The sequence below is a fragment of the Zootoca vivipara genome, chromosome 15 (assembly GCF_963506605.1).
Source record: "Zootoca vivipara chromosome 15, rZooViv1.1, whole genome shotgun sequence".
Lineage (NCBI taxonomy): Eukaryota > Metazoa > Chordata > Lepidosauria > Squamata > Lacertidae > Zootoca > Zootoca vivipara.
The window spans coordinates 39,163,652-39,288,055 of record NC_083290.1 but is presented as its reverse complement, the minus strand read 5'-3'; the positions used below and the strand labels follow the sequence as shown (position 1 = coordinate 39,288,055).

The window sequence follows — 124,404 nt, the reverse complement described above, 5'->3', positions numbered from 1 at the left end:
AATAATTATTATAATTATAAAATTGTTGTTGTTGTTGTTGTAAATGTGTGGCCCATGGATTCTATGTCGAAATATTCTTGTCGCCCACTTTTTTTTTGAAAAATTGGCCGCTCTACGTCCAAGTGTTCAGAGCAGACCAGCTCTTTTCAACTGGTCCACATCACCCCCTGGTGTTCAGAGTGCTTATTACAGTGCAATGGGAACTCAATGGGATTTATTCCCAGCATATCAAATCACACCCTTAAACATTTTAAAAATATTGATAGCTTCTTTAACCAAACTGTTTGGAGTTGCAAGATTTAATTAAATACTTTGATTCCACATGATTAATGGACACCAAACACATTCAGCATATATTTTTTATTTCCTCTGCTGATTATATGTATTCTGCTATTCTAGACCTTTGTATTTGAAGATACAGTACAGTAATTCTGCCAACATCATGTATTAAATATGCGCAGCCCTCTTTTCTCAATTATTCCTTGACTGCTTTGAAGTCAGTATGTGAACAGGATTTGTGAGAAGAAATTGATAAGATGATCCACAAAAATGGTCCATGAAACGATTCTATTCAGTCTCAGACTCTATTATAGAAAACTCAATGGAAATTGTTCATAAATGGTTCCTCCCTCAGTGTTGGAAGTACAGGGATAAATCAGTTAGTAACCTAAGGGTTAATTCTGTTTACATTCAGCCAACTGAGGTAGGGGTGAAGGTATTGCCTAGCAACCACTCAGAATGACATGATCTTTGCTGGGATAACTTGTGCTCTGATTGGGTCTGTACTTCTGAGAGAGTTTCTCCACTGTATGAGTAGGTATATGTTGCCCTGCTGTAGACAAAACCTGAACTGCTAAGAAAGACAAAACCTCTCTCTTTGTTTCTTGTCATATTATCTACTGTTTTTGTTCAGTTTACCCAACAAAGTATGATCAATTTCTTTTCTCTCTGGACTCCATCTGCTTTATTCAAGTCACCCTGTTAACAATCAGTTTGATTTGGGTACTGAAATCAAGCCTCCAGCCCCAGAATGTGCTTACAGAGAACCCCTGTTTTCAAATGCTAACTGTATGCTTTTTGCACCAGGCTCTGGGTGGTAGATCTTGCGGTTCTACTAAAAAAAATCTCCCTAAAATAAGGTAGATCCAGGAAGGCTGAAGTCTGCCTGCCCTTGCTCCAATAATTACCAAATTAATCTGAGTTATGTAGAATTCTACCAGATCCCTACATGGAAACTTTGCTAAAACAATGGGAAGAAGGTGTCACTCAGTAGTAGAGTCACTGCCTTGCATGCAGAAGACCTCAGCTTCGATCCCCAGCATCTTTGGGTAGGGCTGATAGAGAACCCATTCTGAAATCCTATTGTCTGGCTGCCAGTCAGTCTAGACAACACAGAGCTAGATGGAGCAATGGTTTGACTCCTGATAAGGCAGCTTCCTGCATTCCAAAGATATATGGGGCGGGCAATATTTTTATCAGTACTGCCAGCGTTCCTATTTCAGCAGCCACAGCCAGCGATGGTCTTCTGCCCTCTGCTTCCATCCTATTTTTAGAATGAACAATACAATCTGTACCAGGGAGACGCTAACAGGGAAAGTAACACAAGTTTTGCTTTGAGCCTGTGGTCAGCTAGTGAGGCATTTGGTGGTTGTTTTCTTTTTTCTTTTTCCACAGTATGGGAGCGACCCCTGGGAAATGTTTCCTGATGCATTTAGAACAGTGGCCGCAAAGTTGAAAGATGGTGTATGCTCAGCCATAAAGGATTGGCTAAACTTGACATTGAAGGTTACCTCTCCTGCTGCTATATATTCTGAGAGGCACATACTTTTTGAGCTTAGAGACACCTGCTCTTCTAAAAGAACAGAGCCTCAGAGAAGCCTACCAGAAACCATCTACAGAAGAGTAAGTTACTCCCATGTTTGCTAAGGGTGCCTTCAGATTGTCACTGCTTCGTGGGAGGGATTCAAGAGCGTACTGTAAATTTAGGTTTGCGCCGTTAAGGTGAGTTAAAGTGCTCTGTTCCCCTAGCACAACAAATCCACTTTTTAAAACAAGGGTTGGACTTTTTGCAGTTCTGAACTGGCAGGGGAAGGGTGGGATAAATGAATGATTAACGGGAAGCGAATCAGGATGAATGCAGGATGCCATATGCCCTCCCTGCAAATAAATCAGGATGAGTGCTTAATAAAACTGTATAATGTAAGCTCTCATAAGCCTTGTGCAAGTGAATCAAGGCAAATGCTCAATAAATACAGTCGGTTGTTTGGAGGAGCCCCGAATCTTTGCACTGCTTTTTGCACTCATTCTTTTATATTACAGTTCAGGATCGTGCCAGTCCATTTTTATTTACTTTTCATATGTTTAGATTCAGGATGCCAGGCGCAAAGTCAACTAATGATCTCATAGGATCCTAATGAGCAATGGAGGGAAATGGAATAGCCTTGGCTTCTGCTTGTGGTAGCCGCATTTCATTTAATAATGCAACAGATAAGCCACCTGTTAAGTTTCACCTATGAGGTCTCTGCTATTGTTAAGGGGTGGCATTTAACACTGGGAAAGTTTTTTAAAGGTTGCAAGTGCACATTAAAAAAAGAAAAAGATCCTTAATAAAAGGCAAAAGATTTATATGATCTGAAGAGAAACCAGAGTATCCTTGCCTTTACAAGACTCTTTACAATACATATCCTGAAAATATTTTTTTTTCAACTTAAAACTGTTTTTATTCACTTGAGTAGATTCAGATTCCTTTATTGGTTTATAGCCCGGTTTTGTTGTTTAGTTGTCTTAGTCGTGTTTGGCTCTCCGTGACCCCATGAACCAGAGCATGCCTTGGAAACTCTCACTTCCTTCTCAAAGCTTCTTTTTTTTATATCCATGGAGTTTTCATGGCAAAATACTGGAGTGGGGGGCCACTCCAAAACAAAGTTTAACAACGTAAAAGTAAGACAAGGTAGCAGAAATAGAAACTAACTTGGACAAAGATAAACTACAACGTGAACAAATGTGGAATGCTAAAATTCCTTTGGTTAGACCTTAAAAGTGGAACGGTTCCTACCCTTAACAACTATTATGATGATTAAATGCAGATCGGAATAAAAATATGTAAAACCACAGTCAACTTAAAATTCTGAATCTCTTTCCCAGTTTTGACTAATAATTCCAGCTGCAGTGAGAAGATATATCATGATTTTGTCTATTGCTTGCTAAATTTAATGCTTGCTAAATTTAATGATTTAACATGCCAAAATAACATGGATAATGGATCTAATGGTAATATAAAGTGCTTTTTCTGGGTGCACCCAAGGGTATGCAGTAGCCGTACCTCCCCACCCCACCCCCCAGTGTTAAATGTGTGGTACTTACTGTACCAACTTCATGGTGGGTCCTAGCACATTTTTTTCTTAAAAAGAAAAGAAAAGGAAAAAGCACTGGTAGTCTATCCAGTCATACCTTGCAGGTTGATCAACAGTCATTCCAGTGTTTCATACATAATGGGTAGGCATTTACAGTAATGTGAACTATATCATTCAAGAAGAATTACACCAGCAATTGCCATTAACCCCTACATAAATCCGATTTCATCTCAGTGCAGAATATTCTAAACATTTACAGTGGTACCTCGGGTTACAGACGCTTCAGGTTACAGACTCCGCTGACCCAGAAATAGTACCTCAGGTTAAGAACTTTGCCCCAGAATGAGAACAGAAATTGTGTGGCGGCAGCGGGAGGCCCCATTAGCTAAAGTGGTACCTCAGATTAAGAACAGTTTCAGGTTAAGAACAGACCTCTGGAATGAATTACACACATTTTTATTTCCACAACAACCCTGTGAGGTAAGTTTTACTGAGAGATGGTGAACGGCCAAGACCATCTTAAAGTGTTTATTTGAACATGGATCTCCACAGTCCGGGTCCAATATTCTAAATGCTAGACTACAAACTGTCTAAATCAAACTTACAATATTTCCTGTTGCAGTCTCACCTACTACCGTGTTTCTCCAAAAATAAGCCATACCCCGAAAATAAGCCATAGTGATAGGCAGTTTAACCTTGTAGGTTAAACTGTACCATACTTAATAATAAAAAAGACATCCCCGAAAATAAGCCACCGTGTTTGTTTGTTTTTAAGGAAAAATAAATAAAAGACGGTGTCTTATTTTTGGAGAAACACGGTACCTATGATTCCCCCCCACACACACAATTACAGCATTATTTCGGGAACACAGAAATTAACCAGTTCATCATCATCAGTTTCTTAGGATCAACAGTCCAGAATAAACCGAAACAGAATACAAAAAAGTGTAATAACAGCTCAGCTATATAGAAAATAGCCAATAACCTCAAGGCAGAAATTTGATTCAGTTCAGATTTAAAGGTGAACCTTCTTAATTTCCACTTTCTGAAACAATATGCAAAGCAAAACACAGCCATCCTTTGAAATTTGAATCCTCCGAATTTTGCAATGCTGTTCTCCAGTCAATTAGCATGTACAAAAATAAATAGTGAAAATAACATTAAAATGCATTATATTAGAGAAAACTGCTTTGCAAGAACTGGATATGTTATGCAAAATTGCATAGAGAAATGTGTATATTGGAATAAATATTCACTAAAATTGCACTGGCAAGAACCTCCCTGAACCTGCTCTTCTCTGTCATCGTTGCAACCTGCCTTTTCACCTGCCTCTTGAGTGAGAACAAGGAGCAATAAATGCCATTGTCTGCTTGCTCAATGAGTCTCTACCTAGGGATTTGCATTTGAAAGAGAAACTACGGTACCTAATTTGCACTTCTCAAGCCAGTGCCCAAACTGAAACAAGGTTATCCTGGGGAAGGGCTGTAGTGAGGTGGGGGAGCATCTGCTTTGCATGCAAAAGGTCCCAGGTTCAATCCTCAACAGCTCCAGGTAGCACTGGGAAAGAACTCTGCCTGAAACCCATAGAACCACTGCCAGTGAGTGCCGACAGTATTGAGCTAGATGTTGGTTGCAGAAGTAAGCTAGACTAATGTAGGATGTAGTAAGATTTAGATATATGTTAGGCGGATATAATCCCTTTAAGATTAAAATTATATTATGAGGTTTTGGAAATTGGGGTCTTTATTGTTTAAAACAAAGAAAAACAACAAAACAAATAGATTGAAATGAACAACTTCACATTTACCGACATACAAACTCACCATACTAACACTTAACTAATTCATACATACCTACACAACTAACTCATGCATACCTACCTACATAATTCCCGCACCCCAACATACGACTCATCACTAAAACATATACATAACCCACACTAATCTTAAAAATCATGTTATTCTATTACTTTCATCTTCATGTTTTCTTCACCAGATTCTGAACAGACTTCCAATTAAACTTGCTGGTTTTTTAAAAAATTTTCCTTTATATTTTGCACAGTGATATATATGTTGTTTATTTTCATTTCAACTGATATCTAATAATTTATTTTACAAGGTACAGTCTATTTCTGCCAACGTGGTTTCTTTTAATTTATTCTTTTTCAAATACTCTTCAAAAGTTTCCCATTCCTTAAAATTAAATTATATTATGAGGTTTTGGAAATTGGGGAGTGAAAAGGGATTAAAAACAATAATCAGAACAATTAATTAAGAAAAAGAATGTTATAAAGAATGAGAAAGTGCTAAATAAGTGATTTATAGACCCGTAGAAGGGAAGGGAAGGAGGAAGTCGACAAAGATATGGAATATAAGATGAAGGAATGTATTTTTATGTGTTTTTTCCCTCTCTTTTTTTCTTTTTCTTTTTTCTTTTTTCTTATTTAGTATGGATATTATTGTTGTTCGAATGTGTTAATTGTGTCTTTCTGTATATTCTTTATTATTACAAAATCAATAAATATACATTATTTTAAAAAAGTATTGAGCTAGATGTTCACCCCCCCTCCCCCGGAGAACACATTGTCCAACACCCTGCAAAATCTAGAACTGGCAGCTGTGCCTTGACTCTGCTGCCCTAGTTCAGCCATGGCAGAGCTGCTTCTTCCTATTTGTTGATCTGACGCTAATGGAGCAAACCTCTTTTCTCCTTTCCAAGACTTTACAATGCAGAGGAAACTGGCAGCAGCTGTCCTCTTTGCAGCCCTGTGCGGTGAAATTTGTCTCTCCCGGAAAGTGGGCATCTCCCCATCTAAGCGGTTTAAGAAGCCATACACCAAACGGCCCAGCAGGACCACATCGCCTCTCCAGAAATATCTGTGCCACGGGGGTCAAATGATCGACGGTGTGGAACTGCAGCCGAACGACACCGACTATTACAGGGATAACTGGAAGGATTTTCCAGACGGACTTTATTACCCCAACTGCTCCTTGTATCGGGAGCCGAACGTAAGCAAAGAAGCCCTGGTTGGCGAGTGTGTCACTTTTGTGACGCCTTCGACCAAGCTGAACCTATCTCTAGGAAAAGATGCGAATGACCCAAAGCAGAGAGTGATGTGGTTCGTGATTAACCACTTGTGTGCCAACGAATCGTGCAGTCAGCCGTGCCCACAGCGCTCTAACGCTGGAGCCCTCCATTTTTTCAGTCAAGCCCTGATTATTGGCCTGCTTGGTTGCTCTGTTCTTTCCGCAAAATAAAGTTGCAGGGTCCAAGCTCCTGGTGTTGAAGATAGAGCTGTGTAGTTCCCACTCCGCCCCACCCCACCCCACATCTAGCACTTTGGATCGTCCCCAATATGACTTGGGCTGATCCAAGGCTAAACCCAGATCCAGGACTGGAATCAATTCTATTGCTTAATTAGGGTTTTAAGTCCTTGAAACATTGTGTCTCCTCGCCCCGCCCCTGCTGCATTAATCAGGTTTTTTAAACCCTAATTTAAAAATATGATCTGTAGGGAGTTGGGGGAAGGAGGAGACACTGTGTCTCCTCCGTCCTTTAATTGCACCTTCTGCACATCAGCTGATGAGTGGAGGTTTCAATGCAGCTGGGAGCTGCTCCACCAGCACGTTCTCCACAGGGAATGTGCTGGAAGGGCAGAGCTTGGAGAGGCTGCCTGCCTCTCCTTCTTCCCTACAACTGTCTGTCTGCCCTGCCTTTTGACAGCCCTGAATCACTCCAGATGGACCGACATTAGGCAATCCAGGGCTGTCCCAACAGCCCATCTAAACAAAGCCCAGAATTGGCATGATATGGTTCAGGACCCGTCATAGCTGCCAAGTTTTCCCTTTTCTCGCGAGGAAGCCTATTCAGCATAAGGGAAAATCCCTTTTAAAAAGGGATAACTTGGCAGCTATGGGACCCGTGCTTTGACCGGTTCCAGTGCTTAGCCCTAGTAGAAACCAAAGAGGGGGCAAGCAGGCAGCAAAGGCTTCCAGTAACATTGCCATTTTCCATGCTTGAATTTCTACTGCATCAGGCGCACCAGTTATATTAGTTGTAGGTATGCACGAGTCAGATCTTTCCCCCGCCATCAGCTTTGCCATTATCTCCCGCACATTTGAAGGAAGTACGCAAATTGCTAGAGCAGCACAGTGCTGAACCTCTGGCATATTTGAAGCCACAATAGTAAAAGTTATTTGCATTTGGTCCTTGCCCCACAGAACGAGAAGTGCAGGGCCAGTCGGATGGAGTGTTTGCTGCTCGCTCAGTGACTTTTGACATCTTCCCATGACGAGTGAGTGAGCTCCTGCCTGATTCAGCACAGATGACAGATTTACTTAGGGCTGTTTGGAGCTGCTTACTATAAAACCATCATTCCCTGCAGTGCACACATTCCTTTTGCTGTGTTCTCTGAGCAATAACTGAAAGGAGCTTTCAGGAATGTTCAGTGGTGATTTCATATACATGTATCTGCAATGATCCTAGGTGGTGTTTTTTCAAAAAGCTATTCAAAGTCCATCATTGTCCTTATTTTCCACTGTGAAATGTCAAGATTGCATTGGCCATCTGTTTTAGCATATCTTTTATGTATTCTAAGCATTCACTTATACTGTAGTAGAATTCAAGATTTGTGAATTATATACCTCCTTTTGTTCACAATTTATGTTACTGCCTTCTTTTTTCCCCCTGCCTTCCCTCCAAAGAATACATTGCCCACCTGCTTTTATCCTCACAACAAACCTGTGAGACAGGTTGAGAGATGGTGACTGGTCCAAGGTCAGCCCGTTTGTCAACCAAATAGTATGTGAAAAGATACACATACCAGGAGAAAGTGTGCATAAATGTGTATATTCGTTAAAAAAAAAACTTACAAAAATGAATTATATGATGGGGAATTGCTTGCAAAAATTCGTATATTGGGCAAAATAGCATACCAAAATATGTAAATTGGAAGAGGTAAAAGGTAAAGGGGCCCCTGACCATCAGGTCCAGTTGTGTCCGACTCTGGGGTTGCGGCCCTCATCTCGCTCTATAGGCCGAGGGAGCCAGCGTTTGTCCGCAGACAGCTTCCGGGTCATGTGGCCAGCATAACAAAGCTGCTTCTGGCAAACTAGAGCAGCACACGGAAATGCTGTTTACCTTCCCGCCAGAGCAGTCCCTATTTATCTACTTGCACTTTTGATGTGCTTTCGAACTGCTAGGTGGGCAGGAGCTGGGACCGAGCAATGGGAACTCACCCCGTTGCAGGGATTCGAACCGCCGACCTTCTGATCAGCAAGCCCTAGACTCTGTGGTTTAACCCACAGCGCCACCTGGGTCCCTATACATGTACATATACATGTCCCTATACATATACATTGGAAGAAATATGCACTAAAATGTTGACAAATCTTCATGAGGACTTTTTAAAAAAATCTCAAGCTTTTGTGAAAATGTGGAGAACTGAACTTAATGAGAAACCAAAATGGAGTGATTCCTCCCTCTCCTAATTGGGGCACATGTGGTAGAAAAAAGGGGGAAGGCAGAAACCTCAAGCAGAGACCTGAGAGGTCCACACACACAAACACACTCCCCTGTGCAAAACAGATTATTTCCAGATGTCTGTCTAATGCTTGCCTGGAACCTTTTAATACCAGTAATGGAAAGACCAGCGCTCAATTTTCCATGCACTATATATCTTCACTATCTTGCTGACCCGACTGCACAGCAGGAATTAAGCTCGCCTTTCTCATCAATCTTTTCTTCCCCAGCCAGTACTTTCCTTCCCATTAACTTGAGCCACTTCTCTTAAGTAATCGCCAGATCAGCCTCCATTAGCAGAACCACAAAGAATGAAAACGAGTCCCCACCCCCACGGCATATGACTGTTCTCCCGTTCATTTTATTTGGAATTGCTCAGAAGCAACTGCCGGTGGAGTGTGGCTTGTTTGTTTACTTAGTTCAAATGTAAAGCCCCATTCAAAAAAAAAAAAAAGTGAATGTGCAGCCTGGCGAGACCTGCTGCTGGGAGGCCCTGTGAGATCCGCTGCCGTTGCAAGGCCCAGCAAAGCCCACTGCTGCTGCTACAAGGTCTCCCTCCACCAAGGCCACTGATGTACTTCTGGCACTGTGCTACCTGAAGCATGTCAGCAGCTATGGTCAGCCTCCGGGCCTCAGCAGAAGCCTTGCAGAGGAGAGGCGGCAGCAGAGGAAGCGGGACATCACAGATTGACGTAGGAAGCCGGGGTGTCCCAGACAAATTGGGACTATCGGCGGCGCATCATCCCCACTCCTTTGCCTCAGAGAACATCAGCCGGCTCTGTTGCCTAGTAGGCAGAGGCCAAGAAACGACAAGGGCACGGAAATGTGTGTACTGTATGTTCATGAAAATAATATTCGAAATTGTGTTGCCTTAGGGGGAATTGGTTTGCAAACTTGTGGATATTAGGAGAAAATTGCACTTAAATGCTGATTACTTTTAATGAGGACTCAAAGACTGGAAAAAGGAGGAATCTGCCTGCTCACCCTGGGCTTTGCCTCTCCCCCTCTTCAGAGGCTTGTTATTGCAAGTCAATTTGTGGTACAGTATTCAATTTTTTCCTCATCCAGTTGCTTCTTACTACCTTCTGTTCCTTTAGGCTTCCCAAGCAGACCCTCCAAGAGTGGCTGCACCACTAATTATATAGACACACAAAAGCAGATAAGTCAAACAGCATATTGCTATTTATAACACTTGAAACAGTTTATTCTTCCTAAGAGGGATGGGCAGACTTCAGGCTTAGCTTTGCATTTTACTGTAACTCCTCCCCCCCCCCACGTTCCAACCCAAACCAGGTGCAAAACTGATGCACAGAGTGGGAGCAGACATACACAGATAGCTTTAAGAATAGAAAGCCTCTAAGTACCTGCTCAGCCCAATGAATTATTTGCAACACCAGAACTGAGTTCATGGCATTTTCATACAAAAACCCATACATCAACACAGCAGCCGGCAACTGCCTCTCCATCCCCTCCCTGCTTTTTGGGCATAGTGAAAGACTGGGATTTCAAGACTCCATGTTACAGCTATGAAGCAGGCCCTCCTCAGGCCCCAGTTAAGCTACAGATGATGGCTTTAGTGTGGGAAGTGAGGCCTGTCGGTTCATTCGGTTCCACATTGGGATCTTAGCTTCTGTTTCAGGGGCACAGCCAGGCCAGTTCTGGAAAGATGGTATCTTTAATGGGTGCCAACTGCTGAGACAAGAAAATCAGGTCCTTTTTTTGGGACACGCACAGCCCAACCCAGAGAGTTGGTACAAGAGAAATCGAAAGCAGAACTACGTGAGATCCAGATGTTCAGCTCCACTCCTCTACCTCAAAGGAAACTCTATGGCGGGCACAGGCAAACTCGGCCCTCCAGATGTTTTGGGACTACAACTCCCATCATCCCTAACTAACAGGACCAGTGGTCAGGGATGATGGGAGTTGTAGTCCCAAAACATCTGGAGGGCCGAGTTTGCCTATGCCTGCTCTATGGGCTCTGTTGCCTAGTGGGCAGAGGCCAAAGGGCATCACCAAGAGGGAGGGCAAAAAATGCCACCTGAACCATCATGGCCCCACAGAGAGACCATGCTATACCCACTGTAAATATCTATCTAAAAGAAAGGGAAAAACATGAACAAACAAGGCACTGTATAAGTAACAAAGTAAACCAAGATCTAAACAGATTACAAGCAGCAAGATGAATAAAATAAACAAAAGCCTCCTCTGCTCTCTCCTCCCTGACACATACTCAGACTCCCACCCTAGACACCCCTGGGATAGTGGATTTTAAGACAGCAGCACGAGATGTCATAAAGGAAGGCAAGTCGCTGTGACTTTGACATCCCACCAACCTGTATGGATATTTCTTCAGAACTTTTAGGGGCCTGCTTCAGTGTTTCCCTTCGTTTTCACGTCCCTGTTTCTCCGTCAAGTAAGGATATTCTTCATTAAGCAACATTTCTAAAGGGGGACCATTCTAACCTCCTTTTACACATATTAGAAAACCCATAATTCCCGGGTTTAGAGGAAGGGTCATATCTCAGTAGTAGAGCACCTGCTTTGCATGGGGGGGGGGAAACCCATCTCAGTCTCCAGGTAGGGCTGGGAAAGAAAGACCGTCTGAAATCCCAGAGATATAAAGCCAGTCACTGTAGACAATACTGAGCTAGAAGATGGACCATTGGTCTGACTCGCTAAGGCAGCTTCCTAGGTATATTACAATTTTGCCATTTATTCTAAGAGCAAGCAACCTTCTCCACAAGACACGAGGATGCCTGCCTTCCTGTAGCAGCATACTGTTATGAGCTTTTTTGGTGGGGGAGAATACCCCTAAATTATTAAATTAGTAAATTACAATTTAATATTTGGAGTATTAATGGAAGTGTTTGGAGTATTAAGGGAAGTATTTGGAGTAATATTTGGAGTATTGGGGGAAGATGCCAGGTACAGTGTAAAGACACAGGCTATGTTGGTTTCCAGTGTTAGAAACTCAGATATATAGTCTAGACGCCAAATGGCTCCTTAAATCAAGGTTACAGTTGCCAAAATGGAATGTCCAGTGGCCATTTTTAAAGCAAGACTGCTCTGAGTCTTATTTTTCAAATGATTGACTGACTGTGATTGATTATCAGTTAAACATCTGGCTAGTTCAGATGACAACCTTGAGCTAGGTTACGAACATTGAGAACTGAAAGAAATCACTTGATCCAGGGACAGTCCACTTATATATTGGCCTGTTCTGAGCTCTTTTTCTTAAGGGTGACATGGACCATTCACAATGTAAGAATATTCTTCAAAACTGTGAGCAGGGCACTGGGGTGGGGCAAGTGAAGACAAGCGGCAACAATTAACTATAACATTGTTCACCACTCCCAGGGGCGTACCCAGGATCAAAACTAGAGGGGGCAAGGGGTGGGGCCAAGGCACGGGATGGGAGGGAAGGGAGGACGCGCACACGGCGGGGCGGGGGAGGAGCCGGAGCGCGATGGCTGCTGGATGAGGGGGCCGGCGGCGGCAGCAGCAGAATCGACGGCAGCGGGGGAGTCTCCAGAGGCAGGCGGCGGAGGAGGAGGAGCCCAGCCCAGCGGAGTGCGAGTTCGGCATTCCCGCCCGCCCGTCACAGCCTCCAGCTTCCCATCGCGCTCTCTGGTTCCCCGCCACGCTTGGCCTTGCCGGAGGGTGCAACGGGGAGCTGGAGGGAGGGCGTGGCGCGGTGGGCAGGAACGCCGAACTCGCACTCCGCTGGGCTGTGCTCCGCCTCCGCTTCTGCCTGCCAGCAGCGCTGCTCTCGTGCTCCGGCCCTGCTTCTAGGGGGGCAGCTGCCCCCCTGCCCCATGCTGGGTACGCCCATGACCACTCCTGCTCAGGCTGGACAGAAAAAGCATTTTGATACCTGAAATTCAATCTGATTGTGCAGATAAAGTGTAGCTGATAGAATTCTACAGGATGTGGTGTTAGTGTGTGAACACAGTCCAATGATCCCCAGGCATGCACCTCCAGATGGTGGAGATTTCAGGCACCATCCTGGTGCCCAGGCATTTTCACTTGGTCACTAGCGGCCAACAGCCAGGTGCAAAAGGTGCCTGGCGCCTGGCTAATTTCAAACACTGCCGGTTCAGGAGATTGGTGACAAACAGAGTAGAGCACCGGGCCATTAAGGGTGACTGACAATGCAAATACCTAGCGGGTAGCATAGCTGCCAAGTACCCCGTTTTCACCGGGAAACCCCCGTTTTTACTTACCTTTTCCCAGTGGTCCCCCGTATCACTTCATCTCCCGTTTTTCTCCGTTATTTTCTCCTGCCGGCGGCCATTTTTTTTCTTTCCGATTTGCCCTTCTATGGGCACCAAAAATGGCCACTGCCAGCTTCAAAAGTCGCATCTATGCATGTCCGGAAGTGCATAGATGCGACTTCCGGTGCCGGCGGTGGCCATTTTTGGTGCCCATAGATGGGCGGAGCGACACCGGAAGTTACGTTGACGCACTTCCTGACATGCGTACAAGTGACTTTCGAAGCCGGCGGCGGCCATTTTTGGTGCCCATAGAAGGGCAAAGCGACACCGGAAGTTATGTCGACGCAACTTCCGGTGTCACACGGCTGCCGGTCACGGATTCTGCAGTCCGGGACTTGGAAGGTAAGGCGGGTAGAGACAGGAGGAGGAGGTTTCCAGGCTCACAGGGAGCAATGATATAAACGGAAGTGGGAATTGCGTTTGGCAAGGGGTTCTGGAAAGAAGCAGCAGGAAGTGGGGAGAACTCCATGTGGGTTGGCTGGGAGAGGCCATACTCAGAGAGACGGGGAGCATGGTTGGCTTCTGCTTCCAGCTTGCTGAAGTTATGGGAGAAGCAGCAAGAAACACTCTTTAGCTGCAATGTTCTGCACGCCCCTCCACTGAAGGCTTCGGGTTGTAAATATGTGACACCATGTTTCATAAAGACACTATTGCCTCCATTGTGCCTCAATCTTCTGAAGATGAAAGGGGTCCGTAAACTTTTTCAGCAGGGGGCCGGTCCACTGTCCCTCAGACCTTGTGGGGGGGCGGACTATATTTTGGAGAGAGAAAAATGAACGAATTCCTGTGCCCCACAAATAACCCAGAGATGCATTTTAAATAAAAGGACACATTCTACTCATGTAAAAACACACTGACTCCTGGACCGTCCAAGGGCCGGATTTAGAAGGCGATTGGGCCAGATCCGGGCCCCGGGCCTTAGTTTGGGGGCCCTGGTCCAGGGGAAGGGGCCAGTAAATTGTGGGGTTTGTTGCCACCCATGAGGCAGAAGGAAGAGGAAGAGTCTAGGCAGTCAGAGATAGGAGAAGGGGAGGCAGGGGTAGAGTTGCACGAAGGTGCAGAGGGGGAAGAGACAGAGTCTGGCCATTAGAATCTCCCCCACCCCCTATCCCACTGTCTCCAAAGATGAGGAGGGGTTTAATATGGCAGGAGCTACACAGGAGAAGTTGCCAGTTTCCTGTGAACACTATGCCAGAAGGGAGGGTTTAAATGTGCTGATGGAGCTGTTGGTCCAACTGTCTGGGTCAGAGCACAAGTCAAGAGAGAGAGAGAGAGAGATGCCTAGCTAGATATTTAGCAGGAGCAGTGCATGTAATTCTTGCACCTTAGGAACTGATGTAGTCAAGTGCTTTGCCAATAAAGGAATAAACTTCCAATTGTGTATCTCAGTGGTTTTCAACCAGGGTGCCTTGAATGATGGTATGGGGTGCTGTGGCCAACACTGGCCTCTAACCCTCTTTCTTTCCCTCCCTCCCTCCCTCCCTCCCTCCCTCCCTCCCTCCCTCCCTCCCTCCCTCCCTCCTCTGATGCCCTCTTGCATCTCTGCCTCCCAAAAGCTTGCACAGCTTGCAGTGTTTTCCTCCACCATATGCAAACTGTGGATCTGTGTGGTAGTGAAGAGTTAGAAGTAGCACTGCGTGTGTTACTACTGTGTAACTTTTATGCTGACAAAAGAACCAGATTAGTCTTTTGATTGTGTCCATTGTGGGGAGATCTTTAGAATAACATATGAAGTGCGGGTGGGTTCATGCATGACCCGAGACTGAGATTCAGCTCAAAAAGGATTAATTGGAACATCAAGAAGAGTAAGGATGGCAAACGGGGCACTCAGCCCACGCCTAAGGTACAGTGGTACCTCGGTTTATGAACACAATTGGTTCCGGAAGTCTGTTCATAAACTGAAGCGTTCATAAACTGAAGCGAACTTTCCCATTGAAAGTAATGGAAAGTGGAAAGTGGATTAATCTTGTTCCAGACAGTCCGCGGAGTACTTAAACTGAAGCGTTCATAAACTGAAGCGAACTTTCCCATTGAAAGTAATGGAAACAGGATTAATCCGTTCCAGACGGGTCCGCGGAGTACTTAAACTGAAGCGTTCATAAACTGAAGCATGGGTGTAATTGGTTCCGGAAGTCTGTTCATAAACTGAAGCGTTCATAAACTGAAGCGAACTTTCCCATTGAAAGTAATGGAAACAGGATTAATCCATTCCAGATGGGTCCGCAGTGTTCATAAACCGAAAATTCATAAACCGAGGTGTTCTTAAACCGAGGTTCCACTGTACAAACTCTGTGCTATTTTTCTAGAAAAAGAAGTGCTGGAACTCACAACGATCGTCTTCCTTGTTCTCTTATAATGGCAACAGTGCCAACCTGAGAAGTGCTGGAACTAAGTTCCAGTTTTTATTGCTGCCATGAATACAATTCTGCCCCTTACAGTTTCCCACAGTGATTTACAGCTAGGAATGACTTTGACAGAAGACCACAGGTATTTAGGAACAGATTTCCCTGGGTGCAGGGCACGCACACCGCCCCAGGCGCCCAATCGGCTTGCTCCACCGCTGAGGGCGGTCTCCCATTTAAGAGTTCGTATTGGGATTGCTGGATATTTCCAGTCCCACGTTTTGCAAGGGAAGAAATCCCCATGAGCATGTTCAGAAAAAGTCTCCGTAGAAGACTTGTAAATCTACTGATTCAAAGATCCCCCCCCCATCATGAATTTACAAAGTGGCCGTAAATTAAACAAGAAATTATTTCACAGTACCAGACGTCTCCACACCTCTGCCAGACTAATATGGAGATAATACTTGCCTGTCCCCATAGTTTTTTATAAAACTTTTCATTTTTAGAAAAGGGAGACTGGACTAGTCAGATCCACCAGTACTATTGAATAAAGTTGCTGTTATTCAAAGGGGCGTTCAAACCCAATGGAAACAACTAAATATTTGTTTATTTGTGTATTAGTTTATTTCAAATCTTGCTTGCTCATTCCTTTGGAACTGGCAGCTGGGGTGTTTATTTCCACATTTTGCATCCAATCTTTGCATAAGCTTACATCTGACAGGAAAGTGTCTTTTAAAAGTTGCAGAATCGCACTGGTATTTGAATGCATACTGCCTCCAAGCAGTTGCCAAATGTTCCAAACGACCAGTACCCTGGAGTTATGATTTGTGTTGTTCCGAGCGTTCAAAGCAAGCTGCATTCTAACTGCCTCAGAACTCCAAGGAGCAGTTGCTACGGCACTCAGACCAGCCTCACTCTTCTCTTAGGTCAGACACTGGAAGAGAGAGACCTGGAGAAATTCCTTGCCCAGGAAAAAGACTGGTTGAAGAACTGATTTATTTGACGTAGGTGCATATATGTAGTGCTCCTCAGTTCCCCACCAACATAGCAGTGTTTTCTCAGATAGGAACAAATAGACTTTTTAAAATTTCCTTTTGTCCTGTCTGAGAGCCACTTTGTAGGCTTTTCACAATGTGTGTGTGTGTGTGTGTGTGAGAGAGAGAGAGAGAGAGAGAGAGAGAGAGAGAGAGAAAAAGAAAGAGAAAGAGGACTAAAGTCAGAAAGGATTCTTTCCTGAACAGTAGCTGTATTGGTCTGCTGCACCAAACTTCCTTTCCAGGGTAGAATGCATAACTTTGGTGGGATCATGCCTGACATCACTATTAGCTCAAACTTTAGGAGATGTCCATATGATACTGTGCCTAAGTATCTAACGGTTATCTTTTGTCTGTGTTTTTCTCCAGCATGCCTTCCATCGCAAGACTTCCAAGTAGTGAAGCTGAAATTCCACCCCAGGGGCATCACGGCTCCTTCCCAGTCCGACTGCTGTGCAGGGTCTCCTGCATGCAACTAGGTGCCTTTGTCCTGGCTGTTCTGGGCTGCGTAATGAGCATCTGGTCATCTGCCAACCTTGAATGGAGAGTCTGGCAGGTCATGGGCAGCAACCAACAGGGCACTGTGGTCATTGGGACCTGGAGCGCCTGTTCCGTGCAAAGCATTACAAAAGAGAAAATTAACATGGTATGCGCACGCTTAAATGAGGAGACCATACCAGCTGAAATCCTCATGGCCCAGGACTTGATGCCCTTGGCCTCACTTGCCAATGCAGCGACCGTTCTGTGCATGGCCTTTGCGCTATTTAACATCTTTGAGCCGGGAAAAGCCGACAATTTCATCGCTACCTTCTTTTCAATTGGAGCAATGATGATCTTCGGAGCGGGTACATGCGTACTTATTTCCATTTTGTGGAACCTTCATTCTATATTAACAAATGAAGGAATTCAGCTTCCGGAGGTTTTGGGGGTGCCTCCCCTTCCAACAAAACAAAGGGCTGGAATTTCTATCTATATTGGATTTATAGCAGCAGCTTCCCAGCTGATAAGTGGAACTCTGGTTCTGGGCGAAAAATATTTTTGGAAAATAAACACTTCCAAGCAAAAAGTCGTAAATGACCCAGAAAGTGTTGCAGACACTGAAGACCAAAAACCGAGAATGAAGACTTCTGTGACATTTGAATGTGAAGAAGAAAACCCAACTATTTGGCGGCGATACAAAAGTCATATTAAAGCAGAAACCATGCCAGAGTCATGGCTAAGGAATGGTTCCAGTCCTGTGACTGGCTTTTTTTAAATAGTAGCATGGGACGTTGTGAATGCTTCTGTATCCCACCATAGGGTTAACTATAAATAGGGGGGAATAAATGAAAAGTATAAAACTTATATTTAGGTATTTATTTTTTGCTATGTCTCTTTAAGCAATAAAAAGAATGTTATCTCGTCACACACTTATGCTGGAGTGCTTATTTTGCTGCAGACTACTGTATACAGTGCTTTTCAAATTTTCTGCATTTCAGAAACACTGCAAATAGCAAAAGGTTCTGGGACATGCTGTGTTTGTGTATTTGTGTCTGTTTGTGTGTGTGTGTTTGTGTGTTTGTTTGTGTGTGTGTTTGCAGTCCGTTTTACAGAGAATGCTGGCCAAGCCTTTGAGTGTCTGTGTGCTGCTCCCAGCCCTGGCCAGCAAGAACAAGGATCAGGGACACTCGGTTTCATTTGTCCAGAGAGACCTAGGCCACTTCCAGCTTTAGGCAGAATAAAAAATTAAAAAGGATGGAACACAAAACAAAATAGCGCCAACACCAAAGAAGTGAGATGTCATTAAATACGATGAAATATCTGCAAACAAAAAAGAACCATGTCATTTACCAAATCACCTCTCATTTGCTTAAGTTTGAAGCTCTTTAAGCTGAGAGTGGGTGACACATTTAGGTCTGCTGCAGGTAGAAACAAGATGAGAGAAGAATCAAATACCAAAAATATTAAGAAGTGACTAAATCTGAGGCCGACTTTGACGTTGTCCACCAGGATTTAGAAAGCTATTGCGCCACATCCTACCTCCGAGCCTTAATTTGCCTACCCATGGATTAAACCCTAGTTAAGTGCCAATACCCTTGGTATCTCAGGCACTGCTCAGCAGAGATTGGGTTGGCCAGTAACCATACCACATAGTCGAAATACATAAAAAATTGTCCAGTAGCACCTTAAGAGACCAACTAAGTTTGTTCTGGGTATAAGCTTTCGTGTGCATGCACACTTCTTCAGATACCACATAGAAAAGTCATCTTACATAATAAGACAAGTACAAAGTTTCCGAATAAAAAAAGGAAGGGAGCTTCGTACCTCTTCAGCAAAGCCACAGGTGCTGCAAAGCTTCCTGCCCCAAAGCAAACAGAAACAGACCCTCTTAAAATTTAACAGGTGGAAGAGAGACTCAACTCAAATGACAATGTGCTTGGGAAGAAAGGGGCAGGGCAGCTCTGTAAGGTTGCCATTCTACGCACCCTTTCCAGGGAGGAAAGGATTCAGTGGGGCCTCATTCTGACCTAACCTGCAAAAGATGGGGAAGTAAGTTGTCTTCAGTGTAAGCATCAATCCCATGTGCAGACTGTTAGAGAAGAGTAGCAATTTGTGCTGGAGGTTCTTTGGCAGAGTCAGCTTTTCTAATCAACACCAAGAGAAGCACTTACACAAAGTCAGGTCCAAAATCCTAACTGGCATCCCAAAGGGCTACTTTAATAATTAAGCATGATGAAATCTGGTAGGATTTTTTTCTTATATGGTAAAACAGACAGGAAGCTAAGCCTCAAACACTGGCGTTAACAGCACAGATCCTGCAAGGAATCCATTAGCCTCCATAATTGCTTCGCAACGAAATTAAGCAGCCACCAAGTCCAGAGTGAATTGCTGTTTATTTCATCACTGCCAAAAAAAAGAACATGTAATATTTTCCAGACCTTGAGCAGAGATGGAAAGCAGTGTATGTCTTAAAGCAACGAGCAAAGCAAATGTGGTTGAAATGGACCTTTGGGAAGTTGCCTCTAGAACAGTGTCTAATGATGTATGGCTTGTTCCTTTTACATATAATCCAAGGCTGAGGTGTAGTGGCCACAGGGTTGCGGGATGGGGTTAAAGTCCCATTTCTATTTCTGTAGCAGGGGCCCTGTTTCCAGCATCCTAGAGCCATCAGACCGGCATGAAAGGAGAACTTTTTAACCACTGAGTGAGAAGCCCTCACCGGTACATTAGCTTCAGGAGAAGCGTCAAGGAACACACAACTTAAAGCATTCCGAAAGAAGATATTGGAGCACACCAAACAATTTGCCCAATCATTACTACAGAAAATAGCAGATTTAGCTTAAAAGCAGCACGTGGACATCTGCACTGAACTTTGCAATGCATTGCTAATAATTATTGTCTAATTATAAGATTATTGCATGCCTTTAGAAGGTTGGATAATCTTAGAAGGGTGGCTGGCTGTGCAGGATTTGTCCTGTGAGTGTGAAGGAACAATGCACATCTGAATTTGCCCCTACACTCCTGATCTAAGGCCATGCCCCCGTGGTAGAGTTCCTCCAGAAAAACCTGTTTAGTGATCATTCCTCCCGGTTACATGCTGGTTAGACTATATCTGGTATTTACTGAGTATTTGGCCTGCCATATACGACAACGGGTATTCCTCTTGATCTGTATCTGTGGTGTTTATACATCTTCCCACTAATCATATGTTCACCCCACACTTTTCAGTGCATTTGCCCATCCTTTTTCCATTTTCTTTTAAAAAGTGAGTCTGCTGTATAGGTTCACCCACTTTAACTGCACATGCTTAGATGTGCTTGAATGCCTCCTGCAAAACATCTGGAGTTCCCCAGTTTTTTTAAATAGGGTTGCAACTGCATTAAGAACCCATTGATACCTCCCAAGTGCAGAAGCCCTGCAAAATTTCTGATCAACTTGCCTAAGAGCAGAATAGCTGAAGGACTACTTGCTCTCACATGGAGAATCATGTGATTTTAGAAGCCGGAAGCAGCAGTTGTTGGTGCCCATGAGGACACTGAGACTAAGGAGGAGGAAGCTGACTGACGCACAGTGCCACCCCATGGACCCATACTGTTGTAGTCCAGTTTCCTAGGCTAGGGCTGTCTCCACATTGCTTGCCCCCAAAGAATCCAGGGAACTGTAGTTTGTTAAGGGTTCTGGGGAAAGTAACTCTGTGATAGCTGAACTACAATTCCTAGGTGCAAATGAACAAACCCACTCAATCTTATTCGTAACAACCATTCAAATATTTGAAAACCTATGTACTAAAAAGGCTCTTCATCTTCTCTTCCACAAAACGGCAGTTCCGCTTCCCTGCCGCAGGCGCCTGGTTCTGCCTAGCTTTGGAAGGGGGTGACATGTGTGTGTGACATCACGTGCATGAATGATGCACATGCACGCAATGGGAAGAGGCTGAGTCCCGCCACTGCAGAGAGGCCTGATGAGGCCAAGCCCCTCAAGGCTAGGGGGGGGGGCTCAGCCCATAGTTGGGGCCTCTGCCTCCAGGGAAGATGGGGTAACCCAAGGTCTACATCTGGAACACAAGGGTGGGTGGGGACAGAGATCCAAATCTGCTGCCCCTGACCGAGGCAGTGGCCTCACCTTGCCTTATGGGCAGAACTGTCTTAAGCATATGCGGCGCTGAGGTGCAAAGATCCACCTGCTTGCCCCCCCCCCCCAGGTGCCCAGTCCCAGGCACGCAGGAGGGGAGAGCTGGCTGGCTGCCTCAGCATCTTGCTGACTCGGTCGCCCCCCCAAACTCGAAGCGCAGCACTCCGACCGACGGGTGGGCTCTTCCCTGGTCTCAACTGGTTAAATCCACATCTAGAAAGAGGCTGAGTCCGTTCCGTTTCCAACATTCCTTTTATTAACAAACACCAGAGTAGAACAGCACTCTGAAGAACCCCATGTGGCGTGTGTGCCTGCCTAAGCTCAACTGACAGTCCCTGGCCAACTGCCAGAACTAGACTAACTGTCGGCTTCTGATTGGAGTGTTCACCTCCGCTTGGCGATTGGTCGGGTCACGCCAGCCAGGAGGCGGACCCTGTGCGGAGGAAGAATAGCTCCAATATGACTAGGTACACAACACCCCTTCCCCCCAAATTCCAAACATCATTAACAATAAAAGTCTTTTAAGTGTGTTGGTCATTTCCGTTCTCGCTGTGACCGTCGCGGCTCCTGTATCTGTGCAGGGTCCTGGGGAAGTTCCCCCAGTACCTGTTTTCCACGGGGTGTGGCCGGCTGGGGCGGTTCTGCTGGAGTAAGTGGTCCCGGGTCAGCCGAGGACTCTGGCCCGAGGTCACTCTGCTGGGGTGTCTCGGTTGCCTGCAAACCCTCTGTTTTTCCACCTGCTCCACTCACCAAGTCACCAGCTAGCACTATTACCTCGTCCTGTGACTCCGCTGATTGCTCTGGTTTGGAAAATGCCCTGGCCCTTATCTGGTCAAGATGCCTTTTCCAAACCAGTCCCCCTTCTAGCACCACCTCATAAGAAAACGGGCCAGTACATTGGCCTAGGGTGCCTGGAACCCATCCTTGACCCGACCCATAGTCGCGGGCATATACCAGATCCCCTGAGGCAAAACCCCTAGGTGCCTTCTGCTCCACAGTGGATGGTCGCTGCTCCAAGGCCCTGTCGGGATGTATGCAATCCAGGAGAGTCATGAGCCTCCTTCCCATTAACAACTCTGCTGGGCTACGACCAGTTGTAGTGCTAGGGGTGACAAGTTGGGCCAGCAAAAGCTCGGTTAGACGGAGGGTCCAGTCTCCCCGTACGGTCCGTCTCAACGCCTCCTTAGTAGTGCGAACCATGCAAACCAAGCTTGACTGTTCGTGGCCGGATGGAAGGGAGCAGACCTAACGTGGCAGATTCCATTCTTCGAAACAAATTATTGGAATTCTGCTGAAGTAAAAGCGGCGCCGTTATCACTCACCAGGGTGTCAGGTAAACCGTGAGTTGCGAATAGCTTCCCGAGTGTGTTTATGGTGGCTCGACTGGATGTGGTTGAGGTCGGCGGAACCTTGAGCCACTTAGACTGGGAGTCTACCACTATGAGGAACAATTGGCCCTGGAAAGGACCTGCAAAGTCTATGTGCAACCTGGACCATGGAGACTGTGTGGATTCCCAGGACTGCACTGGTGCCTTGGGTGGATCCAGCCGCGAGACCTGAAAGGGTTCACAATGTTTGACCCATCCTTCAATCTCGGCATCTATGCCCGGCCACCATACGTAACTTCGGGCCAGTGCCTTCATCCGGACTATTCCCGGGTGAGACACGTGCAGGCCTTCTAAGACCTTTCTCCTGAGCAGGAGGGGGACTATGACCCAGCTACCCCACAGTAAACACCCCCTGTGAGAGGATAGTTTGTCCTTGTGGGCCGTATAAGCTGCAAATTCTGGTCCTGGCTTCCTGGCCCACCCCCTCCCCAACACGGGCCAACAACCTGTCCTTCGCTGTTGCAGCAGCAACGTCTTTGACATGCAAGGGCTTATCCGGTAAGTCCTTCAGTCTCAATATCTGATGAGCTGGAGCAGGATCTGGCCCGCTTTCTGGCAGTGGTAAACAGCTGAGAGCATCAGCATGCCCCATGGCTTTTCCGGGGCGGTGCCGTATCGAGTATTGGTAGCCAGCCAAGAAAATGGACCAACGTAAAACTCTAGGAGAGAGTGTCTGGGGTGTCTGTCGATGCAGGGCTAGGAGTCCCAAGAGAGGCTTGTGGTCTGTTACTATAGTGAAAGGCCGACCATAAAGAAAATCATGAATTTTTTTCACTCCTTTCACTACTGCTAAACCCTCTTTATCTGGGAATAGTTGCGTTCAGCTGGTGTGAGGGTTTGAGAGAAGTACGCCACTAGGACTTCTCTACCATCCGATGGTTGGTGGCCCAGTACCACGCCTACCCCATAGGGGGAAGCGTCGCAAGCCAGCACTACTGGGAGAGTCTGATCAAAGTGTGTCAACACTGAATTTGATAGCAGCAGCTCTTTGACCCCTTGGAAAGCTTTTGCCTGTCGTGGCCCCCCAACCCAGGCTGTTTTTTTTGTCCAGAAGGACCAACTCTCGGCCCCGGACTCTCGGCCTGGTGCCCCTGAGAGCCCGGCGCCCAGCACCCCTAGACGATGGGTGGGTAAGACTTATGGGTGGTCCTGCCCTGTCTAGACGCAGCACGAGTTGCGCCTGGTTGCCACCACCAGCGCAGAGCGCAAGACAACAAAGTTGCGCAATCTGGACCCAAGGCTTTTGCTGATGCAGCGAGAAACGGCACATGGGTGTAGCCGGGGGGGGGGGGGGCAGCTGCCCCCAATCAATAAAAATCAATATAAATCTGAGGTTTCTCAAAACCTGCCCCCCCCCAACAAATCCTGGCTACGCCCATGGGCAGCTCCCTCCAAATCAATTAAATCAATACAAAACACTTAACTATGTGAGGTTCTGCTCCCCCTAACGTAAAGCCTGCCCCGCGCCCACCTAGATCCTGGCTACGCCCATGAAACTGCATGGGGTTTTGCAGCTGCAGCAGCAGCAACCGCAAGGAGCATCGTGCCCCGCGCCGCCCCTTTCCGTCTTGCCGGAAGAGTGCGGCTGGGCTTACTCGGAAGTAAGTTCCGCGGTCCGTTTTCCCTGCGCGCCCCGCCCCCTTCTCCTCCCTCCAGAGCGAGAGGAGGAAGAGGAGGAGGAGACCCCTCCCCCGCCTCGCCTCCCCCGGTCCCGCTCCGCGAGGGGGCGGAGCTTCGCCAGGCAGGAGGGCGGCGCGTGGCTCCCGGGGCCGCACGAGCGGAGATGCGGCGGGTCCCCCGGGCGGGGCTGGCGCTGCTGCTGCTGGAAGTGGGGGTGCGCGCCGCGCTGCTGGGACTCTTCCTGTGAGTGGAAAAGCGGGCCGAGATTGGGGGGGGGGTCTCTGCGCCGCGTTCCCCGGGCGGGGTGGCGAGGAAGGCGTGCAAGGCGCGGGCCTGGCATCCCTGGGAAAGAGGATGAGGGGAAATCGCGCTCTCTCTCTCTCTCTCTGCCGCAATGCACGCAGCAGCAGTGAGCTTCCTTTTTAAAGCAACGCGGCGGTGCAGCAGAAGGCAATTCGCCCGGCTTTCCGTCAAGCTGGGCGATGCGCAAGAGAGGCGCCTCCCTCCGCCCTCCTGCGCCTAAGGATGTGAGAGCCAGGCCTGTCGGTGCCGTGTTTGGGACATGGGGTGGTATGCGATATGCGGGCCCCGGAGGACACCCTGGCACGTCTGGTCGTCGGTATCTGCCTTGTGCATATTGTGTGGCTCGCAGGAGCTGAAAAGAAAATCCACCGTGCCCCTTTGCGCCCCATAGATGTCTGCCCTGCTGCGCGGCGTGCATTGTATGGGCCAAGGGCCCCAGACGATGTCCTCCTTCATATCTAGGTCTACGTGCCTCTGGTGCAGGTTTCGTAACATAAGGGTCTGGAAAGACTAGAAACAGGAAGCTGGGCCACTGGTCCATCTTGCTCAGTTTGCCTACCCTGACTGGCAGCAGCTCCCCTGGGTTTCAGGCAGGAGTCTCTGGCTGGAGATGATGGGGATTGAACCTGGGACCTTCTGCCTTCAAGGTGGACACCATACTAGTATTCAGGAAAAGCCTCCTTATATCTACAACACACTCCTGGCTCTAACTCCTGCTGTGCTTGATACTTCCCCAGTGCATGGAAAATCAGAGGCTCTGTCTGACACACCCCTTTCCACATGGTTCCTCTGCAGTGGGTATAACACAGGGGTCTGCAGGAAGCAGCCTTATACTGAGTCAGACCATAGCTCGATTTAGCTTAGTGCAGGCACCCCCAAACTGCGACCCTCCAGATGTTTTGGCCTACAACTCCCATGATCCCTAGCTAACAGGACCAGTGGTCAGGAATGATGGGAATTGTAGTCCAAAACATCTGGAGGGCCGAAGTTTGGGGATGCCTGGCTTAGTGTTTCCTACCCTGACTGGCAACAACTCCCCAGGAAATGCCAGTGGCGAGCAGCTGATATGGCAAGACCTGCTGGCGGCACCTGGTCAGCTGACGTTCCCCCACTCCTTGCGTTGACACAATGAGAGGAGTAGCTGCTGCTATGTTTTGCCAGTGATGACGCTGCTTGTCTGACATTTGGACTGACAGGAGTCCAAGGCTGATGTGTTCTTTTTGGATTCAGCTCCAGAGAAGTAGGGGCAGGGCTGTTCTGCTTTGACTTGTAATGATGTTTAAATAATTCTGCTGCGTTCTCACAGCACAGGCTTTTACTGTAGGGAGAGGCCTGCCTGTTCAAGCAGCCCCATCTTCTCTCGAGCTAGGCTGTTGAAAATGAACCCCGTGTCCCTGTTGATCTCACAAATGCCTCGACTTTTAAAATCAATTTCTGATTCATGCCCACGGGAAAGGAGAGGGGAGTTGCTATTTTGCAGTGGAGCAGAGCAGACTCCGGGGGCTTTTCCTTGAGGCAGGACAAAGCACATGTTTTAACCCTCACATGACCCTCAAGCCTCTGGTCCAACACTATTTTACGTATTGAAACTCAATTTCAAAAACAGTGGGAGAGATTAAAAGTATCCCTTGTTGTTCGTTTCAGTTGTTTTAATTGGTTTTAAAATTGTATTTCTACATTGTTGTAGGACCTGGGACCTTATGGTGAAGCAGGCAATTATTATAATCATCATCATCATCATTGTTAATAGTCCTGTTGCAAAGAATATCCAAGATGAGCCCATGTTAACTTGGTTGATCTCATTGCATGCACCAATCTTAAGAGCAAAGGATTAGCCAGGGTGGGTGAGGAGAGAATAACATTTTCACATATACAAAATATTGCTCTTCGCTTAGAATAGGGATAGGTGAACTGTGACTCTCCTGTTGCTCTTTGACTACAGTGCCCATCATTCCTGACCATTGGCTGTGCTGGCTTAGAGGTGGTCAGAGTTGAACTCAGCAACTCTCCTCATTCCTGACTTGGAAAACACAAAATGCACGGCTTCTAGGGGAAATCATATAGACCCTATGCAACAAATAAGTAGCAAATAGGAATTTATCATGTGTGCATGTGCACACAGTCTTATCAGAATGCTGAACGGTCCAATGCTAGCTTGTAGGTTTTTGCACAATCAGGGATATCAAGCCTGCTCAAAATTCATTGCTTAGGATCGTAGCCACTCTCCCTGCCTTGAGAGGGCATCCTCTCTCCTCATTTATATGAGATAAATGCACCCTCCAGGCTGCTGAAACCTGTAGTTCATAACCTGCAGAAATCCAGCTCTAGAGCTTGCACAGGTTAAGCCCCTCTTATCAACCACTGTGTAGGGCAGAGGTGGGGCAGGGTCCCTTATATGTGTGTGCATACAGTGGGGAAAGCACGCCTTAAAATTTATCATTTGTTTATTTAATGGGCTTACACACTGACTTTTGTCACAGGTGACCTCAAAGCAGTATTTTTTAAAAAATCATTGATTCTAAAACTCAGAGCACAGTTAAGATAATGGTGAAACGTCGGCAATGTCAATATCAATACTAAAACCACGAGGCAGACTCAAGAGACTCAGAATCAGTTTTACCAAACCTGCAGCAAAACAAAAGGGCAGTGAACTCCCAACAAACTCATGGCTGTCCATGCCTAGAGGAGGAGGGTGTTCCGGGGCTGGGGCACCTCTGCCACGCTAGAGCCATTTGGTTTTTCCTCTCCTCCCTCTCCATACGCATCCTACCTGGATTGGCGTTCCATGAATCCAGTCCTCTGCGCGCAGGGAGCCAAATGGTCGTCAGCTCAGTGACTGGCTGCCTGTTCCTCATATGGCTGGAGCTCTTGTATTATTTGTGTTTATTTGGAATTTTGGTTGCTTTATGAAAACGATTTGAACTGATATTTCAAGTGATAACTGTAGACCGCTTTGAAAATGCCTGCTGGAAATGGTTGCATCATTCTTGTTGCTCAGATCTCCCTGTGATCAGATTGGGAGGAAACCCTTCTGCTTTTTCTTTAAAATCACCAACACGCAAGAGGTGTTCACACATTACATTCAAGGGGTGCACAGTCTGTGTGGGACAAGGGTTGTACACGTGAACAGGCGCACACTCTTTCACACACTTAACGCGTGCGTGGAGGCTGCTCATACCTGTGTTCAGCGTATTGTGCAAACGAGCCTTTAGTCCTTGGGTTGTGCTTCTTCTCTAGGTTCACTGAGCTGCTGCCTCCTTTCCAGCGAGTCATACAGCCAGAAGAAATGTGGCTCTATAAAAACCCCTATGTGGAGTCTGACCATGTACCCGCTAAGCCCATGTTTGTAAGTATTCAATCATTCATGCCAGCCGTCTTGGTGCAGTTTAGGCTGTGTTTGTAGTTATGTGTCCTTTGCAGGCAGATGCTGCTTCAGATTTGTCTCCAGTGTGGTACGTGAAGCACACATCTATGTAAGGGTTAGTCATTGGGATGCCCTCCAGATGTTGTGGGTTGCAATCCCTATCATCATCACCATCACCGTTTTATTAAATTTAATGATCATCACCAGAAGCTTTTCTGTTGGGAATTATAGGGACAGGACTACCTAAACCATGGGTAGGCAAACTAAGGCCCGGGGGAATAAGAAAAAGAAATCAAGGTAACAAACTTTTTTAAATAAAAGAATGGAAATGGTTTATTGAATATTTACAGATAAGATAAGAACGTTGGCAGGATTATTGTAATAACCTGTCATTCTCTAAGAGTATATACTGTATATTCCTGCGTATAAGACTACTTTTTAACCCAGGAAAATCTTCTCAAAAGTCGGGGGTCGTCTTATACGCAGGGTCGTATTTCTTATACGCCAGGAGTATATCCCAAACTCTATATTTTAACTGGAAAAGTTGGGGGTCGTCTTATACGCCCAATCATCTTATACGCCGGGATATACGGTATTTAAAGTAGATGAATAAATTAGCAAATTAAGTTAATTTGGATATGCAGAAGATGTTAAAAATACATTTAAGGAACTGCAGAAAGAGGGGTAAGGAAGTCAAGTTTTGAAATGTTAAAATGCTTGTAAAATTAGTGAAATGTATAAACCTGAAAAGCATAAATAATAATAAATTAATAACCATCACCATCCCTGTGCATTGGCCATGCTGACTGGGACTGATGGGAGTTTCTTTTGGTCCCCTTGGACATAGGATTACAGTCTTAATCTAGTTACAGGTAGGTAGCCGCGTTGGTCTGCCGTAGTCGAAACAAAATTAAAAAATTCCTTCCAGTAGCACCTTAGAGACCAACTAAGTTTGTCATTGGTATGAGCTTTCATGCACATGGCCCGAAATTAATCTAGGAACTCTTCCTAACTGGACTCGATGACGTACGAGGTCTTTTCCTCCCAAAGTCGCTTGATTACATCCCTGACCATTGGCCATGCTGCTTGTTGTGGATGGGAGATAGGTTCCAAAACACTTCCTGGAACCATGGGATTGTAGCATTGGGAGAGACCTCAGGGGTCATCCAGACCAACCCCCTGCAATGCAGGATCACAACTAAAGAATCCCTCTACTCCAAGGATCTCCTACAAGCTGGAGAGCCTTAAATACCTCAGTAATTTAGTTTCCATGTGCTGCTCTGGTTCACCAGAAGCGGCTTTGTCATGCTGGCCACATGACCTGGAAGCTGAACGCCAGCTCCCTTGGCCAATAACATGAAATGAGCGCCGCAACCCCAGAGTCGGTCACAACTGGACCTAATGGCCAGGGGTCCCTTTACCTAATTTAGTTAATACTGGATATCAACTATGATTGCAATGTGTAATTGATTAAAATGAACTGCTATCACTTGATTTATCAGGCAGCATAAATTTTAATATAGTACTTACAAAAATTGTGGGCGGCAAGCACCTTTTTCCTTGATAGGTTGTATCCAATGAAGATCTACCCAGAGCAGACCATGTGAACTTATTGAGCATAATTTAGGCCTGTCCATTCTTTTCAATGGGTCCGTTCTAATGCTGAATACAACCCTATAGTTTTGTTGTTGCTCTTGCAGCATGGCTGACTCTATTTCTTGTCTCTTCCCATCTCGTTCCAGTTCATTTCCTTTTTGTCTCCCCTGATCTTGATTCTCCTGGCCAAATTCTTCATGAACGCTGACCAAGAGGATACACGGGAAGCCTGCTTAGGTGAATACATCTTTGCACACCGCAGTTGAACTATGGGATTCGCTCCCACAAGATGTAGCGATGGCCACCAACTTGAACAGCTTTGAAAGGGGGGCTATACAAATTCACAGCGGATAAAGCTGTCTGTGGCTGCTAGTCACAAGGACCTTGTATTGCCCGCAGTGTCAAACCTAGGACTAGTTTCTGGGCCAGGAGAATGCTGCAGGGCTCATATCCTGCTTCATGAGTTCCCTTAGACATCTGGATGGGCAGAAATAGGATGCTAGATGTGAGGGGATCTTAGTCTGATTTAGCAAGTCTCCAGACCCACTTGTAAACTAATTCTAAGCTTTGAGTCCAACTTACCCCCTCCGCAGCAGAAAATGCAAGAATACATTAATGGACCGAAAGAAGGATCATGTATAAACTTAGAACTGATTCGAATGTTCAGATAAACCATCCAGTACTCATCTTTTCTAGCTTTCTGGCTGGGGTGCTAAGACACTGGAATAACTTGCAAGACCAGTTTCTTTTTTAATGTTGCAAAATAAAATATTCCTTTATTTCTACAGAGTACAGTTCAACCACTATTAAACATATTGAGCTTCTTGGGTGGGATTCATCTTACCAGCCCCATCACTGGAAGCCTTGAGCTAAAACTTGTGCAGTGGGGCTTCCCCTCCCACCCCCATCCATTCCCACCCCCCTCTGACAAACTGCAATGCTTGTGCAGATGGAATGATGGGAAGAGCATGGCTTTGAATTCCACGATTGTGTTTTACCTTTGCAATTATTCTCCCCCTTAAGACAGCCCTCTTGCCACAACATTTCTGACAAAGAGCCTGCCTAGGGTTGAATCAGTAAAGATGATGAAAACGATGGGTTCTGCGCTCTTTTTTCTTCCAGCTGCCAGCCTGGCCCTTACCCTGAATGGTGTCTTTACCAATGCTGTGAAGCTGGCTGTGGGCAGGTGAGATCCTGTTTCTCTCTCTCTCTCTGTGTTTTTTCTAGTCCTTTCTGTAGAGAGTGTATTTTTGCATTTTGACTGCCGGTTGCAGAAGGTTGGATCGGGTTGTTTGTGATGCAGAATGAGATTGCATAAATATCCTGAGTGGCAGAGTGGAGAGTAACATTTCAGACTCCAGTGGGTTTGTCTCTGCCATTTTTGAACGCCCACCCGAAATGTGGAATAGTTCCCCAGTGCTAGAGAACATGGCACAATTTATGTATTTATCTTTTCATTAAAACTCTTTCTGCACATATATACACAGTATATAATGCCATCTTTCATTATGAGAAGTGGTACCATAGTGGTCCATATTGAGCAGAAAGCTTGCAGCACAGCACAAGGCCTGTTCTGCTAGTTTTCTACTAGCAGGGACATTCCCACCACCACCAATTCCATAGGGGAGTATTAAAAGGGGGGGGGGTGTTGTATCCAACTAATTTCTACCCAGACTATAGAATCAGAGAATTGTAGAGTTGGAAAGGACCCTCTAGTCCAAACCCCTGCAATGCAGAAATTCTTTCCACGGCTATCCCTGGGTGGGCCCGAACCTCAAACCTTCTGGTTTGCAGCCAGACACATTGAGTAGGCCTATTGAAATGGATAGACAGGCCAACTTAGTTCCAACTCTGGATTTAGATGGGTCTACTCTGAGTAGAAATTAGTTGAATGTGACCCAATGGGTCTACTCTGACTACATGGCTGACATTGGATACAATCCATGATTTTCCTCCACCACTGATCTGGAATCTTAACAATCCAGCAAGCCACCTCGGGATTCTGCTATCACTTGTCACCTAGTTCTGCTCTATGGGTAAGCCAGGCAGATTGTTTCCTAGTAAACGTGGCTCCTGAAATCCCATTTGCCTTCTATTCTTTCATCGTTCTTTCTTAGCTGCTTCTAGGCTACTGCCTGGAGACTAGAGAATGAAAAGGCAGGGCTGGGGGTGCGGACTGGGCAGGGGTCTCCTAGACGTTGCTGGACTCCAGCTCTCATCCTCTCTCAGCATGGTCCATGCTGGCTGGAGGTGATAGGAGTTGGGATTTGGCATTTAAGTCCTCTGCTGCTGCCTTCTCCAGAGCCATTTTCAGCCAAGCAAAGGCCGTTACTTGCAAGACGCCAGGATGGGTTATGGAAGGACCAGTAGTTGTGGAGTGTGCAAGGGGAGCTGCATGGTCAGGTTGTGGAACACAGCGTTAGATTTCGCCTTCCTCTCCACAGTTATCGTTTTGCGTCTCTTCCTCACTCCAGGCCTCGACCGGATTTCTTCTACCGCTGCTTCCCAGATGGCCGGGAAACCCTTCAGCTGCTGTGCACGGGGGACGCTCAAATAGTGACCGAGGGGCGCAAGAGCTTCCCCAGTGGACATTCCTCTTGTGAGTGTGCAAGCTGTCTCGTTTGGGGGATGCAGCCGGGGATGGGAAGCACCAGATGGGGAGATGGGATGAATCCAGGGTGAGTTCAAGTCAGCCATGCACAGATCTCTCCAGGGAGCATCTGCAGAGAGACTTTTTGGTGGCTACATCCACATGATACACTTACAGCATTATAAATCCCCATGACGGCTCCTCTGCCCCATCTCCACCCTTGCATCGTGATCTCTAAAGACTACTCCTAGGTCACGTAGGTCCAGTCTCCAACCCTCCACCCACACAATACCCAAATACTGCTGCTTCGCCTGATCTCCACACACACACACCCCAATGCAATGTCCAGAATCTGCTCTGTTGTCTGCTCCTTTGCCCAATCTCCACCCCGCAAACCCCAAGGAATGCTCCTTTGCTTGATGTCCACCCCCACCCCATAGAACATGCTTATTAAAATACAGGCCTCAGTTTCCCCTTCCACTATTCTCTGTCCTTATTCCTCTCGCTGCCCTCATCCACCCCTTTCTCCCTTCTCTGCAACTGGAACAACTTAACCGTCTCCCTCGCTGACAGGGAACTCTCAGCTGACCAGAACCTGCAGCCAATCTCCTGTCTCCTGCCATCCAGACCAATATACCTGATCCAGGCCCTGCCTAGTAAAAACTTTAAGTGATCACGTTTCCTCTGTTAGAACCTGTCAACACAGCCCTTTGCAGTCACAGAATGTTTCTTCCTTCAAAACATGGAACAAAACAAACCATATATAGAGAATTTCTCCACAGACTCTAACTCCCATCGTGCTTGACCATTGGTCATGCTAACGAGCTGCTGGGAATTGGTCTCCCTGTTAGGGACTATTAGTTCCTCAGGTGTCTATGAATCTGTCGCTAATGTTAGCAGGGTCTGTTTGCCCTGCTGGGTCTTGCAGTGATCATTCCTCTCTTCCAGTTGCCTTTGCCGGCCTCGCCTTTGGCTCGTTCTACATCGCAGGGAAGCTCCACTGCTTTGCGCCTGGCGGGCGTGGGCAGTCCTGGCGCCTCTGTGCCTTCTTGGCGCCCCTCTTTGTGGCGATGCTCATTGCTTTATCCCGCACCTGTGATTACAAGCATCACTGGCAAGGTGAGTGAGACGTTGATGGAGAAGCGAGGCACATGCCACGAAGATAGCAAGTGGCTGTCTTCCTGTGGCTAGCCTGTGATGTTGCTTGACTACAATTCCCATCAGCCGTAGCCAACACGGGCAGTAGTCAAGGAGGATGGGAGTAATAGTCCAGCAACCCCTGGAAGGCTTCAGGATCCCCAACCCTGGAGTAATGGGTGGAGGTTGGCTGTACTCCCTACTTAAGTGCATGCCTGCGTCCAAGCCAGGGTTTGGATCAGGATCGAGGGCTGAATCCCCTTCTGCCCATTACAGGATTTTTACTCTGCATATTCCTCTGGGAAAAAACAGCTAATAGATATGAGGAATCCCTTGGTCCCTGCCTTCAGGCTTACCCATCAGCACACAGGGAAAAGTGATTGGGAGGGAGGAGGTGAGAAGCAAACTATGGCACTGGTCCTTAGAGCAGCAACCACTTGCTCTTGCCACTGCTAGACTTCTGGGTTTTCCCTTCTGGCACCCAGTTAGATGAGCTGCATATCTGAGCAAGCATGATGCCATCTTGTATTTTTAACATCCACTCATTTGGAGAGGGAGCATAGGGCAGTGGCAGAGCACATGGCTTTGTATGCAGAACGTTCCCTGTTCAGTCACTGGTATTTCCAGTTTAAAAGGCAGGTAGCAGGTGATAGGAGTGACCTCTCTCCGCTTGAAGCCTTGTAGAGCTTCTGCCAGTCAGAGTCAACAATTCTGGGTTAGATGAACAAATGGTCCGAACTTCCCCTATGAGGAAGGAAGAACATTGCTTTGCATGCAGAGGGTCCCAGGTTCCACCGCGGGCAATGGAGAGGGAATGTCCGGTCTGAAACTCTGGAAAGCCACTGCCAGTCAGGGTCAGGAATACTGAGCTAGATGGACCAGGAGTCTAACTTCGAATGAGGCAATTTCCTACTCTGCTCCCTACATATGGAGAGGATAGGAGCAGAGTTCTGTGCTGTTGCTAGCCAGCCCCAAGTTGAAACAATCTTTGTATTCTCTCCTCTTTGTGTTTTCTTCCCAAGATGTGCTGGTCGGTTCAGGAATGGGCCTCGCATTTGCCTACCTGTGCTACAGACAGCATTACCCTCCTCTGACTGATCCCGAGTGCCATCAGCCACTGCAGCGCAAATCCAGGTTCTCTGCCCCAGAAAGACAAAAGCTGACGGTCTCTGGTTTCAGCCTTGATGTATAAAGACCTCAGGATCCCCGCTTGCATGTCCTGGGTGCTGGAAAAGGAGGGAGGCCACAGCCTTCTATGTTACTTTGTGCCTGGAAGAGGAGTGCGGTTGGATCACACCATGCCGGCAGTCCAGTTGGGGCTTTGGGATCTGCTCTGGCCTTCCAATCTGTTTGCACAGGGACCTAGGGAACAGTGCTGGACATTGCATGGCAATTCTGGAGGCAATTCTCTCCAACTTGACAGCAGGCCCTTCGCAGCTGGCCCATTTCCAGCCCCGCCCATGCCACTCTTAGTAATGCAGTTGCCCTAAGCCAAAAGGCAATCTGGTCCGGTCCTTTGCTGTAAGGCAAAACCATCACCTGCAGCTCGCCTCCACACAGATCATCAGAGCTCCGTCCCAGCCAGGGTGTCTCTCCTACATGAACACCACTCCCTTAAACATGACCCAGGTTTTATTGACCAGAAGAGTGGGACACCCTCAGTCCCATTTATTCTGAATGGAGGAGAGCTGCTGAGAGCTTCTCTCTGTGGAAGGTTGTTGTGGTGCCTGGCATAGATGCCTTTCCCCCCTCATGGCTGAAAGAAGGCACGCCAACACAATTTTGGGGTCTTGTCCCTTTCTCTGCCCTTTTGTGTTGTACCACGCCCAGTGACAACCCTATTGGGACTAGAGTTGATGGCACATTGTAAAAATTTCAGATGAGCCCACTGGGCCCTGAAAGTTTGGTGACCTCTTCTTTATCTTCTTTAGCATAGACAGGGTCCCTGATCGGTTTTCTGCCCTTTCAGCTACCTCCAGGCCTTCTTCGTTCAACCTGTACATTCCCCCCACAGGTCGGCTGGCTTTTTTGTTCAGAAACCTAGCAAGCCTAAAAGTGTGTGGTAGCGGAAGCATTTGTGGATCTGAGCCCACTTCCTCCATCAGATGCATGAAATGTTACCCTTGGCTGGTGGGGTGTATGGTTCTCGGGGAAGCGGCATGCAGCTTAGTTGGAGAGCATATTCGTTGCATGCAGAAGGTGCCAGGATCAACTCCTAGTGTCTCCAGGTGCAGCTGGGAAACAGCACCTGCCTGAAACCCTGGGAAGCCACTGCAGGTCAGTGAAGACAAGACTATGCTAGAGGGACCCAATGATCTGACTTGGTATAAGGCAGCTTCCTTTGTTTCTATAGTCCTCTCTCATATATACATATGAGAGCCTGTCAGTTGAACCTCGAGCATGTCTACTTAGAAGTAAGTCCCTCCCAGTTCACAGGTGTTTACCCACCAGTGAGTGTCTTTAGGATTGCAGTTGAGAGCAGAGCAAGAAAATTTTGGGGCAAAGTTGCAGCTAATGCATGTTATGATGCAATGGACTAATGAATGAAAGTTCTTGCCATGATGCATTTGATACCATTTTTGGTACCAGAGGACTCTCTCTGCTTTTGTTTGCTGCAGCAGATAAGCCCAGTTTGCCCCTCTGCCACTCAGAAGTATCTTCTCCTTTGACCTCCTGCAAAAGCAGGTTCTGTGCTGTGCAGACCAGCTTTTCCTTGGCTGGATTTAACTTTGTGCATATTCCAGAGGATGGGTGCACAGAGATGCAGCTTGGCGCCCTGAGAACTGAAGCTTCTATTCTGAAAAAGGCAGTTGTGTCCCTAGAGCTAGGGGAAAAAGCATAGAAGCTTTTTATCTGTTGTCCACTTAGAAAATCAAACAGTGCCCCATGTAGCCTTTAGGTGGGCAGGGCTTCAATATATTCCTCATTTTAGACAGGTGGGGAACTTGTAGCTCTTCAGATGTTGGACTACATTGGCCACTATTCCTGACCATTCAGCATTCTGGCCAGGGCAGAGGAGATTCCAGCAACATCTGGAGGTGCCACAGACTCCCCATTCCTGCTATAGGCTGTAACTAAGTGTTTCCCCACCCTCACTGCACATACATCCTGGTTTTGCACATTTCCTTCCCTTGATCCCAGCCCTGAAAAATCTAGACTATGAAAACCTGAGTCTTAGCAACATTAACTTATTATATAGAATGTGGGTAATTTATTCTAAATGTCAAATGTGCACTTTTTCAGTGTTGAGTCAATCCTGCTTTTATCAGGTCATTGCAGACTATGGACTCCAGGCTTGTAGTGATGTATGGAACTTTACTGTGAGAAAATCATGTTCTTTATCTGTTAATGTTTTGTTATCTTCCTAGTAGCATATCTTGATTTCAACAAGATTCCCCATGATATTCTTGTTGACGGATTGGTAAAATGTGGGCTAGATGATGCTAGTGTTGGGTGGATTTGTAGCTGCCTGACAGACTGTACCCAAAGGGTGCCCATCAATGACTCCTCGTTCATCTGGAAAGAAGTGATGTGTGGGGTTCTGTCCTGTTCTGTTATTTGACACCTTTATCAATGAGTTGGACAAAGGACTGTAGGGGATCTTTATCAGATTTGCAGGGGACAGAGCTGAATGTAAAGTTCTGCATTAGTTAGGAGGAATAAGGCACTCGTATACAAGATGGGTGATGCCTGGTAAAAATGCAAAAGATTCAGGGATTTTAGTAGACCAGAAACTAAATGTGATCCCACAGTGTTGTGCAGTATCTAAAAAGGCTAATACAGTAGTACCTCCGGTTACGTAACCCTCTGGTTATGTAAACTTCGGGATGCAAAAACTGCAAACCCAGAAGCATTTGATGGGGTTTCGCCATGCGCGCATGCGCAGAAGCAGTCCTCAGGTTGCAGAAGCTGCGGGATCCAACCGGACCTCTGGAATGGATCCTGTCTGCAACCGGAGGTAAAGGTAAAGGTAAAGGGACCCCTGACTGTTAGGTCCAGTCACGGGCGACTCTGGGGTTGTGGCGCTCATCTCACTTTATTGGCTGAGGGAGCCGGCATACAGCTTCCGGGTCACGTGGCCAGCATGACTAAGCCGCTTCTGGCGAACCAGAGCAGTGCATGGAAACGCCGTTTACCTTCCCGCCAGAGCGGTACCTATTTATGTACTTGCACTTTGACATGCTTTTGAACTGCTAGGTTGGCAGGAGCAGGGACCGAGCAATGGGAGCACACCCCATCGCAGGGATTCGAACCACCAACCTTCTGATCAGCAAGCCCTAGGCTCTGTGGTTTAGACCACAGTGCCACCCGCGTTGCAACCAGAGGTACCGCTGTACAATTCTGTTGCATCAACAGAAAGCTAATATCCAGATTTCCGGAAGTAATAGTCTGATTTGCTCATATGTCTGCTAGGGTACTGTGTCCAGTTCTGGGGTTTAACAAGGATATTGTTGAGCTGGACCATGTTCAAAGCAAGGTGACAAAGATGTCTTGGATATCAAGTCCTCTGAGAAAGGGGTGAAGAAGTTGAGTATATTTTCCCTACTCTCTGGACAATATTATTAAGAGGCAATATGAGAGCCATTAATAAACACTTGAAGGGCCATCTCATAGAACAAGGGAGGAGAGTCCTCTGACCCTCCAGGTGTTAACTGAACTACAGCTTCCATCATCCCTGGTAATTGGCTGTGCTTCCTAGGGCTGATGGAAGTTGTAGTTAAGCAAGCAACATTGGGAGAGCCAAAACCTCCCCACTCCTGACGTAGAAGATAGTATGTGTTTGCTTACTTTTTCTCCAAAGGGTTGGCCCTGAACCAACGGGCTCAAATTCTCAGAAGGGTTTTTGACCAGCTAGCACAGGCATCCCCAAACTGCAGCCATCCAGATGTTTTGGCCTACAACTCCCATGATCCCTAGCTAACAGGACCAATGGTCGGGGAAGATGGGAATTGTAGTCCAAAACGTCTGGAGGGCCGAAGTTTGGGGATGTCTGAGCTAGCAGGAAGAACTTCTTGATGTTACAAGCTGCTTGGCAGTGGAACAAACTATCTCAGAAAGTGGTGGGCTCTCATCCATAAGAGGTTGTCCAGCAGAGGTTGGGTAGCTCCCTGGGATGGATATTGTTGCACCATAGATGATAATTGAGGGCCTAGCCAACTCTATGTGTTATAGCCAATTACGTTCTGTTTAGAGTAGACCCACAGAAATAAATGTCCTAAGTTAATCATGCCCGTTAACTTCAGTGAGTCTACTCTTAAGTAGGACTAGGATTGACTACAACCTGACTCTAGACCTTAGCAGGTTGCAAAAAATGAAACCCATTGACCCATTATAGTAGACTTTCGCAAAGAAATGCCCCAAAATGACTACCTCTCAAATAAATCATTAACCTGTTCGCCAACAGTTGCATGTATACAACCTGCTGCTCTCTGCATCAGGATTTGTGGAAACTGGGGCACAAAGCCAACAGTGGAATTGCAAAAGACTTAACAAGCTGTCTCAAGGCTACTGTTTAAAATCAACGAGCTTAAGAGGCGAAACTCAGGAGATGTGCAGTTGCTGTGAGCTCCCAAATTCCCCCTCTGCAGCTTCCACCATTTGCAAGGTGGTTTTGGTGAGGGCTGTGATGAGGTCTCTGCTGCAAGGTCTCACTCTCAGACTTTTGCTTCCTCTTTGAAACCGTCTTGCACGACAGCAGCTCTTAGGTGGCCAGCTGTCTACTTTGCATGTGCATGCACCATCATGCTGGTGTTCTTTCCCTTCCGTGGAGTTCACGGGGAGCTGTATATTGTTGTAGACTTAACTGCTTATGACCCCTGCTCTCAGTGCTGGAGCTCGTCCTTCAAAGACGCACTGGCCTTCAACCATGTCCACGGCATTTGTTGGTTGGTGCCTGTGCTAGGATTCAGCCGTTGTTAAGTTGGTGTGCTTGGGACAGAGCCAGAAGTTTCTTAATGCTGAGAGCAGATGGCGGTACCGTGACCACAGGCTGGTTCATCTGTTTCTCTGGGATTTGGGACCTTAAATCTGGAGAGGTTTCCAAATAGGTGTTTTTCTTTCAGGGGACTTGGTATGGCGTGGGGGAAACACCAGCAGCATAAACTGCCCTTTCTGCAGGGTGGGCATCCCTCTGAGTGCCCCCATAGAAGGGGTGAGGGAGAGGTGATTAGCACAAGGCTTCCCTCCCTCTCTACAGAAGTTGTTCCACAAGCAGAATGTCACCTTGCTGCTCTTTGTCGTACTGGATGTGCCACGTTGTCTTTCTGCTTGTTGTCACCCAAATAAAATGGTCCTCGCATACCCCTAAATAGGATAGCAGAAGGCCATAACTGGCATTTACCTACATCAGGAGCGGCAGGCTCCCAATGTCAATTGCCCTTTCTGGCTGAGGCTGGTGGGAGCCCAACTACAGCAGGGCTGGCTGCCCAGATGTTGTCGAACTCTGAAACAGAAGTCCTTCTGTTTCAAGTGTATTTGAAGAAGTGTGCATGCACACGAAAGCTCATACCAAAATAAAAACCAAGTTGGTCTTTAAGGTGCTACTGAAAGACTATTTAAGGCAGGAATAGCCAACGGTTTGCTCTCATGATGTTGCAGGACTGCAACTTTCATCATCCTTGACCTGTTGCTCAGGCTGGCTTAGGCCGATGGGTGTTCTAGCCCAACAACTATAGGAGGCAAGCACACAAACTACTTCTGGTTTAAGCAAGGTAACAGTGGCAGGGAGATGGTGGTATTTCTGTGCAAAATGGGAACTATGCACACACATAACATAGGCTAGCACATCAGTTGTCAGCTTGTGGTTTGGCACCCAAAACTGGGTCATGGGCTAATGAAGGGGACACAGTCTTCATTTTATCTTAAACCTCTTTTTAAGAGCAAAGAGACAAGCAAAAAGGCAGAACACCAAGAGAGAGAAGGGGGAGAGAAGGCAGGCATATATCTAGCTAATAAATAAGAAGTTTCATCCAGCTGTTGGAGGTTAAAGGGAGGCCCCAGAACTAAAAATGTTGAGGGACACAGCGAAGGAAAAAAGAAAACTTGTGTCTCTAATGAAAGCAGTTGTGGTATTTTTGAAAGGTGATGAGTAATATTAAAATAATAAAAGAAAGTCTGGTTCAATCAGCCTCCTGTTTCCAACAGTCAGTCTTGGGTGACCTTGAGCCAGCCACTAGCAGCCTAACCTACCTCAAAGGGTGGTTGTGAGGTTAAAATCAGCCGGGATCATGTAAGCTCCTAGGAGGTAGAATAAAAAATTGATAAAAGGGGGAGGGGAGCAGAACGAAATAGTGGCCAAGCAGATGTCTCAGGAATACGCAAAACAATTTATAATGAATGGTGAGGTTTCCTCTGTTTACCCACGTGGGAATCTCAAGGTTTTGCTCCCCTGTCATAGTTAAACCACTATCATTCCTGGTATGGGGCATTTTCGGGCAGTTAATTTTGTCCCTGCTTTGCAGATTGGGCTAGTCTGAACCATTAGTAGGTATGGAAGGATTGTTGCTGTGATAAAATATTATTTTACCTTCAGTTTTCACATTTTGTACATTTTTAGAGGCCAAATCAATGGAGTTGTGTTTTCATTGTTTTACGGTTTTGTTTTTAAAACTGTCTAATAAAAATGCTAAAACTTCAAAAGAAAATGCACTGCTGTATCACTTCTTTGGTCCTCAGATTAGACCCAAATGGGGCATGCAAGGCATTGCTGAATGTGAAACACTAACTTCTCGTTCTCCCTTACCTTGTGCACTCTGTAAAGTAGAAGTACGTACAATCTGTCTTTCATGTTACTAATGAATGACTGCAAGGTGCTATAAACTCGGAAGCTATCAAACTGGAGCTCACAGAAAATATTTACTTCATTTTAGGCTTTCCCTTCAGATAGTTAAGACTGTAGTGTAAGGCAGGGATTGGATTTGGCAAAGGAGGGATTAACTATAAGGTAACAATTCTGCACACTTACACCAGAACACTGCAGGATATGCATCAGAAGAGTGCAAACATGCATCAGAAGAGTGCACTAAACGAGACTTTATAGCTTGCCCCTAACCTGTTTACTGACGTCTGTTTTTCACATTGTGCTCAACATGTTTTGCATGTTCTTTGGAAGAACAGTTGTTTCCTTATACAAAAGAAAAACTAAATTCATCATCCACACATTACTAAGCCTCTTTTTGGCCCGCAAGATCACAGAAGTTAGACACTGTCATTACTAGCATCTGCAGATCTTAACACTGGGGTGCAAGGTTGCAGCAAAGCTGGTCATACTCAGAGTAGACCCATTGAAATGGCAAACAGTTTCATGAATTTCAATGGGTCTACTCTGAGAAAAAATTGGTTGGATACAAACCATGGTTCTAAGAGAAGTGCTACTGCTTTGACTTATTGCACAGTACAACTGCAGTGTGGTATAAAAAGTGTGACAAAAAGGTTTAGGTATGTAGCACAGTCCTAGAATGAAAGCAAGAATTTTTACCTCTGTAAGTATCAAGCTAATGTCTATGATAAAGACACAATATTTCAGCATGTTTTCCTGATGTATGAAGCATCTCCAATATGGCAACTTAGATTGCAGTCAGTGGTGAAACTTACAGATGTACATCCTTAAACATTCATAATTTTAAGGGCCATTTCTGTCATTTGCACTTCAGGATTTTCCTACAACACAGACAAGATGCACACAGAGCAAAAACAACTACTGCCTCAAGTCTACAGCCACAGTGTTTGGCCTCACAGAGGGGAAGTGGGAAAAGGGAATAGGAAATGCAGGCAAGTTCTGTATTTGGGGGCTGCTCCTTGTGGTACTTATTTTCAAACACAGGAACATGCTGGGGAAAAAGATGTGCATTTTTTGCAAGTTGACAATTGCTGGATGAATTGCTGATTTCTGTCACAGTGCACAGAATGACAGATGTCAGGTAACATTGGTGCCTCGCTTAACGAATGCCCTGCTTAACGAAATTTCCGCTTAACGAAAGGTTTTTTTCTAGCGGAGGTTGCCTCGCTAGACGAATTCGTTTTACGAAAAATTTGTCTAGCGAATCGCGGTTTCCCATAGGAATGCATTGAAATTCAATTAATGCGTTCCTATGGGCAAAAAAAAAAATTCAAAAAAATTCAATGCATTCCTATGGGATTCGCTAGACGAATTTTTCGTTATAAGAAAAGACCCGTGGAACGAATTAAATTCGTCTAGTGAGGCACCACTGTATTTGATTAAGCAGTAAGCTATAATCACTTGTGGCCGTTCTCTAATTACACGAGAAAAGCATCTTCACTGCTTTTTTCCAACCTTGCTTGGGTTCTTATATTGGGGACACTCAGACTTCCAAGGTTCTCCTTACAGAGGCCAATAAATGCACCAAAGTCAAATATTTATTGGGAGAAAAATTAAATAACTTTTAAAATAGATATATTTTACAAAGTGCATAAACTTCAACAACTGTTTGGGAATTGATTGACCAAGGCTGGACTCTTCCTATAACTGCTGCTAGAGAGTCTAATCCAGAACTTGGTTGTGACAAACAGCATCACTCGGGGTTCATCCAGACTTCCTCTTTTGTGTTGTATTTCTAGGCAGAGGTCCATGCTTTAAAGCTCCAAAGTGTGCGCTCTCTCTTGCCCCAGCACTTTCCCTATGAAAACCTGCTCTTTACCACTGAAAACAATTCTGCAGAAAACCTGAACTGCTGTTTGTGGGTTTTCCTGGGGAAAGCAGCGGTGGGGGTGAGCGGGGTGGGGGGAGGGCTTGGGAGCTTGGACCTGTGTCTAGGAAGCACAGCGCAAAAGGTGAAGCGTGGATGAGATTATGAACAATGCAGAAACGAATAGTGCAAATACATAGGATGAATAACCAAACTGAATACTGACAAGAGTTTTGATACACAGTACAGAGAGAAAATAGCATGGCACATTGTTTGCTGCTGCCTTCGTAGAAGAGGCTCTTTAAAAACATGAGCAAATCCTCTGAGACCATGCTGAGACACAGGTGAAGTGAGCCCTGCTGAATCTGGATTCATGGTGAATCACATGACTGTTATTTCAGGTTACAGTTCCACATTCCCCCCCCCCCCCCAGCAGCAAGTAAGTCCCTCTTGCCCTCTAGTGTGGACCACCCACCCCCAGCAGTGCCAAGCACTCACTTGCATTCAGCTTAGAGAAACAGCACTGTTTCTTTCCTTACTCAACCTTCAAGGGCAAGTGAAGCAGAAATCGCCTTTCTCCTTGCTTACTACAGGGCTTGAAGAATTGGTAGCAAGGAGAAAATCGGAGGTGAGTAAATATATTAGTGGCCTCCTGTATTCAATATACAGCTCAGCATATCAACTTGGTGAGCAGCTGGCCAACCACCTTCCTGTTGGCCAGCTGCTCACCAATGATCTCCTGTGTAAAAAGTGCAGGTGCAGAGGTACTGCTACCCAGTGTTTTAAAACACAATCTACTAAATGGGCACAGGCCTAGTTTTAATTCACCACCAGGATCTCTTGGTCAGTAGGTATAGGCTTAAAGGGTTGGGAAACATGATTCCCCTTGACCCAGACTTATCCCACCCACCCGCCAACAAATGAGATCAGAATTAGCTGTTAAGTGAGTGGGTTTTCAGTCACAGACACCATCTTTGGCGGTGCATAATCCTTTCCAAACACTCGTAGTAGGGCATCCTATTCTTACTGAACCTAGCTCAGGGGAAGACCCTCCCAACAGCCCAGGCTCTCTTCCTTATTGCATACCTGCTGGATCATTGCAGCTCTTAACACAGCATGGACAGCAAAGATACAGATGAAATGGAGCTTCTCCAGTATGCTAAAGCCACGTGGATAAGAACTACACTAAGCAGACAATAGAGACAATTTCAGAATCTGAGGAGTCACCTGTGCCAGATACAGATTTACAGGGTTTTTCCAAGCACCTGTCTAGTTTATTCCTAAGTGAGTGCCTATGTGCTTTTCCTGTTGTAGCAAGGTTGGTACGGGATGATACATGGGAATTACCAGCACAATAGCGCTTGCTACAGTAGGGACAGGAACTGGCCTTTTTGCTTTGGTCTGTAGCTCCACCTGTTGGGCAAAGCAGCAGCATTAAGGTTTGAAGGAACAAAAATCTACTACTCAAAACAAAAACGTCTGGTGCTGGGTGTCCAGTGCAGCCACAAAACAAGCGTTTCCGTATGCCCACATTCCTCACAGCTTTACTCAGCAAAGTGTGGCATCTCCCCAGTTTGGTATCAACGTCCTGTATCGTGGCTTTCCAACTGAAGAGGAGGTGTGAAGTTCTAGCACCGATTCCTGGCCCCGCCTAGTGCACCACTAGACCTGATGCCGGTGATATTGCAACTTGACACACGCTAGCCTCTAGCCAGAGGACACAGCCCAGAGAGTCAAAGTGCTTGCTGCACTTCCCATGGAATAAGACTTGGGTGGTGAGTCCTCCAGAGCTCCAGGCAGTGGGATTGAAGCATGCTGGGCACAGCAGCAACAGAGGAGACAAGAGGAAGGTGGACAGGAGCCTTGATGAGTTTTCAGTATGGAGCAAATCTAAGGAAGCAACAGGGAAAGATTAGCTAGGCCAGTGCTGGATGGATGGGTGGATGTAGAAATCAAAGAGGGATGGGAACTACGTTATGGCTATTTCAAAACTGCAAACACTGGGTAAAAAAACATTTATGTGTCAACATAGTGACAATTAGGAAAAGGATAGTACTGAATGCATCATGTAGCTCTACTACAACTACCAGGCTTTTAGAGGACATCTGGAGGCAGCCCTGTTTAGGGAAGCTTTTAATGTTTAATAAATTATTGTATTTTAAAACTTCTGTTGGAAGCCGCCCAGAGTGGCTGGGGAAACCCAGCCAGATAGGCAGGGCATAAATAATAAATTATTATTATTTATTATTATAATTATTTTATTATTATTATTATTAATCTCTGAAAAATATAGTCGCATTCAACAGTGTAACTTAGACTCCAAAAATAATTGAAAGACAAAAGATAATGAATTGTTTTAGTGACTTTTGGCTAAAATATTAAATTTGCATTGTTTAAACAAAGTATATTCATTTGGGAGAAGGTTATGTGGCAGTTGTCTACGCTTCTTTTACAAACAGTATAAACAATCAGAAAAACAGGAAATAGGCCTGGAGAAAGGAGAGTGCCTCTTTCTGCCCTGTACTATCAATGGAAAAAGAGATTTCACTCAATCCTGTTACAGTGGTGCCTCGCAAGACGAATTTAATTCGTTCTGCGAGTCAATTCGTTTTGCGAAAAATTCGTCTTGCGGATCGTGGTTTCCCATAGGAATGCATTGAAATTTCTTTTTTTTTTGCCCATAGGAACGCATTACTGTAATTAAATTCCAATGCATTCCTATGGGAAACCGTGATTCGCAAGACAAATTTTTCACAAAACGAATTCATCTTGCGAGTCACCATCAGATTGCAAGAAGCTTTCGTCATGCGAAAAATTCGTCTTGCAGGGCATTCGTCTTGCGAGGTACCTCTGTATATTCTGAGAACAACACAGACAGCCACTGCTATTCCTACCATGTTTCTTGGATGGTAATGGGTGCATCCCGCTAAAACAAAAAACTACCGGTACATAGACATGCCCCTGCACCAGCTAAACATCAGTATGATGAAAATAAAAGTTTGCTGGAATCAGAAAGATTTTGATTCACTGTAATGAATTAACCATTACTTCACTGTATTGTTTAGGATTGTGGAATTAAAGCTGTACTCTTCCTTCACGGCCATTTGACTCTGAGCCACTTTAGCTGTGGACAAACAAGAATGCTGAAGGTAGTATGAGAAATACATATTAATTTGTGGCTTACACATTCATTTCTTGAGTCCTAGGGTCATGCTTGTCCAAACTGGCTTGGTAGGTTTTTGAAGCACTACCAACAACCCACAAAATCTGCAAACAGCATTCATTGTGAGTTGAATGCACACACCACAGCCAAAATAGTTTTTGCACTTTTCGCAACTGGGTGATGAGTAGAAAGACAGGGCAACTTACATTTGGTGCAGCTGATTAGTCTGGCTTTATGGAAGGGGCTGGTCCATGCCGATGCCCATTGTTTGGTAAATCTCTTTCAGCAGCAACAGCACTGTATCCTCTGACTCCCTGGAAGTTAAATGTTTATACAATGAATTACTTACTAGAACTACATATAGAGCAAGCGTGCCAAAGTGGCAGATTTATTTAGGCACCAGGAAAAAGGACAATCTTAACACTAATAACAATAATAATAAATTTTTATACCCCGCCCTACCCAGTCAAAACCGGGCTCAGGGTGGCTGACACCAGTAAAATTACAATAAGACATAAAAGAAAGAAAAACAATTAATTTAAATACGGGTTAAAATACAGTTTAAATTTTAAAATGCAGCCTCATTTTAAAGTAGCCCAAATCAAAACCACACACACACACACACACACACACACACACACACACACACACACACAATCATCTCATCCTACAGCTATAGCTACAATTGTTGAAGACACAACTTTGAATGAATGAAGTGTCCAGGACAAGAATAAGGATGTTTGGATTACTATTGTCAGTTTCCTATGTCCTCCCACAAATTTTCACTCCTGAAAGTGGTTGAAAGTTATGAGAATGTCCCACCCCACCTTCATTCCTTGGCTGAAAGTGGTGGAAGACCCTTGTCTGGGGCCTACTGGAAAGTCTTCAGAGAGCCTTGTTCTGCCTATTGATAGATCTTGCCCCAATAAGGGAGAACATATATATCGCTCTGAGCTTCTTGGAAGATGAGGGAAATTGCTAATTAATTTAAAGACACATTAAAAAAATGTTTACCAGTAGCAGAGATGGCCTTGCAGTGCAAACAGGTACTCATTAAAGCTTTCAATTGGCTTCTCTTGAAGCACATAGTCAATGCGGTGACCCCCATTGAGCATACCCACGTTAACTGGGGCAGGCTCTTCTTTCACTGGTGTGGTTGGTTCCTCAGGTTTCCTATCTGAATTGTTTAAGAAAGAAAGACAGCATTAATATACAGTACACAGCTAAAACTGGTTACCAGGCTGGGTTGGTGAAGGCATGACTGTCCAAGCAAAGGGTCTGCTGGTTTATCTTTAAGGTTTCCAGACTCAAAAGAGAGCAGGGCAATTAAAGGCACAGAAGTCCTGTCCTCTATTGAGTCTGGCAACCCTACTTGCAAGTCATGTTTGCTGCCTAAGGAGGACTAGATGCAGATGTCTTTGCAAGCATCACCATAGGCAACTGAAAACAAGGGGTGACCGCTGCCAAAGCAAAACAAATTAATTTGACATTTTGGCAAAAGAGTTACACCAGTCCATGTGCAGGCCCAGAGATTACAGAGCACAAATTCAAAGGGCACTTGGGGTTTATTTACCCAGTGGAGCAAAGGTTGTCAGTATCTGGCCAAAGGATATCTAAATTAATTGATAAAATTATTGAAAACTCTCACATGGTTGAGAGTCCAAGGAGTAAGAGACCACCTTCTTGCAGAGAGCTGAGAAATTTTGGGTCAGGTTAGTGCTTGAATGGATGACACCCAGGAACCTCATTTATGCTGTCTTTAATGTGCTGTATGTAGGGCTGTCCTTAAAAACTGTTGAGAAGCTGCAGCTGGTACACAAGGCTGCTGCCAGTTTGGACTGACTCAGCCAGCTAGAAGCATATAACACGGATTGTGAATAGTCTGCGCTGACTGCCTATATGCTACCAAGCCCAATACAAGGTTTTAGTGCTGATGTATGGAACCCTGAATGACGCTGAACCTAGTTATCTGAAGGAGCATCTCTCCCTGCCCTGCCAAGGAATTAAAATCTGTTGGGGATGCTCTAGTCGTCGTCATTATCATCATCATCATCGTTTATTATTTATACCCCACCCATCTGGCTGGGTTTCCCCAGCCACTCTGGGTGGCTTCCAACAAAATATTAAATTACAATAGTCTGTCCTACATTAAAAGCTTCCCTTAACAGGGCTGCCTTCAGATGTCTTCTAAAAAAATGAAAGTTGTTTTTGACATCTGGTGGGAGGGCGTTCTACAGGGCGGGTGCCACTACCAAGAAGGCCCTCTGCCTGGTTCCCTATCATCTCTCTGTGAAGCCTGTAGTCTGCAGCTGTTTGGCTCAAGACAAGGCCTTCTCAGAGGTGGAAGCCCAGTTGTGGAACATCCTTCCCCTTCATATACAACTGGTGGTGACGCTGCTTAGCTTCCAGTGTTAATTAAAGACCCACCACTAGCCGGCGGGGGCGGAGTCGGACATGATTGAGGTTACTTATTTTAACACTGAATAGGAGCAGGTTAAGTGAGTTCATGAACTGCTTTTCATTCTATTTTATGTTGTTCACTTTTATGTCACATACTTTTTATTGAATGCTGATGTATGCATTTGTTTTTACTGTATATCTGGGCAGGGCAGTACAGGGAGGAAGATATTTCTTTTAGCCAGCTTGAGATCACTTGACAATGAAGGACAGAATAGAACTTGCATAAATGCATCAATGGAAGCATCTTGCAAGGACTTGTGCAGAGCAACAGGCAAAACTTTCCCTTGGCTGCAACAGGAATAATGGGCGGATTCTGCTGGATTCTGCACCTTGTTCTCCCGTTCACAAACTACAATTAATCCCCTGCTCACCAGTCTGTTTCTCTGAACTGGCTTCAGCTTCCAATACTTGTTCAGTATCTCCAGTGGCTCCTGCCTCTACAGCTGGAAGTGGAGTCCTGGTGAATGACTGCCAGGCTGTTCTCAAGGAGCCCAGTAAATTGTTTTTGAGGTCCATGCTCATTCGCGTGAGGCCTTCCTTCAGTTCTGAAAAGGAGAAGGTAAAAACAGCCTTACAATTAAAAAAAAACCAGCCTGTTCTGAAAGCCTGAAATTAAAAATATGTCATCAACAGGCCAGGATGCATCTTTCTTACCTGTGGACCCCTTATGGCTTATCCTCGTGGCTTTAGCACCAGTCAATTCCTAACACCCTCTTTTTTCCTTCCCTCATCTCTTCAATCCTATCCTTGATTCTCACAATTCCACCATCTGCCTCTCACTCCTTCCTCCCTGCCCCACTGGAACGTTCCTCAACTTTTCTTCAATTCTCTTGTTTCCCTGGATTATTTCTCACAAATTGTTTTATTTCCAGAAGATGGATGGCTGGAATGATTCATCTTCGTACACAAGTGAAAATGTTATTTCAAGAATCATTTGTATCGCTTGTTGAGGTTGCCAGAGGACTGTGGCTAACATTCTGAGAAAGTAGAAACACGTGAAGAGCAACTTTGGGAGGCAAAATGTGATATGGGAACTTGGCATCTAACTCTTGTTTTGTCCCTGGTAGCATGTACTGAGTCATAATTATTAGTGTGAATTGTAGCATATGTAGATAAATTGCAGAAAGAGCATTTTCAGTTTTGGTGCCTAACTGCATAAGCTCAGTTACAAAATTATCTTCTAAGTTATCCAAAGCTTTGAATGTTTTAAGCGTCAAAATGGTAATTGGTGTTTAGTTTTGTTCAATTTCCTATAGGAAAGAACATTAAAAATTCTTCTAATTAGGTCTAAAATTTATTATTTTGTTACAAATCCCACTTGATCTGAGTTAATATAATTATAAGTAATTTATCAAGTCTACTAGACAATAAAGCTATACATATTTTTAGTCCCAACTCTTGAATGTCTCCAGGTATATAATATTTGATCAATTTCCACATTCCACAAAATAACCTCCAATAATTCCAGAAATAATTAATTTAACTGAGCTATTTAGATATTGTTATTTTTTTTAAAAAAAAAATTCCCTGTATGGACTGGAGATTTGTTATTTAATCAGGTTGCTTTTAATCATGAAGGGCTAGCACACAACTTTCTAAATGAAACCTGGGTCTCTCTGGATTCTTCTCAGAATCAGAATAGGTGTTATGATTGCCCAAAGGGAGCAGAAGACAATCTGTATGTCTTGTGTTCAATCACTAGCCAGAAATATAAGGAGGCTTTTTTGGAGAGATTCAAAGGGCGATGAAAGCAGTAGGAAGATTCCCTGTTTTACCTAAGTGCATTCTCTTCCTCCCCTTGTGGTGAGGGAGCAGCATAGGATCAAACTCCACATCAGGGACAATCATGGGCTCAATTCTGTATGCTACTGGATCAAACTGCAGAAGAAAGCAAGCAGGGACACTTCATTCTAATTTATATATAACATCTCCTTTCCAACCTTTTGGTCCCAAATGACCACTAAGTGGCTTATAATCAATTCTATAAACAATATAATGATTAAATTCAAAACAATTCTTAAAATATACTAGCAAAACCAGTGTAACTATATATCTATATATCACATTGCATTTAAAAAGATTTTTTTTCCTTACATTTACTTCCCACCTTTCTTTTGTCATGGCACCTAAAAGCTTATAGAAAGCCCCTCTACTCCTAGACTGCTCCTGGCCAACAATGTACTGGAAAAACTGCAGAGCTGCCCTCGCATTCATGAAATTCTGAATTGTAGCTGACAAGGCAGCTTCAGCATGTCCCCCATACAACAAACTGTTGGATAGCAGAGTAAGTACACCAAGAGAATGCCAGTTCTGTCCCTCTGGCACAGCATCAGTATCTGGTCTGCAAGAGGACTGGTCTCCTAGCCAAGAAGATGGGATTTCTAGTGATGCAACCCTGCCCAACCTTTGCTGGTGCTGCACTGAGTACCTGGAAGGATGAAGGAATCCTAAATTCACTTACTGTATCATGATACTTAAAATAATGAAATAAAATGAACTTCAGGCAAAATTGTCCAAAATGGTCACACTTTATGTTATTTTCAATGAATGAACACTTGGTATTTAACTGGCCACAGAACTGGTAAGTATCTGTTAGTGGTTTTGTTTTCTTCTGTTTTCATTTAATAATATAGATATACTAATTAATGCCAAGTACCAGCATCTTTCCCAATTACAATCCACTTAAATTGGGGTGGAAACATGTGGCCTTCCAGATGTTGTTGGACTCCAAACTGCATCAGCCCCAGTTGCATGGCCAATGATCAGGGATGATGAAAGGAGCAACCGGATTCCTGCCTTTAATGGAAGCTTTGTGGATCCCATGACAGCAGTGCATTCCACATTTAAGTTTACATTCCACATTATGCAGTAAAGCCACTGCAGGGTATCTAAATATCTTGAGTTGGAATCAGACCAAGTTAATTGCACTTTAAGCCCCATTGGAATTAAGGAGACCTAATTTAGTCATTATGAATCTTATAGAGATTCCACAAAAATAGATGTGTGAATAACGTTGACTGCACCCAGTAATTTGACCCTTCGTAGGGGGTGGGAGAACAACGCATTGCTGCTCATACATACAGGATGGAATACATTGAAGAAGCCTTTGCAGGTAGGCAGGCTGTAGTTCGGATCGATCCTTTTCACCCCTCGCACAGTGAGAAACATCCCAATAGGGGAGCCAAAGGCAAAGAAGATCTCTGGTTTGTAGATTAGCTGAGGATAGTTTGCAGAGACCTAATGGAGTTTAAATACAACATATTGTTTCATGCGGGCAAATTTATGAGAGTATATTACTTGAAATTAAGCACATAGCAATTGTGAAACAAGCGATCCTTCCCTGCACATGACACACAGCTGACCTGTGGAACTCACTGCTGCAGGACATTATGATTTTTATTTTACTCTCCTTCCAAGGACCTCCGAGCAGCTTCTCAGGCAATCTCTTCTCCAAGCTTAAACAATTTAAGCTTCAGATATTAACTGGCTCAGGAAGCTTCATATTATCTGGGATAGGCAAATATTTGTTAGACTGAACACCTGAGTTATCATTTGGGATGTTTAAAGACTCAGAAGCATAAAACTTATTAAATCACCAGAATTGAAAACCTCAAACCAAGATACTGAAGGAGAATATAAGACTTCTACTGCAAAAAGCCCATGGAGTCCAGCATCCTGTTCTCACAGTAGCAAACTAGATGCCTATGGGAAGCTTGCAAGCAGGACCTGAGTCCCACAATACTCTCCGCACGATTCTCAGCACATGGTATCTAGAGGCATACAGCCTCCAACAAGGGAGGTGGAATATAGCCATCCATGAATGTGTCTAAAAAGGTAAGGTTAAAGGGACCAACCAAATTTTAAAACCAACCAAATTGGTGGTCCTCACTACCTCTTGTGGGAGCAAATTCCATAGTTTAACTATGTAAAGAAATATCGTATTTTGCTGTGTATAAGACAATATTTTATCTTTAGAAACAATTGTGAAAAATTGTGGGTTGTCTTATACACGGATAGCAGAGAGGGGATGGGCGACTGGTGGCAGCAGCCAGCCGGAGATTTGCAGTGGCGATTGGGCGTGTGATTGGATGCTGTGGCAAGACCTGCTGGCAATTGTTGCGGTCTGTTCTGAATCTCCCAACATTCAGTGTCATTGGATGTCTCCAAGTTCTAGTACTGTATATATTGAGGGAGACAAACTCATCCTAACTCCTTTTTGTTTTAAACACCCTCAACCATTTGGTACCACCAGCAAACCAGGCTACCTCATGGCTCTGCCCTAACTCTAGATCACTTATGAGCAAGTTAACAAGCACAGCTCCTGTCAGTCCTCTCTGACACTCTGTCACTCTGACAGAGAGGATACATGAGAGAGACAACATCGATTTCAAAAAGGAGTGCGAACCATTTATAAACTATAAAAAGACAGTATAAAGATTTGGACTCATTGGCCGGTTTTGACTAAACTTTCACAATTATATAAGAGGTAAAACCAGCAGGGTATAGCATTTGTTTAATAAATCAATACGGAAGTATGGGGGAAGCCAAAGAGGGGGTAGGGGAGAAATATGGATATATAAATTGTTCAATTAAGATTTGTGGAAAATTTGTTGTTACAATTTGAAAATTTAATAAAAATTATTTTAAAAAACCCAAAAAACAAGCACAGCTCGTAATACCAATCCTTGGAAGATTCCCTTTCTACATACCGCCTTTTACACAGAACCCACCATATACCTGTGACTGTGATTTAACAGCTTTTATTTCTAAATTTTAAACTGTGGTAATACACCTAGGAACCGGCTAATGAAGGGTTTAATCACCACCAACCCTCCGTTGGGAGAATTATCCATTTATTTTTACCCTTTGCCTGTTTCTGAACCTGTTTCCTAATCCATAAGAGGCCCGCTCCTTTTATTCCATGACTGCTAAGCTTACTCAGGGTTCTTTCATAAGGTACTTTGAAATAAGCTTTTTTGAAAGACTAAGCACACAATGTCAACATGCTTGTTGACGTAATATAGGAGAATAATATAAGTTTTCCCAACCTAGCTGTGAGACTGGGCCAGGTAAATCCAAAACAAATTTGGCCTGGACTTGTGGAACTTAAGTAATACTTTCTTAAAACAGTTCAAGAGTCACTCAAAGCCCAACAGGTCATCTGTTCATTTATTAGGCTCTTAAATTGAGGCTGGCACAGAGTTGTGTGGGAGGTGGGGGTTACCTGCCCTGTCACAACATCCAGACGCCGGCAACTTGTCTCTGCATTTGTAGGCTTTACAGGTACCTCCTGCTTCGTATTTCCACCTTCCCCAGCAGCTGCAGGTGTCTGCCCTTTAGAATTCTGCAACAAAAATCAGAACACCATCTCTTGTACCATTCCTTTCAAGCTTACTGCTGGCACAACTGCCCTATCCACTAGGCTACTGTAAGAGCAGAAGGCTCGCTTTGCAAAAAGCTTTCCGTGTCGCACAATAATTACCATTTAGCATTTATACACTATAAACAATATGCATTTGCCAATGTCACTGGTTGCTCAAGTAATTGCATTATTTACTTTTTGCCCATGACATTCAAAGGCTTGGGTCAGTTTCCACACAAACATGCACTTAAGATCAATCTCTAATTTAAAAATACAATAGTAACAAATGCAAATGCCTCTACCTTAGTTCTACCAATTTTTATGCTATTTCCCAATATGAATATCTCATCTGGAAAAGCTACTGGAGGTAGAGACATTTTTAAAGGAAAACATAGCAGACAGGGAAATATTAAGCACATCTATCTTACCACTCACTCCAAAGTTCGGCCTCCTAACCGCTTTTCATTTGAGAAATCAAAAAGGGGAGGGGACACTGGGACTTTCTTGCATGCTTGTGTGTATAACATGTAGTCTGTCCCAAGGTATATCAGATAGGAGCACACACATGAAAAAAAACTGTCTCCCTTCCAAAGAGGTAGTCCAAAACAGAAATAAAACCAGCAAAACATATGGTAGCCCCCTCCACATCCTAAAGTATGTATGCATAAGGTATCAGAAATTTATCAATTTCCACTTCCTCTCCAATAAAGAAATAAAGAAAAAAAACACAGAGATAGATTCAGGTGGGTGGGGTAGAAAAACCCCACCCCACCCTCCCACTATATATAAGGGCAGGCATCCCCAAACTGCGGCCCTCCAGATGTTTTGGCCTACAACTCCCATAATCCATAGCTAACAGGACCAGTGGTCAGGGATGATGTAAATTGTAGTCCAAAACATCTGGAGGGCCTAAGTTTGGGGATGCCTGTACAGTATAAGGGTCTGGTGACTTCTGTTTCAGTGTGAATCGGGAAGGGCAGGGTATCTGAAGAAGTGTGCATGCACACGAAAGCTTATACCAAGAACAAAATTAGTTGGTCTCTAAGGTGCTACTGGACAGTCTATTTATTTATTTATTTATTTCAACACATATGGTAGAGATGTAGTGCAAAAATAGTGTGGATGTGTGCAAAATTAAACACACACATATTTATGAAGAAAGAGGACAGAATGGCAGGGTGGAGGAAACCGAGTGAAAGAGGAATAGAACTGGATAGAGCTGGTCTGCCCAATCCTGCCCCAGAGATTATGAAATGTCCTTGCAATGGAGCTGCCTGCCTGGTAACGAACGAGAGTAGAATTGACAGACAGAAGGGGGAGAGAGAAGGTACGATTGCCAAAAGTGGTGGTGGGGAGAGAGCAAAGGGCTGGATGTTCCATTTGGTTCAAGTCAATAAATATTGCCAATATCCACAAAAGGAGATTCAAAGCATTCTGCATTTTTCCAATCCCTAATGCTGAAGGTATGGATTTAAATCACTTGAACAATTACCCCAAGCGTACCTGGTTGTTGCTTTTGTTCCTTAAATAATGCAGAATTTTCATTCTGGGTCCCAGGGGAATTCCCATGTCTTTAAGTTCCTTTTCTGTGCACAAGGCCTGTTACAATAAGAATCACACACAAATATACGAGCTGTGGTTCTACAATAGATAGCGACTTAAATGAAAAGAGGCTTGGACTTTAGTAACTTGTGTTTCAGTGCTGTCCTTTGAGAAACAGAGGGTTGAATATGGTCAAGGTCACCCTTATAAATAAATAAATAAATAAAGCAATACTGGTAAAAGCAGCCTCAGAAACTCTTCATGCAAATATTCTTCCACCACTAACCATCTATAAGACTTGTGCAGCAACTTAGGTCTGTCTTGGTAACACTGTTGTCAAGTAGTTGTTCCCTTCACAGATTGTGCAAGTTCTAGTGGCTCAGCCCACTCCGTAGCTTCAGAGGACTTTCAGTGGGACCTGCTGTCCAGTTGTCAAAAGGCAACACCAGAGAAGATCAAGAATGAGGGCAGGAAATGCTTCCTGAATAATCCTGGCACCATCTGGGCACAGGGTTAGTTTTGCTGCTGATGCCACACTTGAATGCAGTTGTCTTGTGACCACTCCTTGCAAGCCGCTTTCACAAGAGATCCGAGCAAAGACCTGAATGGATTTGTTCCCTCCCCATGCCCCCGCAAACTACCGTTATTGATCTTCATGAAGGAGCCTAGAAGCTGAAGAAATAGACATACAGGAGCAAAGCAAGTAATGCAAAAGTTCTATATTTACCAGTGCTTGTCTGTCCACATTTTCCTTCTCGAATACAGAGCAATATTCAGAAAGCTCAAGCTCTGTCAAAATGTCTGTCACAGATCCAATGCCTTCTTGGCCGGTTGCTGATACTTGTGACTCCTGTTAAAATAGATACCACTTCTGTACAGCTTTTTACTTGCATTGATAAAGCACTTAAGACAGGATCGTTACCGATATATAGCTACTGGACTATACTGCTAGAGTACTGATTGTATCAGAGTGTGTACATTTATTTTATTATTGTTATAAATGTTATCTTTTATTATTTGTTTATTTATTTCTTAGATTTATATACTCCCTTCAACGTAAGATCTCAGGGGTGTTCACAGAATAAAATACAGGATAAAACAAGTAAATAATCAAAAACAAAACAGTAACACCCCCCCCTCTTCCCACAGACACATTTAAAAGGCTGTATAATATCAATCTGCCAAAGGCTTGGTTAAAGAGGAATGTTTTCACCTGGCACCTAAATATATATAATGAAGGCACCAGTTGAACCTCCTTGGGGAGAGCATTCCACAAATGGGGAACCACTACAGAGAGGGCCCATTCTCGTGTTGCCACCCTCTGGACCTCAGGTGGAGGAAGAACATGAAGAAGGGCCTCAGGCGATGAATGCAGAGTTTGGGGTGGTTTAGGGGGGAGAGGTGTTCCTTGAGGCATTGCGGTCCTGAGCCGTTTAAAGCTTTATAGGTCAAAACTAGCACTTTATGGCACAACCCAGCCATGTAAAGCACTTTTAGCATCTAGTATTATCAAAGGGTGGTTTTAAGCATTTGCTTAACTTACCTGCAGTGAAAGAGCAAACACATACATAAGCCTCCTTTATTAAAATCAACAAAATCTTAAAAGTCCTTAGCTTTGGCTATACCAAGGATTTGGAACCTGTGACCCTCCAGATGTTGTTGGACTTCAACTCATTGCCCCATTCAATGCTGATGAGAGTTCTAGTTCAAAACATCTGGAGGGCACCAGGCTTGCCATCTTAGGCCAGACTGTGCAGACATTTTCCCGTTTTCTGAGAAACATGCAAAATAGGAAAACAGCCAGCCCTGACACAGGAGCCTAGGGAAACTTTTTGTGGAGTCACCTAGCTTTGAATAAGTACAGAGCCCTGAGCTTTGAAAAAGCTAATTTGCACAAAAGCAACAAAGATTCCCCAAAACACAGGGAACTTACAAGCCCAGGTTTAAACTCAGAAAGTTGGTGAAACATGCTAACGCATACCTCATTTTTATCTTCCTCTCCATCAGATGTACATTTTTGATTCGTGAGAAGATCAAACAATATAAGTGATCCTAAGAAAAGATTACAGTCAGTGTCTTGGTGGAAAGGTCATGAATATAACATCTAGGGCACCACAAATGTCTCTTCTTCCCTTTCTAGGATGGAGCTAGTTATTGTGTGTAAGCTTATTGAGGCTGAGATTAGGAAGAGGGAGACTGACAGGGAAAACTGCATTTGTATACCTTTTCACCATGGGAACTCCTATCCCAAGCTGCCTTTTCTTACCCAGATGAAAATATGTGGCAGTGCTCTCTTTTTCTCTTTCCCCTTTCAATTGCAACCTCAGCAGCTGTAGTTTGTTTCATTAAATGAATATATATGCACCTTGAGTACAAAAAGAATAAAAGGGGAGCTACGCTTATTAAAAATTGAGAGAGAGGTACAAGGCTTCAAAAAAGGAGAACAAATTAAGCTTATTGCAGCTTTATTCAGCGTTCCTATTAGCCTCTGGGGACACAGGTGGCACTGTGGGTTAAACCACACAGCCTAGGGCTTGCTGATCAGAAGGTTGTCGGTTCGAATCCCTGCAATGGGGTACGCTCCCGTTGCTCGGTTCCAGCTCCTGCCAACCTAGCATTTCGAAAGCACATCAAAGTGCAAGTAGATAAATAGGTACCGCTCCAAGCAGGAAGGTATAAACAGTGTTTCCATGCGCTGCCCTGGTTAGCCAGAAGCGGCTTTCTCATGCTGGCCACATGACCTGTAAGCTGTACGCCGGCTCCCTCGGCCAATAACACGAGATTAGCGCCACAACCCCAGAGTCGATCACGACTGGACCTAATGGTCAGGGGTCCCTTTACCTTTATTAGCCTCTAAATTCCTGGAGGCAATATGTTGGACAGATGTTATTAAGTAGGAGGAGCCCCTGCCCTCTTTGGGCACTAAATCTTGTGTTTGCTGGGACTGATGTACTGATGTAAGTAACACAGGGCAGGTGGGCTACTCCTCTGTAGCCCTTGAGGATCTGCCAAGCCAAAAAACAGCAACAAGAGGGCTGAGAAGAGAAAATTATGAGAGCATTGTACTCCCAGCACCTCCAACAGTCTCCTCAACTGAGACTTCTGAAAACTAGGATATACTGGTACTGTTTCTCCCATCATGCTCCAAATGTAAATTGTCTTACACCAAGCATGGTAGCCATTACTTAAAATGGCAACAACACTATGGCATGTCATGTTTGGCCTGCAGCGGATGCATTTTATATTTAAAAAGAAGCCTATTAAAATAATCATGGAACTAAACATCACATGCAGCTCTGCTCTTAATCATATTTTTTTTAAAAGTTTAAACTTTAGATTATAAAATGATAAGGGTTTTTAAACATTTGAAATAAAAACCAGAGGAAGCAGAACTCTGATTTCTGCACTAACAAACCCTCTCAATCCCATGAACTCATGGGGGGAAATGCATTTAAAATTTGTTGTTGTTGTTGTTGTTGTTGTTGTTGTTGTTGTTGTGGGAAAGTGGAAGAGCGAAGAGGTTGGATATTGCAATGAAAGATATTAAACAGAAATATATTCACATTTTATTTATTTCCATGTATAGAATGTGGGAGTTCTGGTTGCAGATTTTTGAGACAGATTTTGAATGTAATTCAGCCTTCCCAAACCTGTACGCAGCCAGCAGCTGATAAATCTGATATGTAGTCACAATAGCCACAAAATGAGTTATTGACTTGTGAATAGTTACAGATAGGTAGCCGTGTTGGTCTGACGTAGTCAAAACAAAATAAAAAAATCCTTCCAGTAGCACCTTAGAGACCAACTAAGTTTGTCATAGGTATGAGCTTTTGTGACAAACTTAGTTGGTCTCTAAGGTGCTACTGGAAGGATTTTTTTATTTTGTTTTGACTTCTGAAGGGCTGCTTTGATTGGCAACTTATCTTTAAAAGGGAGTGAAACCTTACACTATGAAACTATAAGACTGAAAAAAATGGAATAACAGGTTACAAGGATACAAAGCCTATTGTATTCCAAGACACAAATGTCTCCATTCAATTAAGATGCTAGAAAAGGAAATGGGAAAAGGGAATTTTGACCATATACCTTTATGTTGTTCAGGGACAGGTGACCTGGTCAGGTCCCACAGAAAGAACACCTTTGTGAGGAAGGATGCGATAATAATAGAATAAATAAATAAACATGTTTGCATGCATCAAAATAAGAGAAAGGTTTATACCTAAGCTGTGACCTGCTATTGAGACTCCCCCTTTAAAGTCAGGGTTCCTCTCCAAGAAGAGCAGGTAGATACGGTTCATTTCTGAAGCAACTGTGTCCACAATGGTCTGGCAGTAGGTGGAGCTATTATAGAAGAAAACATCTAGGATGGTGTCATTGATGAAATGACGCAGGCGATTGATGCTTGGCAAGGTGATTCTCTCCAAGTCTCTGAAAACAAAACAGAGAAGGGCATGTAGACTCCCAGATGCTGTTGGACTCCACTGAAGCTACACAGATACCTGATCTTAGAAACCAGATAAAAATAAAGTTTGAAAATGACAAGTACAAATCCAAATGCTGCACTCTGTACTCCATTGACTACACTTGTTCACTCATAAGAAAGCCCCATTGAATTCAGTGGATTGCCAGGTAACTACACACAAGAATGGGCTATAACTAATCCGACATTAAAATGCTCAGCAAACACAATGTCAATGAAAGTAAGATGGAAAGGATCTTTGAAAGACCTTCCTTTGCATCACTGTATTCTAAAGCAGCGTGGGGAACCTTTTCCAGCCTGAGGTCCACATTCTTCCAGGGAAAACTACCGAAGTGTAGAGTTGGAAGGGACCACTAGGGTCATCTAGTCCAACCCCTTGCAATGCAGGCATCTTTTGCCCAACATGGGGCTTGAAAACACAACCCTGAGATTAAGAATCTCCTGCTCTACTGACTGAGCTATGTCAGAGCACATAGCTAGTTATGGGCAAGGCCAGAGGCAAAAGTGAGAATAATAATAATAATAATTTTTAAAAAAATATTTATACCCTGCCCTTCCCGATTCAGAAACCCGGGCTCAGGGTGGCTAACAACAAATTTAAACCACTTAATTGTAATACAACATAAAAGCAGCATAAAATACAGTATAAAAGCATGAATAACAATAAAATTCAAAGTTCAAAAATCAATTTGGGGGATATCCATCCAATAAACATTAGATAGTCACCAGGGTTAGCTGGCTAAATTAATCCTACTTGGGCCAGCGAGGAGGCCAGGGGAGAATTAGCTGTGGGGTCCCAGAGTGGGAAATAAAAGATCAGGCTGAGTTCAAATTAAAGGCCAGGTGGAATAGTCTGTCTTACAAGCCCGGCGAAAGGAGGTTAAGTCCTGCAGGGCCCTAGTCTCATGGGACAGAGCATTCCACCAGGTCGGTGCCATCACCGAAAAGGCCCTGGCCCTGGTGGAGGATAGTCTGACTTCCTTAGGGGCCGGGACCTCTAAACTATGGTATTCATGGACCTTAAGGTCCTCTGTGGAGCATACAAGGAGAGGCGGTCCCGTAAATACGGGGGCCCTAAGAAGAGCAACAAGTCTGAATTTTACTTTTTGTACAGTAGGCTAATTTCTACACACCCCTCTCTATCCTCCATCCAGGCAAGCAAGAAGCATTGTCAGAGTTCAAAAATATATTCCACCCGGGCAAAAGCACTCAATCAATCAATTTTTATTACAGCAAACAGCCAGCATAAGCACTCATGGATGGTGCAAAGCATGTCTGGTAAGGGACTGTGGCCTGGAGAAAGGGTCTCTAACTGAAGAGAATTCCAAGGTCAGAGAGGTCAGAGAGCTGGGGGCTCTCCATCCCTATTTTGAAGCAATGTTTCCCAATATAGGCTGTCTAATACTAGAACAAAGAAGCCTAGGGAGCTGTCCAGTTTTCCAATTAACCCTTGATTAAGCATATGCATGGGACAGGTAGGCAGGCAGATTGTAAGACCTGCTTATAAGGTGTAGTGTTTTGTTTCCATCCTCCAGGCAGCACAGGGTTTTTGAAAGCAGCTCTATTTCTCCAGGTGATTAGAGCAGGAGTGGGAGATGAAATACTTGGCAAAAAGTTTACCAAAGAGGATTTGCTGGATCCTTCAAGCAAAAAGTTACAAAAAAAACTCCCTTATTCCGGTGCAAATTTACTACAGGGTGGTTGTAATTAGGCACTTATTCGCTGAAAATAAATGCAAGTGCCTCCATAACCCACTCTGTTGCCAATACAGAGATTGATCTAGGAGACTGTGGGAGCGGCATGCAAAAAAAATTGAATAGGGGGCAACTATCTTCTGAGTCCTTATTTGCAAGGCTATTCTAGAGCAAAGTAGCAACAGCAAACTTAAAACACCATTTTTGGACACGCTGAACAGAATTAGAGTATGCCAAAAGTCCATAACATGCACTTCCCATTCTGTCTCCACTGCTTTGTCATTATTACCAGCCGTGACAGTTCACACATTGTAGGAAATAGGAGTATTATCATTATTTAATAAATATCTATACTGCCCTTCATCCAAGGATTACAAGGTGGCTTCCAATACAGAAACACAAAAATAAATAACATAGTAACAAACAAAAAAGAATAACCGCCCCCAACACAGTTTAAAAGGCCATGGATTGTTTAATTCAGGGGTAGGCAACCTAAGGCCCGTGGGCCGGATCCGGCCCAATCGCCTTCTCAATCCAGCCCACGGACGGTCCGGGAATTAGCGTGTTTTTACATGAGTAGAATGTGTCCACTTATTTAAAATGCATCTCTGGGTTATTTGTGGGGCATAGGAATATGTTCTTCTTCTTTTTTTCAAAATATAGTCCGGCCCACCACAAGGTCTGAGGGACAGTGGACTGGCGCACAGCTGAAAAAGGTTGCTGACCCCTGGTTTAATTAGCCAAAGGCCTTGGAGAAGATGAATGTTTTTGCCTGGCACCTAAATATATGCAATGAAGGTTCCAGGTGAGCATTCCTGAGGAGAGCATTCCACATTTAGGGAGTCACTGCAGAAAAGGCCTGTTCTTGTGTTGCCACCCTCCAGATCTCTTGTACTTTGGCAAACTCTAGGCTGTCAGCATACAATGACTGGCAGGTTTGCTGGGAACACTCTTGGTTCACTTACACATCTACTCCAGTATGTAAAGTACTGTGCCAGTTCACTGGGAGGAATTCTACTCGGCCAATCTGTTGCTGCTCCTGAGCGTTCTTGAAGTGTGCAGGCAGCATACTCAATGAAACATTGCGGAAGTCATTGACTGTAAGAAAAATAAAATCAATTCTGCATCAAGGCACAGAGCAACCATCCCACATTGAGGGCCCAACTAGATGTAATGATGGGATATGGATAAACCGATCTCCCACGTTTTTCCAAAATAGGAACATCCATTGTGGGGGGTGGGGGGGTGGAAAAGAAGGAGGGAGTATTTAATAAATTCCCCCTGCTCTGTTTTCCCAATCTGGACTGCACCCCAAAGCTGGTATTTGACCGAGGAGAAGGAAGATACTCAAATTTCATATTGCACTTGTACATCCCCCTATCAGGGGGTCAAATAGCAGCTAGGAAGGGGATTCAGATTGGGAAAGCAGAAAAAGAGAGAGAGGCTGACCCCCCCGACCCCTCAGGCCCAACCTCATGTCAGGGCTTCTGTCTTTAGAAAAAGAAGATGAAGGATGGGAGATCTGATCATGGATGCCACAGCATCTCATCTGATTTGCACCCAAGGAGTTTATTAAGTTTATGCATATTTAATTCAAGGAACAATTCACATTTTGAAGGTTTAGTGTTTCTACATATACCGCAATCAGCTTACAAAGCTCATGGAGCATAGCATTGGGAATCATAGCACTGGCCTGTAATTGTAACAGGGTAACTTCATACTTTTTGAGATATAGCCCTTCCAAGAAGCATTTTACCCATCTTATATTGCAAACCAAGATGAACTGAAAACCAAACATTGACAGACAGCTTTGCACCCAAGGTTAACTTCTGAAAAAATATACTCTCTTGTTTTCCTAAAACTAGTTTGGCTGCATATTGAATCACACCTTATTGCATTTTGAGTTGCAGCGTAAAAAGGAGAAGTGTTAGGTGAGCATTTCACTGAAGATGCACCTTTTTACCCTGGCCTCTGACACCCAGGATTATATGTTTTTAGGACCCACCCTATTCGGATTCTAAATTGTTTTAACCAATTTCAATACTGTAGTTTTACACTGTTGTAACCTGCCTGGGTTAGGCCATTTAAGCACTGCATTGTCCTTCATCATGACCAAGGAGGAGCTGCTGCTTGGCAAGTCCTGTTACTGCTGAAACCATAAGAGGCAAACAAAATTACATTCTACCTTTCAGAGAGACATTCCCAAGGCAGTTTACAGTTAAAATAGAAATACAATAATACAGCAAAGACAGTAAAAGGAATACTGTACAGCAGAACAGTAGCAATGGAATCTTGGCCATGTTAAATTATTATTAAAAATAAAAAGCCACACATCAATTCTCCAAATACACAAAGGGTAATGCAGAAAAAATAAGAATTCTGCATTTCTGCAATGACAATAAGTAGATTTCTCATAAAAAGAAAGCGAGCAAAGGTTGCTAATTATAGAAAAAAGCCCTAGTGTAGAAGCAATCTAGGACATACTGTATTTTTCCGTGTACTGGAAGAAGTTTTTTGACTCAAAAATCATGTCAAAAAACTGGGGTCATCCAATACACGGATAGTGGCATGGGGGGGGGGGAGAAGCGGCACGCCACCAGCCAGCCGATAGTCAGAAGTGTGGCTCCCCCCCGATGCTGCAGTGAGTGGGAAGCGATATGGGGGGTGTTTCCTGCCCGGAGCTGTGTGGGAGGGGGAGAAGCTGCGTGCCGCCAGCCAGCTCGTTGGCAAGAGCGCAACTTCTCCCGATGCCGCTGAACGCAGCAGGCACTCCCTGGGTTGTTTCCTCCACGCGGTGTCATCAGGGAAGTGCAACTTCCCCCATGCTGCTGCGCACGGGAAACGATCTAGGGCGGGGTGTCCAAACTTTTTTCAAAGAAGGCCAGATTTGATGAAGTGAACATGTGTGAGGGCCAACCAAAGTTGCTGAGCTTTTTAAGGATTTCCCCCCCCCCCCAAGGAATGAACTGCCACAGGGAAAAGAAGAGGAAAAGTTTGGATTTGATATCCCGCTTTAACACTACCCTAAGGAGTCTCAAAGCGGCTAACAATCTCCTTTCACTTCCTCCCCCACAACAAACACTCTGTGAGGCTGAGAGACTTCAGAGAAGTGTGACTAGCCCAAAGTCACCCAGTAGCTGCATGTGGAAGAGCAGGGAATTGAACCCGGTTCACCAGATTATGAGTCCACTGCTCCTAACCACTACACCACACTGGAGTGTTTCCTGCCCACAGCTGCGTGAGGGGAGCGGCTCAACAACTTTGGGTCATCTCCCCTCATTTTCTTAAAATTGAGTCCCCAAAAATGGGGGGGGGGGTTCCCTTATACATGGGGGCATCTTATAGACGGAAAAATACAGTATTCTTCAACAAAGTAAGCCCCAATGATTTGTTCAGTGGCGGAGCTTCATGCTCTGGCACCAGGGCTGGTGAGCGTCCTGGGGCGGAGCGCGCCGCCCACAGGGGCGTGGCACGCGTTCTGGGGGTGGGGATAGCCGCGATGGCACCCTACCAGGATTGCGCTGCCCGGGGCAGTGCGCTCCCACCGCCCCCCTCTTCCTACGCACCTGGATTTGTTACATCTGTAAACTACATTTGTGTTCTTTGCAAGTTTTGCAACCATCTTGATTACAAAACAAGGTCAAGCAAAGCTGTACTACTTGCAGAATAAAGTGTCGTAAGGTGAAAGGATATTGAAGAACTTTTGCACCTATACTCTATTCTTTTAGTACCATCACCAGTTTCCTGTTGAAAGTATCTGAACTGGTACATGTGCCAAACTATTCTGCCTGATCAACAAAAATTTAAAATGTAATTTCCAGTGCCAGTGAGAACTTATATGTAATAAACATATGTAAACGACATTCTCTAGAGATGTGTTTTGGACCACTAAGCCTTGCAATTTTCCTATTTCAACCCTGATGGAAAGATAATTATATGTAATTTAAGGCTGCTGTAATATGGAGGAACTACTGTACTAGTTTCGTTTGGATATATCCTCCTTGGCAATCTCTGTGAGATCTAAGTGTACATATAACCCTTAGAATCATTAGCCAATTGGTCTGGTGGACAACTTGCTTCTCAATCTCAAACAGAATCAATCTGACTGACTTTCTAGTCAAATACAGTCATCAGTTTATTTCCTCATCATATGAACAAAACATATATTCAGCCTTACACTCTAGCATATAGCTGATATTCACTGGACCAGTGGGCTCTGACATCAGCTGTTTTAGATTCCACTGCTATTGTTTTATTGTATTCATTTTACTGTTTCTGCCGTATTGTTCTATTTCTGTTTTAACTGTAAATCTGCCCTGGGAATGTCTCTCTGAAAAGTGGAATACAATTAAATAATATATAATGGAATAAAATGGTTAAAATATCACAATAACTCTGTCTGTACAACAGACCCACATCTTTTGTGGACCTCCTGGGATGCAGCGCCAACAAGTATCTTTTATACTGCAGACTTACCACACTGAACAATACTCCGGAACCGAATATCACATGCAGGTCCAATTCCATGAACAACAAAAACCAAATGGTCTATCTGCAAAGGTTCCCCTGAAATAAATAGAAATTACATACTTCTCAAGACACTATTTTCAAATGGGAGTGACATTTTCTCAAAATATAACTGGTTTTCTCCCCAAAGCTTAAATTTTTCAAAGAAAAGTTATGGTTCTATACTTGAGGTAAATCAAATATTTGATTATGCTTTGGCTTCCCTAATTTAGAAAAATAAAAAATCATTAATAGATTTTTAAAAATGACAAACATGGCTATTTACTTTTCAGTTATAGTATAAGAATTATGTTCACGTTTGGGTTTGGTTTGGTTTGGTTTGAAGCAAGGGCAGAAGTACCAGGCAGTTTTCTAATCATTTCAGTCACATGTGTTTACCCTGTTTCATGAACAATTCCTGTGTAAAATCATATCAAGAAAGGAAAAGCAGGTAAGTTTAAAATAAGCAAGGGGGAAAAAACATGTGTCATTACCATTAGGGATTTCAGCAGAAATATTTTCCACTCCTCTCTTCACAGTTCTTGGCCGGCCTTGCTCTGTGGGACTTGCGCCCCAGTCATCAGTGGTTGTTACTGGGTGGTAATGTACCATCAACTTGAAAGGACCACAAAAATAAAAGATGTTAGCACTATATAAGTGGGAGAAACAAACCACAAAGCAGAGACAATCAATTTCAAAGGTGGGTAATAATTTAAATGCAACTCCCAAATATGGACATGCAGGAATGCTGGAGGAGACAGACATTCTCCCCTCTCGATGTATGGGCTGTATAAAACACCCATTTTATTTATTTGGAAACTTTATATACTGCTCATATTTATGCAAATCTCTAAGTGGTTTACAACATAGATTAAAACTTTTTTTCCAATGACAAATACAAAGATTGCCAGAAAATGTCCGCATTCTATCAGACAATTAAGAAATAAGCAGAGCATCTTCTTTAGCAGCAAAATAAACATTACATAGGAAAATTAGCTACAAAAATAAAAGGAAAATGCCACATTGTGGAATATAGTACATAGCTAAACAAAATACCCTCTAAACATAGGAAATGAAATATTACAAATGAAAACCAACTAAAAATATATACAGTAAATTCCACATTTTAAAACAGCATGATTGACAACTAGACAAAAGAAAAACCACTTCCCATTTGCAAGCTACCATATCTCCATCGATTATATAATTAAGCAATTAAATTCCCAACAATAAGCACAACATAAATTACAGCTAAAAATGCCTTCCATTCGGTTCTTCTCAAGCACACCTTTACATGATCAATACACTTACATCAATCCAGCATATACATATTATAAACCAATATAAGTATACCTACCATTTTGACACTCCCTCAAATTATACTCTCCACACTCAGCAACCATAGGCATAATTCAATCTCACACCTTCAAACAACCCACATGCATGTCTACACCATAAGACCCAGAAAATGGGTAGAATATAGAAACCCCTTTCTCCAATTTTCTAACAGACCAGGCAATAACACTTCACCTATTCTCCCCTCTAGAAATGAACTTTTCTTTTCAGAAGTTCCTGATTTCCTGAAACAGAGTCAAAACTGTTTATTAAAAGATAGACGATGCTTGTAATACTTGAGAGGCGCAAAGAGCAAACTTTTAAGCTTCACTATACCTTTGGGTTATGCAATATTATGATTTCTCTGGTCGGAGACTCCAGTTTCTTCTTCCACTCATCTAAGGTGACACAGATCATATAGGTGTCCTGAGAATAAGAAAAAATTCTTTAAATAGTCAAATACATGTCTTTTTTTTAAAAAAAAATAAAGCACAATCATATGCATATTTACTCATCTTTAACTGGATTACTATTCTGAGAACACAGTGTACAAAATTAAATGACAAGAATCAGTTCCAAAACAATAGTTTGAAGAACCAAGCCAATGAAGTCCTAATTAACCTCTCGATACATGCCGGCGGGGTGGATGACACGCCAATCGAGACAATTAAGAGAAAAAGCAAAATATGTAGGTATTTTACTGTCTGGGAGATGGTGAGGCAGCAATGAGGGAACAGTAACCAAGAATGCTTGTCTATGTAATAAGTATAAATCTGGGAGCCAAACAAAATGCGGCATCAGGAAATATGGGCCTTCTGCTGTAACTGACATTATTATCAACTGAGGGGAGAGATGATTAGAAATGTAGAATGGTGGGGGGTAGCCTTTCTCCACACACACCATGACCTTGGCCATTTGACTTGTAGGTGAAAATTTACAGATACTGTACCGATATCATACATATAAGTTTTCCCACACAGGGGCCTGTGAGCTCCCATGGTGTTTTACAAAGTTACAAAACTTGGCATATCCAAGATCAAATAGACTTGCCCCAAATGGAAACATTACAATCAGGGTATGCCTGGTGCCTGCCAGAGGCAGCAGTTATGATTTACAGTTACCTCTAGCTCTTCACTGAAGCTTTCAGGGTATGGAATATATCTGTTGTCTTTGTCTCCCTTGTAAAACCAAGTGCAGCGCCTCACTTCAGATTCATCTTCTTCCCAGTAAACAGCATAGCGTAACCTCTTCTTCAGATGTACATCGTATCTTCCCCCCTCTGTTGGAACAACTAGCTCATCACAGTACTTGCCTGCAGAACAAAAGGACTACTATAAAGCAGGTATTAAACCCAAGATAAGGGGACACCTGACCTCCACAGCCCCACATTATTAAGAGAGCTTTTTAAAATGGAAAAGCAGGGCTAAAACCAGATTCTAAAGAATAAGTGGCCTATTTTTTGCTTCCTACAAAATATGGTATCTAATGCAGAATTCAGAAGACTGCAGCTTTATTCTTTAAAGCAAGCACATCATCTTTGTGGTTGAAGAAATAGGTTTCCTGTCCTTCCCCTGGGACCTGCAGTTAAATTTCTCCACTCATTTCTCACACACTTACTTCCAGCCACCAACACTCGCAATGAAGTACAATTGTAAAAGGTAGGTCATTATTTAATAATTCCCTGCTTTTGAAACACACCCTCTGATCACTTGGTATTCACAATTATACTGCAGATCATAGTCTTCAGACTCACTTAGTTAAGAAGCCACTATATTAGTACGTAAATCACTGGCTTTCTTCCTTGTCCTATACCAGAAGTACTTTGAGACATCCAATGAAATTGATTGGCAATAAATTTATGATGGACAAATGAAAAGTACTTATTTGCACAACACAATATTTATAGCATGCACTGCCACAACATATGGCAATGATTATATGGAGTTGGGGAAAATTATGAAAGCTACCTCTGACTTTTTCAATTCCCTGCTTTGTTGGCTTCCCAGGAGCATCTGATTGCTACTGTACATAAACAGAATCCTGGACTAGGGGATTTTTGGCCTAATCCAGCGGGGCACTTCTTATAATCTTAGGGACAAAATAGCCTTCAAATTAAGCCTGAATCCCATATATACTTCATTGGGAGTGTATCTCATTGAACTCAATGGGTCTTATGTCTGAGTAGTGACATACATAGGATTGTACTATAAGAGTGGCCATGACAATGGGCTTCTGGCTTGGAAACGCTCATATTTCAAACCCAGTTTCAAGTCCTAGTTACAGGTAGGTAGCCGTGTTGGTTTGCACACGAAAGCTTATACCTATGACCAACTTAGTTGGTCTCTAAGGTGCTACTGGAAGGGGAATTTTTTTTCCCAGATTCAACTTGTCATCTTACGATTTAGTATTTGAGTGAACCATGCAACCATGCCAGTTAGATTATTTTCAAGGGAAGATGACTTAGAATTGGATATACTCATATTGTGGAAGGCCTCTGAACACCACTAATACAACAGAGGATACCGGGAAAGGTTGCTAACTAATAATAAGGCCTAGTGTTAAAGGATAGCTCCCACCTCTCCAGCATTTCAACTTACTGGATTTGTGAGCGTTTTCTAACTTCTCTGAATCTTGTCCACTGAAGGGAATCCACCTCTCTCTTGAATCTACTACCTTGCAATAAAACCAATGAGGGCAAACTGCCTCATATTTATTGGCTGCATCTGTTTCCAGTGCTTCAGATGAGCTGGCTAAATTGGGCAATGGAGAAGGCTCTGCCGGTTGATGCTCTGCTGCTGACATTGCACTGCCTGGAAGAACACAAGACGGGAAACAGAATATGGTTTAAAATACCTACAGTTTATTTGATAGCAATGAATGAAGAGGTTACATAGGAATAAATATGACCCCAAACAGCACAATTTCTAAGAAAACAAGCAAGATAAAATTGTAAATTGCTACAAATGAGCCAACAGCAACCATACAGACATCAAGCCTCTCAAACCAAATCAAACGTTACAATTTGGACTGCAACTTCAGCACAAAGCAATTCAGTGGGACCACTAACTAAACATCTAAGAGCCCACAACTTCGTCAGAACCACTTTCCCTTCTGCAGCTTTATAAATATTTTTAAATGCATCATTCTAAATTTCATGGACAGGCATATTACCATCCCTTTGAATTACACCTCCACATCTGAGAACCAGAAGAGAAATTATAACTGAATGAAAATAGCTAAATGAATCAAAATACAAATGAAAATAAATAAAACTACATCACTCGCAGACAGGTAGGATTCCCCACCTAACTGACATGAAAATGTACCCCCAAATGATCATTTAAATAAGATACTTACAGCCACAGAATCCTAACTGCTCAGTCTGTACTCCACTACACTGTGGGGGACAGGTTTTATTACTTTAGAGAGACCCTAGGAGCTTGCTAACACATTAAATTTCAGTCTTGGATATACATCAAGATAATTAAATAAGCTAATATTAAGACATTTTGACTTCTTGCTGTTGCAAACTATAGATGGCTTCCCATATTCAGTTTTGTGATGGTTTTGCCTCCACACGGCAAAACACACTAACCTGTCACAAGACAATTCTTCTAAAATACAGGTGAAACTCGAAAAATTAGAATATCGCCAAAAAGTACATTTATTTCAGTAATGCAACTTAAAAGGTGAAACCAATATATGAGATAGATGCATGACATGCAAAGCAAGATATGTCAAGCCTTTATTTGTTGTAATTGTCATTATTTGTCATTAGGCGGATCAATTATAAATGAAATGTAATTGATGAAATGTAATAGCGTTGTTTATTTTTGTATTATTTTAACTATTTGTTTTATTACTGTGAAATTTCAAAAAGAAAGCATTAGTAAAAATAAAATAAAATAAAATATTAAGTTGCATTACTGAAATAAATGCACTTTTTGACAATATTCTAATTTTCCGAGTTTCACTTGTATTTCTCCAGAAATCTCCAATAGAGAAATACAATGGTTTGAATGCACATAAGGACAGTGACAAATAGACTGGTGCTTTCAGCATCAAAAACAGTAAGCTAAGCAAAAATATGCAGAAATTTTTTTTTGGGGGGGGGGTTACAAATTAGCCGTGCAAACACTGCTCTAAATTCTTAGTCAGCAAAACAACAACACTTTGGTCCCTGTGAGGCAGTGACCCCATCTCATTTTATGCACAGGGTATTTACTGCCAAGAACCCAGCTACCAAATACAAAAGCCACAAGCTTAACCAATCATTTCAATTTCAGCACATGCTTCCAGTTTCATAATACTGCACTGGTTGTGCCGAGCAGCAGACAGCAAATGTGACAGTCTGACAGATTCCCTTTAGGAAGAAGAGGCTGGAGAAACACCCATCCCTACAAAATGAGTTGTGCTTTGGCACACACACACACACACACACACACACACACACACACACACACAGCTGCTCCCAGCCATTACTGACGCTACGGATGCCACGTTCCAAGCCCAGCTGCCCCCCTGATCCAGTAACCCACTGTTGCCGTTGTTAGTCTAAAGGCCACCCACCCTGTCCTCCTCAGCACCTTCGCAGCACTGGCCACCTCCTAACTAATCCCCGTATCATCTGTAACCAAGGTTTCTCCTACCTGGTACCCAGCCTTTGAGAACACCTTACAGGAAGGACCCAGGCTATCTTTCAGCTTCTTGACACCCAAACAATCGCAACCCATTTAATGCTCCCCTGACACCATCCCTCCCAAAAATAAAAATAAAACATACGCACTTGGACACTGGGCATCCCCCCCCCCAGTCCACTGCTTGGCTGGGCAGGTATTGATAACCTCCTGTCCGTTACACTCAGGGCGGCAGGTGCAGGGCGCAGGTAAACCTGCGTCTATCTGCGTGCGCAGGGGGAGCTGCTGCGCACAGGCACACATCATTCCCCTGCCACCACATGGGCATCGATGACCTCCCCGCCCCACAGATACACACACGCGCACAGTCACTCCATCCTGTCACTCCCCACGGGAATTCATGACATTTTGCATTCCCCCCCCCCGTCCCTTTTACCCATTGCCGGGAGGCGAACACGCCTAGACTTCAGGCGCAGCGACCGCAGAACAGACCGCGAGTCCCCGCCCTCGCCGACACGCATTCGCTGAACGTCCGAACGGGGCTCATCGTTCCACAAGCCACGGGAGGCTGCGGATCTGCCCCCCGCCCCGCCCGCCCCTCTTCCTCCTGACATCCTAGAGGTCAGAAAGTCCCCTCCGTTTCCTCTTCCATGATGTCCCGAGGAGGCGGCGGCAGCATCCCCTTGGCCGCCGCTGCTTCGCGAGAATCGCCTCAGAGAGGCACCGCGCTCGGCCCTCCGCCCCGGGCTCGCCTGTCGCGAGCAGCCCCAGCCCGTCCTCCCCGCCGCCTTCCTCTCGCACTTACCCCGGGCGCCCAGGCCGCGACGTGTCCTCGCCTTGCCGCTTCCCCGGCCGGCTGAGCTGTCCGACAACAGCGGCGGCGGCGGCGGCGGAGGAGGAGGCTGGCAGAGGCGAGGCGGGGCCGGCTGGGGCGCGCGAGGCAGGCCGGCTCTCCTCACAGCCCGCCTCCCACTGGGCCGGGCCTGGCCGGCCTGGCCCGCCTTCCGCCGCGAGCGTTGAGGGGCCTCGCACCTCGGCAGCGCCCGGCGTGGGAGGCTCTTCGGAGAAGGAGCGCGGGGAGAAAGCAAGGCGGCCGCCGCCGCCGCCGCCGCCGCCGCCGACCTCGCGTGTCTGTTGAGAGGCCGCGGAGGAGCCCCGAGCCTCCCTTGGCCTGGCGAGCAGGCTGCGCGCCCCTCGGCCCGCGGCCGCGCTACCTCACAGGGTTGCTAGGAGGAGGAGGAGAACGCCAGAGGAAGCCCAAGGCCGCTCTCGCCGTGGCCAGGCGGATCGTTTCAAGACCCCGCCTTTGTTATCCCAAGGTGCTCAAGGTGGCGCAGTGACCCTCACAGACAACCCTGCGGGGTAGGCTGGACTGAAAGGCCGCGGCAGGCCCGAGGTAACCCGGCCAGGTGTGGATTTGAACCCAGGTCCTGTGGCGCATATGGGGAAGCCCGCCAGGAGGACCTGCGCACGAAATAACTCTCACAACTTGTGGTTCCCAGTCCCTGACATGGAGAGACATACTCAGGTAGAACCTAGCCACTAAGAGCCTTAAGAATAAAGGGCAAGAGGGAGAGTAGACTCTGTATTTTCCCTGTTACTGGTTTTTAGTGGAGAAGGATACAGTATGGTGTTTTTCTCTTAATACAGTACTAGAACTGAGAGTCACTTAGGACTGGCAGAAGGAAGCAATTCTTCATACAGTACACATTGTTAAACTATGGAATTGGCTCCCACAACATTTAGTGACAACCACCAACTTAGATGACTTGAAAAAAGATTATACAAATTCATGGATGATAAAGCTGTTACCTCTCCTATAGGTGCTTCTGAATGTTGGTTGTTGGCATGCACAAGTGGGAGAGCGCTGTTAATGGTCTCATCCTGCTTCTGGAGCTTTGCATAGACATCTGGGGAGCTGCAATTGCTGTTCTTCATTCAATAAGATTATGTTTATATCCCTTCCTCCAAGGAGCTCAGGGCAACCTTTGGGGGGGGGGGTATATACCATCCAGTTAATCATTCTCTGCTGGGCAGTTCACAAATTAAAAGCAATAAAATACAAATACAAGCAATTAACAGCTGAAACAATAAAAAGGCTGCACCACCACAAAATTAGCATACAACCATATGGAACTGGGGAAGTTCCATAACCAACAAGTCCTGTTAGCCAAAGACAACCCATACTTTTGTTTCAAGAAATTCCGGTCCCTAGCTTTTTGCCCTTTGGACAATTCATTGTTAAAATGCTGATTGTAAGAGCTGCTAAACTTGGGTGCAGGATTTGACTCACCTGCTGTCTAGCACTTAAGTCTTTGTGGGGGGAGTTCATCTTGTCTCTAGCATGGGGCAGGGGGGGGCAGTTGGCCCTCCAAATGTTGATGAGACTGCTGGGGCTGATCAGAACTGGAGCCCCAACAACTGGAGGACTGACTGCAGGTTCCCTACTCCTGCACTGTTATACATAAAATGCATGTGTATGCACAGCCTACTATTATACATAGAGACTCTGAGCAGCCCTAATGCTAAACAAACATTATGTGACTGACACTTAGACTTGCATATTCCACTTCCCTTTCAGTGCTTCAAGGAAGAGAGCTGGAACATCTCTATATTCAACTAACCACATTTTGTCCTTTCATCCAAACCAGGACAAAAGAGTAATATACACTGGTTTGTGGTAACAAAATGTGATTTCTGGTCCTACTTGTTTCAGCTAAATCTTAGTTAAAACTAACCACAGTTGGACTCAGTTTAGACAAAATAGCCTGCACTCAGTTGAAAACAGAAGTAGATACATTGACTGCTTCCTCTAAGTCACTCTGGAAGAGGGAGATAAGAACAGGCTTGTTCATGGTTTAGTATTGTGTCCAAACCACTTAATTCCAGCTTCAGAGGTACATTGCGAATTGTTGGAAGCATAGGACAATTATGTCACCCATCCCCCCCCCAATTGTGAGAGGACTTTTCACTTATATGTTGGTTATGGGCTTCCCCAAAACTGGCCATTGTGGGAACAGAATAGCCTTTGGGTTGAACTAGCAGGTCTGTTTTTCTTTGCTTGACCAAAAGAACATCTCACTTGCTGAGCTTTTGAATCCATGGAAGACAGGAACCATTTGAGGGCATTCAAATGGACAAGGAACGTGTGTGTCCTCTGGCATATCACCATCAAGTTTACAGCCCTCTCTGACTTTCAGGGCAAAGGTCTGTGACAGAATGTCTCCTTTACTCATAGAGGGGCCCTGATTGCATTTTGGACCTTTGCCCTTATACTTGTGCAGATCTGTAAATACGATGGATGATGGTCATGCTTTGGAAAGGGTGGGGCTTAGCAGCATGTCCCTATTCTCCCTTGCATGATTGTTTACACATAAGTAGGGATGGAAGGATCTGTCAGTTTCACATTTTTCCCATCTTAAATTCGGTTTCCACATTTCTGCAGCAATTTGCTAAAAAAAAAAATCCTCATGAAACTGGCATTTTAGTGCAAATTTCTCCTAAACACATTTTTGTATTTTAATTGATAATACATTTTAATGCAGTTTCCTCTAATAAAGGCATTTTTATAAACATTGGTTGGTTGGGGAAGTACATTACAGAATTTTAATAGGTGTGAATTTCAGAGGATTGCTCTGTTTTGGTTCTATTGTGCAGATTTGGTAGTCTCATCTTTAAATATGATCTGAATTAAATTTCTCCTTACCTTAACACTGTTGTTGTTGTTGTTGTTTAGTCGTTTAGTCGTGTCCGACTCTTCGTGACCCCATGGACCATAGCACGCCAGGCACTCCTGTCTTGCACTGCCTCCCGCAGCTTGGTCAAACTCATGTTCGTAGCTTCGAGAACACTTTCCAACCATCTTGTCCTCTGTCGTCCCCTTCTCCTAGTGCCCTCAATCTTTCCCAACATCAGGGTATTTTCCAAGGATTCTTCTCTTCTCATGAGGTGGCCAAAGTATTGGAGCCTCAGCTTCACGATCTGTCCTTCCAGGGAGCACTCAGGGCTGATTTCCTTAAGAATGGATAGGTTTGATCTTCTTGCAGTCCATGGGACTCTCAAGAGTCTCCTCCAGCACCATAATTCAAAAGCATCAATTCTTCGGCGCTCAGCCTTCTTTATGGTCCAGCTCTCACTTCCATACATCACTACTGGGAAAACCATAGCTTTAACTATACGGACCTTTGTCGGCAAGGTGATGTCTCTGCTTTTTAAGATGCTGTCTAGGTTTGTCATTGCTTTTCTCCCAAGAAGCAGGCGTCTTTTAATTTCGTGACTGCTGTCACCATCTGCAGTGATCAAGGAGCCCAAGAAAGTAAAATCTCTCACTGCCTCCATTTCTTCCCCTTCTATTTGCCAGGAGGTGATGGGACCAGTGGCCATGATCTTGGTTTTTTTGATGTTGAGCTTCAGACCATATTTTGTGCTCTCCTCTTTCACCCTCATTAAAAGGTTCTTTAATTCCTCCTCGCTTTCTGCCATCAAGGTTGTGTCATCTGCATATCTGAGGTTGTTGATATTTCTTCCGGCAATCTTAATTCCGGCTTGGGATTCATCTAGTCCAGCCTTTCACATGATGAATTCTGCATATAAGTTAAATAAGCAGGGAGACAATATACAACCTTGTCGTACTCCTTTCCCAATTTTGGACCAATCAGTTGTTCCATATCCAGTTCTAACTGTAGCAGAATTGACCCTCATGGGACCCCAGAGTTGTTCCATATCCAGTTGTTCCATATCCAGTTCTAACTGTAGCTTCTTGTCCCACATAGAGATTTCTCAGGAGACAGATGAGGTGATCAGGCACTCCCATTTCTTTAAGAACTTGCCAAAGTTTGCTGTGGTCGACACAGTCAAAGGCTTTTGCATAGTCAATGAAGCAGAAGTAGACATTTTTCTGGAACTCTCTAGCTTTCTCCATAATCCAGCGCATGTTTGCTATTTGGTCTCTGGTTCCTCTGCCCTTTCGAAATCCAGCTTGCACTTCTGGGAGTTCTCGGTCCACATACTGCCTAAGCCTGCCTTGTAGAATTTTAAGCATAACCTTGCTAGCGTGTGAAATGAGCGCAATTGTGCGGTAGTTGGAGCATTCTTTGGCACTGCCCTTCTTTGGAATTGGGATGTAGACTGATCTTCTCCAATCCTCTGGCCATTGCTGAGTTTTCCAAACTTGCTGGCATATTGGGTGTAGCACCTTAACAGCATCATCTTTTAAAATTTTAAATAGTTCAGCTGGAATATCATCACTTCCACTGGCCTTGTTATTAGCAGTGCTTTCTAAGGCTAACCCATGTTTAATCTGATTTCCGCAGTAAGGCATTTGTTTTCAAGTAAACCAATGCAGCAGGCAGAGAACCACATTCTGTAACATGGCATGCAAGGGAGAAGCCTAGGCAATAATTTTAGTGTGGAAAGTAAGATGTTGCAATCATCCCCATTTTTGTGAAATGTTGGGATGGTGTGCAGCTGTTGCTTCCATGTACTGCCATAGGCTTTCAGGTGGAATTCATTGGCCTAGTGTGGAAAGCCAAAGTTCCATCCCAAATGAGAGATGCAGATTTGGAGAAGGGTTATAGCCCTATGGTACAGCAGCTGTTTTGCATGCATAAAGTCCCAGGTTCAATGCTCAGCATTTCCAGATAGGTGTGGGAATGTCAACTGCCTGAAACCTTGAAGGGCTGCTGTAGACAATACTGACCTAGATGGACCAATAGTCTGACTTGGTATATGGCATCTTCTGGGTTGTATCCAATGTTTGTTCTACACAGAGTAAACCTATTGAAAATTGTGGAAAATTGTTATGTTACGTTATGTTTGTTTAATTTGATATTGTATATTATTTGTAGTTTGATTGATTTAATTTGCCCAGCAAGTTTTGATGAATTTGATTTGCTTATTTATGTTGATTAATTTACGTTGGGTGGTTTAAACATGTAGTTATGTTATGTTATGTTATTTATGTTATGTTATTTATGTTGCTATGTTAATTTATGTTGCTATGTTACTTTATTTTCCCCTGGTGTATGTATACTTTTTTAAAAAAATTCTCAAATAAAGTATATTTAAATCTTTTTTAAAAAAAGAAAGAAAATTGTGGACTTAAATATGTCCATTAGTTCAATGGGTCTACCTCTGAGTAGAACTAACATTGGGTACAAGCCTATTTCCCTAAATTTAGGACAGTTTGTGAGTCCGAGGCAAAGTCTGGTTCTTGCCATCAGGGCTTAGTCTGAGTTACAGAGTTACGACAGGATTAAGGTACCAGCACCCACAATCTGTTGACAAGAAGAGATAGGCTAAAGCAGGTTTGGTCCAACATCAACATAACCCCTAATATCACCCTTCTCTTAGGAAATTCCCTCAAAGTTTCAAAAAATAACTGCATTCAGTTAGTTACCTCATTGTTGACCCTTCGTATGCTTTAAACTGCTGACAAATACAGCTTGCACAACACATTGTTATTTCTGATCCATGGAGCCCATTTTAGAAAGAAATGCTTTGCAATTTGATGCTAATCTTCCTTTTCCAACCACAAGACAATTCACAACCCTTCTAAAAATAGATCATTTTACCGTCTCAGCCCAAAGTCCTACCAATGACAACTGTGTTGGACCTTATCTGCACAGACGGAGAAGAGTTAATGGCTTACCAGACTATTACATATTGCCTATATAGAAATTTTTCATGAGCTCCTGATATTTTTCGGATAGAACCCAACTCCAGCCAATCTGCATCCTTGGCATATAAAGGGGGCTCTGAAATTCAGAAAGGTGGATATTATCAGGGACCACATGCACACACATCCTCCACTAGAAGATTATTTGAAATCATCAGAAATAGTCAACAAAATGGACACATTAGTTTTACTTAAGGTGTGATACATTAATATATATATACATATTGATATATGATTGTATCCAACACTGGTCATACTTACCACTGAAATTAATATACATGGCTAACTTAGGTACAGAGTAGAAGTTATATGCAACCTTTCTTCTACCTTTGCATGTACAAGTTTCTAATGCAGTTGGGTGGAATTAAGCCCAATCATAACTGCTCACTGCCTGTCTCTACCATCACCACACACCACAAGTCTTAGCAGCAGAGCTCTGAACATTTCCCTCCCTAGTGACTGGACTAAATTGAACCTGGGGAGTAGAATAACGTGACAAAGGAAATGTTCTGTCCCTTCCTTGGACAGTCCGCCTGTGCAGTCCGTACGTACTGGCACACGGCGGCCCATGGGGCCGCCATGCGCCAACACCAGCGCGTACTGACTGCACATGTGCAGCATCCATATGGGATGGTGTGCGCCTGTGCAGACATGTGCAGTCCGGGCTGGCGCTGCTGCTCCCGTGGCAACCTTACGAGCAGCAACTCGTAAGGCTGCCGCGTGCGAAAAGCAGCGCGGACGGGGTAGCCTTACGCGCGCTGTTCGTGCATGGCAGCCTTACGAGTTGCCACTTACTCAGCGGATCGTAAGGTTGCTACGGGAGCAGGGTGCCTCCGCGTTTGCCACCCTGGGCAGGCAAGCGGCACCATTCGCCACTGAGTGGTTGCATTATTTTGCAACATGGAGGCAGGAGATAAAACAGCCTGCAGATCTGGCCATGGCAATGACAGATGCCTTAGTTACATCACATCTGGATTACTGCAGTTTTCTCAACATATAGCCTTTGAAGTACGGTTTACGAACTTAATCCATTCCAGAAGTCCGTTCTTAAACCAAAACCATTCTTATACCGAGGCACGCTTTCCCTAATGAGGCCTCCCGCCGCCAGTGCCCTTCCACTGTTCAGATTCTGTTCTTAGACTGAGGTAAAGTTCGCAAACTGGGACACTACGGTACTTCCGGTTTTGCAGTGTGTAACCGAATCGTTTGTAAACAGGACTGTTCTTAAACCAAGGTACCACTGTATGCGCAGAAATAACTTGTCCAGAATGCGGCAGCCAAGCTGTTAACAGGAGCTGAAAATAGGGAGCATGTAATTCCCTTGTCCAGCAGCTGCACTGGCTTCCTATCTGTTTCTGGACAATAGTGAAAAGTGCCGGTAATAAGCTTTAAAGGCTTTGAACCATTTAGGACTGGGATATTCAAAGGATACCTCACATATGAGCCTACTTACCTATTGAGATTATCTTCAGATGCCCTCTTGTGTATTCCAACCAGGGACAAAGAAATGAGATTCAGTTTGCAGTTAAAGGCAACTGCGTTCCCAGCATTCCCAGAAACAGGCTTAGTTCTGAACAAGGCAAGGGCTTTTTTCTGTAGCTGCACCTAGACTTTGGAACTCCCAGTGGAAGCCCATCTTGTCTCGCTTCTGATGGTCTGCTATATCCTTTATTATACTCTCACCAAGTGTGTTGATGAAAGCTGTATTCCAAGACATCTAGAGGGCACCAAGTTGAGGAAGGCCATTGTAAGCTGTTTTACACTGCTGATTTATGGTTTTCCCTTGTTAGCCACCTTGAGTTATTGAGAGGAAAAGCGGGAAATAATTCCATTTTCTTTCCACGCACACCCAAAGGCAAGATGGGTCTTTACTTGTCAGAAATTCAATGAGTGGCAAACTCATTGTGCTAATACATACTGGCATGGAATTGATGTAGATGATGTCATAAAACCCTCATTTACAAGGATCTGAAGACCAGCCAACAATGCACAATTTTCATGCCCTTTTCACTGTACTGTGCTGCCACTTAGGGTTACTGCAACAGGGCAGTTGCATAAAAGGTACCAGTTAGTGCTAAGATGTTTCGCTGCCATCCATTCATTCACAAAGGCTCATAGCTTTCAAAACAAATCAGTCCCAGACCAGTTTTTGGCAACCCTGCTGCTCTTTCAGTTTGTTAGAATCAAGTCTGTGAATTGCATGACGCTGCACAATCTTTCTGCTCAACGGTCTCAGCACAGTTATAAACGGACCGCCATGAAGTGTTGGGTGAAAAAATGATCGTTTGACCCATAAGCTAGTGCAAGATATTTAAGACATTGTTTTACATAACACATACTCATAAACCACATCACACAACAGTAAGTCCACGAAGGATTATTGTATTCCATGCTAGTCCAATTCTGAATAGACCCACTGAAATAAATTGATTTATGTTACTCATGCTTTCAATAGGTCTAGCATAGGCTACAACCTGGAACTATAAACAGTTGTAAATTTGTATCAATATTACAAGAACATAAGAGAAATGGTGAATTAAACCAGACATCTATCTAGTGTAGTGGTGTGATCCCATAGTGGCCATCCAGATGCCCATGGGAAACCCGCAAGCAGGACATGAGTACATTAGCATTTTCCCACTCTTGTTTCTCAGAAAATGGTATTCAGAGGCATACTGCCTCTGATGCTGGAGGCAATATGTAGCTATCGTGACTAGTTGCCATTGAACATGCAAATACAAATATTTAGGACTGGTATGGAGAACCTATGACCCTCCAGATGTTGCTGAACTACAACTCCCACCATTGCTAGGCTATTGGTCATACTTTCTTGGGCTAATGGGAGTTGTACTTCAGGGACATCTGACATGCTTTTTGGACTCTGGGGTCCCATGAGGGTCAATTCTGCTACAGTTAGAACTGGATATGGAACAACTGATTGGTCCAAAATTGGGAAAGGAGTACGACAAGGTTGTATATTGTCTCCCTGCTTATTTAACTTATATGCAGAATTCATCATGCGAAAGGCTGGACTAGATGAATCCCAAGCCGGAATTAAGATTGCCGGAAGAAATATCAACAACCTCAGATATGCAGACGACACAACCTTGATGGCAGAAAGTGAGGAGGAATTAAAGAACCTTTTAATGAGGGTGAAAGAGGAGAGCGCAAAATATGGTCTGAAGCTCAACATCAAAAAAACCAAGATCATGGCCACTGGTCCCATCACCTCCTGGCAAATAGAAGGGGAAGAAATGGAGGAAGTGAGAGATTTTACTTTCTTGGGCTCCTTGATCACTGCAGATGGTGACAGCAGTCACGAAATTAAAAGACGCCTGCTTCTTGGGAGAAAAGCAATGACAAACCTAGACAGCATCTTAAAAAGCAGAGACATCACCTTGCCTACAAAGGTCCGTATAGTTAAAGCTATGGTTTTCCCAGTAGTGATGTATGGAAGTGAGAGCTGGACCATCAAGAAGGCTGATCGCCGAAAAATTGATGCTTTTGAATTATGGTGCTGGAGGAGACTCTTGAGAGTCCCATGGACTGCAAGAAGATCAAACCTATCCATTCTGAAGGAAATCAGCCCTGAGTGCTCCCTGGAAGGACAGATCGTGAAGCTGAGGCTCCAATACTTTGGCCACCTCATGAGAAGAATCCTTGGAAAAGACCCTGATGTTGGGAAAGATTGAGGGCACTAGGAGAAGGGGACGACAGAGGACGAGATGGTTGGACAGTGTTCTCGAAGCTACGAACATGAGTTTGACCAAACTGCGGGAGGCAGTGCAAGACAGGAGTGCCTGGCGTGCTATGGTCCATGGGGTCACGAAGAGTCGGACACGACTTAACGACTAAACAACAACAACAATATATGTGTGAAAAGGTTGGGAGCTCTCATCGAGGAATTCAAAGCAGTGTCAGTATGCTGGTAAGAGTTTTGTCCATCAGAATTGGGAGAGGCTGTGAAGGTGTTGATGTCTGGAAGCAGTGATGCGACTGGATAGGGGCCAACAAACTGAGGCTGAATCCTGTTAAGTTGGAAGTGTTGTGGGTGAGTGCTTCCTATGTCCAGGAATTTAGTGTGCCACATGTTATAGGAAGTGTTGCACTCCCCCTGAAGGAACAGGAATGTAGCCACAGAGTACCCCCTGGATTCCAACTTGCCAACAGTCTCAAATGTCGTCTTGTGACCAATTTGGCCCCACCAACAACCACCACCACCTCCCAATCTACAATTTTCAGCACCCTTAACAGTTTCCAGGATTGTTTGGGGAAACTTGTGTGCTTTAAAGGTGTGTTGAATGTGCTTTAAGTGATCTGCCTGCAGTTTCTGAACTCTGCTATTAGCTTGTTCCTTATGCTATGCACACCCACAGGAATCTTTTTTTTCAAAGGGTCAGGAATTCTCAGGGTTCTTAACAAGAAGCTACTCTTCACATGGGAGCTGCCACCTTCAAAAGGCTTACATTCAGCACTAAATTTTAATTCGGCACCAACTGTAAGCCCTGCTTGCAGAGAAATGATTCTACCACACCCAATGGTTCCTTTGCAACCATGACTTTTCTTGCCCTAGAACTGACACCAGTTATGGGCCTGGTAAGGAAAACAACATTGCAGGCAAATTAGGAACCCAGCTGGCCTAATCCGGCTCATAGGTCCGAGGTTCTCCCACGCCTGCTCTAATCCATCATTCTAGAAGCAGTAAGAACAAGCACAGCTCATTTTAGCAACATCATTATACATCAACATCTTTGCATATGACTAACACCACTTACTGTACTGCCTTGTAGTAAAAGTTTCAAGCTGCTAACAAATATTTATGTATATACTAGGGCTTGATGCCCCTGCTTGCCAACCCCTTTCCCACACACACCTGACCAACCCTGTCAACTATCCTCACACAGCTCACCCAACCCCTTTTAAATGAGGGTGGGTGACACTTCAGAGAGCAGTTTGGCAACCTGCTCTCTGAAGCACCTACTCTCCTTTAAACAGCTTGTCTCGATCTCTTGCCACCCACACTGCTTACCTGATGGTTTTTCATCATGCTGGTGTTACCAAGGCCACAGACATTTGTGTCCCCTCAAACACTACTTATAGAAGAAAGGTGGTGCAACCTTTTGAAATAAAACCCAACAAATCTAAACATAATATTCTGACACTTCATAAACTCACTGCCACGACAGCCAACGGTGCAACTGGGCATTATGGAGGACTACACAAATTTATAGACACTCAATTCAGTAGCCAAGTATTAAAAACCAGGCCATACTTTCTCTTAAGAAAGACGTACCAAGCATCATGCCACAGGAAACAACTTTAGTGTATCCAGGGTGTAATCCCATTGTGCCATTATATATGCCCATCTCATTTATACAGACAGGCATGGGAATGTGTATATATACATTCGCTCATAAAATTGGTCACTCAAAACAGAACACTGCACAATTCATTTAATACCCAATTTATCATTTTTAATGATCTGATACACCAATACTGTTCTTACTTGAAGATGCTTTGCAATAAGTGTATGTTTTAAAACTAAGTGGCTTATTTCTTGTGTTTGGAGCAACAACCACTTTGTGAGGAGTTAAAAGATTCACAGCAGTAGCCTTCCCTGCCACCTATAGAGTTGATCATACTGAATCAGTTACAAGATTAAAAGTGGAATACAAAAAACTGCAACATATGAAGTGACATCACAATTAAGCACAATTGTCCTGATATGCCTCTGGCCCACAGTTCCTACAATCAGTCTCTTATTTGCAATGATCAAAGCATTTCCTTCTGCCTACTTCATGAAAAAGCATTGTGGATTATATCTGCATGATAAAGGAGAAAATATAGCATAAAACATCTATTGGCTTTGGCTGCCATACTGTATGGTTGCACTTTAACAGAAAGTACCCCAAAAGTTACCAAACACTACACAATTTATATGGCAAGGAGTCAGGAAGGCGGAAATAATACACAAGAGCAGCAGCTAGGGAGACGAAGTCTTGGTTTTACTGGCACTGGGTTGCGACTGAAAAGTCTTTGTACCTTACGAATTTTGGCATGTTAGTTGAGCAGCTGAAGTCCTTGGTGTTCCAAGAGATCTCTTCAGAGATGCACGCTCTGGTACCAAAATGTCTTTTACCCAGTGTTTTCCTTCTGTGGCTGGAAAAATGTGGCAATATCCATGGAGGCTGCTATAGCTGAAGTCTTCGGTCACCAGGGTCAGCACTTCATCCCTTCTCCTGCATTCATTGGTAGGATCACCAAGACTTTGGGTTTGAAATCGTCATTTAGTCACAACCAACTAACCAGTGGTGTTATTTTAAAATTAAAATGCAAGTCCCCACTTATTGCTTTGGGTGGTAAAGAGGGCTGAGAATCGGACAAAGCTAGATATCTCTGGGAATTCAAAGACTGGAGGCCTTAGGATTATTACCTACATTAAAGCCCCTTTCTTTCCAGTTCTTCCAGTATGGCCTGGATTCTGTGAACGGCCTCTTTCCTTGCCTGCCGTACATTGTCCTGACCACCAGTCTCCACAGAGTCCAGCTCCAACAACTTCTTGGTCAGCATTTCCTCCAGCAGCCAGTAGTCCTTGTCTGTCTTTTTTCCTACAAATTCGTCCACCTCCTCCTCCAACTGCTCAACCCCCTCCATAACTTGCATAACCTTTTGTATGCCTGATGGCACATCTGGTGTCTCTGATGGAGTCTGAATACTGGTTTTAGATCCTGGTCCATGGTCAGCAGTCACAGATGGTTTCCTATGTACATTATCATACAGCTGGGGCTGCGCACTATACTGCACTTTGGGGTTGGAAGCAGATGGCTTAGTATCAAACTGTGCCGGCTTGTAATCATTCATGGTCCCAGAAGGCAGGTTATTGGCTTCAGAAAAGTAGCCCTGCTGGTCACTTCCTTGCTCCAATTGGTTATAAGAGTCCTAAAGAAAAAAACAAGCGTCTTCAACATGGTGTCCAACTCTAACAATCCCATTACCCCACATCCTGCAGCAAAGGTGCTGTGCACACAGATCCCTAGGCTGCCAATACTGCCAGGCTGCCTCTCTGCTTATCAGTAAGGTCTGCATGCTCAGGATGTCAGTGCAAAAAGGTCCAAGCACTGAAAGACACCAGGGACAGGACTTGCACTTTGAGCCTGTCAGATTGACATCACAATGTGGAATGACATAATAACCTGAATCCCAGGTGACCTGCATAGGCCCTGCAACCCATAAGCAGTTCCAAAAGGGAGGGAGGGGGAGAATACTAGACACTTGGCAGACTAAGCTCTTGAGGTTTTTCTCTCTCAACTGAATAGCAAGAAACAGCTTAGCAGCAGGGAAGTGGGACCTTGAAGAAATGACCAAGAGGCTGCATTCAGCTCATGGACTGAAGGTTGCCCACTCCTGTAATTAATTAAGGGTGACTTCACTAGCCAAGGGGGAAATTGCTCCTATCCTACTGAAAATGCAAACTAGATCTGCCTATGCTATAATGTCTACAGAAGCATAAGAGGGCCTATGTCCTAGCTGAGAAAATCCCTTTGCTGATAAAAGGAACAAGGGCACAAGTTGGCCAGGTGATAATGATGTAGACTATTCTTCTGTACCTTACAATAACAAGCATAGAGGGAAAGCACAGCCCTTCCAAGAAGGTCCAGGTAACAATTCAGAGCTCTGGGAAACCAACAAAAGATCACATCTGTATGCCTATAAGCAAGTACAATGGGAGGCTTAAGGGCTGGAAAGCTTGCCTGTGGGTTCCAAGCTTAGAGACACCTGAGGAGAAAGTTATACTCCCATTTCAGATGGCTTATCAAGGTGGAGCTGGACTAGGCTAGCACCTACCACTTTAGGCTTTGCTAGAGGTGAAAGGTGATCTACAGAAAAAAACATAAGCTTAATATAGCAGCACCAAATTATTCCTTCACTACTTGCATTAAGCAAAGGATGCCAGAACTTCAAGATTTGTTCATGTATGAAGGCCTGAAAGGTATGAGATGTAGGTACCTTAAGAACCACCACCTTCCAGGGTGATTCCCTTCATATCTGTTCCATCAGCCCTACTTTGTATTCCTCAACCATGTGAAGCCTGATGGGTGGCGGCAAGGAGTAGGACCTTTGTGGTGGTGGCACCCACCCTGTGGAACACTCTTAGATGAATTTCATAAAGTCTGACACTTTATGGTTTTATGGGTTTGGTCAAAACATGTTGTTTCAAGAAGAACTTTAGCTGGGAAAACGACTCATAAATGTTAAGGCAGTTATATTTACTCAATTTTCTTCTTTTGTGTGTGTGTTACTTGTTTTCGGCATTTTTTGTTTTTATAATGTTGATTTTTTATTATTGTTAATTCCTTTTTTGCTCTTATTACATGTATATTTTATTTTAAGCTGATAAGAGTGTTTTTAATGATTAAGGTGTGTGTGTGTGTGTATGGTATATATACACACACACACACACACACACACACATACATACATATTTAAAACTGGGCTGCAACATAATCAAATCAGCAGATTAAAAAAACCTTATGAATTGACCAAAACAGTGCCAATTAACTGGGCACCATTTCTCTCCCCCCCTGCCCAAATACAGATGCCTTAAAAACTGCAGGTGGTAGGCATCATCCTAAGAGATATTCTCTCTTCCCTCACACTTAGGCGCAATTGCTCTTCTAAATATGCTTGCTACAATACATTTTGATCTAAAAACAATAATCCTATTTTCTACAGCAATACTTTTGCCCATATACAAATTTATTCAAAAGATAGCCCATTAAATAAGCTAATACTGATGATAAACTTATTTGTTTCTTTAGTTAGGAAGCAGCTTTTATGTAATAGCCATTGATACAAAAAGCTTCCCAACAATGAACAGAGGACAAGCATTGGGGAAAGATAGCCTCCCCTCAAAAATTACCTTTGGATTGTTATTTGGAGCATGTGGAGCTGATACTCCACTAGGAGGCCATGGAGGAGAGGATTCTGCAACATATTGACTCCCATGTCCTGTTGATGAAGGAGACCAACCATACGGAGGATGCATTCCATACTGGAGAGGAGGTCTCCAGTTTGTATCCTGAAGTCTTGGCTGAGGTGGTGGTGGGGGCCTCTGTTGTGGAATGCTGTGATTGCAGTCGCCATACGGATAGGGTGGAACTGGAAAGTTTGGTGTCTGCAGGCCGAAGGAAAAATAAGATATGGTTTCTTCACGTAGCCTATGAGAACACATTAATTAAATGTTGAGACCCACCAAATAAGACTAAGCTGGCAGTTAACTGCAGAAGCAGGGATCCACAATTCTGCTTGCCAAGGCAAGAGTTCACACTTTTTGGTGAGGGTGGTGAGAAAAACTCAAGCCTTGTGTCTCCAACTTAAAGGTAAAGGGACCCCTGACCATTAGGTCCAGTCATGACCGACTCTGGGGTTGTGGTGCTCATCTCACATTATTGGCCGAGGGAGCCGGCGTACAGCTTCCAGGTCATGTGGACAGTATGACAAAGCTGCTTCTAGTGAACCAGAGCAGCACACGGAAACATGCTGATGAATAAAGGCAGGGAATGTCCTTGTAGTTGGGCTGAGCTTCAGAGGGTACAATAAAATGATGGGAGGGAAACACTGCTTCTCTAACCAGTTCCAAACTGAAGACAGGCTAGGGAATATTGTTTGGGCACTGGGTGTAGACAGCACTGTTTGTGCCTATATGACACCTAGCCAAGTCCCTGCTCCCCTCCACCACTATATCAGCAAGAATATGTAGCTTTTCACAATACAGTGGTACCTCGTTTCTCGAACGTCTCCGTTGATGAACATTTCGTAACCTGAACGCCGAAACCCCGGAAGTAAATGCTTCGGTTTTCGAACACGCCTCAGAAGTCAAACAGCTTCCACTGCATGTTTTTTAATTTTCTCAAATGAATTTGCAGACAGCCCTTTGCGCTTCAGTTTTTGAACGTTTTGGAACTCGAACGGTCTTCCGGAACAGATTACGTCAGAGAACCAAGGTATCATTGTATTTGCTAAACTAAAGTATTGTCCTGTGCAGGGAATTTGCAATAAGAGTTTAGTTTCAAAAGTATCTGCTCATGCAGGATACTGAGAGTACAAAATAATCTGTAACTTAAGACATGAATGCTAGGAAGGAAGTCCCATCAACTCAGGAACTCCAAGTAAGCTTACAAAGGATTGGAATGGAGATAGTTACCAGGAAAAACAATAACTTATATGTTTTGGAGCTATAAGAGATGATTGTATAAGCATCTGGCATAACAGGTTAAAGTCTATGAATGTTAAAGACAAGAATAATTTAATAGTACTGTATGTCAATGGTAGAAGGATGCACCCAATCAGTTCAGCCAATGCAGCCAATGAAATTATGTCACCAGCCCACACTAGATCCTTACCTGTGGAGGAGAATATCCTGGTATTTGCCTCCTCACCATGGAACCTTCAGCTGGGCAGTCTGGTGGTGGGTAGTTCCAGTTAGAAGCTGGTGATGGTGATCTATATACATTGGGAGACTCTGTGGAATATGGTGCATGAGGATGCCCTGAGGAATAATAGGCATTTGATTGTGTGATATTGGAATATGGCGGCCCAGTCCCAGGAGTAGAGTATGGAGTGCCATAAACACCATTTGTGTAGGAAGGATCAATTCCCTAGAAGATAAGAGGGTAAATTATTTAAAATCAACCTTGATTGCACAGCAAATCAAGTATTATGTCTCAAAAACTCCTGGACAAGAGCTAGTTATGCTGTCAATCCTGGGCCAAAGATGGTTCCTTTATTTTTTTAACAAATAAAGCTCAGTAGGTGTCATTTCTGCAGTGAATGTAGAAGCCACATTCACTAAGCTTTTTCTTGACAATGACAATGCAGGCCTTCAGTTACAGGTAGCATAGAATGCTGTGTGGGCCCTGCTATGCACAATCCTGTTTCAATGCAGAATTTGTTGCATCCCTCAACATCAATAATTCCCTTTGGAACCAGGCAAGGCAGCATTTCTATTCCAACAGCTGCTAGTACAGACTCTGCTTACCTAAGCAACACGAAAATTGGCTGTCAGATTTCTGCCAAGTGCCAAGAGATCCTGAGAAGTCTGCATTCCTGGTCATTTAGACCACACATTTTCATAGGGTTTGTTATCTGGGCTTAATGAATCCACAGCTCTCTTATTCCTATTGTAAACCCAAAAGGATGGAACCCATCTCCTGGTACTCTACCTTGCAGAGTTACAGTACTCAATAAATGTGAAATGGTCGCACTGCCGAAGAGATGGTAAACCACCAAGTGCCCTCTAGTGGGAATATATTGGAAGTTTTAGTGCCTCTGAGCAGAGATTTTCCATATTTCCATCAGTGATTTCTGGAAATGTTTGAACAACACTTACTTGCAAGAGATTGCACACTGTTGCAGATTTTCTCTGCAATCACCTAATTTCTTGCATCACTGTTCTGAATACAATTTCCCACCCATTTTGGTTGGTTGCTTTCAAGTCACACGTTCTCCAGCTCTGAAGCAAGTTCTGCTTTTAAAAATATATTAAAAATGCACCCTGCTCGTCCTCCAAAAAACTTAATGTGGCAGGTGGGCAGCATGGTTTCATTCTTATTAACAAGCTGATGTGGTTGGCTAGGTTGAGATTTGGTATAAAGTTGTGACCAAGACCCTGGTTTAAATTATTGCCTATGCCCAAACTTCACCTTAAACCCTTCCCATCTTAAATATCTTAAATATGAGACAATGCTCATCTACCTTATAGCCTCAGATTTGTACTAAAATCAGGCCCACTTGTTTAATCCAAAAGGAAAATAAATGTTTGAGGAAAACATTTATAACATAATTTAGTACACAAGTTACAAATATAGCTTACATAAATGTGTATGTATATGATACTTTGCCTAAATCCATTGGTTGATGAGCATGGTCTGAACTCAGTTCTCCAGATCAAAGCCACTATGTCACAATCGCCCTTATGTAGCATTTCTCTATTATTATAGCCCAGCAATAATTAGCAAACTTCAGTGCACATTTACAAACTGAACTCTAGCAAGTTATTTAGTAATCAGATAACAACCTTCATCCGGGAGGTGGCAACAAATGAAATATTTATACTTAGGAATGCACTTTGAAAGGACTATTAAAGGAGAATGGCGTATTACTGGTACACGGTGCTATAAGCTTGGGCAATTTAATTTATCCTTTCAGAATGTATGTAGATGATAGCACCAAAGTCTTGATCTCAAAGACAAAGCTAAACGGTATTAATCATTCCTAAGGCATGCTAACTTTTTTACAATCCTTATTTCCCCAAGAATCAGTTATTAATGCTCCTATCAAAAAGCCTATACTAGTATTCTTATTTTAAAGAAGTAAAACTAAGATATAGTTGTTTCCAAGGATATCACCAGCCTCCAGCAAGGCTGCCTTTAGTAGCAAATGGAACAAGATGTTTTTGAACTATTTGAAGGGTTTATTAGGAACCACACAGGTACTTCGGATAAGGAAGAACTTGTTCTGTCCAGAGCAAGCAGCCTTGTATCAATATTTTTCTGAACAGACTACACTGTTGTACGACAGATCTTTTAATAGGAAATCTGAGACAGGTCATCTAATGAGCTTTACAGGCTGCTGTGAAAGGCAAGGGAACATGTGTAAAGGTCCTCCTTCATCACTGCAACATGATGCGTCATGGCATTTCACACCCGGGTGCTACAGCCACACAGGATGGCACAACTGTAGTTTACGAGGTCTTCCACGAGTAGTAAGCCGTATAATGATCACCACTTGTCAGTATGAAAATAAGTTTAACATTGCTTTAACATTATTTTAACACTGGAGTGCCATCCACTCTGTATTCAATAACCCAATATTTCCATGAGAGACCACTTCTCAGACAAATTGTCCTATGACTATACCTGGCCTTGGAGCTCTGGTCCAACAGAATATGGGCTTGGGTAGGGAGTTCTGGAAGATGAATTCCAGTAATGCGAACCATATCCAGGATAAGGGGGGTGCTCCTAAAGAAAGAAACAAGATATTCACTTCCTGAAAATCATCAACATGTTTTGAAAATGTATCAAAATCTTAGAATCTTCTAGTTCCTTGAATTATTGTATGTAGCCTAAAAGGACTCTGAATATAGAAACTGTTAATGAAGGTTTCAACAGACCTATGCATAGTCAAAAATTATTTTCTTCCAATCCATGGCGATGGAGCTATATTCAGCAGACTTATAGTAATAGCAAGTTTTGCTTCCTTCTTTCTCTTGCAAATACCATCTTACCTCAGCTCCCGAACACCTTGGGAGTCGAACGTTTCGGCTCCTGAATGATCAAAAATCAGAAGTGAATGTTCCGGTTTTCAAACATTCTTTTGGAAGCTGAACGTTCGAAGGGGCTTCCTGCAGCCAATCAGAAGCTGCGCTTTGGAAGTCAAACGGACTTCTAGAACGGATTCTGTTCAACTTCCGAAGTATGACTGTAAAGCCCAGTTCTTCCAAAAAGCAGCTGGGCCAGCCTCTTATACTGTACAGATTAGTCTTATCAGCCAAGCCCCAGTGGAGAGGCAGGTTGAGCCTGACTAAAAAATTGTGGTGAATGGTGCAGTTTAAAGAGTAACAAACTTTATTTCAGGCAAGGGTTAGTACGCAGGGAATGATGCTATTACTTCAAATTCAGGGTGAAACTAGATGTGAATGCAAATAGCAGCTGCCAGGCTGCTATAATTTTTCTGCCCTGCTGTGGTTGTGACAGAAATAATTCCTCTTACACTGCTGTTTGCGTTTATATAGATATAAAAATAGTAGACGGATTCATATCATTGTCCAAATAAGCAATTTCTGATTCACATTAAGAAACTTTGTTTTTAATATTCCCAGGGACAAGGATGAAAACTGTCTACACAAAGAAATTCCAAGTTTTTAAAGAAAAAAAGAAAACAAAGCAGCTTTAGTACACAGAATACTAACTGACAGTTGCAGGAATGGTATGACTTGAACCAGAATAGACTGTTCATATGACAATGTTTTGTTGTAGGAACCCTACTGGTGCTATAAAATTTTAAAATAAGGGCCTGGTTCTCATTTCCAATAATACTGTATTCACTCACCAGAACATTGGAAGGCAGGAGCATATTCACATCTCAGTGAGCAATTACAGAAAAGCTTGCTTGCACACCTCTTGATACAATTTAATCATTAAAAATTCCAATATATTATTATGGCTATCACATTAAGTTGGGTCAACCAAGCTTAGCTACCCCCTCAAAAGTGTCCAAGTACAAAAATCCCAAAATATTAACACATTTTTATATATTTTTATATAATCCTTAAATTTATTTTTCCAGGACAGTTTACGAGACTTCACAAGATAAACAAAAGCAGCAAACAACAATAAAACAGTGAACAATAATATACAGGATTAATAGCAATCCCAGCAGATATAAAATACCTTTGAGGTTAAAAGTTTGGAAAAATAAGATGGTCTTTGCTTGGCCCCTAAAAAGGCGGAAGCTTAGTGGTAAAGAATCTGCTTTGCATGCAGGAGGTCACAGGTTCAATCCTTGGTACTGTATTGCCAGGGAGGGAGGGCTGAAAACATTTGCTGACCTAAATGCTGCAAAGCCAATGCCAGTCAGTGAAAAGTACTAAGCTAGAAGGGCAAGCGGCATGACTCTGTATAAGGGAGCTTCCTATGTTCCTAAAAGACATCAACATTGACACTAGATGAGCCACAAGCTGGGCACTGGAACCTCCACTGTTGCCACCCCATTTTGCTTCAGATAGCAGAGGCAACTGGAGAACCCCATCTGGGGAAGATCTCTGTATACTGTATAGGTATTGTGATATGGCAGAAGATGTTCACTCAAGAATACAGTCACATGCTATGTTGGGCTTTTAAACATCAGCACTTTTGTGTTCAAAAACAGACTGTAAGGCAGCTGAGCTCTTTAAGCACCGGCAAATTGTGTTTCCAGCATCCACTCCTAGTTAGTAACCTAGCAAATGTATTATGAATGTAGTGCAGTTTCTGGATAGCTTTCAAATGCAGTCCTACATACAAAGAACGACAGTAGAACCTGGAGGTAATCAGAGCTTGGTAATTAAACAGCAACATACAAATCTGTGGGTAAAACTGCACTGTTGTATTTCATGCTGGCTTCTTTTTGCAGTACTGTACTTGAGATACCACAAACACAATTAACTATTTTATTAAGTCAGTATAGATGACCTACAGTATATAGATGACCTAACTAGGAATCTGGGTTGGGAAAAATATACCCAAATCAGCAGAGAAAAACTTCATCTTTCCAGTGATTATATTCCCAATCACTGTAGAAACTTACAACAACCAAGGCCTATATGCATGTGCAGCAAGCATCGCTGTGAAGAAGTAGCTTTAAATACAGACACAAAGCAGTCTTCCCAAAATAGCCATTGTACAAGAATCACACACAGTAATGGAAGGAATCAAGATTAGAGGTCAATCTTGCCAGAAAGCTTTGTAGCAACTGTCTTTTCACAAAATGATTTATCAGTTTTGATTTTTTTAAAACACCATATACAGTGGTACCTCAGTTTACAGATGCTTCAGGTTACAGACGCTTCAGGTTACAGACTCTGCTAACCCAGAAATAGTACCTCGGGTTAAGGAACTTTGAGAACAGAAATCGTGCAGCGGCAGTGCAGCGGGAGGCCCCATTAGCTAAAGTGGTACCTCGGGTTAAGAACAGTTTCAGGTTAAGAACAGACCTCCAGAACGAATTAAGTTATTAACCCGAGGTACCACTGTACAAAGCACTGATCATAATTAAGCCTATACAGCACCTTTGTATCATTATGATACTATAAAGATATGTTAACAACGCCAATTAAAATTTTAATGAGAGCAAACTAGCTTGGTTTGGGGTTGCTTCAAATACAATACGAAAGGGTGGTTGAGTATTATGAGAACAGGTCAGGGCAAACCTGAGACTCGTGCTCTTCCTCCTCCGGTGTGGTTACAAGTAAAACGTTTGCTTCCTGGTTCGTAAATATTCCTGGTCAAATAAACTATGGTTTAATGTGAATGCATTCTTCACTGCTCCATTATTCCTACCTGTTTTCTCAGCCTGGAGGGAAATTACAAACCAGAGACTGGTTTCATATTACATACAAACTATTGCCTTTGGTTTGTTCCCCGCCAAGAAACCACTAGCAAATCCTAGCTTACTGCTCATGGGAGGAGAGGAGAGAAACAGCAAGTGCTGTTCATATGTAACAAGAAGCCAGCCTCTTGTTTGTTGCCAATCCCTCCCACTCTAGCCTAGGAAAGACAGGAGTGGAGCCCACAATTCCAGCAATGTGCACAAGCACATTAATATCCTTCAGAATCTTCATTTTGCTCTTGGTAAAAAAGTAATATCATACACTCCTTAACTGAATATATGTGAATCTGTAGCTTCAAATCGGCCACATCTTCAAACTAAATAGGACTGGTGCCTTAAGCACTTTTCTCACTGCAGGTTTGACTATATTTTGGAGACACATGCATCTCCCACAGTCATAACCACACATTAATAAACATGCCTGGCACACTAACCAGTGTGAACAAGTGCTACAATAAAAAAGTTGGTATGCTGTGCATCAAGGAAAATGTGCAAACGGAGGATCCTATTTTTAATATGCCTTTTGACTGATCTACCTCAAAATATGCCTGTTGTCTTTGTCCATGGAGTTTTCTTGGCAGGGATATTGGAGTGGCTTGCCAGTTCTTTCTCCAGGTGGATCACATTTAGTCAAAACTCTCCACTATGACCTGTCCATCTTGGGTGGCCCTGCATGGCATAGCTCATAGCTTCTCTGACTTATTCAAGCCCCTTCGCCACGACAAGGCATTGATCCATGGAAGGACAGATCACGAAGCTGAGGCTCCAATACTTTGGCCACCTCATGAGAAGAGAAGAATCCTTGGAAAAGACCCGGATGTTGGGAAAGAATGAGGGCACTAGGAGAAGGGGACGACAGAGGACGAGATGGTTGGACAGTGTTCTCGAAGCTACAAACATGAGTTTGACCAAACTGCGGGAGGCAGTGCAAGACAGGAGTGCCTGGCGTGCTATGGTCCATGGGGTCACAAAGAGTCGGGACACGACTAAACAACAACAACACCTCAAAATATACATAGGACAAAATCACTTGATTGAAATCATCACATTGTTAAAAAACCACCTGAAGAAAGGACACCACACAACCATGAATAAAGCAAAACACTTTCTCCACTGAAATGCAAACATCCCACATGAAATGAGGTTCTCTTTTAAGGGTGCTTTCACACATGTAATCCTGTGTTTGCATTTTGAGATGGTGCTGCAGTTGTTCCCCCAAACCATGCCACAGAACAGCTAGCACTGGTCACCTCTGGTAGCCAACACAACCATTGAAGGATTTGATACACCACCTCAAAATGCTTTAGACCTAGGCATTTAAAACAAGAGGTCAAAACAAGAGATCAAAACCAGCACTTTGAATTGGGCACAGAAGCAAATTGGCAGTCAGAGCAGTCTGGTTAGGATTGGTGTAATACGCTCAAACTGTTTTGCCCCAGTGAGCAACAAGGCTGCCAAATTCTGCATCAGCTGAAGTTTCCAAACAGTCTTCAAAGGCAGCCCTTTGAAGTAATCTAGCCTAGAGGTTACCAAAGCATAGACTGCAGAAGTTAAGCTATGCCTGCCAAGATAGGAGGGCAACTGGGCCACCAGCTGAAGATGATAGAAGGCACTCCATGCTACCAGAGCCTCAAACAACGGCAGAGGATCCAGGAGTTCTCCCAAGCTATGTACCTGCTCCTTCAGAGGCAGTGTAACCCCATTAAGATCAGGCTAACTCCCAACCATCTGGTCTGTTGGGAAACACCCACTAACAGTGCCTCAGTCTTATTTGGATTGAGCTTCAATTTGTTGGCTCTCATTATCAAGGCAAGATAACGGTCCAATACATCCACTGCCTCACCTGCAGATGTAAAGGAGAGGTAGAGCTGTGTGTCATCAGCAAATTGCTGACAACGTATTCCAAAACTCCGAATGACCCTGCTCATGTAGATGTTAAATTGCATAGGGGAGAAAATTGAAGGCTCCATGGGGCTGAAAAGCACTCCCCAAGCAACATCCTCTAGGAGCAACCATCCAAGTAGGGCCAGAGCAGACGCAAAGCAGTGCCACCTAACTACCCCCAACTCAGAGAGCCACTCTGAAGGATACCTTGGTCGATGGTATCGAAAGCTGCTGAAATGCTGAGGAGAATTAACAAGGACACATTGCCCCTATCTCTCTCTCCCGACAAAGGCCATCATACAGGATGACCAAAGCAGTTTCTGTGCCAAATTTCACACACCATAGCACAGCTCTGCCCTTAGAAACTGTTAATCAGTTTTTGCAATCCTCCCACCTGCACACAAGTGGCTCCAATGTATTAAAATGACAGCTTGCAAGGGGACAGGATGGGCATCCCACATAATTAAAAGGAGACAGAAAGCAGCATAGACCCAGTACAGTATCACTATTACAGCCATCAGGCTTGCTTCCCACCCTCCTCCTCCTCCTCCCTTCCAACGTCTTTTCCTTTTGTGCCATGCTATTTAGACTGTAATCCCGAGGAGCAGGAACTGTCAATAGCAGTCATCTGTTCTGTTCTGGACTGGACTGGACTGGAGTGCAGGGCAAATCAATTTTTTTAAGTACGTAAGAGGGGGGGAGGGGGGAATCGCCTGGATTGAGACTACAATTATACAGTACAAGACTTACCATTTTACTAGTGTCAAGCGGATTGTTCTTATTTTTCTCTCCCCTCTTTCCCTTATGTGGACCCAGCCAGGTCGCCTGTCCTTAGTTCAGTTTGAGCGTGAAGTGAGGAAAAGCCAATGCATCTGCCCTGCATTAACCAGCACACATTTTCCTTTTAGCGATGGGCTGGCCCGGGAGGACCAGTCCTCCTTCCCTCTCGCCCCGCTTTGACTCCCCCCCCCTTCCCAAGGCGGTCGAAGCAGCAGAGGAGACGTAACAGATGAGAGGCGCACGTGGCAACGCTCAAGCCTCGCGGACACCGGGAGGGGGGCCGCCTACGTCACAGACCCTGGTAAAAAGGAGGGGGGAAAGAGGAGGGAGGACTCGGCCGTTACCTGAGAGCCGCCATAGCCGGCCCGAACCGTTCTCTCGCTGCCGCTGCCGCCGCCGCGATGCCGCGGGCACCTGCGACCCTCCACGCCCCACGGCGGTGGCGGAGGAGGCTCGGGCTCAGGTCGGGCCCGCTCCACTTCCGCTCCGTGTAACAGTCTCCTCAGCGCCGCCGCCATTAAGGGCTCTTAACTCTCTCCTAGTCCCCTTGAGAAAGCAATGCGCCTGCGCATCTCATTCCTGTCATAGACACGCCTCCTCCTCCCTGCCTTATCGTAAACAGGCGTTTCGCCAGCTATAGCATTCCCGGATGAGGGGAGTTCTGAAAGATTTGTGTGGGGGTTTTTGCCTCTGGGCGACGTCACCAGCCGTTGCTGACGTCTTGCGAACGAGACCCGCAGAAGCAACCCGCGCGAAAGCATCCGATCAGGAAAGCTTTCGCCTCCGTCAACCAGTTTAGGGTAACCCTTGAAGACCTGGAGAGAAATGTAATGGGTCAGCAGTGCACACCTTACCTGGGAGGAAGTTCCATTTACTTCTAAGGAGCTTGCTTTGCTGCTCAGTAGACATGGACAGGTGATTCTATTGTACAGTTATGCCAAAACAGGCATTCAAAAGCGGTAAACTGACCTTTAAAGGAGCATAAAAGTGAAACTACCACACTATATCTATCTATCTACCTATCTACCGTATATATAAATGTCTATATATATATTTAAATGTTCACACTGCGTGCGCAGATGTGACACCCTTCCTCCGTAACCATTTCCCGCTGTTCTCCTGAATGGAGAAAAATCAGAGAAATCCCCCGGATTTCCTACCTGCCAGGGAGCCTCCATTTTGGGTGCCACTGTGCCCATGTGTGGGCACCGGAAATCGGGCAGAGTGGCACCGGAAGTCGCTTCTACACATGCCCGGTGGCCATCTTGGTGGTGGCCGCATGCGATTAAAATCCGGGGGTTTCCCGCAAAAAATGGGATACTTGGCAGTTATGCCTTTCATACCTAAAATAATGATTAAACACAAAAAAGTGGTGCCCAAATTAGACATCACCAGCAAAAGCTCTGAAGACTCCAGCAGCATCCAATAGAAAGGCAGATCTCCGAGGGCGGGGCCAAATTGTTACATCATCAACCACCATCCAACAACCGCCAAAGCAGCCATTCCACACCCAAAGGCCAAGGACAGATCCCGACACCGCCACACCTACCCCAGGATCCAGGCCCTACCCCGACGTCCCCACCACCCCCACCAAAGCCACAACGGCCATTCCACCTCCAAAGCCCTAGGACGTAAACCACCAAGACGGCCATTACCAGACAAAGGCAAACGCAGAGCCAAACGCAGAGCCACAGCCACAGGACACCATAGCCCACAGCCACAGGCCGCAACCCACAAACAACCCCTCCCCCACAAACGCTCACATAACAAGCAACGCAACTAGCCCAAACACTCATCCGCAAAAACCCACAGAGTCAGGCCAGGGCCAAGGAATGGAGATACAGGGCGGAGGCCTCAGCTCGCATTTAAATACCAGCCCAAGCCAAGGCCAACAGACTAGGCCTCAGCTCTACTTTATAGCCTACAGACTAGGCCTCAGCTCAACTTTACAGAATACCCCGAGTGGAGCCCTGGGTGGAGGGCAGGGGCGTAGCCAGGATGAAAATCAGGGGGGAGGGGCGGGCCAAGGGGCGGGGGAGGGGCCACAGCGGGGCAAGGAAAGCTTCCTTTTCCCTTGCCAGCTTTCCCTCCTCCCGCCCCGGTGATGGCGGAGGGGGAGGAGGGGATCGGAGCAGCCCGATTTCGGGCTGCTCCGACTCCCTCCTCCCCCTCCGCGATCGGCAGGGGTGAGGGGGAGCCAGGATCAGCCCAAAATCGGGCTGCTCCGACTCCCTCCTCCCCCTCCGCGATCGGCAGGGGTGAGGGGGGGAAGCCAGGATCAGCCCGATTTCGGGCTGCTCCGACTCCCTCCTCCCCCTCCGCGATCGGCAGGGGTGAGGGGGAGCCAGGATCAGCCCGATTTCGGGCTGCTCCGACTCCCTCCTCCCCCTCCGCGATTGGCGGGGGGAGGGGGAGCCAGGATCAGCCCAAAATCGGGCTGCTCCGACTCCCTCCTCCCCCTCCGCGATCGGCAGGGGCGAGGGGGAGCCAGGATCAGCCCAAAATCGGGCTGCTCCGACTCCCTCCTCCCCCTCCGCGATCGGCAGGGGCGAGGGGGAGCCAGGATCAGCCCAAAATCGGGCTGCTCCGACTCCCTCCTCCCCCTCCGCGATCGGCAGGGGCGAGGGGGAGCCAGGATCAGCCCAAAATCGGGCTGCTCCGACTCCCTCCTCCCCCTCCGCGATCGGCAGGGGCGAGGGGGAGCCAGGATCAGCCCAAAATCGGGCTGCTCCGATCCCCTCCTCCCCCTCTGCAATCGCCGGGGCAGGTGGAGGGAAAGCCCCAGAGCCGCGCAAAGCGGTTGCCTGGCTTTCCCTCCGCCCGCTCCACAGCCAGCCAGGGAGAAGGGAGACGGCACCGGGCGGGCAGCCGGGCATGCTGGCCAGCGGCCCTGCTTCTAGGGGGGGCAATTGCCCCCTCCTGCCCCCCTGCCTACGCCCATGGTGGAGGGTGGGGGGAGGAGGGGCCTGAATAGGTCATGGGTTGAGATAGGGTAGAGGGAGTCACAGGGATAACCCGGGGGTGGGGTGGGGGACAAAATACCTCATGGGTTGCTACAGGATGGGAGTAATCACAGGGATGAGACACAACAACGGGGGTGGGGGTGGAAAAACACATAGTCCAGGGGCGGACGGGAGGGGGGGCAGGATACCTCATGGGTCGCAACAGGATGGGAGGAATCACAGGGATGAGACACAACAGGGGGGGACATAGTCCAGGGGGGAACGTACACATCCTCCCCCTTTCCTGGGAAACAAGGAACCTGAGTCAGGCACAGCAACGCGTCATGGATCGTCACAGGGTGGGGGCAGCCACAGGGATAACCCACAGCAATGCGTGGCAGGGCCAGCTAGTTAAATATAAAACGGTTTAAAAATGAAATTTGATTTCTACAAAGGCATACATCCAAAATTATCCAGACTTCATCAGAAAGCTCTGTGCTTTCCTGGAGTCCGTGCTGACTCAGAACAAGTTCTTGGAAAGCTGTATTTTCAGAATCTCTGCAGGTGTTGCTACTACCGGTATGGTACTTGCAAGAAAATGAAACCTTCCCTTAAAGCTTTAGAATGTATAGCATATATAAACACAACAAACCTTGGGGAGCTGTTTAGATCTTCAGAAATTAGAGATTACACACAGACCAATTTTGAGTATCTTAACCAGGTAGTCAAGGTGTAGGGAATCTTTTGCCCTCCAGATGTTGAATGACAGCTCTGATCATGCCTGGCCATTGGCCAAACTTGCTAGGACTCATGGAAGTTGTAGTTAAGTACCGTAACGTCTGGAGGGCCAAAGATTCCCCACACCTGATCTAGTCCATATACTCATTAAGGCCAGTTGGTGATTTGTAAATCCAAAATAAGCCCCTCTGAAACAATGTAGTGGGAATCCTTTGAGTGCCATCATTTCCAACAGCTTTAATGGTAGAACCTCAGTTTGTGAATATGCAACTTAATCCCACCTGCAAAATACGAAGCCTGAGTGAGTTTGTGGGGGGGAAGTAGGCGACCACTAGCAATGATGACAACTGTAGTCTGTGAAATCTTCTGCCATCATACAATATATGTTAGTCTTTGCTGCAAGAGACTAGCATGCCTATCCTGGAAAGAGTTATGATGCTAAGAGTGCTAATAATAATGCCAACACAACACAACTTTATTTGCCATCAGTATATGCAGTAATGTTGAGCTAAACCATTTACATAAATAAATGAAGACAAGCTCTCACACATACGTGCATATATAAAACCCATAAGCTAAACCACATCAACAGAGACAATACATGCCCTGTTTGAATGCACTTTTCAATGGTTTGTGTACAGTCCAGAAGACCTTGTTGAGCAGTACAGTGGAACCTCGGTTTATGAACACCTCGGTTTATGAATTTTCGGTTTATGAACGCCGCGGACCCATCTGGAATGGATTAATTCATTTTCCATTACTTTCAATGGGAAAGTTCGCTTCAGTTTATGAACGCTTCAGTTTAAGCTGTCTGGAACAGATTAATCCACTTTCCATTACTTTCAATCGGAAAGTTCGCTTCAGTTTATGAACGCTTCAGTTTATGAACAGACTTCCGGAACCAATTGTGTTCATAAACCGAGGTACCACTGTAAATATTGTCACACAATTAAAGGAATAAATTTTACAGATTAAACAAAGGGCTAAGATTGCAAGGCTTCAAATCTAGGCCCTCTTGGGCACAAGCCTAATTGAGGAGCAGGGGGTCTGTGTGTCTCCAGATGTTGCTGAGCTGCAGCTCCCACCATTTCCAATTCACTGACAGTGCTGGCTGGCGTTGATAAAAGGAGCCCAGCAACAGACACCTGTGATTGCAGTTTTAAACTGATCCTATCTTTGTTGCAGTGCACCCGCCTAGCGTGCAGACCTCGGAGAGGTGCAGTACTGTACTGACATTTGAGGGCCAGCTTTATACGAATTAGTTTTTGTTACAACTTTCTGATAATATTTTCATTTCTCCTACAAGACATGTTTTTGAAAACTGAGGTTACCAATATGAGGGGGGAAGGGGGTGCGAGCAGTTAGTCTTGCCTTGGGCGCAAAACAGCCTGGCACCGGCTCTGTGTGCACTGTATATGCACACGTGCTTGCTCAAAAGGAAGCCGCCGCTGGGTTTAGCTAGACCACGATGGGAGAACCGGCGACCCTCTCCGTATACAGTACTGTATATGCGTGTGCGTCAGGGGAGGCCTCCTTCTGAGTAAGCACGCATAGACTCGGGGCTGCCGCTTCGCGCTCAGCGGGCCCTATTTCGGGAGGAGCAAATAAGCCATTGCAAGGGTTGCCAGCGACCCACTTCCTCTCTTCTCGCTCGCTTCGGCTGCGTGCGCGCAGCTTCCCGCAGGCGGAGGTTCCGCAGCTCCGACTGCGCTCCAGCGGGGCCTTTCGGCCGCCGCGCGTCCCGCTTACTTAAGCCTGGGCCCGGCCTCGGCCAAGCCCCCTCCCTCCAGCATGCAGCCGCCCTCCAGCGAGAGCCGCCTCCTCCTCTCTCCCCGCCCCGCCGGAGCAGGCGCTTCCGGCCCGGGCGGGGACAGGGCGCGGGGAGGTTCCGCTTCTCCCAGGGCAGATGCTGCGGGCGGCGGCGGCGGCGGAGCATCCGCGGCGTCTGCGGGGAAGATGAACTACATGCCGGGCACCGCCAGCCTCATCCAGGACATCGACAGTGAGTACAGCGGCGCGACGGAGACGCCTGGGCGCCTTTCCTCCACCCGAGCCCGGCGCTCGGCGGCTCCTCCTCGGGAAGCCGTGCCAAGCGCCGCCCTTTCCTTCCCGACGCCGCCTCCTCTTCCCTCCTGGCTTTTCGCTTTCGTTATGCCCCCATTTCCCTTTCCCTTCTGCGACCCCTTTTTCCTTTCCCAAGGCTCCCCCCCCCCCGGCTGCTTGGAAACAACAGAGGCTGCCTAATACATCTTTGCGCGCACGCTGCACCTTCGGAGCACATCCCTCCAGCTCCTAATGCCTCGAAGAATTCTGGGTACTGTAGTTCTCTAAGGGTCGCTGGGCGCTGTAATTAGGTGAGAGGGGCAAACTACAGCGCCCAGGATTCTTTGAGGGAAAGAATGTGATTCAGAGGTATAAGGCAGTAAGCCTTATCAGACTGGGTATCCTTTAACTGCAAACGCGTGTTTGGGGTCCAGTTTCAAGCCCCATGGGTGTTTGGCATTTGTCTGTCTCAGCAGACAATGGAGGAGTGTGCCTCTGGGGGTGAAGTCAAACCATTGGAGAGTTACAGCGCCTGCTGTGGCTGCAAAGATGTTTTGTTGCAGGTGGGGCAGATGAAGGCACCCCATTTAGCTGCTGCAGGGGGACCACGGCGCTTCTCTCTGCACTCCTCCCAGCAGTCATTCCTCCTCTGGTCAGGTGGTACCTCGGATCAGTCCGTGACTCACCAAGCCAAAGACCGGTGGTATAGTACACATGCAACCCCCCCAACTACGTTGGGTTAGTGTTGGCCACACTGGCTGGCAGCCGCTCTCAGGCTTCCAGGCTGGGAACATTCAAAGCCCTATGTAGAGATGCTGGGAGGATTCCTTTGGATCAGCCCATTCCCCCAAACATAGGAAGCTGCCTTATAGTCAGAGCAGAGTTTCTGTCAACTGATCCACAACTCCCCCCCCCCATTATGCACCATTCTGCAAGGATGGGGAGGCTGTGGCCCTCCAGAAGTTGCTAGACTCCCAATTCCTATCGGCTGCACCCAGCATGGCCAATGGACAGGGACAATGGGAGCTGCAGTCCGACCACATCTGGAGGGCCACAGCTTCCACCACCCTGCCCTTTTGGATCACACTTCCAGCCCAGCACCTGGTTTTCCCCATAGCCAACTGGAGATCTTTAGGAAGGCCAAAGCAGGGCATACGGCTCTCCCACCTATGTTCCCCAACAACTGGCATTTCAGCATTTTCCGTGGGGAAAACTTCAGTAATCTAATAAGCAAACCTTTAGTTGGCGGAGTGGTAACACTGGCCGCCACTAACCTGCTTCTACTGCAGAGCTGAACTTGTGGGTGGTTCTTCTCGCAGCATATAGTCAAACTATGGAACTTGCTCCCCCAGGAGGCAGTGATGTCCACCAAGTAGGATGGCTTTAAAAGAGGGTTAGACAGATTCTTGGAGGTGAGGGCTACCAGTGGCTACTAGCCAGGATGGCTATGCTCTGCCTCCATAGTTGGAGATATTAATGCTTCCGATTACCAATTGCTGGAAGCCATGGGAGGGGAGGGAGCTCATGTTCTGCTCCCTGGTTTTCCACAGGCATCTCATTGGCCACTGTGAGAACAGGATGCTGGACTAGATGGGCCCTTGGCCTGATCCAGCAGCCTCTTACATTCTTATGTTCACTAATGAAGCTTTTCCTTTTTATTTTGCCCCAGAGAAACACTTGGTCCTCCTCCGGGACGGTCGAACGCTGATTGGATATTTACGCAGCATCGATCAGTTTGGTATGCCAATGTAAACTTACCTTTTTGGGTGCTACCCTGTTTCATTCCCCTTTGTATTTGTACTTGGCCATGACCAGGAATCCAGCAACAGAATATGCGTGTGTGTGTGGAGGGAGAACTTTGCATTATGATTTATGTGACTGTATTTATTAATTGCATTTATATGCCACCTTTTGCTTCCAAGGAACTCAAGGTGCCGTGCATGGATCTCCTCCTCACCATTTCACCCTCAAAGCAACCCTGTGAGGTAGGTTAGGATAAGAGATGGTGAGGGGCCCAAGGTCACCCAGTGAACTTCATGGCTGAGTGGGGGACTGCAGCAGTTGCTGCCCCCAAAGGGAGTGGCCATGGAATAGTTGTGAAGACCTGAGATACAAATCAAGAGGTCTCTGATCACACTCTCATCCTTTCCATGAACACATCAGGTTTGACTTAGGAGAACTCCATTCTTTCCTTAGCCCCATTTCCCATTGTCACATAAGGTCAAAGTAATCTCTTAGTGTTAACATTAAGCATAATAAGATGAAGGTGATGGTGATTTATACCCCACCCATCTGGCTGGGTTTCCTCAGCCACTCTGGAGAGCTTACAGCACTTTAAAAATTGTAAAACATTAGACATGAAAACTTTTCCAATACAGGGTTGCCTTCAGATGTCTTCTAAAAGTCAGATAGTTGTTTATTTCCTTGACATCTGATGGGAGGGCATTCCACAGGGAGGGCACCACTACCAAGAAGGCCCTCTGCCTAGCCTAGTTCACACATAGCAGTAAATTTCTGCTTATTAAACTGCAGTTTATTAAACCACAGCTTTGCGTTCTAGGCATGAACCTAGCTTAATTGGGGTTTGTTTACTGCCAACAATATGAAGCTGTGGTTTTCTTGACTGTTGCACCCCAAACATTCACCAAACTACCAAGGCATGGGATAAGAGCAGCTGGAAAACAAACTAAACTTTAGCAAAATGGGGTGGGGTTTGTTTGATCTTTTGTAGGGCAGCTCATGGTTTGTTAGAAAGTATTGGAGGGTTTTGACCAGGTGGCAGATGTGGTGATGGCTGCTTTCACTCACTTCTCGTGACACATTGCTTCCATCATTTGTGTAAGAAGTTTTGTGGAGTCTCCAGGAAGTGCTAAATAAAGATGGCAGATCGGACTCCGATCTAAGAGCAGGGGGCTGGGGAACTCTTCATTAGGTGGCCACATTCTCTCCTGAGCAACCTTCCAGGGGCCACCTGCTGGTGTGGCCAGAGGGAGAAGTGGGCATAATAGGGGATATGGCTTTGAGCAGTAGGCTAAATTTTAGCCCCACAAGTCAGGTTTCTACACACTTCCTCCCTCCAGGCTCCCACATCTCTCCTGCCATCCAGGCAAAGAAGCATTCTCATGGTTTGAGGACATATTCCAGCCAATAAAAGCACTCAGGGAAGGTGTAGGGTAAGACTGGGGAGGCGTGTGGCCTGGGGAAAACCCAAGGACCAAGTATAAAGGTCTGGAGGGCCACCTTTGGCCCCTGGACCCGAGGTTTCCCACCCCTGTCTTAAAAGCGTGCCCACACACTCAGATCTGCACCTGCACAGTTGAGATGGAGTTGGAGGTCAGACTGAGCAGCTGCTGTTTGTCCTCCCTCAACTAATTATGATCAATATGAAGCCTGGTGCTGCTTGTATGTGTATGCATACTTTTGGGAAAGAAAAAAGCCAGCTTTCTGCTTTCTGAACACCACATGAGGCCTGGGAGAGCATCCCCCCACCCCGATCAGATCAAGGTCAGGGAATCCTTGAACCTCATGTGGAGCCTTCAGCAGATATCAGATCTTTCCAAGGCTGGCTACAAGGTCAAACATGATTTTTTCATGCAAGGTTAAACAGGGTTTTGTTTTCCTATAGCCTGCCCCCCTTCCCAGGAAGTGAGCTTATCTTGTACCAGTGGCAGGGATGCCATCTTAAATTTCCCACAATGCTCTCAGAACAGTGCTGCGTTAAGTGCCCTGGGGCATTATGGGGGATTTAAGATGGCAGCTGCTTCCTGCTGCTTCCAGGAAAGCCTGAAGCCAAGAAAAGCCCACAACAGACATTGGTGTTGGTGGGTCCAGCTGAGGTGTTGAGGCCCTGGCAGCTAGTCAGAGCACAAGGGTTGCGCAAGGAACTAGAGGTGCCCAAAGTACCTCTAAAGCTTAGCAGGATGTTTGGGGGTTAGCTAGAATTCCGTGGTGGGGAGTCTGCTTGCATGAAGAATGTCCCAGGTTGAACCTCTGCTAGTTAGAGGGATCAAGCATTATGGAAGATGGCTGTGTGAAATCCTGGAGAGCTGGTTGCAGTCAGAAATGAGGCAGTCCTGTAGTCTGACTTGTTGCAGGGCAGCTCCCTCCTTGCATTTATTTTATTAGGTTTTCATTGCACTTACTGTTTTATCCCAACCTTTTCCCCAAGACATATGCGGTTAACCCCTCATTTAATCCCTGCAACAACCCTGTGAGGTAGTTCAGGCTGAGAGGCTCTGGCTGGCCGCAGGTGACCCAGTGAGCCCCATGGCTGCTGGGCAGGATTTGAATCCTGGTCTCCCAGCTCCTAGTCTGACACTTGAGTCACTATACCACACTGGACCCTGGGGACAAAAGTGCTGCAGCTATGGAGATCTCTATCAGCCTGCACCACTAGAGGGAGCCTTATGCTTAAAAAAGAGCCTTTGACTCAAGAAAAAAAAACCCAGGAGTCTCATTTTTAGATGAAATCCTTGTACAAGGCAGCCCTAAAATATCTGGGTAGGCCTTTTAAGAAGTGGGACCATGGAGAGAGTTGGGCCGCATCCAACTGAGTTTTGCTCAGAGTGGCTCCATTGAAGCTAACGGATCAAATCATTGGGTCTACTCTGAGCAGGACTGGCATTGTGCCCTTCTAAAAGCTTGACACAGTGCAGTTAAGATGCAATCCTCCTCTAGCTCTCTTCAGAAACTCCGCTGCAGCCCTTCCTTCCCTGTAAGGATGAAAGTTGGATTTTGAGAGTCAGCAGAATGGATGTTGGGTTCAGGGCTTTAAATCCCTGCTCTGCCACAAAGGCGACTGGTTGTCCTTGAGCAAGTCCGGCTCCATCTTCCTAAACTAACCCAGCCCTCATGGCGGTAAAATAATATTTTGCCCGCTTCCTTTCTCTGAAGGAAAGGTGAGGTAATAAGAGCCTTGCTGGATCAGCCATAGGTGAACTTCATCCAGAATCCTGTTCCTATGATCGCCAGTCTGATGCTTCCACGAAGCCCAGAAGCTCGGCTTGAAGGCAATAGCTCTTTCTCACGGAGTGCCTCCGGTTATTGGTGTTTAGAGTCATATTACCACCACATTCACAGCATACATTTATAAAGCCCTATGATACCGCTTTAAAGTCATAGCCTCCCCCAAAGAATTCTGGGAACTGTAGTTTGCTAACAGTACATAGAGATGTTCCCGTCACGTGGCAACGATTCTAGGGGTTTTGCAGTTGATCCCTCTTTCCAAGGAACTGGTAATTGTAGTTCTGTGAGGAGTGAATAGGGGTCTCCTAACAACTCGCAGGACCCTTTCTGTATTGGGTCCCCATCTTCTTTCCTCTGGGCCAGATAATTAGATCTCTTGCTAAGAACACAGTTGAATTCCTACTGAACAAGAGCCATTAGGTTCATGAAGAAATCATTACGATTACTCCTTGTTGATGGTTTTTTAGACCCTCTTTTCCACCATTATCCAGTGCTGCTCAGTTCAAAATACAAACTTTCGACCAGCACTGCAATTTAGAAATTGGGTTTTTTGAATGAACAAAGTTTGAACAGAATGTGCCTAGCTTTTAGTTAACGGAAACTAATTTACATGGAAATTCCTAATAGGATGAATCCTCCATACTCTTCTCAGTTACTTATAAACTAGGAACTACTTAGATCAGCTATAGGAAGGGTGGGATACAAATTGAAAAATATATAAAAATAGACTTGCAGTACACCCATAATTTTTGAATTATTGTATGATGATGCTAAGGGGTTTCTAAGGACAATTTATTACTGCATATGCTTTAGCAACTAGCTTTCTTGAATTGCCTCTGTTGGTGTTTAATAGGAGACGAAATGAGAGCAGGGCATTGGCAGCACTGGTGTAAAAAGTAAGGAGCTTCAAATGTGAAATGCCCCCTTTTGATTGGATTTGATTGATGATATTAACAGTGAAGATATAATAGAATCCCTCAGTACTAAATTGGAAGGGTTTAGTCTTAGTGTGTTGTCTTAATACTGGTTTCATGCAGCCTTGCTCATCATGCTATAAAATCAGATTAACCATGGGCAAATGTAATAGAACTAATAAGAGACATCATGTGTCATATTGTGCCAGTGAATCCTTTGGTTGTCTTGTTGGGTTATGTGGAACAACACATAGCTAAGGAATTCAAAGAACGGGTTTTGCATATAAGAACATGGGGGTGGCGTCATGACTTCAATAAAGCCATTGGAAGTCCCTGCAAAAGTAGACTATGGTGGACTTCACAAAACCAGCCAACTTGATTTTGATCAGAAATGTAGGGCGAATGAGGGGTGTTGTGGCGATCAATAGAGTTTTGGCAGGAAAAATCTCGAGGTTTGTGCCATCTTTATATTTATCATTTCACAATACAGGTTCTCTTTCTTTGTTAAAGAAACTTGTATCATTGAACTCATGCAAAGCCATAATAGATACCAGCTTTGGTAAGGTCTCTACTGCATCATGGTCATCATTTGCTCCTTTGGGGGTATTAGAATTTGCATACGGCTGTTTTCTGTCTACACTATGAAGAGCGCAACTGGGATTATGACATCTGGTTTAAAAACTTCCAGATCCAAAGGTTTGGTCCATTTTTCTTAATATCTACACCAGGCACCCCCAACCTGCGGCCCTCCAGATGTTTTTGCCTACAACTCCCATGATCCCTAGCTAACAGGACCAGTGGTCAGGGGTGATGGGAATTGTAGTCCAAAACATCTGGAGGGCCGAAGTTTGGGGATGCCTGATCTACACCATTGGTTTTCAACTAGTGGGTCCAGAGAACTCAGTACTGTGTCTCAGGTTGACCTAAGGTGGGCCATAACAGCAGCATTATCACCGCACAAATATATGGCAAAAGAAGTAAGAAATGAAGCTACTACTCACTGTCAGCAGCTCTCCAGAACTTTTTCAGCAAGTCTTTCCCAGCTCTGCCTGGGACCTATACCAGGAATATTGAACCTGGGACCTCTGTAGGTATCCCTGTATTTGGCCACCGAGCTACAGACCTTCCATGTGAAGGAGCTCCAGTTGAAATGGACCGCCTCATGATGTCCAGTCCTCCTCCTCCTCCTCCTCTTCCTCCTCCTCCTGGAACGAGGGCTTAATGCTTTCCCATTCTGTCCTGAAAGTGTTTAATTTTGAAGAAGGGCTGTAGCTCAGTGGCTCAGTGTGTACTTTGAACATAAAAGCTTCCAGATTCAATAATTGGCATCTCCAGGAAGAGTTGGGAAATAATCCTTAGACACTGGAGAGCTATGGCTTCCTGAAGATGAGCTGTCAGATCCAATGCAGCATCTAGTTTTTCAGAAAAGTTTTGAAATCTATGGGCCACTGTGTGCCAGATGAAGCTTTGTCCAAGGCACAGACACGAGCACAAGCTTCCTCTGTCCTTGCCTTACCTAATTTCTCTGCTGCTGGCTATTGCTCCGTGCCCCTTCTTTACTTGAAGACCTGCCACATTGCCAGAAAATACAAATATGCAAAAATCAAAATATTACAATACAGATATATGATAATTTGCCTAGGAAATTCTGTATAAAAATTTGCCTTTTCTAAGGGGAGAGTGCGGGGTTTGTTTTGTTTTGTTCCTGGGACAAAATACATGCCAGAATGTTTTACCTGTTAAAACCAAAGATTGCATTCAGCTAAGGCAGGGGCCAGCAAACTTTTTCAGCAGGGGGGAGGTCCACTGTCCCTCAGACCTTGTGGGGGGCCAGACTACATGTTTTTTTTGGGGGGGGAATGAATTCCCATGCCCCACAAATAACCCAGAGATACATTTTAAATAAAAGGACACATTCTACTCATGTAAAAACACACTGATTCCCAGACTGTCAATGAGCTGGATTTACAGGTGACACTCAGATAATTAGAATATCGTCAAAAAGTGCATTTATTTCAGTAACGAAACTTAAAAGGTGAAACCAATATATGAGATAGATGCATGACATGAAAATCAAGATATGTCAAGCCTTTATTTGTTGCAATTGTAATATATACTCGAGTATAAGCCTACTTTTTCAGCACCAAAAATGTGCTGAAAAAGCTGCCCTTGGTTATACTCGAGTGAGGCGGGCAGTGGTGGAGAAAGGCACAGGACCGGGGGTTCGGAGGAGTGCTGCGCTGCGACTCTCCGAACCCCCGTCCTATGCCTGCTCTATGCGAGGAAGCGGGGAGGGAGAAACGGCGAGGAATGGATCCTTCCTCACCGCTTCTCCCCCCACCCCGCCGCTGACAGCTGGGAAAGGCATAGGACGGTATTTATTTTTATTTTTGAAATTTAACAGTAGCTGCTACATTTCCCACCCTCGGCATATAATTGAGTCAACAAGTTTTCCCAGTTTTTTGAGGTAAAATTAGGTGCCTCGGCTTATATTCGGGTCGGCTTATACTTGAGTATATACGGTATTTGTCATTAGGCGGGTCAATTATAAATGGAATGTAATTAATGAAATGTAATAGCGTTGTTTATTTTTGTATTTTTGTAGCTATTTGTTTTATTACTGTGGAATTTCCAAAAGAAAGCCTTTGTAAAAATAAAAATAAAAAAGTTGCACTAGTGAAATAAATGCACTTTTCGACGATATTCTAATTTTTCCGAATTTCACCTTTAGAAGGCGATTGGGCCGGATCCGGCCCCTGGGCCATACCTTGCTTACCCATGAGCTAAGGCCTACTCTAGAGTACACCAGTTGAAATTAATGAACTTCAGTTAGTCATATCCATTAACTCCACTGGGTCTCCTCTGAGTAGGACTAGCATTGAATAGCGCACAAAAAACATTCAGCAGGCTCTTCTTTTATTGCTGTGAAAAGAAAGAAATTCAGGAGCTGGACTACTAATTTCTGTCCACAGCAGCAGGGCTGTGACATGGTCCTCGAAATAATCTCAGGCCAGGAACATCTTGAACACTTGAAATCTGAGTCTCTAAACACAGATGAGGGATCTGTGGTGGTCTAGAATACAACTCCCATCATCCCTGAGCACTGTCTTCTTGCTGGTTGTGGCTGATGGGAGTTGTAGTCCAACATCATCTGCAGGACCACAGATTCTCTGTCCCTGATCTAGAGGGTGCCCTAAGCCCTCAGAATGAGTCTCTGCGTGCCTGTAGCCAGGAACCAGCAGTCAACGTTCTTATCTGAATAATCTTCCACTTCACTTTACACGTTGGGAGCTTCTGGCTTTCTTCAAGATGAACTAGTTTGTAATTAAGGCCTCACTTGGCAAATAGTTGGGTTTTTAGTCATATGCAGCGCATAAGAACATTGCTCAGTAATTTTTAAAAGCCCTTGTAAACACTGAAGATAGTGTCAGGATGTACTCTGGCTGGCTAAAACCTCTTGAAAGCTGCCTAACACGTCCTCGTGATTTTTTGGTTCTTTAAAAAAAAATACTGTTGCCAGTTGTGACGTTAGAACTACAGGACTGAAATAGTTCTCTTCTCTGCACACTCCCCTCTCCCATCCCCAATCATTAAAAAAGCAACCACCATCTAGGCCATTGCTCTAGAACAGGCATGTCCAACAGGTAGATAGTGATCTACCAGTAGATCACTGGACATTGGTAGATCACTGGCTCCCCCCAAAGAAGCTCAACAACTTTGACTGCCCTAAAAAATGCGCAACATTTTAGCCCTTCCCCCCCCCCAAACAGGGCTTTCCTCCCACCTCAGAAAAGCTCAACAACTCTGACCTGAACCCCTTAAAAATGGGCCTTCCTACTTCCTAAAAAAAATCTCAACAACTTTGACCTGAACCCCTAAAAAACGGGGCTTTCCTCCTCCCTGAAAAAAAGCTTAACAACTTTGACCTGGAAACCCCCCCCCCCAAAAAGGGGGTAGATCACTGCCAGTTTTTAACTCTGTGAGTAGATCGCAGTCTCTTCGGAGTTGGCCACCCCTGCTCTAGAACAGGCATCCCCAAACTTCGGCCCTCCAGATGTTTTGGACTACAATTCCCATCACCCCTGACCATTGGTCCTGTTAGCTAGGGATCATGGGAGTTGTAGGCCAAAACATCTGGAGGGCCGCAGTTTGGGGGTGCCTGCTCTAGAATAAGCAGTATGAAATGGCTTCTTGTGGCATCTTCCTGGTTCTGTGTTGTTCGTCACCATAGAATAGAATGTTTGATAAGATGTGCTTCCCTCCCTTGGCTTCTCTTAAAGCCTTCTCAAGAAAATTGTGGCTGGCTGCTGGCTTACTTGCATTTTTCCCTTGGAAGAGCTGGACATTGTTATTCTGTTATCGTGCATTTTTAGTCCTCTTGCTCTTATGACTGTTTTTAATTTTTAATTATTATTTAGCTTGATTTTTGTATTTGCAAGCTGTTCGACAGTGGAGCTTGCTGCCAAGGAGTGTGGTGGAGTCTCCTTCTTTGGAGGTCTTTAAGAGAGTGAAGTCAAATGGGCCTTAGAAAGCACTGCTAATAACAAAGCCAGTGGAAGTGATGATATTCCAGCTGAACTATTTAAAATTTTAAAAGATGATGCTGTTAAGGTGCTACACCCAATATGCCAGCAAGTTTGGAAAACTCAGCAATGGCCAGAGGATTGGAGAAGATCAGTCTACATCCCAATTCCAAAGAAGGGCAGTGCCAAAGAATGCTCCAACTACCGCACAATTGCGCTCATTTCACACGCTAGCAAGGTTATGCTTAAAATTATACAAGGCAGGCTTAGGCAGTATGTGGACCGAGAACTCCCAGAAGTGCAAGCTGGATTTCGAAAGGGCAGAGGAACCAGAGACCAAATAGCAAACATGCGCTGGATTATGGAGAAAGCTAGAGAGTTCCAGAAAAACGTCTACTTCTGCTTCATTGACTATGCAAAAGCCTTTGACTGTGTCGACCACAGCAAACTATGGCAAGTTCTTAAAGAAATGGGAGTGCCTGATCACCTCATCTGTCTCCTGAGAAATCTCTATGTGGGACAAGAAGCTACAGTTAGAACTGGATATGGAACAACTGATTGGTTCAAAATTGGGAAAGGAGTACGACAAGGTTGTATATTGTCTCCCTGCTTATTTAACTTATATGCAGAATTCATCATGCGAAAGGCTGGACTAGATGAATCCCAAGCAGGAATTAAGATTGCCGGAAGAAATATCAACAACCTCAGATATGCAGATGACACAACCTTGATGGCAGAAAGTGAGGAGGAATTAAAGAACCTTTTAATGAGGGTGAAAGAGGAGAGCGCAAAATATGGTCTGAAGCTCAACATCAAAAAAACCAAGATCATGGCCACTGGTCCCATCACCTCCTGGCAAATAGAAGGGGAAGAAATGGAGGCAGTGAGAGATTTTACTTTCTTGGGCTCCTTGATCACTGCAGATGGTGACAGCAGTCACGAAATTAAAAGACGCATGCTTCTTGGGAGAAAAGCAATGACAAACCTAGACAGCATCTTAAAAAGCAGAGACATCACCTTGCCGACAAAGGTCCGTATAGTTAAAGCTATGGTTTTCCCAGTAGTGATGTATGGAAGTGAGAGCTGGACCATAAAGAAGGCTGATCGCCGAAGAATTGATGCTTTTGAATTATGGTGCTGGAGGAGACTCTTGAGAGTCCCATGGACTGCTAGAAGATCAAACCTATCAATTCTTAAGGAAATCAGCCCTGAGTGCTCCCTGGAAGGACAGATCGTGAAGCTGAGGCTCCAATACTTTGGCCACCTCATGAGAAGAGAAGAATCCTTGGAAAAGACCCTGATGTTGGGAAAGATTGAGGGCACTAGGAGAAGGGGACGACAGAGGACAAGATGGTTGGACAGTGTTCTCGAAGCTACGAACATGAGTTTGACCAAACTACGGGAGGCAGTGCAAGACAGGAGTGCCTGGCGTGCTATGGTCCATGGGGTCACGAAGAGTCGGACACGACTAAACGACTAAACAACAAACAACAAGCAGAGGCTTGACTGTCAGGAATGCTTTGATGGTGTTTCCTGCTTGGCAGGGGGTTGGACTGGATGGCCCTTGTGGTCTCTTCCAACTCTATGCTCACAAATATTACTGGCCTGCTAAGAGGCTAGCATCCTACAAATCCCTTCTTCCTTTGTATGGTAAAGGTAAAAGGAAAGGACCCCTGGGCACTTCAGTCCAGTCAGACGACTATGGGGTTGTGGCACTCATCTCACTTCAGGCCAAGGGAGCTGGCATTTATCTGCACACAGCTTTCTGGGTCATGTGGCTAGCACGACTCAACCGCTTCTGGCGCAATGGAACACCATGACGGAAACCAGAGCGCACAGAAATGCCATTTACCTTCCCGCTGCCGCAGTACCTATTTATCTACTTGCACCGGTGTGCTTTCGAACTGCTAGGTTGGCAGGAGCTGGGACAGAGCAACGGGAGCTCACTCCGTCGTGGGGATTCAAACCACTGACCTTCCGATCGGCAAGCCCAAGAGGCTCAGTGGTTTAGACCACAGCGCCACCCACTCCCGCCACCATGTTGGAAGCTGCCTTATACAGTTAGGTCCCTCTACCTTGGCATTGTCTATGCTTAGTGGCAGTCTGGGAATTGAGACAGGGGTGCTAGAAGCCTGGATTAGCGGGCTATCATGGGCTAGGCTTTATTTGGGTTGCTTTGTGGTGTTACCCCCTCGCTTAATTTCCTTCCCCTTCTGCAGCTTATCTGCATCTGTTTTTGGTTGGGGCAAGGACCTGCCGTGCCTGTTCTTCGCAAAGTGCCACGTACATAGGTGAAACCAACATCACTTCAGTATGTTCACTTCCCAACACACATGTAGTGACAGTAAAATTCAAACCCCATATATCTTCCACCCCAGTTTTGAAGCTGCCCAAAGCAAGATGGCCTTTACTTATGGTTGTCCTGTAAATTGTCTGGTAACCTTGGAAGGAAAACAGGCATCTCCTTCAGGTCACCAGGCCTGAGAGCTTTTGGGGAACCATATGGGGGTTCCTTCATGCGGTTGATGTTAACTTCACAAATGACTGAGATTGATGGGTGTATTAAGAACAGAGAGTGTCGTTGCTCTTCCCATAGGCATCTGGTTAGTCAACATGATCCTGGGTGAGATAGGCCTTTGGTGGGATCTAGGAGGGCTCTATATATTTTATTTGGTTTCTGACTTGCATGGGACTTTGGCATATGAACATGGCATTACTCCTTGATTGTGTGGCCTTTGGCTCATCTTGCCTAGTACTCTATCCTGTGGTCTCTTGCAGGAGCCTTTCCAGTTAGAGCAGGCATGTCAAACCTGCGGCCCTCCAGATGTCTTGGACTACAATTCCCATCTTCCCCAACCACTGGTCCTACTAGCTAGGGATCATGGGAGTTGTAGGCCAAAACATCTGGAGGGCCGCAGGTTTGACATGCCTGAGTTAGAGGGTGTGTGAAGGAGGACAGGGGTGGAACCTGGGACCTTCTGCATGCAAACTACGGCCCTCTCAGAGCACTCACAAGACTGCTGGCAATCGCTGCCAGAACATGAGGGGGTTATGTCTTTTGGTTCTGGTGCCATTCCACGCCAGGGGCATTTTGAGAGAAGATGGTTCTTAGAAGCTTGGATCATATTGGAGGCTGATAGCTGCACATTCGGTTTTCAATGCCTGCATTGCCACACATTTCAGTCTGATTTTCCATCTCCATTCCTCTCTCTCTGTCTCTCCCTGAACCTTGTAGCAAACCTGGTGTTGCACCAGACAGTGGAGCGCATTCATGTGGGCAAAAAGTACGGTGACATCCCTCGGGGCATCTTTGTGGTGAGAGGCGAGAACGTCGTACTTCTGGGAGAAATTGTAAGTAAACCCTGTCGCATAGACTTCCTTTGGGGCTTAATGGGCAGCGGTTTCTTCTGCCGTGCTCAGTTTTGTCAGTGGAGAAAGGCTTGCCCTAAATGTCATTGCTTCTTCTCGTGCAGCCCTGCAGTTAAACACTAGCCTAGCAAGTGATTATGAATAAATTGGGATCCGAACTTGCAAATGATGCTAACCAAATTAATAGAGAACTGGTAATTATATAATTGTTTATACTGTGTTGGTTATGTAAAGTGCTTTATTAATGTCAATCTTATGTTAGTTTGCATCATTTGGAGGTTCAGGTTACAGTTTGTTCTCAATTCCTTCCCTTGGTTTGTTAGAAGTTCCTTCTTTTACGATAAGCACTAGCCTGGTAGCCACAAGGAATTGCATGCAGGCAAGTGAGTAGGCTTGTAGAAGAAGGAGAAAGTCCTTTGTGCTCTGCATAGAAACCAAGCAGTTTCTGCATAGAAGCCCCCTTTTCCGCACCAAAACTGAAATTCAGTTCTCTATCCCTCCTCTGCCATTCACCAGAAAGACCTGTGTGTGTTGGCAGGTTAGTAACTTTAGTAGGCTTACTTGTAAGGCTGTTCTAATACTGAGACTAGGTGATCCCGTGCAAGCAAAAGAGGGCCACTTAAAAGGATGGTAGTTTATGAATGCCTGTGATATATGGGCTTCCAGGACCTTCCAAATGCTGGAGATGAGCATAAGCCACACCTACACAATATTTTAACAGTGTTTTGATGCCATTTTGACAGTTATGGCTTCCCTCAAAAGGGAACTGTAGCCTTTTAAGGGTCCTGAGGATTGTTAGGAAGACCCCTATTCCCCTCGCAGAGCTACAGTTCCCAGAATTCCCTGGTTGATTGTTAAACCATTCTGGAAATGGTAGCTCTGTGAGGGAAATAGGATTCTCCTAACAAAACTCTCCTCTCCTCTCAGCACTTAAGAAACTACAATTCCCAGGCTTCTGTGGGGGAAGGTATGGCTGTTAAAGTGGTATAATGATTTAAATGTATGGTGCAGATATGGCCCAAATAGGGGGATATAGTTCTAGGCTAGCCATCTCTCTGGTAATGTTAGTTTTGTAGATGCATGAAATTATTTTAAAGTGTGGAAATGCATTCCGGTTATGAGTTGCACAAGACACAGGATTGCAACCACCCTGTGAAGTAGGCCTGATTCAAAAGCCTTGTCTGATGGGATACATCACATTCTCAAATCTCAGAGCCCTGATCCCATCTGCAACCGAGGCCATATGCCATAGGCACTTTTCACACAAGTTTTAGATGGTCTTGCATTTTTTTCTGGATGAGGGATAACCAAATCATGTGATCATTGCATCCATTCATTTTGGAAGGCTCTTTTCTGCTTCGCCTTAACCACTGTGATGAATGATATTCCCCCTGTTTAAGGGGGGGGGGGCTTGTAATTGCTTGCTCTTCTGACAGCACAGAGACTTGTCAATTGTAGTTCATCTCAACAGACAAAGGGCAAAGTTTGGAGTGGCAAGGAGCCATGAGGTTCTTACCTTTCTTTACCTCCCCCCTGGGACTTTTGCATTAAGCATAATAGAAGGCCCTATTTTTTGAATTCTTGCACTATTTTTGGTACCTTGAAACAAATCGAGGCCTTTTATTCAAACCATGCAGATTGCTTGCATTCAGTCTCTATCTGCTATGTTATCCTGGTGGAGAGCAGCTTGGTGTTTGGACTCCCTTATAACCCGTCAATTCCATTGCTAAACTGAAAGATTATATCCTGTTTTTTTTTGGGGGGGGGCGGCACACAACTTGATACCTCTTGGGTACATGGCTCCCTCAGACACCCCTTGGGGCCCACAAAGACCCCCCTCCTCCATCTCATTTTTAAGGGGAGTTGGTCTGTTTGGGTTGGTGTGTGTGTGTGTGTGTGTGTGTGTGTGTGTGTGTGTGTGTGTGTGTAAAATTTTCATTTGATTTGGGATGTAGGACAGATTTCTTACCCCATTTATAGGTTGGCCCATGAGACAACTAGCCATTTTCTCTCCGCGCCCCCCCCCCAATATCATGCATTGCTAAACTGTCATCTGTTGTTGTATCTTGGTTGTAGCAGGAGCAACAAAAACACCTTGGACAGCTTACATAGTCATTTATTTATTTATTTAGTGTATAAACCCCCCTCCTCTGCCCAGTGTTTAAAAAGAGCTGTTGCAAACAGCTATTATCCATCATGGCTCAATAAAGCCATCCTCAGAGCGAGTATATCTCTGTGGACCAGATACTGGAGACGTCCCTTGCCTTCATCTTCTGCTTTTGATCACTTGGTTGGCAGGTGGCTGGCAGCTTTGGAGGGCACAGTGTTGGCATCAATGGCCCCTTCCTGTGAGTAATTAGCCAGGCATCTCATTGCAGTTCGACTTTGTCCTTTCCATGGAAATGAAAAATCTTCTCCAGGCATTTTACCATTCTCTATACCAGGGGAAGGGAAGCCTTTTCCAGCCCACAAGCTACATTGCTAGTGGCCAGAGGCAAAAGTGGCCAGAACAAATCATGTACATTTGGCCTTTGTACAGTGGGCAGCCCTTTCTTTCTTCCAGCCAGGCAAGCAAGAGGGATTGTCAGAGTTCAAAGGCACATTCCAGCCAGGGAGAAACACTAAGTCAGGATGTGAAACAAAGCTGATGAGCAGTGTTGCCTGCAGGGAGTTCCTAGGGCTAGGTGTTGAGGTCTCGGGGTCCACATCCAGCCCCTTGGGCCTGAGCTTTGCCGTTCCTGCTGTGTGCAGGATTTTACGCTGCTGAAAGTGGGGTGGAAAAACTTCAACTCTCCTCTCCTTAACGTAAAGAAGGTGGCGTGGATTGACAAATTTGAGTGGCGGTTGACCCTTCCTTTTCTTTTGCAGGACCTGGAGAAGGAAAGTGACACCCCTTTGCAGCAAGTGTCGATTGAGGAGATCCTGGAAGTGCAGCGAATAGAGCAGCAGGCCAAGCAGGAGTCGGAGAAGCTGAAAGTGCAAGCGCTCAAGGAGCGGGGCCTCTCCATTCCACGGGCTGATACACTAGATGAATACTAGGCATTCAGTCCAGACAATCGCAGCTGCCCCAAAGATTGAATTACCATTTAGGCCCCCTCGCAATATGCATTTCACCACCAACACATCCCCCCCCTTTCCCTGCACCCTGAGTGCGAAACACAAATTAATCATGGTTTCTCGTTGTTGCCGAAGACCTGAAAAGATCCCAGTGTTACGTAATCCAATGTGATGGAGCAGCTTCAACAATCCTGGCTAGGGATGAAACATTTTTATATATAGTTTTCTTTCTTTTCTTTTTCCTTTTGTGACTTTGGAGGAGGTGGAATTAAGCCTCCCCTGATATGTAAATAAAAACTGACTCTGCGAACCCGGGTCTTGCTTAGGCTAGAACCCTTTGAGAGTTTTGTGCGTCAACTCCCCGAAGTGCTTTTCTCTAAAAGTGTAAAGCGAATTCAGTGAAGGTACCTTTGCCTCTTAAAAACTGGGCTGGTGGAGATTTTGGTGCCTGAATTGGAGGCAGGTGCATGGAAAATCTGTGCCCTTCCAGAGGTTGGTAACTTGTGTTCAGAAGCTTGGGACTTAGAAATAAGAACCTGGACTCAGGCTATGTTTGTTACATTTATTTTAGAGTCCTTTCCTCTCTCACAGTTCCATATGGTGGAGTTCTCTGTGCATCCTGGGGTGGACAAGTCCAAGCTTAACCCAGAGCATTCTGGGAATCCTGGTCTGGATCAAGCAATGGATCCTCCCATAGACATTGCAATGGCCTATGACTCCTACCATCCCAGACAGTTGAGCCCTGGCTAGGGCTGATGGGAATCGCAGTACGGAAAGACATCTGGAGGACTCGACTATAGGTTCCCCATCCCCGCTTTAAAGATGTCCGTCTTGTCAGTTGGGACTGAGCAGGCTTAATAACAGGCAACTAAGTGAATCTGTAGGGACCCAGGTGGCACTGTGGGTTAAACCACTGAGCCTAGGGCTGCTGATCAGAAGGTCGGCGGTTCGAATCCCTGTGACGGGGTGAGCTCCCGTTGCTCGGTCCCAGCTCCTGCCAACCTAGCAGTTCGAAAGCACGTCAAAATGCAAGTAGATAAATAGGAAGGTACAGCGGGAAGGTAAACGGCGTTTCCATGTGCTGCTCTGGTTTGCCAGAAGTGGCTTTGTCATGCTGGCCATATGACCTGGAAGCTATACGACGGCTCCCTCGGCCAATAATGCGAGATGAGCGCGCAACCCCAGAGTCGGTCACGACTGGACCTAATGGTCAGGGGTCCCTTTACCTTTACCTAAGTGAATCTGTATTAATTCCCAGTGATTGGTATTGGCATTGATCTTTGTGGAGTGTTGGTTGAGATAGATAAATGCCTTCTATTCCTCTATGTGCATCATACAGAGCATATCTACAAGAGCCCTTCTGGGCTGTGTTCTCCAATATGCAATTATAATCATTCAGAGGGGGAAAGTGGGGTCACTCTTCCTGGGCCAGCCTCCCATTGCCCCACTGTGAGCATCTCACATGCTTTAAGGATAAATGTAGCAGCAAGCAACCAAACGCTAAACCACATAGGGTGCCTAATGCTTTACAACAGGCTTCCCGCTTTAGAAGTTGCCTTCAAAACATGTGACAGGCTCACAGGCCAGGTAACAGGAGGGTGTCCCAAGAAGCATGTCCTTGTTCTCTCCCTGTGCACAATTTTTGCTACCTAAGGGGGGATATATTATTATTATTTACCTTTTGTACACTGCTTTTCCATACGAATGTACTCGAAGCAGCTCAAAACGCCAACAAAAATGCAATCTGTACCTCATTGCAATAAGAGTCTAATCATTTGGAAACAAAGCGTTCCATCTAAAAGTGGTTCTAGTACAGATGCAGACTGGAAAAAGACCTCTCCTTAAAAGACTTGTTAGAAGAGGAACATCATCAGTAGGTGATGCTTGTTCTTTCCCACTTCGCAATTATGTGCCGCCTGTGTGCTCCCAAAGTGGCTTACGAAAGATACTTCATTTCATACTTATCCTTGTTTATTTAACTAATTTATAAATAGCTTCGCAGCCTGAGGTCATCAACAAGATAGAAAATTCCCACAACTGTGGAAAATTCCCACAACCCTTTCTACAAACTAAGAACCATTCCTACAAATGTGCAGTTAGTATTTCAGAAATTATTGGGTCATATCTCTGGGAAAGCCTTCTGAAAACCAAACCCTCTTCAGTATTGTCTAAGCATCATGGCACAAAGAGCCTGTCTAATTTCAGCTGGTCGTTGAATTTGAGAGGGCTGGAGCTGCAACACTAAGAGCCTGATTTCTTGGGGCATGCAGTATTCTTGGCTGTGCCCCATCTGAGGAGCACAGTTGCTGGGCAGGCAGGCATAGGGCAAGGCAGCCCCTTAGCTATCCTGGGCCCAAGTTGTTTGGGGCTTTAAATGCTAGACGCAAAACATGCTCAGAGCAGCCCATGCTGCTCTCTCAGCATGGTGTTGGAAAAGCCCAGCCAACAACCTAGCTGCTGTGTTCTGCACAGGCTACAGATTCTGGGAAGAGCCTAAGGCAGGGTTCCCAAGCATCATTCTAGTGGACCACATTGTGTCTCCGGAGTCTATGACATTTGAATGCTAAGACAGCATATACAAAATAAGCAATAAAAACACAAAAAATCGTGCAGCATCCATGTGGATTACAATTGCTACCCTTTTTGTTTGTTGGCACCTGTCTCAAGAGACAATGGAGTGTGCCTCCAAGGGTGAAGTCAAACCATTGATTCCATTAGCAGCACCAACGTGACCTTCCATGACACAAGCCTGGGTAGTGTGTATGGAGGTCCTAGGCTGCCCAAACAAGACCCCTCCTCTTGGCCTCACAGATGTGGTCCAAAGGAAAGCAGAGCAATATGTTTGGCACCACCATGGCTGCAGGAGTGGCTGGAAGGAGGAGTACAAGGCACCATCCAACCAATGTGTAGGGTTCACCCCTTTGATTTTCCTTCTGAAGATGTCCTGCAAGGCAGTGGAGGTTTAGGAACCGTGTTTTCCTTCTACATGGGCTGCCTTCCCAAGTTGATGAGCCCCATCTGCCCCTCACAATTGCTTCAACAGGCAATTAATCAAGACACCATTTTTAAGTGTTCTCTGGGCAGTGTGGGGAGGGGGGACAACTGACCTTAAGGAAGACCCACATAGAGCACATTTCACTAATCTAATCTGGAAGTTGCCAGAACATTCCACCTCAATCATCTACCGTGTTTCCCCTTTTTTAATACGTAGTCATAAAGTAAGCCATGGCAGGGTTTTTATGCATTCGTGAAATATAAGACATACCCCGAAAATAAGACGTACCTTCTTGCTTTCCTTTAGAGCCTCGAGAGGCTTGAAACCAGTTGGGAGGGGGTGCATGAATTGAGCGCGTCACCAGGCGAGCCACGCTGGGAGCCTTCCCGCTCTTCCCAGGACTTTTTTTCCACTTGGCCCGAGCGCCCGGACGGGAAAACCCCTCGGCGTCGGGAGCCCTGCTGGCCCCTTCCGCGCCGCCGCAATGTTGTGGTATGGCCCGAAGCAGAGCGGCGGCGGGTGACAGGCAGCGGCAGGAGCCGCGCCGCCGAAACGTTCTGGGGCCACATGGCCCGAAGGAGAGCGGCGGCGGGTGACAGGCGGCGGGAGGAGCCGCGCCGCCGAAACGTTCTGGGGCCGCATGGCCCGAAGGAGAGCGACGGCGGGTGACAGGCGGCGGGAGGAGCCGTGCCGCCGAAACGTTCTGGGGCTGCATGGCCCGAAGGAGAGCGGCGGCGGGTGACAGGCGGCGGCAGGAGCCGCGCCGCCGAAACGTTCTGGGGCCGCATGGCCCAAGGCAGAGCGGCAGCGGGAGGAAGCGGGAAGTAAAGGGCAGAGCCGGGCAAAAGAGCTCGACACTTGCATGTTGGTTTGCCCTGGTTCCCGCAGACCCCTTTCCAGCAGAAAAATGGCAGGGGCAACCGTGGTGGTGACAGCATTAACGGCGCCAGGAGGAGGCGGTGGATGCAGTCCAAGGCAAGGCGCTGCTCCGCTCGCCGCCTGGCTCAGCTTGTTGCTGCGGTCGGCTTGTGTGAGTGGGTTTCTCGTGTCTGGGTCAGCGCGCCTGAAAGGGAAGGAGGGGAGCCAAGGAGGGAGAAAGCAGGGCGGGAGAAAAGCCTTTCCTCTTTCCTGCCTTCATTTGTAGCGCTGCTTTCTTAAAGCAGTGTACAGTTCTTACTAGTCGTAAGGAGGTACTTACAGTAATAATAATAAAAAGACACCACCACCACCCCGAAAATAAGCCATAGGCTTATTTTCTTGAGTAAAATTAATATAAGACGGTGTCTTAAAATGTGGGAAACACGGTATATAGTATTGAAGCTAAGCAGATTTTGGTCTGGTCAGTGACAGGATGGGAGACTGCTTGTGGACCCAAAGTATGCAGCTTTGAGTTTCCTAATGGCAGAGAGATTGGGTA

At 45.1% G+C, this 124,404-nt stretch overlaps 5 protein-coding genes across 9 annotated transcripts; 3 read left to right on the top strand and 2 right to left on the bottom strand.

The window, feature by feature from the left end:
- Positions 1-6,056: 6,056 nt before the first annotated feature.
- On the top strand, positions 6,057-7,988 carry PRND (prion like protein doppel). The gene has a single exon (XM_060283116.1). The coding sequence runs from the start codon at positions 6,080-6,082 to the stop codon at positions 6,608-6,610; it is 531 nt and encodes a 176-aa protein (XP_060139099.1). The 5' UTR covers positions 6,057-6,079; the 3' UTR covers positions 6,611-7,988.
- A 16,302-nt stretch (positions 7,989-24,290) lies between these two features.
- PLPP5 (phospholipid phosphatase 5) lies at positions 24,291-39,912 on the top strand. Its single transcript, XM_035140142.2, has 7 exons — positions 24,291-24,385; positions 27,683-27,791; positions 29,552-29,642; positions 30,528-30,591; positions 31,880-32,004; positions 32,944-33,114; positions 34,155-39,912. The coding sequence occupies exons 1-7, from the start codon at positions 24,306-24,308 to the stop codon at positions 34,322-34,324; spliced, it is 810 nt and encodes a 269-aa protein (XP_034996033.1). The 5' UTR covers positions 24,291-24,305; the 3' UTR covers positions 34,325-39,912.
- Positions 39,913-43,512: 3,600 nt separating this feature from the next.
- DDHD2 (DDHD domain containing 2) lies at positions 43,513-74,670 on the bottom strand. Of its 3 annotated transcripts, none has more exons than XM_035139567.2 (18): positions 73,768-74,670; positions 69,916-70,128; positions 68,440-68,630; positions 67,655-67,744; positions 66,478-66,598; positions 65,954-66,043; positions 62,443-62,575; positions 59,523-59,731; positions 57,285-57,355; positions 56,031-56,153; positions 55,265-55,360; positions 53,624-53,743; positions 51,481-51,636; positions 50,175-50,277; positions 48,771-48,944; positions 46,954-47,116; positions 46,146-46,253; positions 43,513-44,666 (listed from the first exon to the last, which is right to left on the bottom strand). In XM_035139567.2, the coding sequence occupies exons 2-17, from the start codon at positions 70,118-70,120 to the stop codon at positions 46,172-46,174; spliced, it is 2,127 nt and encodes a 708-aa protein (XP_034995458.2). In that variant the 5' UTR covers positions 70,121-70,128; positions 73,768-74,670; the 3' UTR covers positions 43,513-44,666; positions 46,146-46,171. The 3 variants fall into 3 exon arrangements, with proteins under 3 accessions (XP_034995458.2, XP_034995457.2, XP_060124587.1); XM_035139566.2 differs by lacking the exon at positions 73,768-74,670 and adding an exon at positions 72,761-72,848; XM_060268604.1 differs by lacking the exon at positions 73,768-74,670 and adding an exon at positions 72,770-72,823.
- A 9,413-nt stretch (positions 74,671-84,083) lies between these two features.
- BAG4 (BAG cochaperone 4) lies at positions 84,084-98,080 on the bottom strand. Of its 2 annotated transcripts, none has more exons than XM_035139612.2 (5): positions 97,786-98,080; positions 91,549-91,650; positions 89,035-89,289; positions 87,552-87,806; positions 84,084-85,570 (listed from the first exon to the last, which is right to left on the bottom strand). In XM_035139612.2, the coding sequence occupies exons 1-5, from the start codon at positions 97,957-97,959 to the stop codon at positions 85,070-85,072; spliced, it is 1,287 nt and encodes a 428-aa protein (XP_034995503.2). In that variant the 5' UTR covers positions 97,960-98,080; the 3' UTR covers positions 84,084-85,069. The 2 variants fall into 2 exon arrangements, with proteins under 2 accessions (XP_034995503.2, XP_060139022.1); XM_060283039.1 differs by lacking the exon at positions 97,786-98,080 and adding an exon at positions 97,412-97,776.
- A 4,882-nt stretch (positions 98,081-102,962) lies between these two features.
- On the top strand, positions 102,963-120,302 carry LSM1 (LSM1 homolog, mRNA degradation associated). 2 transcript variants are annotated; one of them, XM_035139971.2, is made up of 4 exons: positions 102,963-103,123; positions 104,834-104,902; positions 116,802-116,917; positions 119,804-120,302. In XM_035139971.2, the coding sequence occupies exons 1-4, from the start codon at positions 103,078-103,080 to the stop codon at positions 119,972-119,974; spliced, it is 402 nt and encodes a 133-aa protein (XP_034995862.1). In that variant the 5' UTR covers positions 102,963-103,077; the 3' UTR covers positions 119,975-120,302. The 2 variants fall into 2 exon arrangements, with proteins under 2 accessions (XP_034995862.1, XP_034995863.1); XM_035139972.2 differs by lacking the exon at positions 102,963-103,123 and adding an exon at positions 103,230-103,435.
- The last annotated feature ends 4,102 nt before the right edge of the window (positions 120,303-124,404 follow it).

Bases quoted from the DNA above. Each gene is read 5' to 3' on its own strand.
- BAG4 (XM_035139612.2), bottom strand. From the start codon at position 97,959: ATGGCGGCGGCGCTGAGGAGACTGTTACACGGAGCGGAAGTGGAGCGG. The intron at 89,290-91,548 runs GTATAGTCATAG...CTTATCTTCTAG, and splicing joins GACCAGAGCTCCAAGGCCAG to GGAATTGATCCTTCCTACAC. The intron at 85,571-87,551 runs GTAATTTTTGAG...TTTTTTCTTTAG, and splicing joins CTCCAAATAACAATCCAAAG to GACTCTTATAACCAATTGGA.
- DDHD2 (XM_035139567.2), bottom strand. From the start codon at position 70,120: ATGTCAGCAGCAGAGCATCAACCGGCAGAGCCTTCTCCATTGCCCAAT. The intron at 66,599-67,654 runs GTATAGTGAAGC...GGTCCTTTCAAG, and splicing joins TAATATTGCATAACCCAAAG to TTGATGGTACATTACCACCC. The intron at 48,945-50,174 runs GTAAAACAGGGA...TCTCCTTTTCAG, and splicing joins GAGGAAGAGAATGCACTTAG to AACTGAAGGAAGGCCTCACG.
- PLPP5 (XM_035140142.2), top strand. From the start codon at position 24,306: ATGCGGCGGGTCCCCCGGGCGGGGCTGGCGCTGCTGCTGCTGGAAGTG. The intron at 24,386-27,682 runs GTGAGTGGAAAA...CTTCTTCTCTAG, and splicing joins GCGCTGCTGGGACTCTTCCT to GTTCACTGAGCTGCTGCCTC. The intron at 33,115-34,154 runs GTGAGTGAGACG...TTTCTTCCCAAG, and splicing joins TTACAAGCATCACTGGCAAG to ATGTGCTGGTCGGTTCAGGA.
- PRND (XM_060283116.1), top strand. From the start codon at position 6,080: ATGCAGAGGAAACTGGCAGCAGCTGTCCTCTTTGCAGCCCTGTGCGGT.
- LSM1 (XM_035139971.2), top strand. From the start codon at position 103,078: ATGAACTACATGCCGGGCACCGCCAGCCTCATCCAGGACATCGACA. The intron at 104,903-116,801 runs GTATGCCAATGT...TGAACCTTGTAG, and splicing joins ACGCAGCATCGATCAGTTTG to CAAACCTGGTGTTGCACCAG. The intron at 116,918-119,803 runs GTAAGTAAACCC...TTTCTTTTGCAG, and splicing joins TCGTACTTCTGGGAGAAATT to GACCTGGAGAAGGAAAGTGA.